Below are 144,179 nucleotides of genomic sequence, written 5' to 3' on the forward strand. Positions count from 1 at the left end.
AGCATAGTAGGGTTCAGCTGAATTCTCAGTACCTACTTCTTTTATCATGCAGTTTATGCACTGTCATTTACACACACACACGATTTTGGCTGGGGCTTAATATGCGGGGACAACAAACTATTTGTCAAGGAGGTTGGACAAGTGTTTTGCAATATTTGGGTCGTTAAAGATTGATGTAGCATGGGTTTTAATAGTCCCATTCAGTTTCTAAATTCTGATTTATATTAAAGACTCCACAGCCCTTATCTATTTTGAAAGATTTATTTTTTCTCGAGAATAACCCATTGACCTGCACAATCCTCGATTGAAAATTAAAGTCACAAAAATACTGAACTCCGAGGAAAATTCAAAACGTACAGTCCCTAATCAAATGGCAAAATAAAAAGCTCAAACACATCAAACGAACAACTTCATATTCTTGACTTGGTACAGACATTTTCTTATTTAAACAATTACTTAGTTTTATAGCTAGCTTAACCTCTCACCCGTACGAGAGTCGTATAAAATCCAACACACCGACAAAGATATGTGAACAAAACCAACAGACATCATAGTTCAAAAATGTCAACAATAGGGATACAGCAGTCCATATTGTGTTAATGACTCAATCAGTGTGGCACACCCCTGGTTCACCGAATTTCTGCTCAGACACTGGTGACGTTTTACAAAGTCTGACTAGTTTTTGCATCCTCTTGAATACCGAATAAGTTGGGAAATGATTAACCCATATGCAAATGAAGTTGGTATATTGCTACTAAGCTGGGGGAAACTGATATTTTCAAAATTAAAATCGACTGGTTTGTCATAAATTCTGGCACTGATACTGAGCTGACCGTGTATGTCAAATTCGAGGTATAAGTCTTAAAATGAGGCAAAGGAAACCGTGAATGTTGTTTCTTTAATTTCCAGTTCTGGGGTATAAATCAATGGAACCTAATCAGAAAAGTTTGGATTGTTAATTGAAAGAACATCATCAATATATCTATGTTAAATTAAATGACATAGCTTCTTCGATAATCTTGTTTTTGACAATTGTCTGAAGGAACTTCGACTCATATGAAAATAAATTGATTGAGTACTCACAAACAGGTCCCAGACACACACACACACACACATCTTTATAAAGTGACCTTTTGGGTTAAGAGCATGTAATTCAGGGTTTGTTGTTGGTTGCTATCTGTTATAATTATTTTTCGTCTTTTGGTCTTTCTTTGTTTATGTTGATCATCTTTTGAGCGTTTATGATTTGACATCACATTCAAAATTATAAGTTTTGTTATTAAAAACAGAGAGAGGACACAACGTTCTTCTCTACATGTGAATCAGGTTCATTTCCCCTTCCAAAGTCTGAGATCATTACCGGTTTTAATGGGGTTCATGTTGTTCCTGCTTTACTTTTGTATTGGTTGTGTTTTGTCGATCACTGTTCAACGTGAAGTAAAGTTGTCCTTTTCACATCGTTTGCCTCGTATTCAATTCCGGAGTTAAGTAAAGATTTAAAAGAGGGACGAAAGATACCAGAGGGACATTCAAACTCATAAATCGAAAATAAACTGACAATGCCATGGCTAGAAATGAAAAAGACAAACAGACAAACAATAGTACACATGTAACAACATGCAAACCTTTATGAAAACGTTTTGTTCATAAAATACATACAAAAGAATAAGTCCATAGCTCATTGTAGTACATATTAAAATAAGAAGATGTGGTATGATTGCCAATGAGACAACTCTCCATCAGAGACCAAATGAAAAAGAAGTTAACTACTTTAGGTAACCATACGACCTTTAACAGTGAGGAACACCCATACTGCAAAGTCAGTTATAAAGGCTTCAAAATGACAAATTAAAACGATAAAACCAACGGCCTGATTAAAGTATTTTCATTACACAGTATTGTTTGTTTTTGTTGTCTTTCCAAAACTGTTTACAGTAAAATGATTGATAGGTAGACGAATTTTCAGAATGAGGACAAGGAAATATCAAAATAGCAGAAACTGAAGTAAAATTCTATCACCGTGAAAATGAAAAATGAAAACAGTTCATTTTGTTCACCTTATATTATTCTGAACCGACAAAAATGCTTTCGTCTATATGTATACTGAAGATATTTCAAAATACATTGAACGCATGCTGATTAACAGTCACTAGACATATGCCAACTTACTAGTTATGCATATGTCTATGCTTGCTAGATTGCACAAAAGAGTCTCATAAAAGGCAGTTAATCTTTGTCAAACTTGTTATTTCCCTTTGTATATAATAATATTTTCCATTCGACACTATAGCGCAAGAATTACCATGAACTATAATAACTAACGAGGAAATACAAGCGATGGTACATTAGAGACTTCCTCATTCAAAACATCGAAGGCGTGTTATGATTCAAAGTCATTTTTGTGTTTATTGATCATCACAATAATATTTTTTCTATATATTGAGTTTTAGTTATAATTTGGTATCAGTTGAAACTGACGTGTTTTCTCCGGTGGTCAACAGTTCAGCAAGGTACTTAGCTAGCTGTTCTTGTTTTCCACCACATACGGAGAAGACATCTTGAACTTGAGGATTAGTTCTATGATAAGGTTCCACATTTCTATTTGCTACTGTTACAAGGGCTCGTACAAGTTCCATTATAATTTCAGGTGAGCCGATGTTACTCTCGACGCTCCTGCTTCGCTGCATATTTAATCGTCCCCTCCTATTTGGTATAGATTCTCCTATGCTCGTTACATTGCTAGATGCTTCACTTCCATAATAATTGCTATCGTCACTCATATTACGGCTAAGTGGTCGTTTACCGTATGAATTGTTGGTTTTTGAGGTAATGTCTGAGGGTTTAACATCGTAACAACACGTTACCCATGGGATGCGTTTTGATAAGGCATTTCTGAACTTTGGATGACTGAATGCATACACGATTGGATTATGCATTGCGCACGCTTTTGCCAACATTACTGGAATTTCTGCCACAACTGGTGTTATCCATTCTGATGGTCCAAATTGACCAATCAGAGCAACCGTTGCGTAAGGACTCCATGACAGTATATATAATGTAACAATAATCATTGCAATTCTCGCAACTTTTATCTCCATACTTGCTTTGTTTTGTTTATTTCGGAGGTCGTCTGCCTTCAACTTATCTACAACTTTGTCCATTTCCCGTTCGTGCTTCCTGATTGCCTTAAGAATCAGACCATAACAAACAACTGTGATGGCCAAAGGAACAACAAATCCGCCTAGATATAATCCGAATATGTATGATCGCATATGTGGCTCAGTACTTAGGTAATCAAAAGTGCAAGATGTCTGAAACCCTTCGGGAATATAGGCTCCCCAACCAAATATTGGTGGAACAGCCCAAATTAGAGACCAAGCCCATACACACATCATCATCATTAAGGTTTTTCTTCTGGTCATGTTCTTAGCAGCAGACAGTGGTTTTGCAATATGAAGATATCTGTCAATGGATATTGCAGCCAAAGTATTGATCGACATCAACCCAAATAATCCTCCGATGAAGCCATAAAACTGACATGCTGAAATACATAAGAAAATGTTGGAAAAATTGTCATAAAACTGGCATACTGTGATACATGTATTTTGGAAAACTTCGGACAAGGTGGACACAAAACTGTTAATGTCTGTGCTTTAATTGAATAACCTTTTTTCACAGTGAAATACTATAATCAGAAATAAAGAGAATTCCGGAGCACCTGAGATCACCCCTAGTTTTTTGGTGGGGTTCGTGTTGTTTATTCTTTAGTTTTCTATGTTGTGTCGTGTGTGCTGTTGTTTGTTTGTCTTTTTCATTTTTAGCCATGGCGTTGTCAGTTTGTTTTAGATTTATGAGTTTGACTGTCCCTTTGGTATCTTTCGTCCCTCTTTTCCAAAGGTTGTAATAATATCGATTTTATAGTCATTTGTACATGTTTATACAAAATTCATCTGACAAAGACTTAGCGGTTAGGACTAAGAAGATGTGATCAATACATTGATCAAATTGATAGGTATCTGCTTCAACAACAATATCAAAATATGTCTAAACTTATTAAATAATACATATATCTAAAAAATTCTAAGTTTACTTGGGTTTCTAAACGACACAGTGATAAAACAGTCTCTTTGCATATAGGTTCAAATATATGCAATAAAAATTAATTAAACTTACCAGTATCACCCCACATCCATTTTCGATTAAAAGCAGATATACTTAGTAAAGGAAATCCATTTACTGTTGAAAAGATAAGGTCACTGGCAGCCAGATTTGTGATCAGCATGTTTGATGGCGTCTTTAAGCTTTCGGTCCTGAAAAATATTAGTGAGCAATAAGAATAGAATTGCCAAGCTTTAACTTTTGAACTTATTTGGCATGTATCGTCAAATGATCGTCAAGAAAGTGCAAAATATCAGTCTCAGTGGCTTTCGTTACCGTTATAGATCATATTGGTAGTGTATTTTCCTTTATGAGATGTGTTGTGCGTTGCACATAGAATTGGATTTTTGTTGTCGTTGAATGCATTCATGCATTTACAGCTTGATTCATGATATGGATAGCTGTCTATACTCGGATACCGACATCTTAATTTTATTGGTTTGGTTGCTGTCTTTTAGACGTATATCAACCATTACACTTTTTAAATATGCATGTGTTACATGAAAAATATATGAATCTAATCATGCTCTATCCTTCACGCGATTCCAACTACAAAATCTACATTTTACACCACCGACATTAAGCGATTGTGTTACCTTTTACTGAGGATTACTTACGTGCTAAAAATCCATATAACAATTGAGTTTCCTATGATCCCAGTAATTCCAACGATAGTGATGTAGACTCCCACCATAAAATGCCAATGGTCAGGTACCAGGTCAAATTGTTTCCAATGAGGATGAATATAATAGCCGTACGTGTCGTACACACTAGTACTTACATTGTATGTGCTAGTGCTCAGAGCGACTTCAGGGTTTAGATCTGATGTAAACACTAAAAAATATAAATATAAACTTTTCATCTTCGTTTCTAACTCCTAGTGTTGGTAGTTCCTAAAGATGACTATGAGCTAATGGTGCTAGACTTAACTTTTAAAAATATTGTTAAATAGACTTGAGAATGGAAATGTGGAATATGTCAAAGAAACAACAACCCGACCAAAGAGCAAAAACAGCCAAAGCCACCAATGGGTTTTCAACGCAGCATGAAAATTCCTTTCCTAGAGGTGGCTCTAAGGTGACCACTTCATAAGAATGTGTACTAGTTCAGTGAAAATGGACGTCATACTAACCTCCAAAACATAAAAGTAAACTAAAATTAAAAAAATATACAAGACTAACAAAGATCAGAGGCTCATGGCTTTGGACAGGCGTAAAAATACAGCGGAATCTAACATGTTTTGTGAAATCTAAACCCTCCCCATTTACCTCTAGCCAATGTAGAGTAAAGAAACACACAGCAATAAAGTAAAACTACATTTAAAAGAAGTCTGAGTCCGATGTCAGAATGTAAGTAAAAGCTTATGTATAGACAAATAATAATGAAGGTGACTGCATCAATTCATTATATCACCTGACATTGCCGTTTTAATGCAAAATTGAAGACTAATAACAATTTCATATATTTATATATATATAAAATCTTTTATTCACTTACCCGACATTATTAGCTCCTACAGGATGCAATGACAATTTTACCAACTCCATGCTGAATTTATATAGTGTATGTAGGTATGTAATTTACGTTAACTTGTAAGAGGATGATAAAGGCGGAGGCAAACATTTGTAGTCACTTTTGTAAAAATAATCAGCTTAACCTTGCTATAAACCTATTTTAAGAATAAAAATGTTTACTGATTTTACGTAATCTATTATTTTGTGTTACATGTGATGTCGTGCTCACGTTTATGTATTAAAATTACATACGTAAAACATTGACATTCTGTAGAGGTCACACATATATATATATATATTCTGAAGAAAAAAAAATATATTATAAATATGTAAACGAGACGAGGGGTAAAGAGTAATCAGTACGACTTCAATTTTTCACTAAAACACAATGTCACAGTTGTGATATACTTCGGATTTTAAACACATTAACATGTAAGTAACAGAAGAAAGAACACTGAAAGATTGTTAAAGGCATACTTTGAAAAATTAAAGATACCTTAACGGAAGTCGTAGCAGATCTGCTATTTTTTTCTCAGATACAATTATTTTTTGTCGTTTAAGGATGTTATTTAAACCTAACTTTTACAAAACCTAACTTTTACAAAACCTGTAAAATTTGCAATATCTACTAATAAAACAAAGTAAATACTTTTCTCCAGAAACCGTTACAATTGGTTTTTAGAAGCTTAAAAAAGGAAAAAGTATATTAATACTCTCAACTGATGTCTACGGTTTTTTGAAGGTTAGTTTTAAATTCTAATATACGTACTGATCGGAATTTGCCTGGATTTGTTAATGATAAATTAAAAAAAAAACTATGGATCATGTGTCAAGCTCTTTCGACTGATTATCAATTTTCCTTATGTTGTAGTGTGACACAACTCTCCTGGTTGAGGTCACGATTGAGCGTTTACAAAAATGTTTTGTCCTCTTTTTCTTTATTTGCATATCTCAAATCAGAATCTGTCTCATTTAGAAGTTGTTTTTTCGTTAATTGATTTTAGCATGGATCAGGTTGTTTGTTTTTCTTTTTTGAAATGTAGCTTTGATTTGTTTCGTAATTTGACTTAATCTTGGAAGTGTTAATTTGCATAAGAATTTTTTAAAACCACTGAATTTTGGAATATAAATACCACTAAAGATATGATAATCCAAGGCTTTACGTTTCCTATAAGATTTCATTGATTATATATTTATCTTTTTTTTTGTTTTCTTTTATGAAGGATTGCTGCTTGAAAGAATTATTAAATTAAGTGTTTTGATGGTAACGTCAATGTGTCACTTCAATAATTAATGAAGCTAACTTGGTTGGTTTTCTTTCCATTATCGAATATCGGTATTGAAACTATGATCCAGTTCACGTTTTTCTTTATTAAATCACAAAATACTACTGAAGAAAAGTTGTGTATTTCTTATGCTCAACAAAACAGTTGTCATAAGAGGAATATGAACTGCTGCTTACCATTCTGAACCACCTGAGGTTACCTCTATTTATCTGGTTGGATGCGTTTTGCACAATTTTAAGTTTTCTGTTTTAAATTTTTCTTGACTTTTTTCTTTTCTTTTTCTATCCTTTTCTTGTCTGTATTTTGTCGACTCTGTTTTTCCTCCCTTTTTTATTGTGAAAAAGACGACACAATACTGAACCTGCATGCTCGATATCAAAATAAGCCAGTCCTACCCCAAAATGACAACACTACTTCGGAGAAAATGACAATCTTGAATCAACCATCCTTTCCGTAAACTTCTTGATATATTTAAGAAAAATCTATATAATTAGTATCCAAACTACAAACTACAAACTACAAATGATCAATAAAAAAATCAATAAACATGGTAGATATGATGAGTATTTTCTTTAAACTCAGTTGTTTTTAAATGATCTTGTGTGTTTGAGCTCATAACTGCTATTTGAAAAGGCACCTACTGTTTTGAAATTTCCTTGGAGTTCGGTTTTTTTTTTGTTATTCTACTTTTTACCAATGTTCAAATGTCTTAATAATTAAAAAAAGAAAACAAAAGAATCGCATTAACATAAATCAGAGAGTTTGAAAGGGGAAATGAACATGTCAAACTTAAATAGTCTAAATAGACATATTGAAACTTAGTACGAAAGTAAATTCCCTCTATTAGAGATAAGGTGATAATACTAAAAAGTAAAACTAAGCTGAATTTTACACATAGCTGTTTAAATCTCTGTCTTTACCACAGCAAATACATTTAAGAGTTGCTTTTTTATGTCTATAAATAAATTTGTTTACATTGAATATTAATGCTAAACTCTTACACCCTGTTTTTATAAAATTAAATAAGGACACATTTATCACATCAAATATTTGGATGTTCAGGATTAAAATACTATTTTCTCACATTGTATGACAATGACATAACTGTATAAACAAGAGTATGTTTGGTAAAATAGAATCCAATAAAAGATATAATGAATGCATGATTAAATATAAGCACCACGATAGGTGCCACATGTGGAGAAGGATATGCTAACCCTTCCGGAGCAATTTACATCTTCCCTGGTGGGGTATGTGTAGCTCAGTCTTTAGTTTTATATGTTGTGCTTTATATACTGTTGCCTTTCTTTCATTTCTTTTTTGCCATGGCGTTGTTATTTTATTTTCGTCTTATGAAATTGAATGTTCATTTGGTATCTTTTGCCTTGATCCTTAAATTTCAGCAGATAAAATGCTTAGAAATTTCACTTATTTATTACGCTTACTCTTTGGCAAATTGTTAGTTGGTTTGATCTATTTCAACGCAACAGTATAATACTAAATATTAAAATAGAAATATTGGACTTAAAGTTGCATTTGTGAAATGTGTAAAGTCCATCAAAAGTTGTACTGATTGAAATTGAACCATTACAGATGACGCATAACCGTGGTCATCTAAACCACAATTATTTAATAAAGGTTAAACAAGACATGATGGCGTCCGTTGCTGACGAAGTGTGGATGAGATGGCTTAAATTTCCGACAGAGAATTTGTTTCAAATCTAATACTAGTAATATAAATTTCTAGAGAGTAATTAACTTTTCTTTATTCATAAAGGAAATTCCACAACGTTATAGAACCTCATGAATATAGTATGAACTACTAATACACAGTTTATGATATACAGGCTAAAATGTGGTTCAATGAAAACTAGAGGTTCTTAATAAGAGATGAATGTCTTTTGTTCTAAACCTCTCAATCACTTTATAGAAAAATCAAGATAGTAGACATACAATTCTAAATTTTATCACAGCTCTTGCTTGTATCACAGGATCACGCGTACGATATAAAAACTTGATAGTATATATATGATTAAAATACGGTCTGAATGCCTGTCTTAACAAATGATAATTGAATCACTGACTTTGGAAAAGAATTCAAACGAAAGAATTGTTCTCCCATTTTCATGACTATGACCTTTGCTAATGATATGGAATATTACAAACACTCCTGGTTCAAACTAATGTGTGTTTCACACAACAAAGTTATCATTATATTTCTAAAACGATTTCGTGATAATTATTTACATACTAAACATGAAACTGACTTTATAACACCAATACACATTATATAAACTGATATAGTTTTCTTTTAAATAATTCTTGTATTCAAATGTAGAAATTAAGTTCTTCAGACTAATTTATTACAAAGCACTGCTTTCAAGAAGGTCAGTTTTACTGTCATCTTTCAAAAGTTTGAATGCTTCGTCTATTTGCGCTATTGGTGCCCTACTTTGGTCAGTATTTACCTCTCCACTTTGGTTTCTGGCAGTTATTAAATTATTTAAATATGATGAAATATCGCTCTGCGATGCCCTAAAAGCTTGATTTTGAGAACCTATAGTTTCTCCAGTCGGACTAAAAGCTTGATTTTGAGAACCCACATTTTCTGCAGTTGGACTAGACATATTTGACATGTAGATAGGTTGAAGGAATGGTTGTTGACACGCAACCCCTACTAATGCACGTACAAGTTCACGTACAACATCGCCATAATCACCATTTGGTACCATTTCTGAGATGGTTCGGTTCATTTGGACCGAAGGACCAAATACCGAATCATCAAGATTGCTTACACAACTGGACGCTTCACTAATACTGTCACGTGGTTCTGCCGTATCTGCACTTGTAACTCGACTTGCCTGACGTTTTTTCGGTGCTCGAGTGACAGATCCTGTCGTTGATTTTACTGATTTCTTCGGAGGTTTAAAACAACACGATAGCCAAGGGACTCGCTTAGACAATGCCTCTCTAAATTTTGGATGACTGAATGCATAAACAATAGGATTGTGCATAGCACATGCTTTTGCTAACAGAACTGGAAGTTCGGAAAGCAAAGGAGTGACCCAATTCGTTGGTCCAAATTGGCCAATTAAAGCAATAGTTGCATAAGGGCTCCATGATAGCATATAGAGAAGAAAAATACCCATTGCAATTTTTGCTATTCTGACTTCAGCTCTGGTTTTCTCTTGGTTCTTTCGAATATCATCTGCTTTCAGTTTCTTTGCCATTATTATCATTTCTTTTTCATGATTGCGGATTGCTTGTATTATCAATACATAACAAACGATAATTATAACAAGTGGAAGTGCAAAGTCCCCAATGTACATACCAAAAATGTAAGAACGATTGTTTACCGATCTAGTTAGGTAATCAAATGTGCAAGACGTTTGGAAGCCTTCTGGTATGTATGCTCCCCATCCAAATATAGGCGGAACAGCCCAAATAAGCGACCAGATCCAAACTATACCGATCATCATCAACGCATTTTTCTTGGTCATGAATCTAACAGACGTCAGAGGGTAGGCTATATTAATGTAGCGGTCGATTGATATAGCAGCCAGTGTATTGATGGACATCAGGCCGAACAATCCACCAATAAAACCGTAAAACTGGCAAGCTGAAATAAAATAAAAAGATACATTGATGATATACATAGATTTCGTAGATCAACACTAGTTCAGTTTAGATTAAACTATAAATATTGAACAAGTGCGTGATGATTTAAAATGTTCTTTAAAGTACAAAATCTATGTATGTCGCAAGTTATCACAAACATAAGAAACAAAACAAATATTCAGAAAATGGAAAGAAAAATAAATTATTAGTATATTTTTTGGTAATTCATTGTTTTTGCTTTCCTCCTTCTTTTATACCTTTACCAGGTTGAGGTCAGACGTTTATGCTACATTTCAGTCCTTTTGAGTCATATACCTCTTGTTGTAATTCTACATCAGTAGATTGTTCCGAGCGTTCTTTGTGAAGGTATCCATAAATGTTTGTTTTAGTGTAATGATAAAGACTATGTTTGCTTGTGTCGCACCATATATGTTTAGATATTACGCTTTTTAATGGAGATTAAAGACCTTCAGGTCATGTTATACCTTTTTGAAAGGTTAAAACGTGCCTGGTGTTTGTTTCATTGATCAGTTTCTTACTCATGTTTTAATTATTTAATCCCTACCTACGTCACCCCACATCCACTTTGTATTGAAGGCTGATATGGTCAGTAACGGGAAACCATTAACTAGAGAGAAGGTGAAGTCGCTCAGGGCTAAATTTATAATCAGCATATTGGAGGGTGTCTTTAGCTGCTTAGTCCTGAAATAGATGTTTAGTTTATCCATAAATTACTGATACTGCATTATAATGGATGATTCTTTAATAATTTTAAAATGATGTCAGAATAGGAATCAGATTGATTACGTTTGCCGGTGAAATTGTGTGTGGACCTTGTACAAACGTTTGACAAACTTATATATGTAGAATCAATGTACATTGTTGGAAAATATGAAATGTGTTTGTACGAGCTTTAGAAACAGGACGGAAAGTGAGGCTCGCCTAGCTTTTCTGTCGTTTTGCAGCGAGTACAAATAAATTTTATATTTTCCGAAAATGTACACATATTGTTTTTATCCTGAAATTTACACCCAACAATTGAAACTTTAGTTATTTAAATTTTTTCATTGTCTCTAACTTTTCAAAGGAATCGACACAGTTAAAGAGCGGACCGTGAGGAGGATGGCAAAAATGGACTTTTACGCAATTTTTTTTTATCCACATTACTGATTGATCAACATGAAAACGGGATAACAGGAGATCTGTTATTTGTACAATAGTTGACTTATTGCAGGATAAAAGAAACTACAGTACTTCACTGAAATTCTTAGTAGAATAAAAAAAAAAGTCAAATGTTATGTATTTACTTAGTAGAATACGATGAATTTATAATTGAGGCATTACATTTAGATGTAATAACTTTGGTCCTATCAACATGTGCTTGTTTTAATACTTGTAGAATACTAACGCCATATATTCATGAGAGGGTTAAAAATAATGTCGTATTTATACTTAAGATAGTTTCGTCATAAACATATTTTGATAAATTATAAATATGGTTTTAAATTTTTGATGGTAAACAAGTGAAAAATTAAACATACACACATTGCATAAAAAAGGTTGATTATAAATTATTAACAGCAGCCGATACGATGTTTTGTATTATTAACAGCATCCGATACGATGTTTTGTATTATTAACAGCAGCCGATACGATGTTTTGTATTATTAACAGCAGCCGATACGATGTTTTGTATTATTAACAGCATCCGATACGATGTTTTGTATTATTTTAAAACAGCAGCCGATGTTTTGTATTATTAACAGCAGCCGATACGATGTTTTGTATTATTAACAGCAGCCGATGTTTTGTATTATTAACAGCAGCCGATGTTTTGTATTGTTTGATTCATTTGGTGTTATTGTTGGTGGTTGTGTGTTTGTTTTTGTTTTATAAAAGGGTTAGGGGATGTCATTCCACGACACAAAATACGCAAAACAAAACAAAACTAGAGGCTCTAAAGAGCCTGTGTCGCTCACCTTGGTCTATATGCATATTAAACAAAGGACACAAATGGATTCATGACAAAATTGTATTTTGGTGATGGTGATGTGTTTGAAATTCTTACTTCACTGAACATTCTTGCTTCTTACAATTATATCTATAATGAACTTTGCCCATTAGTAACAGAGAAAAATATTTGGTAAAAATTTACATAAATTTACCAAATTAATGAAAATTGTTAAAAATTGACTATAAAGGGCAATAACTCCTTAAGGGGTCAATTGACTATTTATGTCATGTGGACTTATTTGTAGATCTTACTTTGATGAACATTATCGCAGTTTACAGTTTATCGCTATCTATAACGGTATTCAAGATAATAACCAAAAACAGCAAAATTTCTTTAAAAATTACCAATTGGAGGGCAGCAACCCAACAACCGGTTGTCCAATTCATTTGAATATTTCAGGGCAGATATATATTGACTTGATTAACAATTTAACTCCTTGTCAGATTTCCTCTAAATGATTTGGGTTTCAGAGTTATAAGCAAAAAACTACATTTTACCCCTGTTCTATTTTTAGCCGTGGTGGCCATCTTGGTTGGGTGGCCAGGTCATCGGACACATTTTTCAAACAAGGTACCTCAAAGATGATTGTGGCCAAGTTTGAATTAATTTGGCCCAGTAGTTTCAGAGGCAAAGATTTTTGTAAAAGATAACTAAGATTTACGAAAAATGGTTAAAAATTGACTATAAAGGGCAATAACTCCTAAAGGGGTCAACTGACCATTTCGGTCATGTTGACTTATTTGTAAATCTTACTTTGATGAACATTATTGCTGTTTACAGTTTATCTCTATCTATAATAATATTCAAGATAATAACCAAAAACAGCAAAATTTCCTCAAAATTACCAATTCAGGGGCAGCAACCCAACAACAGGTTGACCGATTCATCTGAAAATTTCAGGGCAGATAGATCTTGACCTGTTAAACATTTTTACTCCGTCAGATTTCCTCTAAATGTTTTGGTTTTTTGAGTTATAAGCCAAAAACTGCATTTTACCACTATGTTCTATTTTTAGCCGTGGCAGCCATCTTGGTTGGTTGACCGGGTCACGCCACACATTTTTTTTTAAACTAGATACCCCAAAGATGATTGTGGCCAACTTTGGATTAATTTGGCCCATTAGTTTCAGAGGAGAAGATTTTTGTAAAAGATTACTTAGATTTATGAAAAATGGTTAAAAATTGACTATAAAGGGCAATAACTCCTTAAGGGGTCAACTGACCATTTCGGTCATGTTGACTTATTTGTAAATCTAACTTTGCTGAACATTATTGCTGTTTACAGTTTATCTCTATCTATAATAATATTCAAGATAATAACCAAAAATGTAAAAAATTTCCTCAAAATTACCAATTCAGGGGCAGCAACCCAACAACAGGTTGACCGATTCATCTGAAAATTTCAGGGCAGATAGATCTTGACCTGATAAACATTTTTACCTAATCAGATTTCCTCTAAATGCTTTGGTTTTTGAGTTATAAGCCAAAACTGCATTTTACCCCTATGTTCTATTTTTAGCCGTGGCGGCCATCTTGGTTGGTTGACCGGGTCACGCCACACATTTTTTAAACTAGATACCCCAAAGATGATTGTGGCCAAGTTTGGATTAATTTGGCCCATTAGTTTCAGAGGAGAAGATTTTTGTAAAAGATTACTTATATTTTTGAAAAATGGTTAAAAATTGACTATAAAGGGCAATAACTCCTAAAGGGGTCAACTGACCATTTCGGTCATGTTGACTTATTTGTAAATCTAACTTTGCCAAACATTATTGCTGTTTACAGTTTATCTCTATCTATAATAATATTCAAGATAATAACCAAAAACAGCAAAATTTCCTCAAAATGACCAATTCAGGGGCAGCAACCCAACAACGGGTTGAACGATTCATCTGAAAATTTCAGGGCAGATAGATCTTGACCTGATAAACATATTTACCCCATGTCAGATTTCCTCTAAATGCTTTGGTTTTTGAGTTATAAGCCAAAAACTGCATTTTACCCCTATGTTCTATTTTTAGCCGTGGCGGCCATCTTGGTTGGTTGACCGGGTCACGCCACACATTTTTTAAACTAGATACCCCAATGATGATTGTGGCCAAGTTTGGTTCAATTTGGCCCAGTAGTTTCAGAGGAGAAGATTTTTGTAAAAGTTAACGACGACGGACGACGGACGACGGACGACAGACGACGGACGACGACGACGACGACGGACGCCAGACGCAAAGTGATGGGAAAAGCTCACTTCGCCCTTCGGGCCAGGTGAGCTTAAAACACAAAAAGGAAAGAATCCGCGCTTTTGTTGCTTTTCTTTTACTCACATTTAGGCCTTAAACACAGAATATAACCTCACTGCAAGTTAAAGACCGGCCATAGCACCGGGTGTAAGTAGAAATCTTTGCAAACTAACGATCACGCCACCACTGTGAACTGAAGAACAAAGCCATGGACAGGAGTACTAGTTTATGTTTTTTTTTATTTCGTTTTATTTGTTAATTGAATCAAAGCCTTTTAACATCCATTTGTTTATAGATCTTTATTTATTATACACAAAACATTGGTACCAAATTTCTCCATTCGAGGTAGTTTATTTTTGAATTTGTAATAGAGTACTTATAATCAAACATTTACATCAAACAAAGGATCCAAATTGATAAGAAAATCTAGCAACCGATACGATTTTATTTTTATTTTTGTTCTGCTATTTAAGAGCTGTGGTATGATTGCAAATGAGACAACCATTCTACAAAGTTTAGATGAAGAACATGTCAGCAAATATAGGCAACTGTACGGCCTTCAGCAATGAGAAAACCCAAACCGTTTAGTCGGCCATATATCTGAGCCCGAAAAATATACAACAATATAAAAGAGAAAACTCAAGGCCTTATGAAAAAACAGTTCACGAAAAACAAATATAATAGACAATAAATGAAATAAAGGCTCCTGAATTCAGACAGACACATAAAGAATGTGTCGTAGTTGAACATGTGTGTGGAAGCTTTACCTTCAACTAACCCAAGACAGTGGTGTAACAGAAAAACAATAGAATAAACTATGAAAATCATTTGAAAAGGGCTAAACTCATCAGATCGATACAAAGCAGAAAAAAAAACAGCAAACAAAAAGACTGAGCGACCGTTTCAGCGTATTTATCCATCCCTCATCTCTAACAACAACAATAAAAAAAACCCCACTAATTCAAGATCTGAGAATACTGGCAATTAATGAAAACTATTTCAAAGTTAATTAACAACTAATAAAAAAAAACATGTATCAATCAGTACGCATCCAACATCTAATGGATTTAGTGTAAAGACGTCATTAACTAGCATAAAAAACCTGACCTTGTGCAATACCAAAATATATGTATCGACAGATTGTAGTAACTAGAAAGTACATAAAAAATATGTATATTACAATTAAATTAAGTATGGCTTTAATCTACTTATAACAAAATTAATATTCAAAATAACAGTGCTGAATTAGAATAAGTTTATCTCTAAGATTGATATAAAGAGAGTACACGGATCGCATCTAAATGTACAGACTCAGCTAACAACATCAGCGTAAAATTAAGGATGTGCTATTCCGTTTGAAATATTTTGAAAGTCAGGCTTCACCTTTTTTGCACGAAAATGACAAAACCAAAGATCGGCGTAAAGTTAAAATGAAAACAATTCAGAGCACTACGAGTTACTTAGGTAACAGAAAGAAATTAATAGGATAATTAACTTACGTGCTGAAAATCCATATGACTATTGAATTTCCAACGATCCCAGTAATCCCTACAATGGTTATGTATATCCCCACCATATAATGCCAGTGGTCTGGGATTGGGCCAAACTGTTTCCAGTGTGGATGTACAAAGTAGTCATATGTATCGTAAATACTCGTACTGTTAGATAGCGTCGGCGTCGTTCCATCTGATGTGTCGTTGTCAAAATTAACATCTGTAATAGTAAAATTAATTAATATCATTTCTTAAAGGAAACAGCAATTAAAGAATAATATAAACTAGCTGGTGATTTTATAGAATTACTTGGACCAGACAATTAACGCACTTTGACAATATTCATTTTCTCTGTCTGACAATTAAGTACTCTTTCCCACGTCAACAAAGTCAGGTTATCCATTATGTAATTAAATTTCAACTAAAAAAAAGTCGGTCAACGTTCGTTTATCCAGAAGAAAAGCAAAAAATTAACAATTTCATTACCATTTTAGTTTATTAAACTCATAAGGAATTATTTGAAACATTTTCTGAATCAAAATGTGTTTAGCAATTAGCACTTTTCATATCGGACACTAAAATGTTTTAAATATGCTGCGCATACTTACTAGACATCGTTCCAGTGAATAAAATATATTTAGAACATAACGTTTTATACAATAAGATTTTTTTTGGCTGTAAGGATATAAGGCGTTCCTAGGCTATATTTAACTAATTGTTACATTGTGTGCCTCAACATCGCTTCACATCAGAAAGTATGATGTAAATGATAAATGATTGTATCAATTTCTTAAGAACATACGAGATCCTTGGATGGTACGACATGAATATAAGCGATCAGTTCAGATAGTTAAACATTATTCAATCCCCTCGCAAAATCTCTTAACGAAGTGTCCTTACAATACAAGGCGGTTTTTTTGTATGTTTTTTTTTTTTTTTTTTTTTTTTACGTGTATGACATAATGTAGGTGTAACATTATTTTTTTTATTTCTATTTTGTGTTTGAGCCTTTTTACACCATCAATTGTCATTCGGAATGATTACAGGTGTGGTCCTGTGTTTTGACATCGAAGCACTCGGAACACCCTAGCAGTGCAAACAGGGTTGGCCGTCACGTTCATTTATTACTCGGAAGAAACACGGCCGTTAATCGAACATTTCACCAAAGAGAAGTTAATCGTGATATCACACCCAAGGCTTAAATTGTTATCTAATGATTTGTTTGTCCATAACATTACAAATTTATCGGGTTTCTTAGTCGGGGAGGAGAAGTGTGGCCAAAAGTTTGTCAATAGAGGTGATTTGATTTTGTAATTTAACAGTCTTATATATTTGGTCTGTTCAAGATATCAAAATTCTGTCTTGCTACTCGCTTGTATGTGACAGCATAATGCAGCTTGCTTTTATATTGTTTACAATTTTTATTTTTGAGATTTATTCTGTAGAAGGTAGGATTATTTATTGGTTTTTAATTAATTTTGTTCCAATCGTATTATGGGCGGAGAAAATACTGCTAGATGAATGTCACAAAGAAATCCTATCTGACTTTATTCCTAATGCACTTATAGACTTCTCATAAATTCCGAAATAATTACTTGGTAAATGAACATTGATAAGAGTCTTGATTTCATAAAAAGACACTATGTATTAGAGTGCAAATGCAGGAATTCAATTATGGTCATACCGAAATTAATCCATTATAAGGACAAATTACAAAAATAATGATTGAATAAGTATAAAGTGCAACCAACAAATAACAAGGTAACAACAACACAAAAAAAAAGGCACAAACCGATACAGATAAAAGACGGACAAAACTGTTAAAAGGCGATGTGTCTTCTGTGAACTAGAAAGATTGATTGATTGCTTTATTCATTTTCCAAACGTTCAGTGACAAATATTGCATGCATTCTTAGGACAAGAACAAATCAATGAATTAATGGCAATTTAAGAAAATGGCTAATTAAACGGACTTTCGTTGAATTGTTTAAATGGTTCTTTAACTTACAGGGCGCGTTGCTTAAAAACCAGAGTCAACATTTGGGGTTATGTGATCTGTACGGTTTTCTTGTTATTCTCTGAACGGTTTTTTTTTACGTGTATGATATAATGTCAGTATTACAATTTGTGACAACGACCGTGAGGTTTAAAAATTGGGTTGCAATTTTCCGACTTTTAATTTTATCGGTCAGTGTTTTTGTTTTGGTGTTTTACCATTTAAATTGTTTAGATACATATGTACTTCGGATTATTTCCTAATCTTTAGTTTTATCAATTTCTTGTTTGTTCTGTAGTAAAAGAGATACAATAGATACCTGGGGGATATTCAAACTCATAAGTGGGGGAAAAAACTGACAATGCCATGGCAAAAAAAGAAAAACGATCAAAAGACAAACAGTATATACATATCATAACATATAAAACTTAAGACTGAAAAACAGGAATCTAAGAAAAAAGTGGGGGTGATAGCAGGTGCTCCAGAAGGTTAAACATATTATCCTGCTCAACAGTAAATTATAACATTTGACCAATCATTGTATTTGTTACTGAAGTCCAGTTACCTTGTTGAGATTAAGTGTTTAATCCAGTTGTCTATATACCATAATTTTTATTCACGAACTGATCTGATCTTATTAATATTTGTACTATTTGATAGGATATCGGAACTACATTAGCTTACGAGGAAAATCAAATACTGGGCGAGTGATTGTAAAAATCAATGGAACTTGGGGACAGATCTGCAGCACGAGATGGTCTATTAGAGATGCCACGGTAGCATGTCGACAGTTAGGCTTCACTGGTGCACTTGACAATCAAACAAAGGTAAACCCGATATATTTTGCAATGACAGCTCCGTGTGGACGGTGACCTATAGCTTTTAATTTCTGTGTCACTTGGTCTCTTGTGGACAGTTGTCTCAATGGCAATCATACCACATCTTCTTATATAGACTTATATTCCAACTGTGTACAACATGAATTATGATCAATATTTCAAACAACTAAGGATCATTAAACAACAACAAATTAGTACTAGACACCATCTTTCTAATTACTGTCATTATATTGACAATAATGTTATTCCCAGTGGCTTATGTATTGAAGCACTGCCTCAAACTACCGGCAACCTGTCTGATACATTTCTTCGTAGGTGGGATCAAACCCTATTTCACTGTTCCCTCCGTTTACTCATACTCCTTAGAGAACACTGTATTGAACATCTTAAAAACCTAACACTTCAATTTGACTCCTTGTCTCACGCTTGCAAAAAAGATCTAACAGCAAGCGAATTCTAGAACATCCAAGAGCGCCTGAGAGATATAACCAACACTAAGACCGCCACTCTCCGCTCCAGACAAAGATGCAAATTTCAGCGGGATGGTACTTCTTTCCCATCCATTAGTACAAAAGAAAAAAAGAATAATAAAACCAAAAAACAGACATTTTAGACGTAGACCTCAAGTCCTCAGCAACAAGATCAATACCGTTGTTAATCTCTCCAACAAACAACTTACTGAGGACGAAACTTCATTACTATCCAAAGGCCTAAACTTTTGTCCAGTCCCAGGTCCAGTGAATGATACTAAATTGTCTGATGAACTGGATTATTTTGCCAGGAGCCTCCGCATCAAGGAACATTTTGCATCGAAAGAGGACGATAGTACCACCTCAGATAGTGACTCTGATGACTCCAACGAATATAGATTTAGAAAGAAAAGCAACTGGGTCCCTAAACCAAGCAAAAACACCACCTTAGAATCATTTATAGACAATGTTAAAACGGATATACTTACAAATGTAAAAATAAACAATCAGACCTATGACAATTTAACACCTGATGAACGTGTGGCTTTAACAAATTTGAGAGATAATGACGACATTGTTATTAAACCTGCAGACAAAGGGAATGCAGTTGTCGTCATGGAAAAATCTAACTATGTCCAAGAGGCCATTCGCCAATTAGATGATGACCGGTTTTACAAAAAACTTAATTCGGACCCCACCCTCTAATTCAGGGAGGAAATAACAGAATGTTTAAAGGAAATGTGTGACAATAACATCATTGATATAGATACTCTCAAATATTTAAAACCTGAAAATTCCAAACCTGGGCGATTCTACCTGCTCCCTAAAATTCATAAACCTGGTAACCCAGGAAGACCAATCGTCTCAGCTAATGGTTATCCCACCGAAAAAATATCCGAATTCGTTGATTACCATCTTCGACCACATGTAGAAAACTTGCCATCTTTTATAAAAGATTCTACAGATTACCTACTAAAAATGCAGGATTTAAACCCTCTACCTGCCAAAACTACTCTTGTCACTATGAATGTCACCTCCCTCTATACGAATATTCCCCATGCGGATGGTATTGAAGCATGTAGAGAAGTTTGGGACTCTCGATCTCTTAAAATTCCACCTACTGATTGCTTAGTTGAAATGCTTACTATGGTCTTGAAAAAGAACATCTTCACATTCCAAGGAGAACACTATTTACAGACAAATGGCACTGCTATGGGTACAAAAATGGCTCCATCTTATGCCAATATATTCATGGGTAAAGTTGAAAAGCAACTGCTGGAGTGCTCCATCGAAAAACCGCTTTCCTGGTATCGATTCATTGATGACGTTGACATGAAATGGGACAAGGGAGACCAAGAATTACAAACTTTTATAACAAATGCTAACAATCAACACCCTACCATCAAATTCACCCATGAAACATCCAATCCACCATAAACTTCCTTGATACATCTAGCACCCTCTCTGTAGGTATAATAAACACAGATATATACTCTAAACCTACAGATACTCACCAATACTTGTCGCCTGAAAGTTGCAATCCTCCACACTGCACGAAGAGCATTCCGTACAGCCAAGCTCTCAAAATAAGGCGAATCTGCTCCTCTGAAGACACTGCAAAACAACGTCTGGGGCAGCTCAAAGGACATTTGAAAAGAAGGGGATATAAACACAAAAACATCAAAAATAGTTTTCGAAAAGCGGAATCCATCCCCAGAAGCAGTCTGCTAACTTACAAAGATAAACAGAAAAGTAAAAGAATCCCATGTGTGCTCACCTACCATCCATGCCTGAGAAATAGTTTCAAGACCATTCGTGATCATTGGACAGCAATCGAGAAACATTCGAAGTTATCCAAAATCTTTCCTGAGCCTCCCATGATTGCCTTCAAACAACCTAACAGCCTGAGAAATATACTTGTCCGTGCTGACCTTTCCAAACCTAACCATACTGTAGGTAATTGCCAGACTTGTGGGGATAAGCGCTGCAAATGTTGCAACCAATTGCAGCATTCATCAACATTTCACAGTAAGACCACAGAAAAGACATACAAGATCTTCTGCAATGTCAACTGCAAAAGCTCAAACGTGATTTACGTTCTTGAGTGTCCTAGATGTGGTCTCCAATATGTTGGTGAATCTATGCAGCCATTTCACAAACGCCTCAATGGCCACAGGAGTGACCTCACAAAAAAACCGTATATTCCTGTCAGCCAACACTTCAGGTTACCAGATCACAATCTGAAAGATTTTGATCACATGAAGATCCTTGTGATCGAACAGGATTGTACATGGCAAAATAGGCAAAGAGAAAATCGGGAGAAGTTTTGGATAAAAACACTGGGTGTCCTCCATCCAGATGGAATCAATAGAAAGAAATAATTAAATTTACAGTCTAATGTTTATATTATTATATTCAGGATTTTGGATTAAAATCAATCGACCAAAACTTACCTGTATTATTACTGATCTATGTTTACACCTTATACATTATATATCATTATTGTTAAAACTTTTGTCACCGAAGAAGGCCATTTGTTGAGCCGAAATATTTGCAATTATTGTATAATTTATTTTCAGGTTACCAGATCACAATCTGAAAGATTTTGATCACATGAAGATCCTTGTGATCGAACAGGATTGTACATGGCAAAATAGGCAAAGAGAAAATCGGGAGAAGTTTTGGATAAAAACACTAGAAAATGCCTGTACCAAGTCAGGAATATGACAGTTGTTATCCATTCGTTTGATGTGCTTGGACTTTTGATTTTGCCTTTTGATTTTTGATTTTCCTTTTTGAATTTTCCTCGGAGTTCAGTATTTTTGTGTTTTTACTTTTTATATCATCTGTTCAGTTTTTCCATCTCTGTGCAATGATTTTCAACACTTTTTAGTGTTTTGTTTTCCATCTATTTCATTTTTTTTAATTTAATCTCCCCACCGAACACACACCTACATAATATCAGGAAATCGTGTACTATAATAATATGCCTGTCGTCAGAACTTGATATGGTCACATTTTTTTTAAATTGAGGTCAAAGGTCATATGCAAAAATCTGTGAAAATTTGAGATGGTTTCAATTCTGACATTTTTGTCTATTTTTAAACTCCACCTAATTACAAATGATACCGTTTTGGCTTTAGTAATGTTTGTTATTATACATAAACCTTAATCATTGAAATTTTTTTTATCAAAAAAATCCTAAAACGACGTTTTATTAACAAAACTTCAAAAATCAAGTTTACAACCTATAAAATGTTTAGAGCACCTTAACCTTATGAAAAATATCAATTTCAGGTAAAAATCAAGTGTCATGCAGGACAATACTTTAAAATTATTTTTTAAACTATCATAGTGGGTGAGGTATCAAACCAAAGCCATAGAACACTACAGTCAATATGACCTCAAATTGAATTTGCGGATACTTCAGGTTTTTTTATAGACTACTCGTTGCTTTTGTTTTTTTTTCACAATTATTGCTGCTACCATAGTATTATCTTTTGTTGTGTATTTAACTTTGGTTAATATCTATTACATTATAGGTTTTGCAACTATATCCCCCCTTTTTTCGATTGAAACGTACCACAAACTTCAAAAGTATTCCATATACAAAAAAAAAGAAGATGTGATATGATTGCAAATGAGACAACTATCCCAATGAGACCAAATGAGACATAAAACAATTATAGGTCCCGTACGGGCTTCAACAATGAGTAAAATGCATACTGCATAGTCTTCAATTCCCGAAATGAATAATGTTAAACAAACAAAAAATCTAACGGTCTGATTAACGTACAAAATAAATAAGAAAGAAACAAATATAGTATATAGAAACAAACGACAAACACTGCGCTACCGTCTCTTGACTTGAAACAGACGGATACAGATAGTGTACTTTTTTAAGGGCACGCCTACACTCCCCTTACCTCGGGACTGGAACCGTGTGTACCAGTGCAACAAGCTTTATACGACATCAACCGCTATCTCCATCATCTTCATTTTCATCAACCGTCACAAGACATGTTTTAATATTTCTACACATTTCTTTCATGGCCACAGGTCTGCACATGAAAGGTTCTGCTCAAAGCAAACACGTTATTTTGAGTTTTTCTTTACAAGTATTGTATAAGGTATTGTAGGAAGTCCGAAGACATTTGTTCCTTAAAAAATACCAGCTTCAAACCATCCCTATCAATTCATTCAAGATTTAACAGAGATGTAAAAGGGGGGCTTGGAAGGTGTGTTGACATTCATATGCTTGTCTGCAAAGATGCTGGGGAAACATTATACGAGACGTACACACTATCTTGAATTCGCTCAATGTCATGGTTGGCAACAAACTAGATAGAGTCGCACTTTACTTTAAGAAGCATAAAATCCATTGGAATTCAATGTTTCAACAAGGTGTTTTGAACCAAACTCATTGTACATTTGTAAAAATTCTAAATGAAAAGGAGTAAAACAAAAACGATTGCATCAACAATTGCTTAGCATTTCCACAATTTCTCTGGTGCTATTTCCTGAGAATAGTCTTGGCTGTATGCAGTTTCATTGAGTAACCATAGAATGAATTGAATACGAAGGCATTGACTGAATTGAGAAGAAAGAGACAATTCATACGAAGTTGGGTAGTCTTCTTTAGAGTTTCGATGTCTTTTCTAAGTAAACTTGCAGCGGAATGAAATATCTGTCCGTTATTTGTGTCTATTACAGTTGACATTGAGATTTTGAGGTCAGTTTTCAATTGACTAGAAGCTTATATGGCATCTTAAATAGTTATTTTGCTGCTAAATATTATGTTGTATTTGCCTTGAACTTGTTGAAGTTGATTTAGACTGCATTTTACATGTCGAATATTTTAAATTAGATCAGCCGGAAGAAATGATCTATATTTATCAAGTAACGGTGCCATGAGGAATGACCATTAAATCGTTGTCAATAGCCAAAATAAAATTAGTAAAAGCAGTATCGTGTTCTGAGATATCTACTTCCACGGGTTTGGATTTTTTTTTTCGTTTTTAGCAAATAATTTGTAATACAACCAAAATGATAGAGTGCTTGAAGTTTAAAAGATGGACGGGAAACTATTTCAACTTTATCTGACACGCATAAAACATTTTTAATTCGCTCATCTGATTCAAACTTGAGTATTTTTTTATCTTTCTAAAATGTTTTGTTGCAACAAAATATACAAGCACTCCAGTTGAGCGACTGCATTCTTGAACGTGTACAAATACCCGAAACTGAGGGATAACAGTCAGATAATTGTATGTCGTCATTAAATATCAGACTAGAAGCTTCCTCGCTCTAAAAGGGGGAACAAATATGTTTACTTTGTAAGTTTTGTAGCATGAACGATGATAAACTGCCTGCACAGAGTTATTCAAATTAACAGCTTTCGCATGAAACATCTTGATGTTCACCTCATGATCATCCAATCTTTTATGAAATGCAGATACAAAAATCGACTTCCTTAAACTAGTAAATTGACTCAAAATTTCAATCAAGGTTTTTTTTGGGGGGCATATTATGCACTGCATAAAATTTAACAACTTTTGTCTTTTCTTTGGACTTAATGGAGCAATTTGCAAAGGACTTGACATATCACGGAATATTTACTGAAACTATCCGTCAATTATTTTGATTTTACAATAAGACTTTTCTGACAAAGTATTTGATGTTTTATAACGAAAAAAACATAGAATATAAACATATACAAACAAAGTATGTGCATATATCAGTGCACTTTAATTGAAAATATGTGTATATAATAGCGAAAAAGGTAGTAATTTCATATATCATTTGAGAGCAAATTATTGACTAATACACAAAATGTGACGGAAGGCAAGTGATTGAGTTCCGTGTTGAAAATGAAGATTTTTACTCGATTCTTTTTCCGTTGATTTCTTTAGGTTTTTTTCATATTTTGGTTCCGAAATTTTTATCACTTACAAGTTTTATTAAATACTATATGCTTAAAATATTATGGGATAATTTTTATTACTACTACGAAGAAGAAACTAAAGTTTGAGTTTGAATTTGCAATTAAAATTACCTCAATTTTAAATAGTCTAAACTTCGCAAATTTTATAGATTAGAAGAAAATAAAATACTGAATAGAATATTTTGACATATATAAATAGCTTCAGGAAAAACTATTTCAATTAAATGTAAACAAACATGCACATTTTTTCATTTTGAAAAAGGGGGGGGGGTTGAAACTCTCCAATATACTACCAGTCATTAAAACGACTTTTTAGAAAAAAGTGACCGTACGAAATTCTGACGACAGGGAAAAAACTAAAGAAGACATATTTGTCTTTAAGTTAAGACCATTTTTAGCCGTGTGTTATTTGGGGAGATTAAACTCGCGATCTAGACTTTTTACACTTCTGTCACCGCACTATTATCGGTATTGTTACACAATCTAACAGGTTTTATGACTTTGGGTGGTAATTCTAATTTCCTTTTGAAATTTAAGTAATTATTCATCCTTTGAGATTTGCGTATACTATAAGTGACGATGCTACATGAAAGTTATTTAGCTGTAGGGTTTCCGATATTTGAACAAATAGTAAAATCATAAAAATACTAAACTTCGAGGAAAATTCTAAACGGAAAGTCCCTAATCAAATGGCAAAATCAAAAGCTCAAACATATCATACGAATAGATAACAACTGTCACATTCTTGACTATGTACAGGCATTTTCTTAAGTGAAAAATGGTGAATTAAACCCTTGTTTTTTTGCTAGCTAAACTTTTCACTTATATGACAGTCGCATAAAATATATTGAAAACGATGTGTGAACAAAAAAAAAACCCAGACATAATAGGTAAAAACGTCATAAATAGGGGAACAGCAGTCAATATTGTTTTAGTATCTTAATCACTATGAATACAAACAAAGATGCACAAAACAAAAAAACATATAGACAAAGTACATTAGCAAAAATGAAGGATAACAATACAAAAACGTACCTAACACAATACTCAAATGAAGAAACGATATCATGACAACAGTTTTACTTTGCATTTTCTACAGTATCAAACGTTATTTTATTGATCTAGATCAGAAGGGAAATACTGATTCTCACAATTATTTAAATCTTACCTGAAGGGTAGACAGGGGTAGGGGATTATGGGACTGATGGGGTGGCAAGCAGAAATAAGGAAGAGGGAAACACAAAACAGGGTCGGGAACAGTGGAGAGAGGGGAGGTAAAATAGGAATATTCTGGAAGGTATTTGTTACCTAATATCGAGTAGGAGTTTAGGGGAAGGAAGTGGGTGTAAGGGAAGGGAATTGGCAGTAGATGGGAGGGAAGTTGAAGTTGGGGTAGAGAAGTGTTTATGTTTTTGTCTCGTTACAAACTGTCTCCAGTGGTTTTAAGTCCTTATGTTTTGGCTATTGACATTTTGTGTTGATAACAGAATTATATATATATATGTTTCATTTTACTAACTTTATCTCGTCTCATCATAACTAAAATATAGAAGCCATTTGAAGCCGATAACAGATTGAGTTTAGCAACCAACAACAAACGATTTGGTTTAAAAAAGATACACTTTAAGGTCACATACCATGATATTTTCTATTACTACTTATTATCATTCAAAAGAAGCAACCCCACCGAAAAAAATTTGAAGAATTGATCAACAAATATATTTCTTCTTACAATAAAAACAAGATACCAATGAATCAATGAAAACAAAACCAGAAAAATGTATGAAGACAGACAACAAACTTTAATTCTAATGCAACAACGTTTGTAACGTTCATTTTGATTGGATAACGTCACTTTCTTACATGGCATCAATTGACAATTGATGCTATGGGACGTACGCGCAAGTGCAGACGGCATATGACAGATTTTAAATACATGTTTTAACGTTGTTTTCTGTCAGTTTCATTAGAATGGAGATAACAATATTGTATTTTAAGCTCCGACGGCATCAATTTGGGATTTGATGGTCGCAAATACCCGTTTACTGTCTCCGCTAACGCGTCGCCAGTAAACTTAATTTGCGACCATCAAATCCCCAATTGATGCCGTCGTAGCTTAAAATACAATACAGTTATCTCCTAAGTTTAGCATCACCAACATCACTAAAATCGTATAATTGTCGTAACCATAAAAATAAATTGTGTAAACGAAAATGGGATATCAACCAAATATCACATAATATAAGAATAAGGAGATGTGGTATATGATAGCTAATGAGAAAACTATATACCCTATTCTAAATGACTGCGGATGCACGTAGTCATGGGTCACCATACGGCCTTTAAAAATGATCAAAACTTATATCGCATATTTTACAGAAATTAAGGAATTCATATTGGAAATAAAAGAAGAAATAATGTAGTATAGAACATTTACTTAACCAGTATTACGACAATTCAATATTCTTATGCAGCTCCCTCAGGGAAATAACCTTTTCGTGTTGACAAATTTGGTTATTCACCTTAATTGTATATTGTAATGACGCGTATTAATTTTTAACAATGGTAGCACAGAATTTAATTTATTTTTGCTCAAACAAATGTGTCCCTTTACATCTAAGATGTTTTCCGTTGTTTTTGAATTACATTGAAAATTGTATACGAATTGACATAATATGTAAATTAAATCTAGAAAGATAATTATATATTTTTTGCAGAACAACATTTCAATGGATCGACATCCTGTTTTAATGAGCAATGTCAATTGCAATGGATCAGAAACAAACATAATGGATTGCAAAAGCATAAAAGGTGAGTTGCTTAGTGTATTATGCCATGGATCAAAAACAAAAATAACGAATTGCAAAAGCATAAAAAGCGAGATGCTTAGTGTATTATGCCATTGATCAAAAACAAAAATAATGCATTGTAAAAGCATAAAAAGCGAGTTGCTTAGTGTGTTATGCCATATTGATAACGAAACTTAAAAAAAAAAAAAAAACAGGTTGACAAAAATGTGAATGAATAGAGTCGAATAATTGATATCTCATATATGCATAAAAATTCAAATTTTAGCAATATTCCACGATTTTTTTTTTATCGGAAGCGAGATAACTCTAATTTTATTGAGATACATATGAGAAGATGTTGTATGATTGCCAATTAGACAACTCTTTCTCCACTAGAGTCAAAATGACACAGCAGTTAAACACTGTAGTTCACCGCAACTCTTCCATCAATTAGCAAAACATATACCGAATAATCAGCTATAAAAGGCCCCGAAATGTAATACAATTTAAATGAGAAAACTAAATATGATATACAGCAACACACGACAATCACTATAGTACATGCTCTTGACTTGGGACAGGCACATACAGAATGTGGCTTGGTTAACCTACATTCTTGGCACCAAATCTTCACCCAAAACATGGGACATTGGTGTAACAGTACAAAATAAGAACAAACTATAAAAATCATTTGAAAGGGCTTAACTCATTAAATCGATTCAAAGCAGAAAAACACATAAAAGAAACGAAACGCAGATTGGACGCAGGAGGTCATTTGAACATCTTAAAAAAAATAGACTCAAATGTTCATATCATAAATACTTTGAAATGGTCGAAAGGCTAAGGATTTTCTAACCGAGGAAAACATTGCCTTAGCTGCTTTTTGGTCCTCAATGCTCTTCAGCTTCTTGCAAAATTTGCTTCGTGCAGGACTGATGGATTTTTTTTTACACAATACGCGTCTCTGGTATACAGAATTATAAGCCTGATATTTTTGAAGAGTTTATTTATATATAAGTTAAACTTGTATGTCACTTCTGATGTACAAATTTTAATGTTTAATTTGTAGTATTATGTCGACTATGGTGTATAGTGAATATTGTTCTGTCGCTTTTCGGTTTTGTCTTTATGAAACTTTGTCATACTTTTTAATACTGGTTGATTATACGGCATGGACTATATTCATTGTTGAATAACGTACGGTAAAATACAACTCGTTCCGTATCTGCTTAATTAACATTAGTCTTTCTCTATCCACATACACATGTTTACAGTTGATAGATTGAAAGAAGTTCAAGATTGATTTTCGAATAGTCCAAATGTACTCGCTAGTGCTTGGTAAAGTTTGGTAAACCCAACCAACCACCATAAAGATTTAATGTTTTAAAAAAAGAAAATTGTAAACCTAAACCTACTGATATTATCATTTTAAATGAGTATGAACCATTTCTTTTCAAACATTATTGCTTTCCGTTTCAGACCGAACCAGAATTAATTGTAGATCGAAAACGCCCGCAGTTGTCACATGCGCACTACCTTCACAAAGACAAGCAGCAGGTATAAATGTTTACTACAAACACATTATCTCGACAAACTGAGCAAGTAAATATCAGTTAATTGACATGATCGTCCACGTTTATAATGGTTTTTTTTTCTATTTGATTATTCACGCAATATCTTGACATTAAAAAAATAATACTTACTATCAATTGACAAATAAAGTACAGTAGTATATAAAACAAAGTTAGAAGATTGCTGACATACCAATAGGGAGTTTTATGAGTAACTTTGCTCAAATCACAAATAACCATGTCTATCACCAGTTTATTAGATAGCAAATCTTATGTCAAGACTAACAACTCAATGGAGACCACCAAACAATATGAGGTGAAGTATTACGTATAAGTGGTGGCCGAGTTTACACTTTGTTTAGCCATATATTTTTCTTTCATATTTGTTTTCAGACCGACAACCTTGTCTACCAAATCAATTTTTGTGTAAGAGTAAGAATATATGTATACCTGAGTATTGGCGGTGTGATGGACGAAACCATTGTGGTAACAATGAAGATGAAACGAATTGCGTACGTAAGTATGCAAATTTTGTGTCTTTCTATTTTGTGATGTTATACTATTGTTTAAGAAAAGGGAGAAGGTTTGGTACCATTAAAACGTTTAATCCTGCTGCAATTGTTTGCACCTGTCTTAAGTCATGAATCTGATGTTCAGTGGTTGTTGTCTGTTTATGTGGTTCATAAGTGTTTTTTGTTTCTCGTTTTTAAGCCCCATTTATGGGCATTATGTTGTCTGGTCTGTGCGTCCGTTCGTTTGTCCGTTCGTCCGTCTGTCCCGTTTCAGGTTAAAGTTTTTGGTCGAGGTAGTTTTTGATGAAGTTGAAGTCCAATCAACTTGAAACTTAGTAAACATGTTCCCTTTGATAGGATCCTTCTAATTTTAATACCAAATAAGAGATTTTATCCCTTTTTCGTGGTCCACTGAACATAGAAAATGATAGTGCGGATGGGGCATCCGTATACTTGGGACACATTCTTGTTTTATATAGATTAGACCGTTAGTTTTCCCGTTTGAATGGTTTTACATTGTGTAATAATTTTTGGGGCCCTTTATAGCTTGATGTTCGGTATGAGCATAGGCTCCGTGTTGAAGACCTTACCTAGACCTATAATGGTTAACTTTTATAAATTGTGACTTGGATGGATAGTTGTCTCTTTGGCACTCTTACCACATCTTCCTATATCTAAATAAATATATTTGGCAATGTATTGTTAAATAAGTGGAGGAAAATTGTAAAAGAGGTCGATTAATACTGCCTTTTCCTGTAATTTTACTTTGTTACCATTGATAAATATCTATTAAAATAATTAGTTTGTAAATTGGTTTCTTATCACGTCCTATCTGTTTTTCAAAATTTCCAATCAGCAAAATAGGAAATATAACATATCTATCAATCCCTATTACCAGAAGAAGATAAAATATATGAGTATATCGTAGAAAATTAAATTTAGAATGAGTTTGACTAAAAAAGTCAAAGTAAAGGACTGTGATTTTAAGCACCACACATTATTGAAAAACATTTTCCATAATTAGGAATATGACCAGATTTGATAGATGGAATCAAGCATTTAAAACAATCATATGATCACACAACAAAAGTCAGTTGTTGAACCTAAATAATGTTTTAGGATTGCAAAACATTTTTAAAACACGCATGTGTCCTATAGTACACGGATGCCCCACTCGCACTATCATTTTTCATGTTCAATGGACCGTGAAATTGGGTAAAAAATCTTATTTGGCATTGAAATTAGAAAGATCATACCATAGGGAACATGTGTACTAAGTTTCAAGTTGATTGGACTACATCTTCATCAAAAACTACCTTGACCAAACACTTAAACCTGAAACGCGCACTTTCATTTTGTATGTTCAATGGACCGTGAAATTGGGGTCAAAAGTCTAATTTGACTATAAAATTAGAAAGATATTATCATAAGAAACATGTGTACTAAGTTTTAAGTTGATTGGACCTCAGCTTCATCAAAAACTACTTTGACCAAAAACTTTAACCTGAAGCGGGACAGACGGACGGACAAACGGACGGACGCACAGACCAGAAAACATAATGCCCCTCTACTGTCGTAAGTCGGACATAACAACTTGTTTGAAGCGTGATATTTTGGTATTTGATTTCATTTCAGCCACCAAGTATACATGGATCTTTAAACTTACATTAGATAATTTTAGAGACAATAAAAAAATTACAAAGTGCAAACATTTAATTTGATGGTATGAATGCTGAAATTTACGTGTTATAAGACAGAATTATCAATTATACACTATTCAAACTAATCGCAGACAAAATTAGTCGAATCAACATGATTAATACAAAAAGTAAAACTTGAGAGAAAATAAAAATCTAGAATATCTGTTTGGTTTAATAATGCAGGCTTCTGTTCCATTTCGATACCCTTTTAGGGTCAAACTAAGACATAATCTCTTGGACCTGACTGATACCTAAATGAGTTCTCATCCAGTTTCTAGTGGACTTACATACATGTTGTTCAATCTAGACTTGTTTTACCGTGTTTTGGTTCGTCTTTTGTTCCATTATTGGTTTCTCTTTCAAATTGGTTTATTTTTTCAATAGCATTTTATATAAAGTTATAATTCATTAAATTATACTTATTTTATAATTCCTTTTAGTTTTTACATATGAAAATCAAACCATACTTAAACAGTAATAAAATTGAAAATGGAAATGGGGAATGTGTCAAAGAGATCTATAACAACCCTACCAAAGAGCAGATACAAGCCGAATTATCTAGTATTTAAGAAGCTCACAAAAGTATAATTTGAATTTGTGATCATTTTTTTAAATCATAAAATCGGATGAAAATCGTTAAAACGAATACTATTATATACCAAACAATATAGGAATTCCAAATAGTATAATTATATACGAGTGATATTTATGTTACAGCACATAACGATTTCCCCTCTGCGAAAACTGAAGTTCGTCTAGTTGGTAAACTGCCATTTTCTGGAAGATTGGAAGTAAAATATGCTAATGTTTGGGGAACAGTTTGTGATGATGGGTTTAGAATAAGATCAGCAAATGTCGTGTGTAGACAACTGGGTTTTCTGTAAGTAAATTGTCAACTTATACAAATTTCGTGTGTAGACAATTGGGTTTTCTGTAAGTAAATTGTCAACTTATACAAATGTCGTGTGTAGACAACTGGGGTTTCTGTAAGTAAAGTGTCAACTTTTACCAAGTTGATTTTTTTTCGTAAAACCTATTCCATAGAAAACATACTCTATACGATAATGTACAACGGAACTGTATGTTAAAACTTCGTAAGAACAGTACGATCATGCATGTCTTAACTTCATAAGAACTCAACTAGACATTTCGTGATAGAAATTAAAAAATATCTGCACATATTTTTCAAGATATTTACAATCAAGTTTTTTTTTAAATATACATTTGTAACAGTGGCACGTACCCACATTAACTCAATCTTACTAAATCAAATTTTGATAATCACTAATGTCCATAATCTTTAGATCTTGAAATCACATTTTTATAGATAATGTGTAATAAACAAGGCTCCTTTTTCTTTCCTATTGTTCATTTTCCTTTCTTTGATGGGGATGCATTAATGGTCCATGAATCAGCAACTGTTAACATTTGGTAATTTAAAAAAAAAAATTGCCGTTTTTCAGTTCTTGGATCGATATAAAAAAAGCGAGGGAAAAGGGGGAGGGGTTAACTCTCAAAAACGTTATACTGCCGCATGTGCATATGCCTATTCCAAGTCAAGACCACGTCAGATTTTGCATTTTGTCAACTTTGGATTCGTTTTCATTTAGTGGAATGTACAGATCTTTGTTATGCCTAGAGCAAATTATTCACAACTTGCATTGACCGACGCAGATTTAGAATTTGATATAGTATGTAGACATATTCTATTGTTGATGTTGATTTATATTTCCGCGAAATCTCAGAAGAAAATATTCATGTATCTGCAAAATCTCAGATTATAGCAAAATGTCTTTGATTGTTAAATAATAATTCTCTGACCTATAACAGAACATTTTAAACTCAGTACATATATAATTTAATATATAATACATTGACTTTTTATTAAATTTAGCTCAGCTTTACACCCTTATCGAAGTCTTCCGACGTTGAGAAGTGGACAAATCTGGATGGATAACGTAAAGTGTAACGGAAGTGAACATTCGATATTTGATTGTATCGGAAATCCGTAAGTCTTATTTTTAGCTCACTTGGCCCAAATGGCCTCGTCCTCGTCGTCCGTCGTCGTTAACTTTTACAAAAATCTTATTCTCTGAAACTACTGGGCCAAATTTAACCAAACTTGGCCACAATCATCATTGGGGTATCTTGTTTAAAAAATGTTCCCGGTGACCCGGCCAACCAACCAACCAATATGGCCGCCATGGCTAAAAATAGAACATAGGGGTAATATATATATTTTGGCTTATAACTCTAAAACAAAAGCATTTAGAGCAAATCAGAATGGAATAAAATTGTTTATCAAGTCAAGATCTATCTGCCCTGCAATTTTCAGATGAATCGGACAACTGGTTTTTGGGTTGCTGCCCCTGAGTTTTAAGGACATTTTGCCGTTTTTGGTTTTTATCTTGAATATTATTATAGATAGAGATAAACTGTAAACAGCAATAATGTTCAGCAAAGTAGGATCTACAAATATGTCGACATTACCAAAATGGTCAGTTGACCACTCAAGGAGTTATTGCCTTTTATAGTCATTTTTACCAATTTTTCGTAATTTTTTGTAACCTTTTACCAAAATCTTCTCCTCTCAAACTACTGGGCCAAATTTAACCAAACTTAGCCACAATCATTTTTAGGGTATCTAGTTTAAAATATGTGTGCGGTGACCCGACTTACCAACCATTATGGCCGCCATGGCTAAAAATAGAACATAGGGGTAAATGTAGATTTTGGCTTATAACTCTGAAACCAAAGCATTTAGAGCAAATCTGTCAAGGTGTTAAATTGTTTATCAAGTCAATATCTAACTGCCCTTAAATTTTCAGATGAATTGGACAACTCGTTGTCGAATTGCTGCCCCAAATTGGTATTTTTGAAAGAAATTTTGCCGGTTTTGGTTATTATCTTGAACACTATTATAGATAGAGATAAACTGTAAACAGCAATAATGTTCAGCAAAGTAAGATCTACAAATAAATCAACATGACCAAAATAGCCAGTTGACCCCTTAAGGAGTAATTGCCCTTTATAGTCAATTTTGAACAATTTTCATTAATTTGGTAATTTTTTGTATTTTTACAAATATTTTTCCTCTAACTAAAGGGCCAAGTTCATTATAGATAGAGAAAATAGAAAGTAGCAAAAAATTTCAGTAAAGTAAGATCTACAAACACATCATCATCACCAAAACACAATTTTGCCATGAATCCATCTTTGTCCTTTGTTTAATATGCACATAGACCAAGGTGAGCGACACAGACTCTTAAGAGCCTCTAGCTTATCTGATATTTCTGGAATAAATAAATTATCGTTGTCACTTCATTATCATGCAATGTACATGACCTCTAAAATGCTTTGGAAAAGTAAGCAGTTCTGATGTACGCATCAATGTCTAGTCTGATGCAAAATAATCTATAACTCCAGGGTACATATTTGGAAATCGCTCCAGCTTAAAGTTGTAATTAAAAAACAGTTGTTTAGAGAGACCACTCGTGACCTATTGAAAAGCTAGTGGCAATGATAATTATGATCCTTCTCCGTTTCAACATACATTTCTGATCTTAACGATTGACATTTCACTTCCTTCCATCTTCTTGTTTATCTAATGTTTATTATTTAAACTATTAAGATTCAACTTGGTCAAGGAGGAAATCAGAAATATAACCATAGTTAAAAAAATTAGAGGCAAAAGATACCAGAAGGACAGTCTAACATGCATGCATATGCACGTCCCAAACAAAAAATCTCTTAATTAGTAAAAACGTAATTTAGGGAATATTATGGTATCAATAGCAAATCTCTGTTAAATTATTTATTTATAACTTTGTAGTCTTGGCGTAATAAAGTCTTTGAACAATTGTATAAACAAATTTGCTGACCTTATTATCCCTCTGATTTTAATGTAAAACGGCGCAAAGCAAATGTAATTTATTATCTTAAATTATTTGAATCCCCATTTTCAGATTTGGCACCAATGACTGTGTGCACAAGGAAGATGTTTGGATTACTTGTCAGCCAGGTATAACTTCATGTTTTCTGCTGTATACTAAATTTGTTTAAGCGTAGCTACCGTCAAACTACTAATATTATTGAAGAATACATCATAAACATAACTAATAATATGTGGAGTAGTCTGATGCAGGTTTCAAATACATTTGTATAACAAATAGCAATCACCGTGCTATACAATTCTACACACCTTATAACTCCTTGGTGAATTTTAGTAAAACAAACAATAAATTGACAGTCAACAACAAGTCATAGCATTTGTTTCCATTGTCAATCAAAAATTCATGTTACCTTTACAGACATACGAATTCATTTTTTGTTATTTGGGTTCGTCTTGAATGTGCATATATAGGCTTCATTGTACGCTTGACTCGGATGACAAATATCAATTTACAGTTTGGAACAGGTTAACTGTTTGTACATATTATGTACCATCTTAATGTAATAAATTCATAATAAGAATCTGAAAGGTAAAAAGAATCTCCTCCCCAAAAATACAAAACAAGTTCTTATTTTAGAAAATCTTAAAAGCCTTCTACCTATTTTTATTCTCCAAAATGTTATGACATAATCTTATATATTATGTTATTTGAAAAATATTAATAACATCTTTTACAGCAATAACAATTACTGACTTTTTGACCATTTTATGTAAATCAAATAAAATGGCTGATGAATGAACAACCTTTGCAGGTTGTGGGTATCAATTTTTCCCAATACTAGAAAGAAGTTATCGAATAGTTGGAGGACAGGCAGTTACAAGAGGAAGCTGGCCTTGGCAAGCGTCAATTCTGTTAATTTTACCCACAGGGATAGAAGAACCTTATTGTGGTGGAACACTGATAGAAAATCAGTGGGTTTTGACAGCTGCACACTGCTTTGACAGGTACACACTATAAATAAACTCATCATAGATACCAAGATTTAATTTGTACGCCAGACGCTAGTTTCGTCTGGAAAAGATTCACCAGTGACGCTCAAATATGAAAAGTTAAAAAGATCAAATCAAGGATGAAGAGCATTAAGGACCAATATTTGCTAAAGGTTTTGAAAACATACAGCTAAGGTAATCTTTTACTCGCGCAGAACTTTTATAGTTTTTAAAAAGTGTTGGTTTTTTATGTCATTTTGTCCCATGTAAAACTTCTCTTTAACCTTATTAATATCACATTCTTAATCTATTAATGTGTTCCAGTCTAGGAGGATTATCCATCTTTAACCTTATAAGAACGTAAAAACATCGCATCGTCGCTACCTTCTCCTTCTCACAAGTATCTAAAACTGAAAATTGCAAGGTCATACCAGTACCAGAGAACATTAATTCCGTCATCTCGGACACAATTCAGTATGTTAAAGAAGAGATTCCTGTCTTACAACAAAAACAAGGCGTTATAGAAGAGATCCCTGTCTCACAGAAAAAACAAGGCGTCATAGAAGAGACCCCTTCTGCACACCTGCAACAAAATAATCCTACATTAGAGATCACAAGATTTCTCCTTCACAAGGACTTGCTGTTCTCCCGGCTAACAAGCTTTAACGACCAGACAGAATCCTTTCATACATGGAAAGCCAGCTTTAAAAACGTCATAGACGACTACAAGTTTCAGACTAGGAACAGATAAACCTACTTATTAAATGGCTTGTACCAGAGTCTGGTAAACATGCCATGAGTATAAGGGCATCAAATGTCAACAACCCAACAAGAGGCCTACACAGACTATGAGAAAGACTGGACGATCGGTATGGTGCTCCAATAATGTTGCAGACGTCTATCGTCAACAAACTTGACAACTTTCCGACACTGACAAATAAAGACAACTCACTTCTGTACGATTTGTCAGATATCATCTCAAAAATAAAGTATCGTAAAGAAAATCCCAAGCTGGAATGTTTGCTTACTTCGACTCTTCGAAGGGGATAAATTTTATTGTGGAAAAAATGCCATACGGACTCCAAGAAAAGTGGATAACAAGTCTTAAGATACAATTCTAAATATGAATTTGCATTTCCACCCTTCAAAGAATTCTCTGCCTTCATCAAGGAAATTAGCAAAATAAAGAACGATCCTGGGTTTATCTTTGGGTCAAAAGTTGCGCCTAGTACAAAAGCCGCTACGCCAAGGTTCACACCTCAGACGTATTCTAAAGTTGACGTCCATAAGACGGCTGTTGAACAGCAACCTAAAGACAGTAGCCAACAACAAGTAATGTGCATCCTACACAAGACAAAGCATACCTTGAACGAATGCCGAGCGTTCAGAGCCAAGTCAATCGAAGAACGCAAGGAATTGTTAAAACAAAATAATGTGTGCTACAAGTGTTGTGAATCAACCAAACACAGAAGTCGGGACTGCAACGCAAGTATTTGTATCTGAATTTGTAGTTGTAATGAGTGTGGAAGGGAACGACATACCACTGCACTTCACATCACCAGACAACAACAATCTGAAAGTTCTCAGTTTAGCTCACCCAGACAAGCCTACGGCGGGGAGAAGACAGAGTCAGCTGAAACAAAGTTAACCTCTGTGAGGTCAACCTGTACAGAGATCCACAAGGATCCTAAGAGTGAGAAATCTTGTGCCAAAATAGTACCTGTGGATATGTACCACAAGGAAAAGACAGACAAAATTATCCGGATGTACGCCATCGTTGACGACCAAAGGAACCGGTCTCTTGCCTGGCCTGAATGCTTCAGTCTGTTCAACGTTCAGGAAAAACCAGAAAACTACTCTCTTACAACATGCTCCGGCAGAGAATCTACTTCCGGGAAAAGAGGAAAATATTTCGTCATAAAATCTGTACATGGTGACGTACAATTTGATGTGCCTACATTACATTTAATTGATTGTAATAATATTCCAGATAATCGAGACAAAATTTCTACTCCTGAAGTAGCAATGAATCATCCTCATCTAAAAGAACTCGGAGGAAGAATTCCACCAATAGAGGAACGTTGTCAAATTCTACTCTTAATTGGAAGAGACCTCATAGAGGCACACCACGTCCTTGATCAACGCATAGGACCGTCCCGTACTCCATTTGCCCAAAAGTTGAGACTTGGTTGGGTCATAATTGGAAATACATACATTAACAAGCAAACTGTTACTATTGTTAACACGAAGATATCTAACGTTTCAATCACGGAACCTCTTTCAGAACAGAAATAGCCGCCAAGGACAAGAATCCAATTGTTGTTCAGGCTAACGACCAATACGTTCATTCGAATGCCAAGGTTGCAAAGTCGCATTCCATACAATTCATTGAATGTATAAGACCTAGTACCAAGCCTGGTAAACGCACAAATATCTCCAAAGGGACAGCACTCGTGTCACTAAAAGCAAAATCTGTGACTTCTATAGGAAAATCTATAGATAAAGAAAGTTTCATTCCGAAATCAACAGGACCTAAAGTTCATAAAGAGGAAATCAATAGCATTCACAAACCTATTCCGAAAGAAGGACCTATTGCCAATCTCAATCTTCCATTGAACGATCAACGCCTATTACGAGGAGGAAGCAGTATTGCCAAATCTGACTTGAATTTTAGTGAAAAGGAACCAGTAGTCTTATCTGGACATCGTCACAGAGTAACACCTTTTCTTAGATATTACTACGATAAAATCAAATATAGAGGATGCCACTCTACAGATAGAGCGGCTAGATCTGCAGGATTGAACGTTTTGACGAAACGCATAATTTCGTCTGATACTCACAAAGATGTGCCATTTCGCCAAATCGGAAGACTCTTGTTATACCTAACGGAGGACCATCTCATCTTCGATCGTCATCGCCGTCTAACAACACTGGAGAAAACTGTTCCCATTATCGATACAGCAGTAATGAAACATTATACAGAACACAACAATGTCGACTGAGACACCCTTCTAAAGGACTAGAAACGGTGCCTACCCAGTTTCCCGTGGAACGTACTTACTCAGGAACCTTTAAAGTGAAAAGTTGTTTAGATCTGATAATTCTCACACGACCAATAGTGGACATTTCACCTGTATATATTCAATTTATATTGGGATTTATTCATATATGTAAATTTTGTATTCATATTCAAAAAAATTATGGAATAGTGATATCAGATAGACATCAGACGGGGAGTAATCTTTTACACCGTTCCGTAATTTATATAGTTCGTTTGATTATATTCTTATTCTATTTATGCGTTCCAGTCTAGGAGGATTATTCATCTTTAACCTTATAAGAACGTAAAGCATCGTATCGTCGCTATCTTTCTCTCTCTTATACGTATCTAAAACATTTATGTTATTTGTTTTTATAGATTCTGTTACACCGTTCTGTAATTTATATAGTTCGTTTGATTATATTCTTAATCTATTTACGTGAAAATTGCAAGGTCATACCAGTACTGGAGAACATTCCGTCATCTCGGACACAATTCGTGGCTAACCACAGAGTGAGTTAATTCTACAACATTGTATTTGAACCCTTCAAATTGCTCTCTACATATTTGAACCTTTTCTCCGTGAAATACCTGAAATTTAGCGTTCTTGAAAGTACAACATTTTCTCGCATTCAACGGACTGTGATATCAATTACTTTTGACATTTCGCTATAACAACATTAATTGAACAAATTGTAAAATTGTATTTTATTTGTATTTTCAGCTTTTTACCAATTGTTAGATTGACTCTTGATTAAAGTATCAGCACCTGATAGTCTTTTCTGCTTGAGCCTAATCGTCGGTTATACTTAATGGTCAGGCCATTGCATTATTTATATGTATTTTTGATCGAGTTAAAACATTTCAATTGAAATACATAGTATGTCTATTTATGTTGCAATGTTACACTACTGTTTCGGGTTTGGGCGAAGGTTGGATTCGCTAAAACGTTTAAAACCGCAGTAATTGTATGTTCCTGTCCTAAGTCAAGAGCCTGTTGTTCAATGTATTTCGTTTGTTGGTGCGGTTCATAGGTGTTTCTTGTGTCTCGTTTTTATATAGATGAGAGAGTTGGTTTTCTTGTTTGAATTGTTTTATATTAGTCTTTTTGACTGCTAGTAGTCATTAGTCATTAGTGGTACAGACCAAGTCGCAGTAATATATAAGAAAATAAAAAAAAAAAAAAAAAAAAACAGATGACGTTGCTGCTCTTTTTGGGTTATCAGTTGTTGCTTTGACAGCAGTGACAATGGTTGTACTATCTTGACTTAAAAGGCGATGTTAATTCATATTTTGTGATTAGTAATGATATATGAAAGGGGAAAAGTAATAAGACTAAAAGTATTATTTATTATTAGTAACAATATTTATATAGCGCATTATCTAATTAAAATTACTCTAAGCGCTTACATAAAACAATCAATGTAGTTAAAGCAGGTGTTAAACATTATAACAATGAATGCAATAAGAATGAAATAAATTGAACACATATAATCATAATTTTTAAAAGGCATGTTATACTACAACGAAAAGAACAGAGTTAAAAAGTCATTGTCAGTATAAAAAGTTAAATGTAATCACTGAAAGCGAGTCTAAAATAATGGGTTTTCAAATTTTTCTTATAAAGTTCGAGTGAATGTTCATGTCTTAGATGGCTAGGAAGATTGTTCCAGAGGCTCGCAATAGCTTGGTCGAAACGTCTTTCTCCATAGATTTTGGTGCGGACACGAGGTTGTATTTGCTGCATTGCATTTTCCGATATAAGAGATCTTGATGGTTGATAGGCGCTAATGAGTTCCTCAAGATAGACGGGCGGTAGGCCATGCATGATTTTGAAAGTATACAAAAGAAGTTTGTATTGTATACGTTACAGCACCGGGATCCAATGAAGAGACACAAGAACTGGTGTTATATGATCATGTTTCTTGGTACGTGTAACGAGCCTCATTTTTTTTACATAAATAAGGCCGTTAGTTTTCTCGTTTGAATTGTTTTACATTTTCTTATCGGGCCTTTTATAGCTGACTATGCGGTATGGGCTTTGCTCATTGTTGAAGGCCGTACGGTGACCTATAGTTGTTAATGTCTGTGTCATTTTGGTCTTTTGTGGGTAGTTGTCTCATAGGCAATCATACCACATCTTCTTTTTTATACTGGCTGCCGTATTCTGTAATCGCTGTAACTTATTGACTAAACAGGCATTTACTCCATATAGCAGAGCGTTTTCGTAGTCTAGACGTGACGTGATAAGCGAGCAGACTAAAGTTGTACAGGCATCCTCGGTAATATATTGCCAAATTCGACCAATGTTCCTAATTTGAAAGTAGCACGACTTCGTGATGCCATTGACTTGCTTTTCCATGCTTAATGTTCTATCGAAACAAGGAGTTGTATACTCTAACTATACAAATCCTTGATCGAAATAAACACCAAGATTTTTGACGACTGATGCATTGCTTACTATTGATCTATCAAATAACAGATGACAATTTGAAAATTCATTTACACGAATTTTTGGTGAAAATAAGATCAGTTCCGTTTTGTCTTGTTTCAGTTTGAGCATGTTTAAGCACATCCATTTACTAATGTCAGCTAAACAAGTCTATAGACGTGAAGATATATTGTCCCAATTATCGAGTTGTTTGATAACTAGGTAGACTTGCGTGTCATCAGCATACCCATGATAGCTAAAGGTGTGTCGCCGACATATTTCACTGATCGGTTTTGCAAAAAATACAATACAATCGGGGTTCCAAGACCGAACCTTGCGGAACTCCATATTTAATGTTTATTACATTTGACAATACGGAGCCAATTGCTACACGTTGATTTCTACTTTCAAGATAGGGTCTCATCCATGACAGCGCTGATCCAGTTATGCCGTAAGAGTATTCTAACCGATTGATCAGGATGGGATGGTCGATAGTGTCGAATGCAGCGGATAGATCGAGCATAACAAGAACCGCACAACAGTTATTATCAAGTGCCAATGTTATATCATGGTGAACGCGTAGAATAGTCGTTTCTGTTGAATGACAAGCACGATAAAGTAAAAGGAAAAGGAAAAATAATTTCTTGTGTGATTTTAACAAACAATATGACTAACAAGTTATATCAATTTTCACACTTATTGTAGGTTAAAAGATGTATCTAATGTCCGTGTCAGACTAGGGGACTATAATAAGGATGTTAATGAAAGTCAAGAACAGGAATTTAGCATCAAACAGCTAATTAAACACAAGTGGTACAGAATTGGAAGACATCCAGCTGATATAGCACTGATCAAGTTGGATAGACCAGCCGTAACAACTAGATACGTGCAGAATATTTGTATACCAGGCACAGACACACGTCCATTCAATAGTAGCGATTTCTGTTATGTGACTGGATGGGGAGATACTAGAGGTACGTTGCAGGTTACACTTCTTTGAGTCTTTGTATGTCACACTTTCTGTGTTTATCACCGATTTAACTTTTTATGATAAATATCCAGTGATTATTTTTGTATTCGTTAACGTTAACTTATTCTCATCTGATTGTTACTTAGGACTCAATCTTAACGTCTTGTATTCAGAGAAAGTACATCAATAGAATTTTTATTTTAGGTACAGGCAATAAAAGTATAATGCAGCAAATAAGAGTTCCAATATTTTCCTATACTGATTGTCGAAGTAAATATGGGTCTACTTTGCCCCCTGGTATGATATGTGCTGGATACGAAATGGGAGGAAAAGATGCATGCCAGGTAGGAAAAATCAGAGAGGATTTTTGTAATTACTGGAGATCAAAATTACTATGCAAGACAATTAATGATAAAGACTTTGAAAATAATGAGAAGATAAAATGATGGCTTACAATATCACAATCGAATTAGATTGACAATATCACAAAAATATTCAACACTGTGTCTGAAAGAAACAAAGATGAACAAACGATAAACAGTCAAATTAACATTGTAAAAATTGTTAAAACAACTAGATTGAATTACACATAAGAAATTCCTGTTCAACTAGGGAAATTTGAGATGTTACTACTTTAAAGATCCGACTATGAAAGGAAATATACACGGTCGTTCAACAATCATAGTAGAATGTTTAACACTCAAACATTAACACACTTATAAACCAGCAGTGCATATAAATTCTGTAACCCTAATGAAAACACAAAAAGCGATTGCAATGTTAACAAAATATGGTGTTGCTTATTTTACCGAACTGTTATTGTAGGGTGATTCTGGAGGACCATTAATGTGTCGACGAAATAATCAGTGGACTATAGTAGGAGTTGTATCCTGGGGAGATGGGTGTGGCCGTATGAATAAGCCGGGTGTTTATACTGAAGTATCAACCTACGTTAAATGGATACTCAATATTATTCACCCTCCTCCAACAACGCCGGTCGCATCAAAGATATTTGGATGAATAAAAAAGACGAAGAAAAAGAACTTTTTATGCATATATGGTCCATCAAAATAACACACATTCCAACCATTGTGTATTTCAAAACATTAAATGTTATTATCAAGGCAAATTTTGTAAAATTCTTTAGACATATTTTTAGTTCTGATCTTTTGAATACTTTTTTGTACCAAGTATAGTATCAGATGGAGATATAAACAGTGTATACACATTTAATAGTTAATTACATTCAGGTTTATAGTAAAAACAATATTCATGGCGTTTGGTAGTATTAAATATATTATTCTGGCAATTGATATTACAGTTTAATCCTGACTCACAACAACAAAACTATACAATGGTAGCATCACTGTTTATGATTTAACACCTACTGCAGAATGTCTTGTAATGTTAAGATCTGTATTTATTGTATGAATCTCATAACTGATAATGTTTTACTCTATTTTTGATATGATAATAAAAAAGTTGAAAGGTAATGTTTGCTATTAAATTTGTTATCATATATTTTTGTCAAATTTGAATAACTTAATCAATTTCAAAGTCAGGAGGCAAATGTTCGTAGATATTGACAACGAAAATGTAAAACAACAACACTTGAGAAGACCGTTGGGAAATTGGACGAGGTCAAAATATTTATTTCCAATTTAAATTTGACCATAATAAACTCATCATAGTTATAAGAATTGAATTTTGTATTTGCGCCAGACGCGCGTTTTGTCTTCGAAAAACTCATCAATGACGCATGAATATAAAAATAGTTAAAAAGACTAAAAAAGTACGAAGTTGAAGAGCATTAAGGACCAAAAATTCCTAAAAGATTTTCCAAATACAGCTATGGTAATCTATTTCTAAGGTAGAAAAGCCTTAGTATTATGTTGTGTTTGTCAATTTATTTGTTATCTTAAATGATGCATATATTTATTACAAGTATACCCCTTTCCTAAAAAAAACAAAAAATGTAAAAAAATGTACATAACCATACTCGCATAGAAAACTAAAGACTGAGCAACACGAGCTCAACCAGAAAAAGGGGTAATCTCAAAGGCTCTGCAAGAATAAGCAGATCCTGCTTTACTTGTGGCACCCATCTTAAAGCTTCTGATAAAAACCGATTTCGATAATAAGTCTTATTCAGTAGGTCACAATCGGGGAAAAGAGAACAGGATTGTGGTTACGACAATTGGAACATATCCGTCGTCATCTGTGAAACATATAGTCCATAACGGTCAACCAACTCGTAATGGAGGACGAAGTTTTTCGAAGGGAGATCTTCAATTTCATTTCATGTAACTCTTGGTTTATTGAATTACCTGTTAGTAGTAACCCTCTCTCAAGAAAATCACAATAGTAAATGCAAGCATTTGGATATCATATTGAAAGACATACTCTGTATGCAGACACTGGTGTAATGTTGCTAAATTGAAATGGAAAGTTCACAATCGAGAAGCAAATATCATTTCGTTTGTTGTAAAGTGCTGTTTCAACCGACCCTTAATTGTCATTTTCTAGATGCAATTCAAGAAATGAAACATACGTAACTGTATCTGATGTATCCTTTGTTTCAAGTTCGATGGAATAGATGCGTTAATCATAGTCACCAAACTTTTTTTTTTATTATTGATTAAGAGGAGAGGACATCATCCGTATAGCCGAAAGTAAAGTCAAAAGATAATGCTAATTTATTTTATCATTCCTAAGAAGCTTTTAATGAATTCAGAATTATGTGAATAAAGAAACAGCTTGGCACGAAGAGACGCTCAGTTGGTTCCTAGGAGAATGTCAATTGTATGTTGAAAAACACGACCTTCATAAATAACACAAATGTTGACAATCCAGAAATAAAATATCTTGATAATGACAGTTTCAAAGAAAGTTCTGTTTGAATTAGAATTATTTGTTTTACAAGGTGCGATTCGACCGTTCCTTACACAAGATACTTGTATCTAAGTTGGTTATTCGATTAAAAAAAAAGAACCAACTTTTGATTTGTCTTTTAGTTTGGAATAGGAATTACTTGTGTAAAGGGCAGAACAGTCAAATGTTTTTATTATCCTGCAAGTTGAAATAGTCTCGGATTGTATGTACTCTTAACGGATCTTTATTTTATTTTTATATCCAAATTTCATTTACCCCATCTGTAGAATAGGTAGTTTAAGAATTAATTTGAATCCCGGCTTTGATTGCTGATAAAATTGTTGTTGATAGAGGTTTTAAGGAGGACTGGAAGACCTCGCAATATTACGTTGTTTGTAAGGACATTTATGTAAATCAGGTAACAATATAATTGCAAATTACGATCATAGTTCATCATTGGCATATCCGTGATTACTAAGCAGATGCACAATTGGGGATTGACAGTTCACAATCATTGGTTCAAACAGGGACGTTGAATATCAAGGTATGTTAGAACACTGTGTATGTTCCCAAAAACGTTACGTAAATGCCATCACTTAATACAGTAAAAAAACAAGTGTTGAAAAATTAAAGATATGAATTGTCGCTTTAATCAATATCATTATCTTAAGTTTCTCATTTTTGCTGTGTGAAAGCCATTTAAAGTTACATCTGTGCTTCAGATTCTTGATCTCTACAGCTCATTTACTCACATATACACTACTTCACTTTTTCACTTATGGTCAGTATAAATGCGATGATTTGGAATGATAGCAAATTAGACAACAATCAAATAATGTCCAAATAAAGCATTATTGAAGTCATAAGAAACGAGTGACCGGTGAAAAATAATGTTCTTCCAATTACTGAACCAATGCATACAAACATCATAAACTTAGTCTTCTCTGCACGAATTTATCATTTTTTTCGTGTAAATTTCGTATAATCGTTAATTTTCTTTTCAATCGGTCAGTGTTGTTGTGAAAATATGGCAGGTAATTAAAGTTCGTGTTTTGAAGCCGAAGTTTAACGATTGTCACCTGTTTGTCAACAATCGACAAAAAATCATCAAAAAAGCATGGAAATTGAGCACGTGTTTAACATGTGAGTTCAGATAATAGTTTATTTTAAGGACATTCATGCGTAATGTGATCACCGGATTTTTACGAGATGGGTCACACTGAGGTCACTTTGCATACGGAAAATATGTCGGGTATTGCTTCCTGGAAGGAAGCAATTAAAACAAGAAGTAATTGTAACAGGATGCTGTTACGAAGTCTCCCAAACAAAGCTCCCATAAGTCGCCCTTTATATGGTCCCATGTTCATTTGATTTGATTTTTTGTCCAATACAAGAATATATAAGGCTTACGGGTGGGGATCTCCACCATTTACAAGTATTCAAACAGGAGGGGGTGGTGGTGACCATCAGGGACTTTACCTACATTTGATTTGATTTGTTTTATTGTCCCATACAAGAATATATGTGGTTTAGGGGTGGGGATGTTGACTGTTTACAAGTTTTCAAACAAGAGGGGGTGGGGTGACTCCCTCTGGACTTCCCTTTTATTTCATTTCATTTGTTTTATTGTCCCCTACAAGAATATGTATGGTTTAGGGGTGGGGATCTGGACTATTTACAAGATAATAGCACATTCTCAAATTGAACGGGGTGGGGGGCAACCCCCAGGAACTTCCATTTAATTTCATTTGATTAGTTTTATTGTCCCATACAAGAATAGATATGGTTTAGGGGTGGGGATGTTGACCCTTTACAAGTTTTCAAACAAGAGGGGGTGGGGTGAGCCCCTAGGGACATCACTTTTATTTCATTTCATTTGTTTTAATGTTCCCTACAAGAATATAAATGGTTTAGGGGTGGGGATCTGGACCGTTTACAAGATAATAGCACATTATCAAATTGAACGGGGTGGGGATGACCCCCTAGGACTTCCCTTTAATTTCATTTGATTTGTTTTATCGTCCCATTCAAGAATATATATGGTTTAGGGGTGGTGATCTGGACCGTTTACAAGATAAAAGCATATTCTCAAATTGAAGGGGGTGGGGATGACCCCCCAAGGGACTCCCCCTATATTTCATGTGATTTGTTTTATTGTCCTATAATCATTTCTGAAGACTGCATGTATCTATCACTTACAGTTTTCAAGTTATATTCATTTGAAAATTTTAGAAAATAAAATCCCTTGGGTTCTATAGTAAACCCCTTCCTCCTTTCTACCCCCCAAAATACCCCTTAATAGACCCCAATGCACAAACGAAAGATTGATGGCTCACCTAAACATATTTGTCTACCATTTTATGAAATCCTAAGTCAATCTGACAAGTGGTTTAGGAGAACCGCTGCGGATAAGTTCATTTTTAAAGTGGCGGAAGAAGAGGAAGAATAATAAGAATAATAAGAACAGACCAAAAACAATAAGTCTCCAAATAAATTAAAGAATTTTCTTCAGAAAAAAGTATATGTTCATAAGTTTTATAATGAAAGCTATCCATTGAGGTATAAAAAAACGTATGCATTATTTTTTTTTTTATTTGAGGTTTCTTATGACTTTAAGCAACTAATAGTTTTTGTTAACGACCTTCAATAATGGGCAAAACCCATACCGGAGAATCAGCTTTAAAAGGCTCCAAGATGACAAAATACAAAGCAATTAAAAAATAAAAAATGGCCTGATATTTACAAAACAAAATTTGACCGAAAGTATGCTCATAGATACTGTAATGCAGGCCGCCCGAATTACTGGCGCAAGTCATGCTGCGGTTGATGTCAAGTTATCTTATAACTGTTTTGATGTATTTCGTGGTATTGTTTCTGTGTATTTTACATACAGTTTTGTCACTTTTGTTAACGCATCTATCCAATCGAAATCAAAATATAAAGGATACATCAGATACGCTTAAATCTAGTTCTAATGTTCACTTATATTTTGAAATTGATTATGAGGGTCGGTTAAGACCAAACTTTAAAACAAAAGAAATGCTAGCTTCCCAATTGTGAATTTTGCGAGTCGATAACGCAACATTACAATCTCACAGTTGATATGGTATTCAAGAGCTGCCATTTCATATTATGATTTCCGTGAAATGTCACAAGGAAGATATTCAACCGTAGGATCCAAATGTTTAGGGTGAAATCATCCTTTCTTGAATTTTACTCACGTCATCATAAATTGGTTGAATGTTATGGAATATCTGTTTTACAGATGACGACTGAAATGTTCCAATTGTCGTTACATCAATCTCATCCTTTCTTCGTCGAACGTGACATCATCGAATAAGCTTGTACTTTTATCATTACCGGAGCAACACGACGAGTGCCACATGCGGATCTGCTTACCTTTCCGGAAAACCTGGTTTTCATTTGATGATCGAGTTTCTTAGTCTTCAGTTTTCTATGTTGTGTTTTACATACTATTGTTCGTCTATTGAGCGTTTTGGGTTTTTAGCCATGGCGTTGTCAGTTTTCAGTTTGTCATTGCCTCTCTTTTCCACGAGATTGCTGAGCTAGTTTTTGACAACAGTTTGGAATTTTTGTTGTTATAACCCTGTATTTGTGTGCTGCAGTGCAGATTGTTGTCATATATACCAAACAAATGTTAAAACCTTGTTAAGGTCGTTTTTGCACTTGCAGTAAGGTGGCATCTTTTGATTCTCGTAGGAATCTCGCGCAGGATCGCTATGATTTTGAGATGAACAACAGCACATAAAAAAACTGTTACTATGCTGCATGATTTATGTCATAAACATGAATCAATTATGGGCCATGAATTGATACATCAAATTCATATTTCCATTTGTTAAAAAATCAATATTCTTATATTTGGTGTTGAGCATCATTGGCGAGAAATACATCATGTCATTGTGTATTAACTACCACTAGGTTAATGCAGCTGAGGATGAACTATCAGTGCCCGAGGGAATTACAGGCCTTGAAACGAGCGATTTTGCATTTAACATATAGAAAATGTTCAGTAAACTTAAAAAGTAAGAACATACTAGTAGGTACCACAGATGCAAGGTGACAAAAAGTTAAAACTTCCCGACGAACGTAGAAAAAACAAACTACAGTCCATAATGAAACTTGATAATCTGTACCGACTTAGAGTCTATAGTTCCAATATTGTTTGAATCAAAGAACATGATATCACGATGTAATATGCTGAATAAATCACAAGAAAATTGTTGCACCTAACTTTCAGGTCAATGAAAAATATTTACAAACCAATGACGTCAAGAATTGATAAATCACCAAAAAGTCGATAAGCATATATTATCTTTGAAATGAGTAAATAAATAGCCATCAAAGGGCATAATGACATATCCATAGGTCCTAATTTTTAACAGATTGTGTCCGTTTCATTACATTTCGTAAACAGGTCATTTTAGAGCATTTCCTTGATCCGTTTAAATAGTTATCTTTCAGAACAGGATTTAAGAAATGTCCAACCTACTTATCAGCATTTGTATTTATCATTTGTAGATAGTAAACACTGTTCTACATAGAAATATGTAAATAAGGATTTATAAGTACGCATGTTGAACATGTATAGTAGGAATGGTCTATGTATTTTTCTTGTTTTCTTATTAAATCGAACCAATGCAGGTAATATTTAACTTTATTTGATGATCTTATCAGCAGCATATTAAAGGTATACTTGTTTACAATTTAAATGAGAAACAAATGTTTGCTATCCTTATTATCATATAATAAGATTTAGTTGCTTTTTTAAAGAATTTTATTGGTTGGGTTCGTGTTGCTCAGTCAAAAGTTTTCTTTAAGACGGACGAAAGATACCAGAGGGACAGTCACAGTCATAGATCGAAAATAAAAAGACAAAAAGACAAATAATGGTACAAAAGACACAACATAGAAAACTTTGTTCTAATTTGTGTCTTGTACTTTTGTTTATTTGTTAGTCATTTTTCTTTATCAGCCATAGTTTTGTAAGTTTATTTCTACTTGTGAGTTTGACAGTTCTTTTGGTATTTAACGCCTCTCTTTTACTAAAAAATCAATGTTTTTGTTTCACCAACTATCACATTTACACATGACTTCACCTATTTCTACTTTGTTTTCTGTCCTAAACCAACAAAACATCGAGTTTTATATCATATTCATAATATATAATGTTGGTTATGATATAGATTTTGTAGCACCATTTAATGATTTGCTGGTGACAGAAGTGGGTGAGAATTCAGCAACAGTAATTTGGCAGACTGGAAACCTAATCGATGAAATTGTCAATGGTAACCTTATATGAAAAATAGTGTTTGGTTTTGAAAAAACAATGTGTAGGGAACAATTTCAGTACGTCGAGGAATGAAAAATTCAGCTAACATGTAATAATAATAATAATAATAATAATAATAATAATAATAATAATAATAATAATATTATAATAATAATAATAATAATAATAATAATAATAATAATAATAATAATAATAATAATAATTATAATAATAATAATAAAATAATAATAATGATAGTAATAATAATAATAATAATAATGATAATAATAATAATAATAATAATAATAATAATATTGATAGTAATAATAATAATAATAATAATAATAATAATAATAATAATAATAATAATAATAAAAATAGTAATAATAATAATAATAATAATAATAATAATAATAATAAAAATAGTAATGATAATAATAATAATAATAATAATTATACTTATAAAATAATTATAATGATAAAAAAAAGAACTATAAGTTGCGAGTGGAATCCATTTTCATTCGTGAATTGTCATGCAGTAATCCTTCTGTTGTAAATCAAAGATTGAAAAACGGTTAAAAACACATTTTTTTCGCAATTTAACGGTATATTTCCACTAGTTCAATGTGTGTTATAGTAATACACGCTTTATTTCTTTAGGTTCTTTGTTTAATATCATGTCGCTATATGTTATGAAAATTATAATTTGATAAATAATAATCATCATCATAATAATCATCATAATAATATAATAATATTATGATACTTTTTGTAATTATAACATTTGATTAATGTGACAACTGACCGATAAATATAAAGTCATTAGATACATGTACATGCTTGTTAATTTTAGCTTACCACATAAAATGCGAACAAAAGGATATAAACAAGATCATATTGGAGGTTTCTGTCTCAATTGTAACTTCAACTTTTACAATTACCTCGCTTAGTCCATCTACAAATTACACTGTATCCTTGTACGGCGTTACTAATAACAGTCTTCCACTGATATCATCACTGAACTTTGAAACTGAAACTGAGGATTCCGTAGGTTGGTTCCAATTTCACTTACTTCAATTGAACATAACTTTTTTGAGTCGAAATATTTATTCATAAAAATCGTGATAATTTTTAAATATTTCGTTGTTGTCGTATAATCTTATAGAGTTGATTGCATTCTTGTTCATCCCTTGATATTTATTAAAAGAATACAAAGAAGAATACTGACGTTAATTAAGACAGATACCAAAAATATAGCATTCAACACACAGATAGAATATACAACACATATAGGATATCATAAATGTAACATACAACACAAATATATTAAAAATAAAAGTTACAACACACATATGTTATTTTATTTAATCGACTTGTTTTTCGCTTGATCTTAGTACTTTGTTGGTCTAAATTCAATTATGACGTCTAATTTTCTTGCTTTTATGAATTTTCTATTGTGACGTCACGAAAACATGCCACTATAGCTGATGAAGTTAAAAAGAAAGAACACATATATTTGCAAATCATTGAACAAAAGGATTAAGTTTTGTCTTCTTATCGTCTTAAAATCGATGGAGAAACGGTTTCTACCACCAAATATCGTGCAATACGATATTTCTCCACTCTCGTCGGTTAAGTTTCGGCGGGCCTCTCGTTTTACATTTGTAAATCTATGAATCTCGAGTGGAGAAATATCGTATCACACTCGATGAAGTGATAAAATCGTTATTACCTCTTATCAAAATTAAAATCTTTTGTTGACAAGTACATACAAATTATAGACAAGCTAAGGCAATTAAAAAGAATAAGTTCAATAAGACCAGCAAGAGTAAAGGAAGACCTTTGGTTTAGAACTTGAATGTAAATCTTAATTTTAAAGTTATCCTTGCTTCTTCTGTTATGTTTCAGCCCAAACATCGCCAGTAATAAACAGTTCAACGTCGTGTAAAGAGGAATTCGACTGTTTAAATGGAGTTTGTGTTTCATTTCAATGGGTTTGTGATGGAGAAAACGATTGTGCAAACTTACAAGATGAAGAAAACTGTACAGTTAAATGTAAGCAAGTCATTTATATATGATGATCTTATTTTTTGGATTGTACACGCTCGTGCTTTTTTCATGAATGTTTATGATGTCTTTACGCTAAATCCGTTGGATTATACTGACAGATACTCATGTTTTTTGTCTTTATGTTAATATTTTTGTGCTTTGTGCCAATATGATGAGTCAATTCAAGCCATTTTAAACAATTTTCGACAATTCTTCTGATGATGAGACACCTCTGTACGACCCCTGTACGAGGTAAGGGTGGATTTTGAGAATTCACAAACATGCATAACCCGTCTCATCATTTATAGACAAAGTGGCATAGACATTTAGCTATGCAATGCTCCAAACGACAAATGTAAAACAGTTCAAAGAGAAAACTAACGGACTGATGTATATACAAAATAAGGAACGAAAAACAAATATGATATACAGAACAACGACTACTACTGAATTACAGAATCCTGACTTGGAAAAAACCATAAAGAATGTGGCGGGATTTAACTAGTTCATTAGCGTCAAACCCTCCCAATAACCTTTAGTAGTGGTTGTAAAAGTTCAACATAAGAACAAACTATTAAAATCATTTGATATAGGTATGATACGAGAATATTGTAAAAACTAAAATGAAATGTAATAAGGTTTGTAAGAATATAGAAATAGACAGCCTTACAACAGTAATGCTTCAATGAAGGAGATGTTCGTTTGGTAATGTAGGATGTATAACTACACATACACGTCTGCTATAGGAGTGGGGATATTTAAATTGAAACTCTATGTAGAAAAAGTACTACGCTCTTCACACGTTCAATTATTTTTGCAGCAACTCTTTTAAGAAGTCCTTAGGTGGACACTTTCAAAATTAAGGCAACAGTAGTAAACATCAACAGTGTTGTCCTTTAGATATACCCTTATTTGAAAGCAACGATCTACCATTTACGCCTTTCATCTTGATCAACTTTCTTTGTAGAACTTACCTAATGAGTTTATTGTTGATATGTTCTGTTCCGTCCTATGTATGAAATATTTTCAACTCAAAGTTAAGTTTATATACAAATAAATTTATCAAGTAATCATGTCATTGGGTTATAGAGTTTCTAATATTCACGCACAATTTTGTCATTACAGATACACAGTGTGGCAATTCAGAGTTCCGATGTGATGATGGGTCTTGTATTCCCGCTAAGTGGCGCTGTGATAACAATGACGATTGTGGCGACAACAGCGATGAGCATGACTGTGAGGACGTTTTATCCGGCTGTGGAGGGTTCAGAAATAGGACGGATACCGAAGGAGATATAAGGGGGAGATTTGATTCAACAAATATTGATAACAACAGAACGTGTATATGGGATATCGTTGTTCCAGGGCATATGGTTGGTAAATTTTGTGGCAAATATGAATTGCGTTATGTAGGAACACGTTTTGCTTTGACGCACATAGATGTGTTTATACATGCCTTTGAAACACAAAATAAAAGAGTAGCTTATGTTGCTGACAACTGTAAAGATAATACCCGAAATGTTAGATGATCTTTTTTTATATAATTTTCGAAAGAATCAACGCTAGATAAATGTGACAAAATATTATACTATTTAAATCATTAACTCATACCTGCAACAACCGAACTTCATCTGATACAATCAAATTGTATGCTGAAATAATGAAATATCCTTACTCTTACAGATCATAAAGCTACATTTCTATACACGATTCAACATAAAAACATCTGCAAATTGTACAGATGAATATGTTGCAGTATTCCAGGAAGACGGAAAGGAGATAGGTAAAGTATATACATCTAGTTTCCTTAACAACTGACAAAAAAGTATTGATACTCGGGAAGATTTTGGATACGAAAATATAGCACTAAATTGGATCATAAAAGGTGCATGTGGTACAAATCAGTTACAGCAGCTGGATGTGTTATTTTCATTTTGGATGCATACATACACAAATGTGCAATGTTTCTGTGACATCTGTATCATTGTTTTGCCCAGTCGCAAAGTGCTGTTATTGAAAACATGGAGCGCAAATGAAGAAATCAGCATCTATTGAAACAAATCATATTTAACATGGATAAAATTGAAATCTTATTTTTTTAATTAATAGTGATAAGGAAACTAGGTTTAAAAAAAAGAGAACGTGGTCGTTCTATAATACCGATGTTATAATTGTAGTATCTTTTAGGGAAATATTGCGGGAGAAAGCGCCCACCTGACATGGTTATTGAAAACAGTCGTACACGGATTGTCTTTAGGGCCATCAACATGACACAGAACGAGGGGTTTGCTATGCACTGGTCATCTATTATGTGTATGAATCTATATAATATATTGAAAATTATCAACAAGTAAAATTGACTCAAAATATACCATGGCTGAAATGGTTAATCAATCTATAGTAGATATAGTACAAATGTGAATAAGCAACATATATCTACTAATAAGTCAAATATGCAGAAATCGATAGTCAAAGTAAAATCACAGAAATACTGAACTCCGAGGAAAATTCAAAATGGAAAGTCCCTAATAAAATGGCAAAATCAAAAACTCAAATTCATCTAATGAATGGATAACAACGGTCATATTCCTGACTTGAAACAGGCATTTTCTTGTGTAGAAAATGGTAGATTGCACCTGGTTTAATAGCCGGCTAAACATATCACTTGTATGACAGTCGCAACCCCTTTAAGATTTATTGCTTTGTAAAGACGAGTTTTACATTATTCGTTTCTTGTGAAAGTGTAGTGGATGGAGAAAATTTCAAACAGCAAAATATCATCAGCAAAATGAAATGAAGAAATAATTAAACATGATAGGATTGTCGGTCTAATCCTCATCATAGATACTACCCTACATAGAACTTAAAGATCTAAATTGGTTATAGCCTACACAAAATTTGACTGAATTAAATAGTTACTTATAAATGAGTGCCTTTGGAATAATAAATGTGGTATCTTCTTGATCTTGACTTTCTTGGATGGTTCGGTGTTAACAACCTTTTAATATTGTTTGCATATAAAACATTGACTGTGAATGAAAAGTGGTATTATACTACAAAAGCATGTGAAACTTGAAAAATGACTGTTTTATTCTTAATACAAAAATATAAAACTTAATTCTTTCAGTATCAACAAGTACAATTCCCACAACAAATTCAGATAGATTGATGTGTAGCAAGATCTTTACCATCAACAATGAAACATCAGGACATATTGATACATCAGAACTAAGTCAAACGTTTGACTACCCATGTCAGTGGTATATTGAAGCTCCAATTAATTACAGAATCCTGTTCCAGTTTATCTATCTTACCCTGAACGAGGATATGTTGTGTTCACGCGATTCTCTAATTATATTGGACGGACGGAATTCCAGTAACCGGTATGGTCCATTTTGTGGGCAAACTATACCTCCTGATATATATACTTTTGATCGTTTCGCAAAGATAATATACCAACTGGATCCTATTAATGGAACCAGTGGATTTCATCTTCAGTTTTCTGCTATAGGTTATTATTTGAACAGTGTATTAATTAGTTTTACATACAAAATAGATAATGACCCTTACTGTCCATATTTAAAAGATCCCAAGGAAACTCAATTGAAAATTACTGAAAGACAAAAATACACAGCTACGAGGAAAATTAAACACGAAAAGTCCCTAATCAAATGGCAAAATCAAAAGAATATATCTTTTAATGTAAAGTAAATTTTTTATGTATATTTAATTCTAAGAATCAGCTGTGAAAATGTTTCATTTTTGAATATTTGAGTAACGAATTTAGAAAATGACAGCCTTCAATGGCCTGTTGAATTTTATGGTTGGGATGAATAACATTGCATAGTTCAAATTTGGCATACAAGTTATCAATAGGATATAGAGCAAATATATATAAAAAAATATAATATCATATATGCTAAAACTTCTCAACGGAACATTTTCATAAACATTGTTTCTTAATTTTTCATTTTTCCCCCCAGAAATTCCCAAGCCTACTACTACAAAGTCTAGTTCCGGAGTCGACTGTGTCCACGATATATATTATCAAAATCCAGGTTTCATTATTTCACCAAATTTTGGTAATGGAAACTACTTCAAGAGACTTCATTGTGTTTGGAGGATATTTGCTCCAAATGGATATATAATACGACTTCATTTTCTGCAATTTGACATTGAATATGAATCTGATTGTCTGTATGATGCACTTACAATAACAAATGAGAACAGTATTAATACTTTCTGCGGTCAATCTAAGCCAAAGGATATTCTATCGAAAACGAATACTATAATGCTGACTTTTATAACTGACCATACCATGTCCGGCAAAGGATTTAACATTTCTTACACTACAGAAAACCAGACAGGTATTTTTATTCATCAAAATTACGATCTGTAAATGTTACATTTACAAGTGCATGTATCAAGTTTAACTGAAAACAAACAAAAACAACGAAAAAAACAATCAGACTGATATTTTTTTCAATTTTACTGTTAAGATCTGTGAATGGGCAACAAAACATATATCCTTGAGAACCTCGGAAAAAATGCTTCAAGTGCATAAAGATAGGTGTTAAGTCACTGATAACTGGATATCTTCAATACACTGCTTCTGATGCCATAACACGGAGATGAAAGATACCAAAGAGACATTTAAACTTAATTAAGTCGAAAATAACGCCATCACAAAATAAGTGAAGAACCAAAAAGAATAATAACAGTATACTAAGCACAACATAGAAAACTAAAGACTGGGCAACACGAACCCCACCAAAATCAATATATAATCAAGTTTAATTTTTTATTTCAGAAATGTTTATAAATAAAGCGATCGAGGAACAGTGCAGGAATGGAACAATGATGTTCAATAATAACACACACGGTGAATTACTATCACCAGGTTATGTTCTACAAGAGAATTATCCTGTAAACATAAATTGTTCCTGGATTATATCTGCTCCTCTTGGAAAAGTTATCACAATTACCTTCAATGTAAGTAAATATTGGTATTCAGTTTTTATGTTATTAATCGATTTATATTTACAATTCCAACAACAACAAAAAAACAAGAAAAATGATTAGTATTTAATTAAAAAACGACAAGCACCTGTTATAGAGAGTAAATGCTATCTGAGATGCATTATCATTGGTATGGTCTTCCAATTGAGAATGGAAATGGGAAATGTTTCAAACAGACAAAAACACGACCAAAGAGCAGAAAACAGCAGAATACCACCAATTGTTCTTTAACAAAGCGAGAAAATCACGAAAATCACGAAAATCAAAGGGAATGTTTCACACATGTGATCAACAGATTGTATAAAAAAAAAGATGCTCAATACAGCTTATGTAAATAAGGACAACAGTAGTATACCGATGTTCGAAATTCATAAATCGATTGAGAAAAAAACAAATCAGGGTTACAAACTAAAACTGAGGGAAACACATCGCATATAAAAAAAAAAAAAAAAAGTAAAAACACAAAAATACTGAACTCCGAGGAAAATTCAAAAAGGAAAATCAAACATCAAAAGGCAAAATCAAAAGTCCAAACACATCAAACGAATGGATAACAACTGTCATATTCCTGACTTGGTACAGGCATTTTCTAATGTAGAAAATGGTGGATTGAACCTGGTTTTATAGCTAGCTAAACCTCTCACTTGTATGACAGTCGCATCAAATTCCATTACATTGTCAACGATGCATGAACAAAACAAACATACTCAAAGAGTAAAAATGTCAAAAATAGGGGTACAACAGTCAATATTGTGTTATCATCTTAATATCACTACATAAACAACAAATGTAACAAAGTAGCACAAAAAGGCATACATCAAATTTAACATTCTCATTTTGCTTTTCTTATACGGCTGAATTTATCTATGTAAAGTCTACCCATAAATGAAAGAAGGTTTTCATTACTGGTGTAAAATTGCGCGTTTGAAATTCGCACAGGTAGACATAAAAATAATTTTGTCGTATGACGGCATACATAAATGCAGACTCACGTAAAGTAGATATAACAAAAAACAGACTTACAGTAAAAATAATAAATAAAATAATGGTGTGGTTCAAAGTATGACGGGACACATAAGTACAGTTTCACGTCAAATACGGCTGAATTTATCTATGTAAAGTCTACCCATAAATGATAGAAGGAGAACTACAACACAACATTAAAATGTAACACACACAGAAACGAACTATAATATAACAATGGCCATGTTCCTGACTTGGTACAGGACATTTAATAAAAACAAATGGTTGAACCTAGTTTTGTGGCATGCCAGACCTTCCTCATTTATGGCAATGTTAAATATAACATTAAAATGACAACATTACATGTTAGGACTACAATACAAATAAATTGGAGAATATATAGGACAGAGAAACACACGAATAATAGCTAACAAAAGGTGCCGGGTTTAAAATTTAATACGCTAGACGCGCGTTTGGTAATATAAAAAACTATAAATTAACAATAATTCCAGCAAAGGAAACATTAGACGCATGTGTTATATGAGAATAAATGTATGCTTATTTTGTTCGATATAGATAAAGTAAAAAGAGACACGAAAGATGCCAGAGGAAAAGTCAAACTCATAAATTGAAAATCAACTGACAATGATATGATTAAAAAAAAAAAGACAAACAGAGAAATAATAGAACACAATACACAACATAGAAAACTAAAGACAAAGCAACACGAACCCCACAAAAAACTAGGGGTGATCTCGGGTGCTCCGGAAGGGTAAGCAGATCCTGCTCCACATGTGGCACTCGGCATGTTGCTTATGTTATTCCAAACCCGATAACATATCCGATATCATCTGTGAAACGGTTATTTCATAACGGTCAAGCAACTCGTGATGGCGTCCATATTACGAAGGGATGATTTTAATTCACCAATTGGAACTCTTTGCGTATTACAGTAGCTTCCTTGTGAGTATCAACCCTTTATCAAGGAAATCATGATTGGACATACAAGTCTGGGAATATTGTAGAAATTGGGAGATGTATACTCCGTATGCAGGCGCTGATGGAATTTTGCTACATAAAAATGTAAAGCTTACAATTGGAAAGCTGAGCTCATCTCTTTAAGCGTAAAGTTTTGTTTTCAACCGACCCTCATTGTCAATTTGTAGATGTATGCCAAAATAGGCAAAATGAGGCAGACTTAACTGTATCTGTTGTATCCTTTATCTCTTGCTCGATGGGGTAGATGCGTTCAACATAGTCACCAAATTTTGAATTATTAAGTGAAAGAACATCATCTTTATAGCGGAAATTAAAGTGTAAGGATATTGCTAACTTTTTATCTTTCTTCCTAAGAAATTTCTGTATGAAGTCAGTCTCATAATAATACAGAAACATGTCGGCAAGAAGAGGGGCACAATTGGTTCCCAATCGAATGCCGACAGTTTGTTGAAAAACATGTCATCCAAACGAAACAAATATGTTGTAAATGAAAAATTCAAGCATCTTGATAATTTCATTTCAGAGATTTTTTGTTTAAATCAGAGTGGGATTCATTCCACCCTAAGACAAGATATTTGTATCTACGTTGCCCATTCTCTTTAGAAGACAAAGCAATACCAACTCTTTCAATTTAGTTGATGGGGCATACTTGTGAAAAGTGTAGAAAAGTCAAATGTTTTAATACTTTTTCAAGATAAGAGTCTTAGATTTGTGTACTCTAAAAGATCTTTGGCTTTTTTTAGTAATCGATTAAGAAAAAACAAAACTGGGTTACAAACCAAAACCGAGGGAATAAGAGTTTATAAAATGTATGTGTATATGTATTTTTTTTATGTTTAAAACGTTTGAGACATGCATACATTTCCATGCATGGTAACAAACATACATCTTATAGATTCTTGGAAGAATCGTTCATAAAACGAACGTTGCTGCTTTCACAGTGTCGAAAAAAAACATAATTTGATATTTAAAAAAGATTATGAACACAACAATACAACATCATTTTCAGGACTTTCATATTGAAGGCGAAAGAGACAACATTTGTTCTTACGATTCGTTGTCAATACTCGACAGGGTCGGCAATATGAACGCGTTAATAAGAACAGTCTGTGGATGGAATTTCCCGAACAAACTTACATCGACCAGTAACCAGGTGGTTGTGACGTTCTACAGTGACAGTACTAAAACATTATCAGGATTCAACATAACTTATGATGTACATGAACCTATTCGTAAGTTGAGAGTTTGAAATGCTAAAACAAAAATAAACATTGGAAGATGAAATGTTAACCATATTGCAGTTTGAAAAGTATATAGATATAATAATAATAAGGTATGGTATGGTAACCGATGAGTCAACTCTCCGCTAGAGACCAAATGACGTAGAAGTTTACAAAATTAAGACACTACATAAACTTCAACAAGGAGCAAAATATAGTAAGCTATAAAACAGACGATCATAACTCGCCCAATAATTCTATACTAATAAAGTAACAATATTTCTGAGTGTTATATCCATAATGGAATCATAAGAAATAACTGCATTTAGATTCAAAAGGAATATTCCAAAGGCAATTTTAATTATACATGAAGCGATCGCTACAGTTTTAGATGGGTTTCCTTCTGTGTCGAATTTTCATGACGGTATAAACATGTACATGTATCGCAATCGTACACTAGTAAAGAGTTAATATTAAATTGCAGTGCCATGTTCTTCATCCGAGTTCAGGTGTGGCGTTGGGGATTGCATCAATTCGTCATTGGTTTGTGACACTATAGCTGATTGTAGAGATGGGACTGATGAAATCGTCTGTAGTAAGAAGGCAAAATAACATTTTTAATTATATTTTCATAATTTATTATGATTTAAATGCTAGATATAATATGAAAAATGTAACGGTCTTTATAATTCTTTACATTCAATTGAAAAAAGTTTCGGGATATATTTACATTTACCTTCTCCTACTTGAGAATCATTCCGTAATTTATTAGTATTACAAAATCGATAAAAATTGTTACATATTTACAAATGTTGCATCCATGTAAGACTTGGAACTAAAGCAGGTACGAAAGAAATTCTTGGTTTGGAATTGTCACAATCGTTTAAAGACATCTTTTCGATTAAAAAAAAAAATGAACAGCATTTCATTCATGAAATTCCAATTTGTTACAAAGTTATGTTTCCGACTAACCTACCCATTTTATAGTTGATACGATCATTTCCATGCCTATTAATCAATGGCATACTGTAATTTTAACAAATTGATACACAGCATAAGCAAAAAAACTACTAAGTATATGTTGTACGTTGTGTAAAAGGGAAAGAAAGAAATAGTAGGAAATTTATAGTGATATAGCAGTCGAAACACATAAGCTCTATATATCTTCATAAAATACCTAATAAAACATGATTTGAAAGATGTTCAAGTAGCTTTACTTGGTAGAGACACATAGTTATTTTTTTCTTTTTATGTTATATATCTGGTTGAATATAATTTAAAGAACCGAGTGCATTTTCACTGACACGAGTTTGTGTGATACACATGCAAATGTATATTGAGATGTTTAATTATATTTTCGTACTTTATCTGGAAAATTATAATTAATGACAATATGGGTTTTTGTAATTTGTTTCGTTTTTAAACAGCTTCTGACCACATATTTTGTGGTAGCCCATCAATTCCACCAGCCAACGTAAGCTTCAAAGTTGTCGGCGGAGAAGAAGCTAGACCTGGTAGTTGGCCATGGCAGGTCTCCCTTCAATATAAGGGTGTTCCTATGTGTGGAGGAAGTCTAATACATCCAGAATGGATTGTCACAGCATCGCATTGCTTTGAGGGAATCGAAAGGTTTCTTTCAATTTCTTTCTTTCAAGTTTTGATTATTCTTATTTTATTCTGACTCGAAAAGAAAAACAAATATCAAACTCAAATGTAAATTAAAAAAGAAGAAATCCATAAAAACTTTCAAAATCAAACGAAACCAGTAAAACCTGACTAGGTACATGAATTTTCCACGAAATAGGTGGGTTCAACCTGGTTTTATACCTAGCTTCACCTCCAACAACAAAAATATTTGTATCTAAAGAAAATATGACAAAAGAGCTAACAAGAATTTATTAAACTGATAACAAATGTGACTAATTAGTTATCAAAGGTACCAGGATTATAATTAAGTACGCCAAACGCGCGTTTCGTCTACATAAGACTCATCAGTGCCGTTCTAATCAAAATATTTATAAAGCCAAATAAATATAAAGTTGAAGAGCATTAAGCTTGAGTTTAGCAATAAAAGCGATGTTCCTGTTATTTTTGAATTTGCTGTGCATGTACTGGTGAATACTTAAATCCTTTCTTTCTTTTATTAATATCTTCATTACTTTTATTTGAGTAGTGACCGATCGGCAAAGTATTGGACGGCACATTTAGGCATGCATCACATGAACAAAAACGACTTTGGTTCAATGCACGCACCTGTGAAATCAATAATAGTACATGAGGGATTTGATTTGTCCACCACTGATAATGACATTGCTTTGGTGAGACTACAAGACCTTCTTACACTGAATGATATAATAGATACTGTATGTCTTCCAAAGTCAACAGCCAAAACGGGAACTATATGTTATGTAACTGGTTTTGGACAAATAATGGGTAACTGTTATAATGAGTGTTTATCTAGAATTCATCTATAGATTATAGTAGTTAATCAATTTACAATCTCATAAATCCTTTAAGAACATACAAATCCAGGTAAAAGCATAAAAAACTTAAGCCCCAGTCCCACTAGACCACGATTGCACCACGCTCATCGTGATCTAAAATAAATTCAAATCGTGCTGAGGTCGCGGTAAGAGCGGCATGAAAATATAAATATCTTTTTTCTCACGTTGCTACTACGTTCTCATTACGCTTCTACAACGATCCCGCTACGATTATACCACGTTCTCACCACGCTTATTCTGCAACTTCACTACGATCATCACAATCTTTCTACGCTAATTACGTCCTCATTACGACCATATCACGAATTATCTGATTGAAACACGATCTTACCACGCTTTTGCTGCGATTATAGCACACTCTTATAATGATTATACTACGTTCATACCAAGATCTTAATATACGTTCTCAGCAATAACGTCAACATCGTGTTCCATATCAATACTGTTCGGATTTCTTCCATTTCTTCTTTTTCTGATTAATACGGAAATTTCTCGGACACAACACAGTCATGCCACCAAAATCTACTACAACACGTAGGCGTGGTGGTAGGGGTAGATGTAGATGCAGAGACAGCATGAAAATATAGAATATATACCAATACACATAATTAACAGCGCCTGTTGATTTTTTATAGCCTGACCTGTTTCGGTCCAAAAAGGACCTTCAACAGAGGCAGAATGTTGGATTAATGTTTACATCCTATTTATATAGATATGGTAACCGTTGGTTCAGAGTAAACCGGCGGTTCGGAGTTAATCGGCAGTTCAGTTAACCCGCGGTTTGGTTAACCGGCTGTTCAGAGTTACCCGACGATTCAGAGTTAACCGACGGATCAGAGTTATCCAGTGGATAAATATATATCTGGTTGATATCTCAAAAGGTTCAATTATCCTTTCCTATATTGCCTAGATGCAGAGGCAGCTCTCATAGTAACGAATTCTGATCCAGCAGAGATGTTGGACAGACCAATCCAAACTGAATCACAACCTATTGCTTGTCCATCAAGCTCAAATGACGATGTTTTAGTGAACGCTAGCAGGGATGACAGATGTGTCAAGCATGGTTGAGCCGTCAGAGAAAAAGGACAAGCCGCCCAAATTACATACAGACAAACAAAACCTTTTATGTGTTTTATGTGAAAAATGGCAATGAGCATGATGGTCGTTGTATGAAAGTAGTCAGGTCGTAAAAAGAGCGTAATGAGGAAGGCATGGGGGTGCTAGAAGCGTACTATGGTCTTGAACAGCGTGGTGTAAACGTGGTATAGTTGTAGTGAAAGCGTAGTTCGGTCGCGGTGAGAACGCGATGGTCGTAGTCAGGTCGTAATAACGTCGCTGTGAGATCGTAGCGCAGTCTTTCCGAATAGAATCACGCTTTCGCTACACTCTCGCTACGATGGTACAGCGACCTATGCTATCTTACCAAGACCTTACTGCGCTCTAACTACGCTTCTACTACGACCTGATTTCGCCACGACCGCACCACAATTGTTTTGAACATGTTCAAAGTTGGCCACGATCATCACGATATTGAAGACCTCACTACGACCGTGATACGACCCTACTGCGATCTACACGATCGCACTACGATTATCAAATCTTGCATTTTTTTCACAGATCGTAGTGAGATCGTGGCCTAGTGAGACTGTGGTATAAGATAATACAAACTTCAAAAAAAGCGATACCAGTTGTATCAAAAAGGTAAAAAGTAAAATCACAAAAATACTGAACTCCGTGGAAAATTCAATAGTTAAGTCCCTAATCAAACAGCAAAATCAAACGAGAAAACACATCAAACGAATGGACAACAACTGTCATATTCCTGACTTGGTACAGGCATTTTCAAATGTAGAAAATGGTGGAATGAACAAAGTCTCTTGCTATACATGTATCTTATTACTTGTGAATCCACATAAATCTGAACTATTCTCCCAAAGTTATTAAATGATTGTTTCAACGTTCACAGTCAAAAAGGACTGTGTATTATTATTTTGCGTAATATATAAAAAAGAAGATGTGGTATGATTGCCAATGAAACTATCCACAAAAGACCAAAATGACACAGACATTAACAACTATAGGTCACCGTACGGCCTTCAACAATGATCAAAGCCCATACTGCATAGTGAGCTATAAAAGGCCCCGATAAGACGATGTAAAACAATTCAAATGAGAAAACTAACGGCCTTATTTAAGTCAAAAATGAAGAAAAAAAAAAACAAATAAGTAACACATAAACAAACGACAACCACTGAATTACAGGCTCCTGACTTGGGACAGACGCATACAAAAATAATGTGGCGGGGTTAAATATGTTAGCGGGATCCCAACCCTCCCCCTAACCTGGGACAGTGGTATAACAGTACAACAGTACAACACAAGAACGAACTATAAAAATCAGTTGAAAAAGGCTTAACTCATCAGATGGACAAAAATACAAGTGGACGTGGCATATTTTTTCATATTTCTTAATTTGGAAATTGCAAAAATACGTATATAATCTAGTTGACGAATTACTTCTATTAAATATTCCTCGTTAGCATATAAAATGTAACGCAAGGTTTTTTACCATTCATGGTCCTATTGTTCTTTCCCAACATTTAATAACTTGACAGGATCACAACAAAATAAGCTTATTTATTTTAAAGGGACAATAGCTTTCAAATTCATGGTCACCGATTTGACTCAAATCCTCATATTTTATTCATAACATATTTACGAATTACGAATGCGTGTTTAAGAATGACCGATTTTACCAGACTGTACTTCTTCACTAATATATTCATCTTTAGAATCTTGCTGTCCTGATGTTTTGAAGCAAGCTATGGTTCAAATTGACGATTTATACCAGTGTAATCAAACATCACATCTACATGGACAAATTACGAGGAACATGATTTGTGCTGGAAATGGTGAAAATGATGCATGCAAAGTAAGATTCGTAAATTGCAGCCAAATACGCTTCTCCAAGTTAAAGGATGAACATGTCAAGTATTACACAAACAAAAAAGTAATACGGAATCAGTTATCGGTAAAATAACTATTTTTCAGAATTACCTTCGTCGGCATGACCTTCATTGCATCATAAAAGCCAACAAACTAAATGCAGCTAGAATTGCATAATTGATACTGTATTGACCCAACTTTAAACTCTGGTTGGTCAACCTTACCACAACTAAATATAAACACAACAATAACTAATTATATAACAAAAGTGTTACAATACATTTTTTTTATAACGAAAGAAATTTAATAAATCAGTATAATTGTGTTAACAGCATTAATCCAAACGTTTAATAAAATAATAAATGCATTTTCACGGTAATGTAGACGACCTCCATTGGCAGCAACAGATAGCATTTGTGTCTGCATGGTTTTTCTTGTGCAGTATTTTTCCATTTTAATTTGACTGTATGCTCTATTGACTGAATTTCTCCTTTGAATTTCGATCTTCTTTGTCAAGTATTTCAATATAATTAAAGACAAAGCGTTGATTTTGTTTGTCAGGGAGATAGTGGAGGACCACTCGTATGTCAAGATGATAACGGTAAATGGGAACTTTCTGGTGTTACATCATTTGGTTTTCAATGTGGTGGTAAGTAAAACGACAGAAATGGTTCAAAAAAACAAATCTTGAAAAAATACTATCACTATATCATGTACAGGCTGAATATATTACTGTCCTCAGCAAAGATAAAGGCAAACTTTATATCTAAACAGAATTTTGAAATGATATGAAACATATTTTAACTAATCATGGTATTGTATTTATGAAACAAGAGTTTTTCCGTCCTTGTATATGTGTCTTTAATAGGAAATACGAACCCGCCGTTTGTGTTATCTACTTATCTCCGTATAGGTCAATTATATATATTTTCTTCTGTTGAAAAAGTGATTGATCTAATTTTGTAATTTGCAATACAACTAGTTGCTTGCTTCAGTTGAAAAAAACTTTGATATTCTTTATGCTGCATCTTTATCTTTATTTCAGTTCCAGATACACCAGGAGTATACACTTCCGTTATAAAGTATGTTAAATGGATACAACAGACAATTGCAGAATATTCTTGATATTCCCTTGTTGATACCTAACTTGTCTAAACATCTATATAAATTTTTATTTTGGTTTCAAAAAGGATACTTTTAATCTCACCAAGACCTATGTATCTGCAATAACATGTGCCTCTTCATAATCTTAAAATTGATAAATGCTTTTGTTCTATAGACATTTTGCAAGCATTATTAATTCTTTTTGTTATTTATTTTGTAATAATTTTGATCTGAATAAACAATGGTAAATAAATTTTCTATAGTGCATTCTTTTTTTTTCTTTCTATTTTTTCCCCTTCACTATTTGCGTATTTCACTATCTGATGTCAATGTTATCCTTGTTAAACATTATTTATAAGTATCTAAGTATCATTTTGTCTATTAAACGGGAGTTTACTGGAACATGAAATTGAGGTTTGAAGCTTTGAAGTAATTTGTTGTCTGTTTGACGGGTAGCCTTTATCCTCCTTTATTCATTTTTTATTTTTTTTATTTAAACGTTAACGCGTTAGAAGATTAATCTTGATTAAGTGAGTAAAAACAGTTGTATGAAACACACAAACACTTCATTGGGATAATAACGTCAACACTAAGAATAAATCGTTATGGGCCATTGTTATACGAACAGTATACAACTGTTGCCTTTTTTAACATTCACATACAAACAAGATGTCTATAACCACCAAATTCCATATTAAAGAAAGCAAGAAAGCAATTGAAGCTTTTCAACCTTGTAAAAAAGAAATGGTTCCCAAAAAGATTCCATGAAAGACAATAAGTAAAAAAAAAGAAAAAAAAACAAAGACAGATGAAATAAACAATGTTCTGTCATGCAAATTACAGAAATAGAAATCACGTGTCTGTTGTTACCTTTATTTATTGTTCACATCTAATGTTTAGGAATTCGATAATTAACAGTAAAAATATCGGAGGAGTAATGAATACTGTCGTTGAGAGCTGTCTACAAAGATAAAGAAATTGAGCTCAGAACAGAAGTGAACAATGGTGAAGAGCTTGAAAAAAAGAAACAGAAATGGACACACAAAAGAACATATATAAAAACAAATGAAAGATATCCTGTTGAATTTAAGGTAGAGATAAATGAAATACGACCTCTTTTTCACTTCTTTGGTTAAGGTATAAGAAAATATGAAAACTGTTAAAAAAGTATATGATGACCGGTACTTGAATTAAACTTCCAGGTCGGAATTGCTATTGTTCACAGATTTGGCAAGCCAAGTTTCTATGGTGAAAAATCTAATATTGCAAGATTTATAAAAAGAATGTATGTATGAAAGATAAACACGAGTTGTTAACAAAATCCATTATACATTAAAAAGATAGTATAGTGGTAAAAATAAAAAGATTCCGGAAAAGGCTCTTCCCGGTTCCAGAAAAAGCTAGAATATGTTCATAGGAAGCAGAATTTGCTTGCGTGCTCATTGATGGCTTTGCTAGCTAACTGACTAGAAGGGAATTAAGCGTAGTAAGTTTTTCATACCTTTTTTTAACCAAACATTCTGTAAAAAAAAAACATTGGTGTGGAATCTGTTATGATAACCAGTATACAAAAACATTGGTGTGGAATCTGTTATGATAACCAGTATACAAAAACATTGGTGTGGAATCTGTTATGATAACCAGTATACAAAAACATTGGTGTGGAATCTGTTATGATAACCAGTATACAAAAACAATGGTGTGGAATCTGTTATGATAACCAGTATACAAAAACATTGGTGTGGAATCTGTTATGATAACCAGTATACAAAACACAACTCAGAAAGCTAAAAATCAACAATACATGTACAACCAAAAACCGGGGTTGATACCATGTGCTCCGAACAGGTAATCAGCTAGTGTCCACATGTGGGACCCGGCGTGTTGTTCATGTAAATACAAACTCGGTTATAATCTTGATAATCTTCTAACGTACGATTGTTTTTCACACGTACATTTTACAAAATCTAGTTCTTGTTTCTCCACTTGACGTATATCTTGTGGAGAAGTTATCTACTTTGAGTTGAGTGTTTTACTGTCCATGTGCAAACTAGATAGTGGATGGGTGTCATTGTTTGGTGAAATGGTTTCTCAAGACAACTTTCAAATGAGGAGAAAGGTTTTCTTAAAAGGCATATGCAATGGCAACATAATATATCTGTAGGTTGTCTAATGCATGATAAATTGTTTATTATTTAGATGGTTTCTCGCTTCGTTTAATTAACCAATGGTTTGTAAAGAATTTTGAATGTATAGTTCAATTGCATCTTCATTCTGGACAGATTTTAACAATATCAATGTTCTATGTCGAATATAAGTTTTGATATAATAATATTGAATGGTATCTGCTCTTTGGTCGTGTTGTTGTCTCTTTGACATATTCCTCATTTTCATTCTCAATTTCATTTTTTTTTTGATTTACATTGCAATTGTGGTTTAACATACAGATCCAATCATGTCTCTAAGTAATGTTCCAGATATATGGGGATTTTTTAATTTTTGTGAATTTCAACAGTTTGATTCATTTAATGTGCTGGTATGACCACATATTCAAGCAAATTTAATCATTGTGATAAGCACCCATGAACTGTCAATTCTGGGTTAGTTTATTGTCTAATTAGACTTTATAACCTTCTTTTTTTCCCTATCATTTGCATTCTGAAAGTTTTATTGCATCACTAATAGAAAAAAAAAAAGGAAAATCACTAAAATACTGAACTCCGAGGATTATTCAAAACGAAAATTCCCAAATTAAATGGCAATATTAAATGATAAAACACATCAAACGCATGATCAACAACTGTCATACTCCTGACTTGGTACATGCATTTTCAAATGTACAAAATGGTGGATTGAACCTGGTTATAGCGCTTAACCTCTCACTTGTATGACAGTCGCATCAAATTCCATTATATTTGCAATGATGCGTTAACAAAACAGACATAATAGGTTAATAGTAAAAATATGGGTACAGCAGTCATCACTGTGTCACAATCTCAAATCAAACAAATATTTAACAAAAAAGCACAACATGTTTAATGTAGAAGTTAGGCTCTGGTGTATGTTTGTCATAAGCGGAACATATTCCTCTGACTTAAAGGTAGACATCATTTGACTTTCCTCCATCTGAAATGATATGGTAAGAGTTTTAAAGTCAACCTAATCATCACTGCTGATGTAGTACACAGTTTAAAATAAGAAATAAAAACAAGGTCTGAGGAAGAGAAATGGTACTTCTGTTCAATTGGAAAAAAAAATTAAAAACCACCTGCATTGCTTCGCGTGTTTGACGTCGTAAATTGTAAACGTCACATAGGGAGAAATATAAAATAATTTTGCCGTGCAATGGCTTTAAATATACGAATCTACCAACAAGTAAACTTAATAGGTATTGGATCATCAAAATTGACAATACTGCACAAACCGGAAAAATTATATGAGTCTAAAAGATTGTGTAACAATACCGATAAATAAATGGAAAACAAAACACTAAAAAGTGTTGAATATCATCGCACAAAGATGGAAAAACTGAACAAATGATATAAATTATACAATAATTGCAAATATTTCGGCTCAACAAATGGCCTTCCTCAGTGTTAAAAGTTTTAACAATACTGATACATAATGTATAAGGTGTAAAAATAGATCAGTAATAATACAGGTAAGTTGAGGTCGATTGATTTTAATCCAAAATCCTGAATATCATAATATAAACATTAGACTGTAAATTTAATTATTTCTGTCTATTGATTCCATCTGGATGGAGGACACCCAGTTCTTTTATTCAAAACTTCTCCCGATTCTCTCTTTGCCTATCTTTCAGGTTGTGATCTGGTAACCTGAAGTGTTGGCTGGCAGGAATATACGTTTATTTGTGAGCGTTTGTGAAATGGCTGCATAGATTCACCAACATATTGGAGACCACATATAGGACACTCAAGAACGTAAATCACGTTTGAGCTTTTGCAGTTGACATTGCAGAAGATCTTGTACGTCTTTTATGTGGTCTTACTGTGAAATGTTGATGAATGCTGCAATTGGTTGCAACATTTGCAGCGCTTATCCCCACAAGTCTGGCAATTACCTACAGTATGGTTAGGTTTGGAAAGGTCAGCACGGACAAGTATATTTCGCAGGCTGTTAGGTTGTTTGAAGGCAATAATAGGAGGCTTAGGAAAGATTTTGGATAACTTAGAATGTTTCTCGATTGCTGTCCAATGATCACGAATGGTCTTGAAACTATTTCTCAGGCATGGATGGTAAGTGGGCACACATGGGATTCTTTTACTTTTCCGTTTTTCTTTGTAAGTTAGCAGACTGCTTCTGGGGATGGATTCCGCTTTACGAAAACTATTTTTGATGTTTTTGTGTTTATATCCCCTTCTTTTCAAATGTCCTTTGAGCTGCCCCATACGTTGTTTTGCAGTGTCTTCAAAGGAGCAGATTCGCCTTATTCCGAGAGCTTGGCTGTATGGAATGCTTTTCGTGCAGTGTGGAGGATGGCAACTTTCAGGTGACGAGTATTGATGAGTATCTGTAGGTTTAGAGTATAGTTTATTATACCTACAGAGAGGGTGCTAGATGTATCAAGGAAGTTTATGGTGGAATTAGATGTGTCATGGTTAAATTTGATGGTAGGGTGTTGATTGTTAGCATTTGTTATAAAAGTTTGTAATTCTTGGTCTCCCTTGTCCCATTTCATGTCAACGTCATCAATGAATCGATACCAGGAAAGCGGTTTTTCGATGGAGCACTCCAGCAGTTGCTTTCAAACTTTACCCATGAATATATTGGCATAAGATGGAGCCATTTTTGTACCCATAGCAGTGCCATTTGTCTGTATTTAGAGTTCTCCTTGGAATGTGAAGTTGTTCTTTTTCAAGACCATAGTAAGCATTTCTACTATGGATTCAGTAGGTGGAATTTTAAGAGATCGAGAGTCCCAAAATTCTCTACATGCTTCAATACCATCCGCATGGGGAATATTCGTATAGAGGGAGGTGACATCAATTGTGACAAGAGTAGTATTGGCAGATAGAGGGTTAAAATCCTGCATTTTTAGTAGGTAATCTGTAGAATCTTTTATAAAAGATGGCAAGTTTTCTACATGTGATCGACGATAGTAATAAACGAATTGGGATATTTTTTCGGTGGGATGACCATTAGCTGAGACGATTGGTCTTCCTGGGTTACCAGGTTTATGAATTTTAGGAAGCAGGTAGAATCGCCCAGGTTTAGAATCTTCAGGTTTTAAATATTTGAGAGTATCTATATCAATGCTGTTATTGTCACACATTTCCTTCAAACATTCTGTTATTTCCTCACTTAATTGGAAGGTGGGGTCCGAATTAAGTTTTTTGTTAAACCGGTCATCATCTAATTGGCGAATGGCCTCTTGGACATACTTAGTTTTGTCCATGACGACAACTGCACTCCCTTTGATTGTAGGTTTAATAACAATGTCGTCATTATCTCTCAAATTTGTTAAAGCCACACGTTCACCAGGTGTTAAATTGTCATAGGTCTGATTATTTATTTTTACATTTGTAAGTTTATCCGTTTTAATATTGTCTATAAATGATTCTAAGGTGGTATTTTTGCTTGGTTTAGGGACCCAGTTACTTTTCTTTCTAAATCTATATTCGTTGGAATCGTCAGAGTCACTATCTGAGGTGGTGCTATCGTCTGAGGTCTACGTCTGAAATGTCTGTTTTTGGTTTTATTATTATTTTTTTTTCATTTGTACTAATGGATGGGAAAGAAGTACCATCCCGTTGAAATCTGCATCTTTGTCTGGAGCGGAGAGTGGCGGTCTTAGTGTTGGTTACATCTCTCATGCGCTCTTGGATGTTCTCGAATTCGCTTGCTGTTAGATCTTTTTTGCAAGCGTGAGACAAGGAGTCAAATTGAAGTGTCAAGTTTTTAAGATGTTCAATACAGTGTTCTCTAAGGAGTATGAGTAGACGGAGGGAACAGTGAAATAGGGTCTGATCCCACCTACGTAGAAATGTATCAGACAGGCTGTCCGTAGTTTGAAGCAGTGCTTTAATACGTAAGCCACTGGGAATAACATTATTGTCAATTTAATGACAGTAATTAGAAAGATGGTGTCTAGTACTAATTTGTAGTTGTTTAGTGATCTTTAGTTGTTTGAAATATTGATTATAATTCATTTTGTACACAATTGGAATATAAGTCTGCTGGGATCGTGAATTTACAGTCTAATGTTTATATTATGATATTCAGGATTTTGAATTAAAATCAATCGACCAAAACTTACCTGTATTATTACTGATCTATTTTTACACCTTATTCATTATGTATCAGTATTGCTAAAACTTTTAACACTGAGGAAGGCCATTTGTTGAGCCGAAATATTTGCAATTATTGTATAATTTATATCACATGTTCAGTTTTTCCATCTTTGGGCGATGATATTCAACACTTTTAAGTGTTTTGTTTTCCATCTAGAACCCAACGATATCCGATTTAAGTGTTCATGTGATTTTAGTGAAATCATTTGCACATGTAACAGAAAACGGAACTGTGTAAACTAACCTTTAAGCCTCGGTCACACCTTAACGGATATCTCGAACGGACGCCTAACGATAACTTTTTTTTCAATCCGTTCATGTCCGTTAGACGTCCGTCCGTATCCGTTAGACGTCCGTCCATATCCATTTCATGTCCGTTTAGTGTACGTTTTATCTGTCGACGTCCGTTCTGTCCGGTGGAAAATTTTGAGCATGTTCAAAACTTTGAACAGACGATCAACGGATAAAACGTCCGTTAGGCGTCTGTTTTGTACGGTACTCGTCCATTTCGTTTCCGTTTCGTATCCGTTACTTGTCCTTTATACATCCGTTGGAGGTTTGGTAGACAATATTCAGCAACGGACGTTAAACGGATAAAACGGATGTTGAACGAATGTGAAACGGACTTCTACCGGACGTATAACGGATAAAACGGATGATGAACGGATCTGAAACGGATAAATGCCTATTGAAAATTTCTATCCGGTAAGGTGTGACAGAGGCTTTAGTCTCAACTGGTACAAATGAAAAGGTCAATCAGTACGGTGTGTCTATTTGTTATCTACGTACCAATATAAACTGATTGTAAACTTCAACAACAAGACTTTATATATACAAATGTTTAAAATTATCTTAATATTTTGCACCATTACATTTACACAACGATTCGTTATACACATTACATGTTAAGAATTATCTAAATGTTTTGCACCATTACAAACACACAACCATTCGTATGAAAGTATGCTTTGTTTCAGAAAAAGGGAGAAGGTTTGGATCCATTAAAACGTTTAATACCGCTGCAAATGTTTGCACCTGTCCAAAGTCAGGAATCTTATGTACCGTAGTTGTCGTTTGTTTATAAAATGTAATTTATACGTGTTTCTCGTTTCTCTTTTTTTTTAAATTTTATATAGATTAGACCGTTGGTTTTCCCGTTTGAATGGTTTTACACTAGTAATTTTGGAGCCCCTTATAGCTTGTTGTTCGGTGTGAGCTAAGGCTCCGTGTTGTAGGCCGTTCTTTGATCTATAATGATTTACTTTTTTTAAATTGTTATTTGGATGGAGAGTTGTCTCATTGGCACTCACACCACATCTTCCTATATCTATTATAAGTTTAAAATAAAACATGGTAACCAAACAACATAAGGTATTTTTAGCAATGATATTTTCCATCTTGCTTTTAGATACTCAGACAGTGGTTTCCTTTTATATTTTTTTTTAAACATTCTAAACACATATAAATGAAACTAAACGCTCCAACAAAAGGGCAGTGCTCAAACCAAATCGTTGCCAGTCTTCGTACGTTATAACAAAGATATCACAAATTAAAGAATAAAAAAAAATAAGAATATTTTATAGGTTTCTAACCCAAAATTTTAGAATTGATACAAAAAAGATCACAATAGACGTACGGTGACCAGTGTTTAAGATGACGACATTCTTTGAAGGCACTACTTCAAAATTTCATACAAAACAACACAAGTCTGTTTGTGGTGACGTAATATAGACAGGTCATATTATAAGAACTTTGTCTTCCTAGTTGAAGCGTTTATCTTATATTACACAGTGTAGATTATTACTTATCAATATTCCTAACACACATACATTAAAGAATGGTTGGATATAGTGTAAACATTAACCTTCTTGTTTTAGTGTTTCAAACAGTCTACGCAGGTATTTGGAATTGGTTGCACTCATTTCAGTTTTCTTTAACAATTTAAATCTGTTAATTAAATCTTTGTAAATGTAATTTGATGAACTAGTCTTTGTCCGTAATAAACTCTGATAATATTTTATAATAATTAATGTATGTGCTTTTGTGTTATTGTGATGGCAAGCAGGGTTAAATAACGCTTACGACAATGATATAATTCTTAATACATGCAGCAGCACCCTTCGCTTCTTGAAACAAAATATTTTAGCACCTCAAGAGGGATACATTGAATGTTGTTGTATACTAGTATACATTATGTTAAACAAAATTCTTATAATTGTCGTTCATAGAACCGGAAGAGACTTGGCTCACGACACCCGTCACATAGTCAGACATACTGAAGTTATCATGCATGGTTAGTCGATTTTGTCCCTCTCAACCGTCCAATGTTTCATTTAAATTAAGAAATGTCACTCTCCAAACACAGGGTACCAGATATTAATAAAATCAGTTTTGTTACTCACAAAGTCCAAAAGTCAAATGAATTGAAATGCTGTTCACGAAAATAGGACATGAGCGCTTCATGCATGAGAACATGAAAACATTCAGTTGTTTTAAAAAAGAGGGGGTATTCAAAGGTATACACAAGCTCGTTTAAACGATTGTAAAACACCTTCATTCCTTTTCTGAATATGACAGTTTCCGATTTTCGAAACACTTTACTAATATGTTTTCTATTGTTTTTTCAGGTTCATTAAAAGATTTAGTGGTAACAAATATCAAAGACACATCAGCAACAATAGAATGGACGCCACCCAATATAGGCAGTGGAATCCTCAACGGTAAAGTTTCTTAAAATTATAAGGAATCTTAATTCCTATCAAGTGTTATCATTGTTTTTTATTTGTATTTATTGAATTCAAGACAGGGTATGAATGCCTGTGGGACATCTTTAAATCAGAGAACAGAGACGAAGGGTACAAATACCTAAATACCTTTAAGTATTAAAATCATATGTTTTCTGTTTCATATAACCAATCCAAATATACATTAATATGAATAAAGGAAGGTGTGTGATATTGGTCTTTAATACAGCAAAATATCAAAACACAAAAGTTGTAGTACTGTTTCGGTATTTTTTGATTTATAGGTAGGAATTAACATACTATTACATGTATTATTTAATTTTCAGGTTACCGCATACGATTTGAAGAAACAGGTCATCCTAAAACAGCGTTTGGTATTTCTGTATTGGTCTCAAATTTAAATTGTACGGTTGCTGCTCTGAGTCCATCTACCAATTATACAGTGTCGTTGTTTGCCTCAACTACTATGGGTCGTATGCTTATATCATCAACGACTTTCAAAACAAAAGATACTATTGGTTAGTTTTAAGGATCAGCATTTGACCTTATGAGGGAAATTATCCTGATTTAGGAACAATTGATGCATTAACCGAACTTTAATTAGTTATCAAAAGTACCAGGATTATAATTTTATACGCCAGACGCGCCTTTCGTCTACATAAGACTCATCGGTGACGCTCAGATCAAAATAGTTAAAAAGCCAAAATAAATACAAAGTTGAAGAGCATTGAAGATCAAAAATTCCTAAAAGTTGTGCCAAATATGGCTAAGGTAATCTACTCCTGGGGTAAGAAAATCCTTAGTTTTTCGAAAAATTCAAAGTTTTGTAAACAGAAAATTTATAAAATGACCATATAATTGATATTCATGTCAACACCGAAGTGCTGACTACTGGGCTGGTGATACCCTCGGGGACGAAACGTCCACCAGCAGTGGCATCGACCCAGTGGTGTAAATAGTTATCAAAAGTACCAGGATTATAATTTTATACGCCAGACGCGCGTTTCGTCTACATAAGACTCATCAGTGACGCTCAGATCAAAATAGTTAAAAAGCCAAATAAATACAAAGTTGAAGAGCATTGAGGATCAAAAATTCCTAAAAGTTGTGCCAAATATGGCTAAGGTAATCTACTCCTGGGGTAAGAAAATCCTTAGTTTTTCGAAAAATTCAAAGTTTTGTTTAAACAACTTCAAAAAAAGTGTTGTTATTGTTTAAAAAAAAAGACATTACATTAATTTCCTAAATAGGATAAATGGCATTAAAAAAGATGAATATTCTTTATTCCACAAGACCATTAGATAGTAAATAAAAAAAGAAAACTGAAAGGAGTAGGGTAATTTACCGCCTGAATTTATCTAAAAAAGTTATATCTTTTGGATAAACATTGATTCAATTTTTGTTAATTCAAATCTAGTTTTTTCAAAAATCAAAGTTGACATGATTTCAGCTGTTACGACATGTGATGGCCAACTATTTGATTGTTTAAATGGTAGATGTATTTCACCTCAATGGGTTTGTGATGGCGAAAACGACTGTGGAAACTTGAAAGACGAACAGAACTGTATAATGCAAAGTAAGAAATTCATAATAAAATATTTGAGAAAAGTCGAGGAATAGAAGCCCAGTTGGAGGGGAATTTGCCAGCTATTCATAAATGTAGACTATTAAAGTCAAAAAATTTCAATCTGATACTGTAGCCAGTCTATGAATGACGAACTCGCAATGTCCCGGTGCGATTTTAGGGTGTAAAAGTGTAAATATGATATATACAAGTATATGAACACTCCCTTGTTATATTATGTAGGAGAATTCTAATGTGCTAGCTGAAAAAAATATTTTGACCATGTTACGACTAAACTTTACTCATTCTTAAGACACTGTGTAAATAGTGGATTAGCTGTTAATACCCATATCTTAAGGTTGGCTCGACCGGACATCGATCCTTTGACCTTAATTGAACTACCAAGAGATCAACCAGGTTAAATGAAAGCTATGGAAATTAAATGAAAGTGCTTAACCTTTAACATTTACCAAGAATGTGTATAGGTGTTTATTTTATGTAAGACTGCTTCTAAATTTGAATTGTAAGCGAAAGAATGTTGTTTGCATTATTGGTCAAACTTTCTCGACTTTTAATTTGAATTTTACACACAAACTAGAATGATTTTCTTGACTAGACTTCATATCCTATTCAGAATATCATGTCAGACAGCAATGTAAATGTACGTACCCTGTATAGCTTGCTGTTCGATGAAACCTAAGGCTCCGATTTGAAAACCATATTTTGACCTAAAATGGTTTACTTTTACTATTGTGACTTGCATGGATAGTTTTCTCATTGGCACTCATACCACATCTTCTTATATCTATGTACTTTGAATGTGTTTGACAATAGGTTAAATGTTTCAGATCATTTTTGTAGAGGTAGAATGTAGCAGTTCAGAGTTCAGATGTGGCAATGGAGGATGTATTCCCGCTAAGTGGCGCTGTGATTATAACGATGACTGTGGTGACAACAGTGACGAGCAAGGCTGTGAAAATACTTTGTCTGGTTGTGGAGGGTTAAAATATAGGACGGGAACTGAGGGTGATATCAGAGGAAGATATAATCCATTCGACTTCCCTAATAACAGGACCTGTATATGGGACATTACTGTTCCAGATGACATGGTGGGTATATCATTCACAAACGTTTATATATTCACTGAACGAAACAAAAAGACTGCATGGTATAGAATACAATACAGTTTGTAACATAAATTGGATTTTTTCCTTTGATGTTTTTATGAAATAATTTGCTTAAAAAGTGTGGTGAGGGAAAACCATGGTATATTATATGCAAATTTATGTTGTACCATACTTTGCTAATTAAATATGCAACTCGACTAGAATCCAAAGGAAAAAAGGTGGAGCTTTAGCCATGGTATAACATATTCATTTTCATCTTATTCCATGGCTGAAGCTCCACCTTTTTTTTTAAATGTATCCGCCTCTAAAATATTTAGGAAACTGTAAAACATACTAAAAGGTCAATTTCTTCATTTGTTTTCATTTTATAAGAAAAAGCAATAAAATATGTGTACCACATTTCAAGAAACCCTTTTCAAACTATATAGGATTGTTACGAATTCCCTTAATTTTGGAAACAATTACTAAATGTTTCTTCTTTCAGTTTTGAAAAAAATAAAATGTAAAACTATCATTTCCTTTGCGAAAATTCAATTAAATTTCGATTTAAAAAGAGGGGTATCTAGACAAAAAGGAATAAATATCGGCTACAAATATCTGTGAAAAAACATGATTAGGGGACGTACACTATCTACGCCTCTGGATCCGCCACTGTTAAAATATTGTTTTACCATTAAAATTGTGTTTTAATAAATAATCTAATAAAATAACGGAAGAAAGGCATTTTTCAATTTGATAAAAATTCTGTAAAATATGATTAATTTGTATGATACATTGAAAAAAAAAAAACAATTCTTATCGTCATTAGAATAATTATTTAATCCTTGTCGGTGGTTTACCTCAGTCTGATGACATTATGAAATTACCTGCGCCTACAATCATACACGGGGCGCAAAACTAAAAAAAAAATCGGGAAAATCCGACATTTTCTTTACTTTCTGCAAATTCAGGGGTTCTATTACATGAAATTTACAGACGATTATACACGAAGCGCAAAAGTGACTTGCGCGAGCTTCCATTTTATTGGTTAAAACTGTAACGTGATCAATTTCCAATATTAGTTGAAGGTCTTGAAGCTGTCAATCATTTTATTTATATTACAAATTTTATATACCATGTGTCTTACTCATTAACATATTTAAACAAACTCATCCTTCGGATTCGTTTGTTTAAATATGTTAACTCGTAAAAACCATGGTATATATAGTACATAATAGAATGGTGACAGTTATATTTAAAAAGCAAGTGCATGGACATATTTTTTTCTGTCTCAATATTACGTCTTCAGCCAATGTCGGTCAATATAAGGCAGCCATATTTTTGTTCCAGGTTAGTTTTCACTAAAAAGGGAACTACTTAATGTAAAATGTGTTGTTCGTTGTGATGATTGGTATTTTGGTTAATGTGTGTCCTTGGGTTTATAACAAATCTTAATCGTATCAATTTACTATGATAAGATTTTGCATGTAATTATCTTAAAAGTCGTATATAATGCCACTTTAATTACAATATTGGAATAGAAAACCTCGAGTTGATATCACGTGATCTTCAAATCTCACTCTCTATGAATGATTGATTAATTGCTGGTTGCTTAGCGTCCAGTAGTAAATATTTCATGCATGTTCAGGAAGAAATTATAAATCTCATTCGAATTGAATCCTATGAGTATCTGCATGTTTTAGTAACTCAAATGATTTCTAATGATGAAAATGATGCACAATATTGTTCAGTTTAAGTCCCTACTTATTCTTTTTAAAAATATAAAAACAAAATTCAATTTGAAGTAAACTATACATGAACAATACTTATTTTTATCTTTTCATTACAGTTTATCAAAATTCATTTCCTACAACGATTCCGCATTAAAGCATTTCTGGACAACTGCACAGATAAATTTGTTGCAGTATATCAGGATAATGGAGAAGCTCTAGGTAGGTTTAATAATGTTTTGTGGTAATTACAGCAACACGACGGGTACCATTATTAGTACAGCAGAATATGTGTATCCTTCCGAAATATATGAGATCATCGTCGGCTCTTTTGTTGTGGTTCTTATTGCTGATTGTTTTCTATATGGTGTGCCAGACTGTTATTGTTTTTCGTCTTTTTCCTTTTAGCCAAGGTATTGTCTGGTTTTCACCAAATTCTGAGTTTTATTATATCCCCTAATATATATTCTGATGTGATCTCTCCATATAAAAATACTGCCTATCATTAAATGTAATGTTTATTTAGTTAGCTGTGTATTGTGTTGTGTACAATTTTAGGTAAATATTGTGGTAGACAGCCTCCAGTTGATATGACAATAGAAAGAAACCATATACAGATTGTTTTCAAGACCATCAATATGACAAGGTCCGAGGGATTTTCAATGCACTGGTCAGCAGTGAATGGTATGTACAGACGATAATCTTTAATTGTAAATTATAAAGGTATGTTGTTAAAGTTAAGAAAAAGGTGAAAGTGTATCTTACATAAATATGCATATACTTTTATAAATTGTGACTTGGATGGAGAGTTGTCTAATTGGACTCATACCACATCTTCCTATAACTATATATTGATGAGATAAAAATGAGAATGGGAATTTGAATAAACAAAAAATTAACAACAGAACAGATCGACAAACCGATTTAAGGGTGATACATCAATGAGACCGCAATCCAACCCATCAACAACCAGCATACACATTCTAGAAATATCAGAAAGAGGATAGCAAAGAATGAAAGGACGATAAAAGTAAAGGAAACACAAGTGTTTTTAATAAGGAAGAAGAAAAAAGACCTTGTTCATGTTTGTTAGTTTAGGTATTTAAAGTGTTTTGTCTATACGTATAATCGCGTATAATAACCGGTAAACTGGATGGGAGATGCAAAAGTGACAAAAGGGTTCCATTAAACACAATAAGTTTTTCTTGTCGGTTACAGCAGAATTGTGTCTACGTTTTCAATTGCCATTGCAATACATTGGATTTCGCAATACATTAGATTTTGCAATGTGACTGTGATAAAGAATTTGTTTTATGGGTATAATTGAATGCTCATTTCAATTTTTCCAGCAACTAAAAACAATAGCGGATCAAATCAATTGGAAAAACTTGTTTGTAATCAAGTGTTTACCATCGACAACGAGACTACACATTACATTGATACGTCAGAACTTAATCAAACCATTGACTTCCAATGTGTATGGTTTATAGAGGCACCAAAAGGTTATAGTATCCGCTTCCGGTTTACTGATTTCAATCTAAATGAAGACAGATATTGTTCACATGACTCTATCGTTATAATGGACGGACCAAATTTAAGGATTCCGCACGGACCATACTGTGGACAGACAATTCCATTGGATATAGTAACCTCATATCATATAGCTAAGGTTATTTACCAGTTAGACCCTGTCAATGGAACCAGTGGACTTTCTTTGCAGTTTTCTGCAGTTGGTAAGTAATATCCCTCACCTACTTAAATAAATAGTTATTTGTTGTATAAAACCCCTCTCATTTGTGGTAGTTGTGTACTCTGTGAAATAACTGAACATATTTCTTTATATCTCTAATGGCGAAAATATTCATGTATCTATTATTTCAATTACTTTGGGAAAAGAGAATCCAAGGTGACATTCAAATAAATTTACAAATGTGTGAAGTAAAAACTACTGAATGTATTCCAAATATTTTAATTGGTGGTAAACTTTTTTTTCTGGAGATGATTGAATCATCACATGTTGATTAAAAAAGGGAATTAAAATATGTATGCAAAACGTAATACATAAGATTTATTATTTTCTTTAAAACCTAAATTATTTTCTTCCTACAGAAATGCCTACGCCTATACCCACGCTACCTGCTCCAAAGATCATGTGTGACCATGATATATATTATACAGAACCTGATTTTATTACATCACCAAACTATGGTAACGGCAACTACTATCCTAGACTTCGTTGCTTATGGAGAATATTTGCTCCAAGTGGATACTTAATAAGGCTTCATTTTACATATTTTGACGTAGAATTTAGTCAGAATTGTTTGTATGATGCTTTGACAATAACAGATGGAACTTCTCCATCCGGGGATGTTCTCACTACTCTTTGTGGACAGATGTTCCCGGATGATGTTTTATCAAAGACTAACTCGGTTGTGCTATCATTTGTGAGCGACGATAACAAATCGGGATCGGGATTCAATATTACTTATACCATTGAAAACAAAACAGGTACATATAATTGCTTTCTTTCATTAATAAACAGGATTATTTTTGTATATACATATATAAAAAAGAAGATGTGGTACGATTTCAAATGAGACAACTCTCCACAAGAGATCAAATGACTCACAAATTAACAACTAGGTCATCGTACGGTCTTCAACAATGAGCAAAGCCCATACCGCATAGTCAGCTATAAAAGGCCCCGAAATGACAATGTAAAACAATTCAAACGAAAAAAATAACGGCCTTTTTTATGTACAAAAAAAGGGACGAAAAACAAAACGGTAACACATAAACACGACAACCACTGAATTACAGGCTCCTGACTTGGGACTGGCACATACATACATAATGTGGCGGGGTTAAAGATGTTAGCGGGATCCCAACCCTCCCCAAACCTGGGACAGTGGTATAACAATACAACATAAGAACGAACTATAAAATTCAGTTGAAAAAGGCTGAACTCATCAGATGACAAAAATACAAGTGGACGTGGCCGGGTACTTGTACATCCCAACAACAAAAAGACACTAGGTACATATTTGAGAGTACTTGCAGTTAAATAACAGTTAGTTCAAAGCCACTAACAACTAATAAAAAATCATGCATTTAAGACTAAATTATCAATCCGATCACATCAAACATCGAATGTACTTGTGTACTTAATCTCCTTATTTCTTTACTGATAGGAAATTTACTTGATAATATATACAACGAAATATCCGTACCAATTCGTATGGTTTAAAGTTAAAATCTCTTAAAATAAGTAGTATTTAAAAGGGTGACTGGGAAATAGGAATACTGTAACTTTTGTCTTCTCCCAACTGACAGTTAAAACCTTGTTTCAGTACGGTGTCCGTTTGGATGTGCATAATGTATAAGTACTCAGCCGCGTCCGATCAGAATCGGGACGTTAAATCCGATGCTCCGTGTAAAGAGAATGCACAACTGAAACAAGCCTCTCTACGTTTAATTTCCCATGTTGTTCATGGATATTGTATGAGAGAGGAAATTTTGATAAACACGTTGATAAATGTTTATAAAAATATGAATGAAAAAAACTAATCTGTGCGGTTTTGCTGATTTTAATAACAAATTTCAAATGAACATTGTACATTGTTTTTATTTTACAGAAGTTGATAACGGTAATATAGTGGAAAAGTTATGTCGAAATGGTACTGTTATATCAAAAAATGATTCTCAGGGAGAAATATTATCGCCTGGTTATGAACTCGGAAGGAAATATCCGACAAACATTAACTGTTCATGGTTCATTGAGGCGCCAGTGGGAAAAGTTATTTCGCTTATTTTTAATGTGAGTGATGATTTTGCTTCGCCTAATTGATATATACAAGTTATTATACGAATTAATATGATTTGAAGGTAACAAGAAGTCAACAAAGTAAAAAGAACCGTAAAATAGTTTTGATACATAAATGGAGGCGAGAATGATGCCATCAAACTAGATTTGTATTTTGTTTCTTATTTATTATGAATCATTTACTCTGGTCAAAGTAAAGTGGTACTACTAATTGTCATATTTCAAATTTGCATTACTCAATTTGTAAATATTATAAAAATCTATCAATAGTAAAAGTGATAAATGTGACATGATTGCCAATTATACAACTCTCCACCGGCGACCAACTTTAGAAACACATTACTTCTACCAGTAGGTTTGCCACAAAATTAGGTTCAACCTCTTATATTTGATGTGTTTCCTTCAGCTTTAGTTTGTAACCCAAATTTGTTTGTTTTTTCTAATTCGACTTTTTGAATTTTGAACAGCGGTATACAACTTTTGCCAATATTTATTCAATGCAATATCAAAAATACTTAAAATATCAACATTTGTTATTAATGGAATCTCGATTCGATTACGCGGCATTTTTGCAAAAGATCACAGGATTGACGGCAGACGTCATTCAATCAACAGCAGCGTTAAAATAAAAATGGTTTAGGATCATGTATCGTAAGTAACATTCCCTATAGTGTTTTGGATGTAAAATAGTTTGATATTGGAATACACACATTTGACCTGACTTATCTGTTCGGTTATTATTTTTACAGGATTTTGACGTAGAAAGTGAACGGGATTGTCAGTTTGATTCACTGTCAATTTATGACAGGACAAATGACGTGGACACCTTGATTCAGACATTATGCGGACCGGCATATCCAAACAGATTGACATCTACCAGCAACCTACTGTTGATGGTGTTCCATAGCGACGAAAGTGATACTAGATTAGGATTTAATATAACATATGATTTTCGTGATCCTGTTCGTAAGTTTACAAACAAAACATATTGTGTCTTTTATATTTTTTACTCAATGGTTTATATGTTTAATTAAGAATGGAAAACTTGCTGCTTCATTTGATGACAATACGCTAACCACATTCAGTTTCATTCAAGATTGAATTATGTGTTGCGATCGAGAAAAATATTCTTCAAAGTTATTGCAATTTAATTTTACGGAAAGACCTCGAGAAGGAATAACATACTGCAAAAGAAAGGTTATTGAGATTGATTGAAAGAATAAAAAATAATGTTAATTTTCTTCAATTAAAAAAACGATAGCACAAAAGAAGGAAAAATGAACAAAAATATTGAATACAAAATTTTGTCTGATTACTGGTAAAACATTGTAGGGTTATCTGTTATTTGTGATTTTAATTGTTCACAGCATCTTGCCTACCATCAGAGTTCAGATGTGGAAATGGTAGCTGCATCGATTCTTCATTGGTTTGTAATAACGTATCTGAATGTAGCGATGGAACAGATGAAATAGTCTGCAGTAAGTACGCAAAATTGTTTAAAGTTGTTTTTTTACCCAAATTTTTATTACTTTAATAGTTTAAAGTTAGGTAATGACATAAACTGCGGCACTGAATGCTTTGTCTTTTGAACTACTTTAGTTGTTATATCCCACCCTCTGGAAGTAAACATTTTTCAAAATTGGATCCCTTTATTGTGGTGTTGACGATGCTTGTCCGCACTGTTGTTTAGAAGTCTGATTATCTGTTGTATGTGAAAATTATTCCGCAACATTGCAATTGTAGTTCGCCATGTTTCTTTTAACAGGTTTGTATGATAAAAATTGTGGAAAACCATCTATTCAAGCAGCAAACGTAGATCACAGAATATTTGGAGGACAAGAAGCCAAGCCAGGAAGCTGGCCGTGGCAGGTTTCTTTAAAACATGACGGTGATCATTTATGTGGTGGAACTTTGATTCACCCCGAATGGATAGTTACAGCGTCACACTGTTTTGAACAGTTGGTGATTTCTTATACTTCTAAGTTTAAAATCTTACTTTGATGTATTTTAGTCAATGAAAAACCACACGAAAACAAGCACATTGATAAAAAAATTTTGTAAAGTTAAAATTGAGATTGGAATTTGGAAATGTGTCTAAGAGACAACAATCCGACCACAGAGCAGACAACAGCCAATGCAGCAAGAAACTCCCACACAAGGAGGAGTCCTTCAGGTGCCCCCTAAACAAATATGTATACTAGTTCAGTGATATTGGGCGTCATACTGAACTCCGAATTATACTGATTCATACAAGACTAACAAAGCCCATGTAAGAATAATAATGAAGAACGTTAAAAGAAATATGATTTCCGTGCCAACAACAAAAGTTTCGATAAATAATAACCATCAGATATGACTTCCATGTGTACAAGAGCTTCGATAATAATAACAATCTTATATGATTTCTGTGCGAACAACAAGAGCTTCGAAAAATAATAACAATCGGTTGTAGTGCGTTAAACAAGAGCTTCGATAAGAATAAAATTCGGATATAAATTCCATGCGTACATTACATTGAGTTTTGGTAAATAATTGATATCGAATATGATTACGGTATGTGAAATATGAGTTGCGTTAATGATAAACACCGGGCATGTTTTGCATATGCATAAAAAAAGTTTTGATAAATATTAAACATCAGATATCGCTTACTGTGAGTAAAAAGAGATGGTTAATACCGGTAACCATCGAATACGCTCGTTACCGGAAGTTAAGTTAAAGGAAAATGTATGTCGAATTTTAGCATTAGCAATGTTTTTGATGAGTTCGTACATCAGGACCGATCGCTTTTTGTAGGACGTAATGCTTCTTCCAAATGTAAATAAAGTTGAAAATCAACTTTTTATGCGCCATCATATTTTATTTCTTATCGTCGTTTTGTTTGATTTATATCATAGGCTCACCCCAGTTATATCGTATACTATTTCGAAAAGCAGCATTGAACTACTATTTCAGGTCGTTATTCCAATAGGAAATAAAGAGGCTATTATTCATCTTGGAAATATAGAGGCCGTTATTCTACTAGAGTATACGTCAAACCAACATAAATGCTGTCTTTTAATTTTTTCATTTGATTTTGAATAGAATTTATTGCCAAAGTATATACATTGTCATTGTACGAACAAAATATCTTAATTGTTCCGTTTGTTTTTGTCTAGTTATCGATCAACAAAACACTGGACGGCAAATCTTGGAGAGCATCACATGTACAAAGACGACCCTGGTGCGATACAAGCGGCAGTTAAGACCATTATTGTACATGAACATTTTGAGACTGTTAGTACTAATAATGACATAGCTTTAGTTCAGCTGCAGAAACCACTAACCCTGAATGATAAGATAGATACTGTATGTCTTCCACAAGTTATGTTCAAACCAGGAACTCTCTGTTATGTGACAGGATTTGGAGAAGTTTTAGGTATATAGATTATTCTTGTCATATCAAAATTCTTCATAAATATTAATTAAATCAGTAGCGAATCCAGGGGAGGGTTCCACAGGTTGGACCCCCCTTTTTTGGACGACCAATGTATTTGAATGGGGACATATGGTTGGAACCCACTCCCTTGTTATCCTGGGTTTAACCGTTAGGAAACCCTCATCCTTTTGAAAATGACTTGATCCGCCCTAGGACATACCTTTCTTAAATTATATGTTTATTCATTTAAGAAGTAACTTTTAACTAACAGAAACACTAAGGTTTTAACTTTTAAAGGCAATCATATCTATGTTCTTATCTCGATCGGACGAATAATAGGACATGGCATAAAGATCCGTTCAGAAAAAATCACACACATGCAAGTTAAATGATACTAAATTGGCAATTTAAGCTTTCAATAACTCGTGTCTAGAAGGAGGGAAACTCTTACAAACTCATCATATGTTGATGATGTTTGTGATAAAACTTTGCAAAATATTTGCTCTTATCTGTAAAAGGAGTGTTCTCTAAGTAATATTTTGAAATGGGAGGATGACATACACTCATTGTTACTAGCTGTTTGTGTATGAAATATTTTTTAAATGTTACACACTATATCAATAATATAAAAGTGACCAAACCTTGCTGTTACGGGTAACAAAGTGTGTATCTTTATTTCAGGCACGTGTTGTCCGTTTGTATTGAAGCAAGCAGCAGTGCCAATTGACGACCTGTACAGTTGCAATGAAACATCAAATTTACATGGACAAATTACAGAAAACATGTTTTGTGCAGGGATAGGCGGGAATGATGCTTGTAATGTAAGAGTTATATAGATGAAAAATGATTTCGTCTGCCTTTTTAAGAATATGTATTAATGATCTTACACGTATTTTATCTTCTGACAATGGATCTAATTTTCTTATTCTTAAATTTTATATAGATGCCAAATGTCGGTATTCTACATGCAGTTTATAACTGTTTTACTGTCATTCATAGTATAGTCACAATGTTGAAATGGACGTCAAAGTTTTAATAAATTGTTTACAGTATCAAAAGTACTGTTTTCTTTTGTTGGTATATAACGCCACTTTCTACTGTTATTGCTAATCATGACAGCCTCTTTTTATTAATGGAAGGAGTCGGCAGCTTATTGCAACCCTTGTAAAATAACTAAAGATCTGTTTTGCGTCGGACACGTCTCGTCACGAACGATTTTTGAACTCATAAGATCAATATTGACAGGAAAGTGATCAAATACATATAGTTTAAATACGAGACTATTAGGACACCGATTCTCTTCAACGTCGTCGTGTTTCAGAAATCAAATACCACACACATACAGAAATTCTTTTTTTGAAAAAAAATAAAGAGGTAAATAAATGGTGTTCACTGCTTTCAGGGTGATAGCGGCGGACCACTGGTATGCAGAGACAGTGATGGTAAATGGGAACTTTCTGGTGTAACATCTTTTGGCATTGGGTGTGGTGGTTAGTGTCTATTTTACATACATTTTGAATCGAAAGCAATGTAATAATATTGTTTCTGTCAATGCTTTCTCAACAATTCATTTACATTAAACGATATTTGACATTTAATCAAAAACCAAGCACACAAGGATTTAAAAAAAATGCATTTTCCTTATTGAGAAAATTTTAAATAATGTTTTGTTTTATGTAATATATCATATTCGACGTTTATCTTGTATCTTTCTTGTAAGACCTATTTTTGTATCAATTTCAGATCCCAATTCTCCAGGAGTGTATTCCAAAGTTAGCAACTACATCTCATGGATACACCAGAAAATCGCAGAATATTCATAAAAATACTTTTACACTATTATTCAGTTTTTTAAATTATTGTTTGTTGTTGAATAAAATATTTCACTTCACAGCAGAATCTTTGCGGTCAAAATACGAAGTCACGATCGGCATAAATGAATATGTTCAAATTGTTTTAAATCTTATTATGCCCCGTGATAAAATGTCGTGGGTGGCACATTAATGTCCGTTCGTCGATACATGATTTTTCCTATTAATAGGTAGTGAAAAATCTGAATTTGCTCAGAACTTGATAACATCATAATAACTCTGGATTTTTGATAGAAAACATCTTTGTTGCTTTGTTGCTTTGTGGCTTAGATGGATTGATATTTTAACAAACAGTCAGTATCCCGCTAGTTATATACAAAAGGTTTCACTTTATATTTTGGGTATGAACATTTCTGATGAAGGCAAACCCAGAACGTATCATTTTCGATTCTTCAGGGATTTATAAGATTTGGACATCGATTGATGTGTTTTCACATTCACTTGGTCAATGACACTACTAAGCAAGATGATATCAGCTTCCACAACTAAAAGCCGATTAAAGCTAATTTATTTTTAAAGACTTACATAGCTTATGAGCAAACTACTTTTTACAACATGTGTATTACAAATCATGAAGTCGAAACGCCTCAATGTTCTGAATATTGATTGATATTAGTAATTTGTTTGTCTCTCCTTTTACAACATAAATTAATTTTGATTTTGTTTTAAATAACAACATTACCATCAGCTAATCCAAATGTTTACATACATAAACAACAGATGGAATATATGGACAATATATCTGATGTCCGGGGGACATAATGCATAATTATTGAAAATGTCATTTTCATTGACATTGTCCTGCTTTTGGTGGCGTACTTATCTTATTAGCCGAAATGAACAACACCACGGTAAATACGGATTTCTCGGACAGTCATTACAAACATGTTGTATTTATTCTCGACGCTCTTCTCATGCTTCCGACCATATTTGGAAACAGCTTAATTCTATACTGTGTTTTGACATATCCGAACCTGAAAAGAAAGATTTATGGCTTAATAGCAAATTTAGCTTTAGCAGATTTACTGATTGGATCAATTTTATTTCCATATGAAATGACAGCCATATTAATTCCAAGCTTAGATCGTCGAAAGTATTTGTGCATTTTCAAACATTCGCTTTTTACAATCTTAATCGGGGCGTCTGAGATGAACCTCTTTATGATATCAATGGATAGATACTTCTCAGTTTTACACCCTCTGAAATACCATACTTCCTTTACAACCGGAAGACTTAAGCGATACTGTGCCATTGGTTGGTCAATAACAATTATTTTAGGAATATTGCCGTTTTTCGGTTGGAACACTTGGGAATTGAACACACCTTGCACGACAAAGTTTGTCCATTCTCCTGGTCATACCACCTTGGTTCTAACTTTTTACATACTACTTATAATAATTGCTATTGCATTGTATATATTAGTTGCAAAAAAAGTGTTCAAGCATTTACAATCAGAGGGTTGTGTCAAATCTGATGATGTTAATTATTTGAGATCAACATCTAAGTTTACCAAAAACATTGTGAAGACCAAGATTATGATCGTGGTTCTTGGAGTGTTTGCATTGTGTTGGAGCCCGTATTGTGTCTTAGTGATTTTACAAACATATTTCATAGCTCCTAATGATAACTTAGAAAGAGTAGAGAAATATTTATTGCTTCTCGGCCAAGCGAACTGTGGATTAAATTGGATTATTTACGGAATTAAGAATAAAACAATGAGAAACGCGTTCAGACGTACGCTTTGTCATCGCTTTCCTGGACAATTGTCTATGAGTAGAAGTTATGAATCTAATACGTCCACCAATGCATTATCAATTCAGGAATCGTCTCACATATAAGTTTTCAAACAGTAAACTCAAAGCTAGTTGTTTTGCTGCCACTTTAAGTTTAGGAAGTGTTAAACTGAATAGCTAAGTTATCATTGATATCATGTATGTATATATGCTTGGTTGTAAGTAAGTAAATATGATTTTTTTTATCTGTAGTAAACATGATTCAAATTAAACATTCAAATTTTTTGTCTCAATAGATATGGGAAGATGTGGTATGAGTGCCAATGAGACAACTTTCCATCCAAGTGACAATTTATAAAAGTAAGCCATTATAGGTCAAGGTACGGCCTTCAACATATATGCTTGAAGCCTTGGCTCACACCGAACAGCAAGCTTTAAAGGGCTCCAACATTACTAGTGTAAAACCATTCAAACGGGAAAACCAACGGTCTAATCTATATTAAAACGATTAACGAGAAACACGTATGAACTACATAAACAGACGAAAACTACTGTACATCAGACATACTACGATTATTAAATAATTGATAGGAACAATGTCTCACAAACAGTTATACATTTATGTACAATATATGTAACCTAATGATATTTGGTTGTATATAAATTGTTTTGTTTAAGGGTCAGCTGATGCAAGCTTTCGGGTGCGAGATTTTCTCGCTGTGTTAAAAACCCATTGATGGCAGTTAGCTGTTTTCTACCCTTTGGTCGATCTGTTGTCTCTCTGACATATCCCCTTTTCCATTCTTAATTTTATAACAAAGTAAGCCCACTTTTTCGAATATAAGTTCGGCAATTTATAATATGTGTCAACTTGAATTTACAATGATGTTAATTTCATTCAGTTTTTAGAAAAGAAATCAGAAAAACCTATGACACATCGATAAAACTATAGATCACCACACAGTCTTCAACAATGAGCAATGCCAATACCGCATAGTCAGCTTTAAAAGGCCCGGAATAACAAATTCAAACGAGGAAACTCACGGCCTTATTCATGTAAAAAATGAAACGAAAAAATATTAAACACATCATCAAGCGACAACCATTGAATCACAGGTTTGGGACAGGCACATACATAATGTGGCGGGATTAAACATGTTAGCAGGATCTCAATCCTCCCCTAGCCTGGGACAGTGGTGTAACATACCAACATAAGAACTAACTATAAAAATCAGTTAAAAGAGGCTCAACATATCAGATGGATACAATTAGAAATACTACACAGAGTGAACGTGGCCGGGTACTTGTATATCCCATACAACAACAACAACAAAAAAAAAAAAAAACACAAGTGCAAAATACACATTTGAAAAAAAAAGAAAAACAAAACAAACACACTACATATTTCAAAAATATATGTATATGCGCTATAATAAAAAAAAATATGCATGGGTTCTGCAGAACCAAATGTTTCGCCTAAATTTGCTGTTAATGGCAGGCTCAACAAAAATGAGTTAAAAAAAAAAACAATAAAATATTCCTCTCGATTATATCTTTTGATTGCAAGCAGCTTATGTCTAAGTTCGGTAAAAATACATTTATGAAATGATAAATGGATTCTAATATAAGTAAAATACGGATAAAATGTTATTTCTTTCTTTTTAACAAATTTACTTATGGATACTATCTTATGGTCATAAACAAGCTTCTGTCCAAGTTTTGTAGAAATCCAGGATAGTTTAAGAAAGTAATTAGAATTTTAAAAACTTTCACCACAGAGTAAATGAAATGTTTCCCATCAGAAAAACTAAGTCCATTTACAAGTCAAATACGGAAAAGCAGGAATTTTATTTTACAAATTTACTTGTGAATACTTCTTTATGATCATAAACAAGCTTCTGTCTAAGTTTTGGTAGAAACCCAGCTAGTTTAAGAAAGTTATTAAAATTTCCAAAAGTTCAACCACAGAGTAAATATTTGTGGACGAAGCCGCCGTCATAATGTAGGATTGCTTGCTATGTCTTGCTTTTTCGACTAAAGTTGAAGGCTCAACAAAAATGAACAAACAAATAAATAAATACGAGAAATCAGTGAAAAAATAATACCCGACAATTGAGAAAACAATCCCAGACTTACAAACTCACAGAAAGGTGTTTTTTCAATGAAATATTTTGTTTAAAGCAAACGTAGAAGCACATACAAGTCAAAGATATTGTGTTGTATAAGTTATTACCTTTTTCTCCACATAAATTGTGCAAGTAATTACTGGTACAATTATATTTGTACAGGTAATAACTTGTATGAAGGCATCATACAAGTAATTACTCATACAAAGTTTTTGTACAAGTAATAACCTGTACAAAATAATAAAATATACACGACATTTACATAGATTTACATTATAAATAGTCACATCTCTTCTTCATCAATTGGCCTCTTGCAAATGCTGCAATCTATATATACCACATCTCCTTTTTTTTACCACATTTCCCTTTAGGAATATTTGTCCTTGACCTATAATATATAAAATTGTTATCACATAATATCAGATTATTACATGGCATTTTTCATATCGCATGTATTATCAGCCCTAGGATCAATATCAGCCCAAGAGCCGCATGGCTCGAGGGCTGATATTGACCGAGGGGTGATATACATGCGATATGAAAAATGACATGTTATGATCTTTTTATCATATGCTACAACAGTAGAGAAAAATAACAGATTCATATATTGACCCTTTTACGTGGTTCCCGAAAAGAAGTTGAAAGAGTAAAAAGTTCACGGACGTCGAACCCAAAATTTGATACATTCAATATGAAATCTTTCTATCATATGCCTCAACAGAGAAAAATATTAAAACACATTTTAATATGGACGAATCGACAAAAAGATAATAATTCAACAGTATACATAATGAACATTGTTTGGAAAAGTCAACTTTTTTAAAGGAACTTTCTAAATTATGTTTCAGAAAAACTTAAAAATGCATTTATTTAACATTTTTTTTTTTTAAATTTTTTTTTTAATTTTATTTTATTATTTTACACAATATACTTTCCAGTATGCAAATAATTGTTTTGTACATTACTTTGTAATGTTTTTCACTGAAAACGTAGCATTGAGGTGTATTTTCCGGAATTACCGAGTATCACCGTAATGCCATGTGATAACGTTACGGAAAGGCATGTGATAACAATTGAAGCATGTGATAATCTTTTCATTTCAGCCCGCTAAGCACCAATTCGAATAATATGGAAAATACTTTAATTTAATGCTTTTATCATATGATAAAATCATATGTTATTTAGTCTAAGTATGTGATAATAAATACTATCACATAAGACAGCTATGGCGTTCCATGGTTATCGATTACGTATCTCTATGGTTTTAGATTTACAACCCTGACGACATAATATCAGTTTGAATGCTCCCCGTATCAGTCAGGAGTCTACTTCGTCAAAATTATCTCCCCATTACGCCAGTTCATTTTCACAATCGTAGAAATGGAAGCCATTGTAGGGATGACGCGCTGCCAATTTTGCTCTCGGAAACCGATAAATTTATCCACATTGCACCATTACGATCCTTATATGTCAGTTGTATTTTAAAGGACAAATATATCAACTAGCTAATGAGCATCAGTTAATGACCTTGTCTGCATTGATTCAACTTAAAACCATTATATGATCGGTTGTCAGGAGGAATTTTCGAAAATTCATAAACATTTAAAAAAAATTCTAATTAAATATTTCGTGGAAGGGCAGACTAGATTTTTTTAGTGGTCGAAAGTTTTCACACACAAAAAATTATAATTTTTCGAAGATATGCATTTTCATCATCCAACTTGAAAGACTGTCGTCAAGTACTTTCAGTAAAAAAATAGCTATTCGAACCACCTACTCTGTTTTTGTGATTCATTAGATAGGTATTTCACTTGACCCATATATTGCATCTTTTAGTACTGGGATTTTTTTATGTTATAAAGTCAACCTGTAGTTTATTATATAAAAATGATAGAACCTGAAGCGAGACGATGTAAGAAATATTCTTGCTTTGTACGATATCAAGACAAAACATTCAACTCAAACACGCCTTAACATAAAACGGTGCACTCGATTTTCTCTTTTCGATACAATTGTTACCCATTTTTTTGAATTTTTTTAGTCACATGATGGTAGGGCAGACACGAAAATTACTGAACTAATAGATTGATATGTTTTACGTCCGTAGTAAATTTTAAAAAAAAATCGGAGGTTATGCATTTTCTACATCCAACTTGAAAAATACCTATGTCGTTGACTTGATATCTAATTGTTCTGCTTAACTATGTACTAAATAAATTGAAAACTTATGCAAATGGTGTTTTCAAAATAAAACACTTCGTAATTGAGAAGAAAATTGTAATTTTGTTTGTTTCTATTTACTTTTAAAATTTTTGTCACTATAGTAAACATTAATTACAGTAAGCATTTATCGCCTTCTCTAACAAAGAGCTTCGATTTTTTTTTTCTATTTCAACCGGGTTTCCGACGTGTATATTTCTATTTTTAAGTCCGTAAATAATCCAGTTAAATGCAGAACTAAGAAGTGCAAGTAGTCCACAATACATTTTTGCCTCTAATAGATCGTTGATTATATTGGAATTGAGAGCCTGCAAAAAGATAATTATTCCATGTGGAGTCCAGCACAGAACAAAAAGACATAAGATCAAAATTAGGATTTTAGTCTTCTCAACTGATCTCGTATTAACGTTTCTGTATGGAGAAATGTAAGCTATCGTTATTATTTTCTCCTCGCTTTCTTTCATCTAGAATTATAAATGTCGTGATTACTACTTTTATAAATAAAATAGCTGACATAAAAATGGATAACATGTAGATAATAATACATATTTTGTTAAGTATAGGTGGTAAAATGTCTGTCCGTCTCAAAGAACATTGTGCAGATGTATCATGTGTATTCCACCGAACTATAGGTAATGTTGCCAAAACGGTCGATAAAGCCCAAGGAACAACAATAGATCCTAATAGCCATTTGTTGGAAAGCTGCATATGCCATAAGGGATAAATAATAGCTGCATATCGTTCAAGTGAGAGAATAAACAAGTTGAAGATTGACGCACCTACAAATTCCTGCATCAACACAGTTCTAAATAAGCATGTTAATTTATTGGATTGGTTTATAGTTCCAGAATGTTATATCATACGGTATGAATATAAATCTAAGTAAATAAACTCATCATAGATACCAGGACTAAATTTAGTGTATACGCCAGACGCTCGTTTCGTCTAAAAAAAGACTCATCAGTGACGCTCGAATCTAAAAAAGTTAAAAATGCCAAATAAAAAGTACGAAGTTGAAGAGCATTGACGACCAAATTTCCAAAACGTTTTGCCAAATACAGCTATGGTAATCTATGCCTGAGGTAGAAAAGCCTTAGTATTTTAAAAAATCAAAATTTTGTAAACAGTTAATTTATAAATATATATATCTTTATTACCAAAGTCTATATAAACTATAGGTATACAATTATATCAACATCAATAAAACATATAATACATACATAAACACAGACTATGTGACAGCAGAAGGTGTTGTAATGATAAACAAACATTATTTTAACATTTCGGATCTAAGCTTAAAAGATCTAAAAATAAATTTACCTAAATTACACAATTCTTTTACATTATTAGTACTCATCAGTTTGATAAATTTGTACATCGACGGTTTTTTCCAATAAAATGGCTTAATATAAATTGTTCTAAAACCTTGAAAACGTGGACATTTGAGGATGAAATGAAACTCATCCTCTATATCATTTTTACAAAAAGTACATATTCTATTATTTCTTGTTATACCATAAAATCTTCCATTTTCTATAGCTAAGTTGTGGCTACTTAATCTTATTTTTGTTATACATTTTTTGTAAACATTTGGAATTGGTTTGCATAAATAAAATTGCAGACAAAAATTATCTAACATATATTTATAATTAGATATGTTAATAGACCAGAAACGGCTAAATTGGCAATTAAAATAACTTCTTGTATGAAAAATTTTGTATTTTAGAATACTATAAATAAGAACACTATTACCAAGTACTGTTGGCAAGAGTATAATCCAACAAAACGTTCAATAACACTTTCAATATCGGCCATTACTAGCACTTAAAACAACACATTTCTGACAATTTCTCTTGAGAGAAAAAAATCCTCTATTAACAATGAGACCATTAATTATTTGTTTTAAATATTGTATTTTTCTTCTATATTGTATGCTTTTAAGCCTAATGGCAAATGTTTGGTGATAAATCAAATGATAATATTTCACACTATGACAATTATAGTGTTAATTCATAACATTTTGTTTTGAACAAACATTCACTTTAGTTTGGTACATTTACCTTTCCGATCCTTGCAAGTATTGTGTGTATGTTTGAGTGTTTTTATGGGATCAGGAACTAATTAAGACAGTGTATGCGTGTGATGTGTCAAATTGTACGGAGGAATGACATCTTAAATATCTTAGCATCCATTGCAAAGAAACTGTGTGTGATGTCGTAAAAAAGCTACAATTGGATTCCCACATAGAGTGGGGGGATAAAAAAAAAAACAACAGAACCGAAAATTTTGTGCTAAAGATCATGGAAGACCATATAATATTGAACTATTGAAATTGCTATTTATGCACTGTAAAACACTATTTGTTCACTGACAGGTAATATTCAGTTTTTTGCCATCAAATAATGTTTAGTTGAAGAACGTAGTAATATTTTACTTATAATATTTCTTGTATCCTGATCATGCCAGTCTAAAATGCGTATTTTGTAAATGATCATCCAATAAATGATGAAACACGTTATTTCTTCTCATTTGAAATATTTATTATATACTTTTCTAGCATAGATTCGTAAAGAAATTATATGTCACAAAATATGTGTTTTCAATTTTGTATAACTTGCTTTTTTCTCGAGTTTCATCAATGCTTACTACCACTGGGTGTTGAATTTATATCATGCATTTGTTGTATACAATTGAATAAAATTATTACAAACTTATGCTGCTAACATGTCTAAATTGACTTGATGATTGGTCCATAGAACATGCAGTTGAACGGCTTCTCCATTTACATAATGTCCGTTTAAAAGCTTGTCTGATGTTCCTATTTTTCAGTCCGTATATAATCCAATTGAGAGCTGAATTACAGAATGCCAACAAACCACAGTACATCTCTGCTAATAGAGTTTGTTGATTTTCACTTATTATGAACGTATTCAATATAACAACTACGCAGTATGGTCCCCAGCATAGCACAAACACTCCTAACACTAGTATCAAAAGTTTGGTTTTTTCAACTGACGTCCTCACGGTTCTAGTAGAATATCTTAGAATGTTTCCAGAGTTATTCATTTGATTGTTCAGAAAGGCAAATGTTGTAACAACAACCTTAATAAAGAGGCAAATGCATATTAAAATCGTCGTTACGTAAATAACTACGATCAAAGTTTTATAACCATTAGTTAAGCTATCGTGCCACTTATCTTTACATTTTTTAGAATAATTCCAAGAATTCCAACCAAGTAGTGGTAAAATCGAAAGTACCGTCGAAAGAGTCCATGCCATTCCGATTGCTCCAAAAAACATTTTTTTCGATAGTTTCAGATGCCACAAGGGATAAGTTACAGCAATAAAGCGTTCTATCGAAATAATAAGCAAAATGAAAGTAGATGCTCCGATAAAATCAAACATTAGCGCATTTCTTAATAAACATGTAATTTTATTCTCCCGAATTTCTTCAAAAGCTACAGATAACATATCAAAAGGGAGGAATATTAACCCAAACATAAGATCGGACACTGCCAAGTTAGCAATTAAAATATAATAACTCCGTGTATGAAGTGCACGGTACCTTGTAATACAATAAATGAGAAGAAAATTGCCAAACACCGTCGGTAATACTATTATACACTTCGTTATAAACGCTGTGGATAAGTAAGTTTTGTTAAAACTTTCCAAGTCTGTTCCGTTCATAGTTCCTAGGTGTTTATATCAAGGCACCAAATTGACAGTTCGTTTTTGATATTCATTATATTTTGATAATTCCAATAACTTAAAACACAGTGGAAACAGTTGCAAATGCATAATCCTTAGGCGGATAATATCATATATTTCATTATATAAACATCACAACCTTTTTCTCGGGGTGATTTTGAATATTGTGCACAAAGTTAAAAGAGTAAAAGCTAATTATATTTTATTATTTTAGCATAAGTAAGGCCGTTGGGTTCCTCATTTGAACTGTTTTACATTTTGTCACGCCATGGCATATAATAGTTAACTTTACAGTATGCGACAGTAGTGGGTGGTTTGTTTCATTTGACATACCACATTTCCACATTTTTATATACATGTAACTGGCTTACAATGTGATCAAGTTTTCATTAGTTGCTGTAAAACCCGTTACTAAAACAGTGGGGATATTGTAAGCTAGCAAGTTGTCATCCTGTTCCTTTTCTTTTCATAATTACAGTGATGGAGAAAGCATATGGTAATATATTAAAGAAAGGTGGTTAGCCATACATGTATATTCCACACATTCAGGCGATGCAAGAAACATATTGTTTCAATCATTTTGAAAGTGACGTCCTCAGTTTCGAAAAATGTTTATGAGTTTTGAACAGCGGTATACTACTGTTGCCTTTATTTGGACAATCATTCCTCTCCTTTATTCTATCAGTAACAGACTTCAAGTAATCATCCTCTTATCTCGCTTTTTTCAATTTCTTGATTCACTTTGCTAATGTTGAACACATATAATAATAGTGTTAAAGTATATATTAATATAAAAAAGAAGATGTGGTATGATTGCCAATGAGACAACTCTCCACCAAAGACCAAAATGACACAGATATTAACAACTATAGATCACCATACGGCCTTCAACAATGAGCAAAGCCCATATCGCATAGTGAGCTATAAAAGGCCCCGATAAGACAATGTAAAACAATTCAAACGAGAAAACTAACGGCATCATTTATGTAAAAAAAATGAAGTTCTTTATCCGCTTTGTCAATGTTGAACACATAAAGTGTTAGTGTATCTAATAATTATATTCATTAAATTGTTGATGAGAGGAAATCAACTTTTTTTATTTTAGTATTCAACTCAACTTCTCTAAAACTGTTACATTAAACACTTACTACTCCAAAACTGTCTCATAAAATAGTTACTACTCCGTCCCATAAAACAACAACTACTCCGGAACTGTCTCATTAAATACCAACTACTCCAGAACTGTCTCATTTAACACCAACTATTCCAGAATTGTCTCATTTAAACTCAACTTCTTCAAAACTGTCTCATTTGACACCAACTACTCCAAAACTATCGCATAATACATCAGCTACTCCAGAATTGTCCCATAAAACACCAATATGCCAAAACTGTCCCATAAAACACCAACTACGCCTTTAAGTTCATTGTATCATTACGCATCTAGTGTTACTATATTGCATATTTATGTTCCCTGTGTCAACATAGTGCTGGTTTTTGTTTCAGCCTTAAAAAATAAGACCCATTACACATAAAAAATAATTATAATTTTCATATGTGATCTGCAAAAACAAACTAATGGGTTTACATTTTGAAAAGGGTGATTATCGTAAGCGTGCTTTTAATTTCGATGTTAGAGAGGAAGAAGGATCAAAAGTTGTGTAGCAATAAGCAAAAAAAAAAAAAGGAACAAAACGTGAAACAAATCAAACTTATGTTATAATTGATGTATTTCATGGTGAAGGACTATTTTTTTGTTGATGATAATAGTAATTTAATCATATTTCATATAAAATTCATACAACTTTTTAAAGCGTAATGACATTTATGTCGACCACTGTTAATGGACACTAAATATTGCCCATTAAGCATAGATTTTTATTACGATAAAATTGTAATGTATGTTGTTTTCATAACTCAAGGCAAGCTAGAGTATATTCACTAGTCGAACAATGAAAATATAAAAAAACTAATATGATATCAAAGGAAGACTTCACTGTATTGTAATAATTGTATATTTTACCTTATTGTTTTTTTATTAAATTATTATACCTGAATTTCCTATTTATAATTGAGTGATTTCAAAATATTTCATTTAGCTTTTGTTAAGAATGATGCATCTTCAACTCAGATTAAAATTACCCAGGTAGTTAGAATGAAATTCAAAACAGTGTGGCTGTGGCCATTGATTGACACATTAAATTCATCCATTGACTGGGACAATTTAGGTGAACGTTTGTATGTAACGACCACTGCTCACTATGTACTTTTTAAAGACACTTAAACTATGTGGTCACCAAAGGTTCTCAACACCTTAATAAAGTAATTCGAAAAATTTATCAGAAATAACACGATGTTTTGATTTATATCAATGATATAAATCAAAACATAAAGGTTATTCCTGATTAATTATTTTATAATTAAAGGCGTTAAGAAACCTTTGGTGACCCCGCAGTTTAAATGTCTATCGTAGGTACGTCGTGAACAGTGGTCGTTACAGACAAAAGTTCACGTAAATTGTCCCAGTCAATGGATGAATTTAATGTGTCAATCAATGGCCACAGCCACACTGTTTTGAATTTCATTCTAATCACATAGACAATCTTACTTTTATCTTTAAACAGGTGAAATTCATAAAAAAAAAACAAAAAAAAAACTATAAATATCCTGTTTGTCATGTTATTTTTTCATATGATGATTATCTAAGAAATAAACAAAACTTTGTTTTTAAAAATAATAGACTTGTTTTTATCTAATTTTATTATTGTATTTCGTTGTTGTTAGTAGGTTAACAGTACTTCATGTCTTTTAGGTTAATTCATCCAGTACAAATTTATTCCCCGCACAACAATATGCGTGATCTTATATACAATGGTTTTAGTAATCATAAAATCAAGAACTCAATCGTGGCCTATAAACTTAAACTGCTGACTTGACTTAACTGCTGAATCGATGACTCGTTTATGGGTAGTCCAGTTGAGCTCTTTTTCCATTTGCATAACGTCAATTTAAACGCATGTCTGATGTTATCGTTTTTCAGTCCGTATACGATCCAATTAATACCCGAATTACATAACGCCAGTAAACCAGAATAACGCTTTACCGAATCAATTTGATCATTTCCTTTGAATATATAACTGTCTAAAACATCAATCATACAATAAGGTCCCCAACATAACACAAATAAACCTAGTACTAATAATAACAGTTTGGTCTTCTCAATAGATCTCTGTAATCTTCTAGCTGATAAACGCCGTATGTTAATGTCCCCTGTGGTAGTACTGCTTTCGTTAAGAAATGTCAGCGCTTTAGTCACAACTTTAACAAAGAGAACGAACGATATGAAAACAGATGTTGTATAAGTAAAAAACAATATTGTTTTATACTCTCCAGTAAGAATAGTGAACCAAGAATGTATACATCGTCTTGATGAATTCCATGAATTCCACCCAGAAAGTGGCAACACAGAAATAAACGTCGACAGAGACCACGAAGACACAATCGCTACAATAAGCCACCTCCGTGATAACTTTAGATGCCATAACGGATATGCAATGGCCAAATATCGTTCAAATGATATGACAAGCAAGTTGAAAACTGATGCACCGACAAAAGTTAACAATAGCACATTACGTAATAAGCATGTCAGCTTATTTTTGCGAATTTCAGGAAATCCGAAAGCCGACATATCATACGGAAGAAATATTAACGCAAACAGCAGATCTGACGCTGCCAGGTTTGCAATTAGAATGTAACTTCGAGTGTGCAGTTTTTTGTATCTTCTGACACAATATATAAGTAGAATATTCCCTAATATAGTTGGTAGCAATATAATACTTTCAATTATGAATAGTGCCAAGTCAAATGTTTTAGCTGATGTAGCTTGGTCAGTATTATTCATGATGACAGCAAACAAACTGGTAATTAGTCAGATCGAATGACGACGGACAGATGCGAAGTCCCCACCCACAGGCAACATATTGAATGTATACATGCTGCCTGTTATTCTGTTTAATCTTGATAAAGCACAATATCATTCTTGTACTATATTATAAAGTAATATTTACATTTAATACCTCGAGCAAAACAAAATCGTTTGTCCTCACTCAAAGTTAATTTACTTTTGTTTCTAATTGAATTTATTCTATAAATTATAATATTGTTTGTGAACAAGGTGTGAACAATATAATTTAAAGAGCTGGAAAAGCAGAAATGGTCGTCTGATTTAATCAGGGATTCAAATAAATATATGATACACATTTCAGTAATAATTTTGTAACATAAAATATGTCCCAATGAAATATAATCTGCCTGACACATTTTCTAACAAATAAGCTGCGACGGATAGACATCGACCCTTTGCATGCGCATCTATACATGTATTTCAATATTTCGCTGCGAAATAGTGTCCCTTATAATTTCACTGTGAAGTTCTGTTCATAACCATATTTCTTAATCAAAGTTTGTCATCTCTGAGGAATCCTACGATATGAAATTTTTGAAATATTGTGCTTGAAAAGCATATGTGTAACAGTGAAAGGATGCATCATATAATTTGTATCTATAATTTACCAGGATGACAACATGTCTTTCAATGGACATTTTTTCAGAGATGAGGATAAGGTATCATGATAAAAAAATCTTAAAATATTATCTTAGGAAACAATATTGCATAGCACATTTTTTTCTTTACAATTACACGTGTTTCTAGAATCACCTTTATTTGATCACCACGAGACGAGACACTTTTTGAGGAGCCAAACACAATAAACGGACGGAGAAGAACAAAACTTGAATAACTAAAACGTTGTAATGACAACTTTACCATACAGTTTGAAAACCTGATTTTCATACGCTAAAATAATTGATAAACTGAAAATACACCTAAATAATTGATTTTATTGAAAATTTGCAATTTAGTATTCATTAGTTGTGTATTATGCCTGAATGAAACCACATGGCGAATGGCGTGGCAAATAGTATTCATGAACACTCCTCTTGTGGTGGTGTCGAGCGTTTATATGCTTTGCCTATATGCCTTTTTGTGTTTCTTTGTTACATATGACGTGGTTCTGTACACATACATTCCAATATTGTGCCATGGTAAATGTTTATTTACATGCTTGTTTATTTTAGTAGTGATTGAAATGGTGACACAGTGTTAACTGCTGTACTCCTGTGTTTTGACATTTTTGCGTATTGTGTCTATTTTTTTGTTCACACATCGTTATCAATGTGTTGGATTTTAACGTGAGAGGGAGATGGCATAGATCAGGTAACTGTCAATAGAGAAGAAATACAATATTTCAAGAATTTTTGTATACAACCTTAACCACAAACATATGACATGTCTTTTTATGGAAATACATGTAGTTATTAAACTGATCAAGTTTAGTTTAGTTTAGTTTATTAAAGAAAACTCAGCCGCAGAAGACTGCGTAACAGGAGCATATTATACACAATTTACATCACAACATATTTCATAATACATACAGTATACATTTTTAAATTATACATCTTCAGAAATTAATCTTTGTTTATTGCATTTTTAAATCAGACAAGCATCTTTTCTACCTTTTGAATAAAAATTGACAGCTTAGACAGCACATTATTATTACAATATTTAAGCATGCCCAGTGCTTTTTTAACATTTGGATATTTTAAATAATATGGAGGTATGAACTTCCCCCTTAAATCTTTAACTTCATAATTGGTACATATACATATATAGTGGTACACATCCCCAAGACCAGCTTTACAAAGTAGACAAATTCTCTCATTTCGTGGTACATTTCTCCATCTTCCTGTTTCAATGGGAAACTTTGTATTACATACCCTTAATTTACATATATTTACTCTATGACCCCGTCTTAATTTTAACAGATATGGTTCTAAGCAAAACTCTTCTTTAAAGTGTAAATAAAATTCCCCCCAAGATTATACCGTGTTCATAGAATTATTTTTAACATGTTGGTTATCATGTATAATTCCTTGAAAAATCATCATTAAATAGAATTTTGTATTATATATTGATAAGACTTTGTTTTTTAAATGAATTGGATTTTGAATTAAAAAAAGGCATATTCACTTGCTCAAAAAGTATATTCACCGCTGAAACATCGCGTGCTTTTACGTGTATAATGACGGTGTAACATGTGTAACGTACGATTGGTTTTGGTAAATAACTGTTAAATACACATTTTTCTGTTTTAGAACAAGGAATAAAACAATTACTGTCTTTTGTTTCGGTAAATATGTGGTTTAATTGACTTTTAATAAAACAAACTAGTGACATTTACTTCGGCTGTTGGCCTCAGTGAATATTTATTTTTCATAAGTCAATGAAATCACTAATTCAACTTATCAAAAGACAGTTATTGTATAATGCTACCTCTTTTTGTTACCGTTATATGTGTGCTAATGATGTTTAATATCCCTAGAAATTCTAAAAAAATGAAAAGAATACGGTATAGAAAGTACATAAACATTGTGAAAGATTTCAAACGATAAAACTAACAGCCAAATTTATAACCATACAATTTACAAAAAAAAACCCCCAAAATGACGACATGAACCAACGACAACCCCTGTACTGATGTGGAATACAATGCATGTTTTTTGTAAATTTCTAAAGTTGAAAACTAGTTATCGTCATGTGTTATTCACGTGCTTTCTTCATTACACAAAGTTAAATAAATACGTTAGAGATTTTTATTACATAATTCACTTTAAATATGGTGAAACATCGACACAGTTTATTTCAATGGCGGTGTTGCTTCTAGACATTGAGTCTTCTTGAGTATATTGGTAGGTCTCTGAACCTCTCGCTGATTCAGTATCATTTCCATTTTTACATCCACAAAGCGCAACTTTGAATGCATTTCGTATCTGTCTATTTTTAAGTCCGTAGATGATCCAGTTAAATGCAGAATTGGATAAAGCCAATAAACTACTGTACTTTTCAGCTTCGTCCAAATATTTACGGTGCGATGGCAAAACAGGTTTAAGAACGACAACAATACAGTAAGGCCCCCAAAATACTACAAATAGGCCTAGTATAAGCACGTACAATTTAGTTTTCTCGATGGATGTTTTTGAAGTAATTGAGGAATGTGGCTGAGTTCCCAATTTATCATCCTTACCAAATCGTTGGTTTAGTGCTGCGTATGTTGTTACGACAACTTTCAAAAAAAGAATACTAGAAACGATGAGCGATAAAGCGTTTATAGAAGACAAAAAAGTCATGAAATTTATTGGTATAGGATCATACCATCTGGATGCACACTGGACTTTTTCGTCCCAGGAATTCCATCCGAAAAGCGGTAATGCTGACAAAAGCATGGCTACCACCCATGACGCTACTACTGAAGACATCAACCATTTCTTAGACATCGTCAAATGCCAAATTGGATATGTAAGAGCAACATAACGTTCCAATGACATAACAAGCAAGTTAATAATTGAGGCCCCTCCTATCCCGTATAACAACAACACACGTATTAAACATGTTATTTTGTTTTCTCGAATCTGTGGCAGAAAAAAGCTAATCATGTCGTATGGTAAAAATAACAATGCGAACAGCAAATCCGAAAGAGAGAGATTGGCAATCAAGATGTAGGAACGTCTGTGAAGTGATTTGAACCGTTTTATGCAATAAATCAAAAGTATGTTCCCAAAAATGGTAGGAATCATCACGATTCCTTCATATACAAATAACGAGAAGAAATATTTCCTGTCAAATCCTGAATAGGTGGTGTTATTCATAGTGGTGTTATCCATGGTAGATACAGAACACGACTTGAAATTACGCTGTGATGTAAATGTCACCAAAATCGATCTGAGCAGTTTATGTAAAATAAATTTCACATAATAATTTGCTTTTATATCAAAACTGTATTTATACTGGGTCTCCTACATTTTGAATATTGACATTTAATATAATATTGTACCCATGTCACTAATAAAAGTTACTCTAAATTGTTGTTTGAATGATGAATGATTAGATATAAGATATAACTATAAATTTGAGAGTAAAGACATTATAATCGTGAGAATCAATTATGTAAAAAAGATTAACGCTAATCTTAACAATAAATGCTTATGGTATGCCGTCAGAATTATACAATATAAGGATAAAGACTTTAAGGTCATGTAATATTAATCATAGCACATAAAGTCAATAGTTCAAATATAAATATTTCTTAGAAACAGTTGTTTTTGCTTCATATTGAAACTATGGTCAAACTAAATGTTTTGCGCAGCAACTTTGAACAATATTTTCTTTTGTAAATTTTAAGCTTCCGTACACAATATAAAGCTTTTAAAAGTTATAATACAATATTTTTTAAAATCAATTATAATTTCCATCTCTTTCCAAAACTTTATTTATAATAGTATTCCTACGGTTTTAATATAGGCACTTAATAATATGATATTGTACCCATACAAGTAATGAATATACTTTATTCAATAATAAATGAAGGTTGCAATTCATTGTGTATTAGTCGTTCCGACATCTTTGCTGGATCAGGGTTCGTAACTATCAGAGCTCTCTCTGCCTCTGAATCAACCCTTACAACCACGCCTCTGTGTTCTAGTAGATTTTGGTGGCATGACTGTATTGTTTCCGATAAATCCAAGCATTAATTATGGAATGACTGTAATATTTTTTCTGTCTATGAAGAAATAACATACAAAATTTGGTACACACTGAATAACGCGCGTAGCGGGCTATTTAACAGTGTTCACCCCATTTTTTTTATGTTATTTCGAATAGAAAGAAAAAATATTACAGTCATTTCTTATAATTGAATTCTTAATTCTATTTTAAACCGTAGAAACCATGAAAAAACGTTGATGACGTCACGGTCACATGACTAAATTATGTCTAATGGCTCATAATAAAATAACGTCAGCCAATCAGAAGACGCGTTACATCCGAAATTAAATTATTCAGAAATAGAATGAATGGAACTGTATTGATATGGAACACGATTTTGATATAATTGCTGAGAACGTGGTAAGATCGGTATGAACGAAGCATAATCGTGGTAAGAACGTGCTATAATCGCAGGAGAAGCGTGGTACGATCGTGATTCCATTGGATAACTCGTGGTATGGTCGTAGTGAGAACGTGATGAGCGTAGACAGATCTTGATAACCGTAGTGAGGTCGCAGAATAATTGCGGTTAGAACATGGTATAGCGGGGTCGTTGTAGAAGCTTCATGAGGACGTAGTATCATCATGAAAGCAACGAAATTTTACATTTTTATGCCGCTCGTACCGCGACCTCATCACGATCTGAATTTATTTAAGATCGCGGTGAGCGTGGTACGAACGTGGTCTAGTGAGACTGGGGCTTAAGGCGACAGATACCAAATGGACATTCAAACTCACAAGTCGAAAATAAACTAAAAACGCCATTGCAAAAAAGAAAAAGATAAACAAACAACAGGACACAAAACACAACATAGAAAACCAAATTCTGGGTAAGACGAACCCCACCAAAACATAGGCGGGAATCTCAAAAAGTGTCTAAAATCTTTCATCAGATGAACCTGAAGTTTTAGGCCAAAATCGGTCCTTACTGGACCTACTCCTTTGTGAGGTTTTCAAACATAACCAGTACACGATGCATTTATATCAGTGTGTTCGGTTTATTTTTCTGTATTTCTGTATATGTTCTACAGAATCGTGGGTTATTTCGTGCGATTCGAAATTTATTATTTAAGAAATGTATAAGACTTTTGAAAAGTTCCATAACATTCCCTTCTCATGTCTGGTTTACATATTTTCTAAATTGATGTAATAATTTAGTCATGTTGCTTCCAAATAAATCTAATTTTTATTGCAACAATAATTTTCATTCTGTTGAATAATATATCAATCAATCATGGAATTAAAATCTGATAAATTGATAGTCAAATAAAATATAAACCACTAGAGGAGATGCAATAACGTCTTTATCATAAACCTCTTCAGTCTGAGTTAATAAATTATATAACTGTACATGTGAGGTCATATATAACATAAATCAGTGATTCAAAATCACGAAATCTCCATATTTCATATCTATTTGTTCTACGATAAAAGTATCAATACGTAATTTTAGGAATTAAAATGGCTAATTGCCAATTATGATATTTACAATTTTGTATTTTTTGTGTATCTAATTAATTATCAGTACGTCGTGATGGTGGTGGGTGGTTGTTTAACCTCGAGGGTTCTCCACTAAGGTGATGAGACTAGGCGTCTCATCGGCAGCCAGGTAGTGCAAGGTCTGCCTGTGGGATAGCCCATGTACTAGTGAAGTAGCAGGGGTCTATCAAACTGGCACTGGAATAAATCTGATAAAATTTGTCCCCGAAATGATTGGGGATGAAGGAAATTTTAGAAATGACCAGTGATAAAATTCCGTTAAGGTCTAAAAACACAGATGGAAACAGATGAGTGCCCCATGGATTTAGGAGTTTGGATTATTTTTACCTTCAATAAAGTCATGAGAAAGAAAAAAAAATAATGAAAATATATGTTTACATACTGATTTATAATAATGTTACTACATGTATAACTAATGATATTTAGTATTTAAAGATTAGAAGTTAATGTTAAAATTTCTGAACAAAACTGCATACTTGTTGGGAAATCAAACATGAGAATGTTATAACAATGGTATTCAGTATTCAAGTATGGTGTACCATTTGGTTCAAAAGGTATTTCTATCGGTTAACCGCTATTTTATATACCGGTTAACCGCTATTTTTATCGGTTAACCGGTATTTGTATCGGTTAACCACTATTTATATGTCGGCTTATCGCTATTTTTATCAATTAACCGACATTTATATGTCGGTTAACCGCTAATTTTATCGATTAACCGCTATTAATATATCGGTGAACCGCTTTTTTTATCGGTTAACCGCTATTTCTTATTGTTATAAATAAGTGATTGATGAAGGAGGTTTGTCGCTTAACCTGTTAAAACAGTAATTTGAATTGCTTACTCCTCCCATTTTGGTCAATTATTCCCACCAAACTCATATAACTATTTGAAGAACGCCCACATGTTTGGAGCGTTGAGCACGTGGCAATATTACAGCACATTACACTATATTGCACGTCAGCAATTTTATTTATGACAAAACGTATTGCGGTAGACGCTTTCCTAATGGTGGAATTTAAAGTTTCCCCCTGTTTATTTCTTAATATCATAATTTCTAGATCGATTTGTGAATCATTGTTGGTTTGTTCATTCTCTTTATAAAATGAAATGGAAAACATATTATGCACTAGTTGTTTTTGGTTTTCTAACCATCTTTAACGCTTCCAAAAGATACGTAATGCCACAGAAATCAACATTTATAAAATTGAGAATGGAAATGGGGAATGTGTCAAAGAGACAACAATCCGACCATAGAGCAGACAACAGCAGAAGGTCACCAACAGGTCACCGTAAGGACTCAACAATGAGAAAAGCCCATACCGCATAGTCAGCTATAAAAGGCCTCGAAATGACAAACGAAAAACAATTCAAACGAGAAAACTAACGACCAAAATTATGAATAAAAAAATTAACGATTAAAAAACAAATCTGTTACACAGCAACAAAAGTCTGGTACATAACAGCAAAACAGAAGGACAAAACTGTCAGTTGGAAAATGTTTGACTCATCAGATAGGTAGATGGCACATAAAAACGTGAAGACTAAATTTTATTAAAGCTTTATTTATGTGAATAATTATTCAATGTTCATGAATACATTCCATTGAACACTACAAGTACAGCATCGCAAATATATATCATCCATAATGCTCCTATCATCATTTTAAATAGTGTAACATCTATGTTAATTGTGGTGGTAAGAAATCATTGGTATTGCCGTCTTTTCTATTGATCTCTAACGCGCTTTTGTGAGTTAAGTAACTAGAGGCTCTAAAGAGCCTGTGTCGCTCACCTTGGTCTATGTGAATATTAAACAAAGGAAGCAGATGGATTCATGACAAAATTGTGTTTTGGTGATGGCGATGTGTTTGTACATCTTACTTTACTGAACATTCTTGCTGCTTACAATTATCTCTATCTATAATGAACTTGGCCCAGTAGTTTTAGTGTAAAATGTTAGTAAAAATGTACACATTTTATGAAAATTGTTAAAAATTGACTATAAAGGACAATAACTCCTTACGGGGGTCAATTGACCATTTCAGTCATGTTGACTTATTTGTAAATCTTACTTTGCTGTACATTATTGCTGTTTACAGTTTATCTCTATCTATAATAATATTCAAGATTATAACCCAAAACAGTAAAATTTCCTTAAAATTACCAATTTACGGGCAGCAACCCAACAACGGGTAACCGATTCATCTTAAAATTTCCGGGCAGATAGATCTTGACCTGATAAACAATTTTACCCTTTGTCAGATTTGCTCTTAATGCTTTGGTTTTTGAGTTATAAACCAAAAACTGCATTTTAGCCCTATGTTCTATTTTTAGCCATGGCGGCCATCTTGGTTGGATGGCCGGGTCACCGGACACATTTTTTAAACTAGCTACCCCAAAGATGATTGTGGCCAAGTTTGGATTAATTTAGTCCAGTCGTTTCAGAGAAGATTTTTGTAAAAGATTACTAAGATTTACGAAAAATGGTTAAAAATTGACTATAAAGGGCAATAACTCTTAAAGGGGTCAACTGACCATTTCGGTCAGTTTGACTTATTTGTAAATCTTACTTTGTTGAACATTATTGCTGTTTACAGTTTATCTCTATCTATAATAATATTCAAGATAATAACCAAAAACAGTAAAATTTCCTTTAAATTACCAATTTATGGGCAGCAACCCAACAACGGGTTGTCCGATTCATTTGAAAATTTCAGGGCAGATAGATCTTGACCTGAATAACAATTTTACCCCTGTCAGATTTGCTCTAAATGCTTTGGTTTTTGAGTTATAAGCCAAAAACTGCATTTTACCCCTATGTTCTATTTTTAGCCACGGCGGCCATCTTGGTTGGTTGGCGGGGTCACCGGACACATTTTTTAAACTAGATACCCCAATAATGATTTTGGCCAAGTTTGGTTTAATTTGGCCTAGTAGTTTCAGAGGAGAAGATTTTTGTAAAAGTTAACGCAGGACGACGACGGACGACGACGGACGCCGGACGCAAAGTGATGGGAAACGCTCACTTGGCCCTTCGGGCCAGGGGAGCTAAAAACCGAAATTATTTGAAAAATATCGGTTACATGAACTTGTATTTCCTGTATAACAAGTTGGTTACTTCACACATGACAACTGACTAAATTGTTCCTGCTTGGCACTTATTGTACTAATGTGGTCAAGTCCATTTTCATGTCTACTTCTGCGACCACATAAAGTCAACTTGAACGTTTGCGTGATATTCTTATTTTTTAATCCGTATATGACCCAGTTAAGAGTACAGTTACACACTGCTAGTAAACCACAGTACTTTTCTGCAATGTCTAGTTGTTTACGTTGTTCGCTTTGATCTTGAATAAATGGCTTTACAATTATAAGTAGGCAGTATGGTCCCCAACACAAAACAAAAAAACCTACAATCAGTATTAAAACCTGTGTTTTTTCAATAGACGTCCTCCTTGTCACTGACAATTGTCTTTGGACGCCAAATTGTCCTTTGTTTAAAGCTTTTATTGTTCAGAAAGGAAGTACTGCACGTTATAAGCAAGTTATTTGTATTCCCGCATCATTGGAAAGGCAACGGTCAACATATCGTATGGTAGAAATAACAATCCGAACAGTAAATCTGACACAGTTAAACTTCTGATTAGTATGTAGCTCCTCGCGTGAAGAGCCTTATATCGCTTAATGCATTAGTTTAACAAAAGGTTTCCAAAAATAGTCGGAGCTATAACTATACCCTCTGTTATAAATTCCAAGGACAAAACGTTCGGTGGAGATCTGTATTGTTAGTGTTATTCATGATGTACGTAAGATGAGAAACGATTTTAGCAATAAGCGAAGTGTACTAACATAAACAAATTTTAAAATACTGCTCAAGGCAGCCATATATTACATCAAGATGAATTTATGAATACTCAAATATTTGATTTATTCAAAATTGTACATTATTTGTCATAGTTTTTATAACTAACTTAACGGTATAGATTTTTCTCAATGCTGAAGGCCGTATGGATACCTCTAATTGTACACATCTTTTGCGAAAAATATTCGTATTCAAGCATTTTATTTAGATGAATTATATTTGTTTTGGCTCATAATATGAAGAAAAAAAAAGATAAATGGGCTATACGCCAATGAGACAGCAACCGAGCGATCGATATGAATAATCATAACAAACCTAGAGGTCAACTTACAGTATACAGCAATAGACATACTCATTAACAATGTCAACCTCTTTTAAACGCTCATATTTAATAAAAATGTGAAAATTAATTAATATTGTTTTTTTTTTCTTTTTTAAACTCAATTCTTATTAGTTTTTGAATTAATACTTTAAAAGATTGCTGTCAATTAGCAAGTAGTGGTTGTGCTAATACTGACAAAACAGTAAATTGTTTAGAGCTTTCCTAGTGGAATTCTTCATTAGTCCAAATATCATCCAATTTAACGAACAATTTAACAAGCCAAATGTTGTGAAATATGTTTTCAATATATTTACCAAATTGCTCTCTTCCAAAAAATACACTCTTAATATAAACAGCACAGTAAAAGGTGCCCAACATATTGCAAATAGTCCCAGTATAAAGATCATTATCTTGGTCTGTTTCATGTTTCTGTAGATGCTGGAATTCAGGTTTTTGTTGACACAAGCATTACTCGTATTATTTATTCTGCCATTTTTGTATAGTTTAAGATGCTTTAAGATTTTTCGAGCAACTAAAAAAATACAAAATGGTAGAAATTATTATCAGTGTTGAATAAAACGTCAGCACAAGATCTAGGTATCCTTTTGTGAATATTAACTTTGATTTACACATTACACCAGCCGCCCAAATGTTCCAACCAAGAAGCGGCAAAATGCCAAGAATTATTGCAATTGTCCATCCAGTTGTTATGCTTATAATTATTCTCGTCCTGGAGGCTTTTATAAAATGTTTTAACGGAGACATAATAGCTGAATATCTCTCAAGACATATTATGAACAAATTTGTGACTGAAGCACCAACGAATGTCACAAAACATGTATATTGTAATAAACAGGGTATTTTCTCGTCTTTAAGATAGGCGAATATCATGTTTAAGACATCATACGGTAGTACTATCGCTCCTATTAACAAATCCGAAACCGCCAAACTACCAATCAAAGCGTTACTACGGGTCCTCAATGTTTTTTGAGTGTAAAGACTTAAAAGAAGCAAAATGTTACCAAACACTGTTGGAATAATTAATGTTCCTTTAAACACTGTTAAGCAAAACTCGTGTAGAGATTCTCCGTAGTTTTCGTAATCTGTATTATTATTCATATTTCTATCCTAATCTCTTAGTGTTCAGTTTTGATAAAAAAAAATCAAATACCTCACATCAACATGATAACACGTCCATCAATCATAGTGTTATCACTTACCATGATTGTATATAAGGAATTTATAACCTAAGGGTAGTTGTTATAAATCTTTTAAAAAAGTGCATACGCTTTAATTTTCTCTTGGTTTAATTATCATGGTTAGATTTATAATGCAAGTGTTATAGAAAAGGTTATACAAGAATAACATATGATATAATTAAAATTACCAACGATGTATGTAAATGAAGTCATTGTCAGATAAACACTGACAAAACGACATGTATGCCGCAATTGTCAGATAAAGACTGACAAAACGACATGTATGCCGCCATCGTCAGATAAACACTGACAAAACGACATGTATGCCGCCATCGTCAGATAAACACTGACAAAACGATATGTATGCCGCCATTGTCAAATAAACACTGACAAAACGACATGTATGCCGCCATCCTTAGATAAACACTGACAAAACGACATGTATGCCGCCCAAATTTGCATGAAGCTTCCGAGAAATAGACCTTACCAAGAAAATAATATCTTTGATATCAACGAACCATGAAATTGAATTTAAAGTCCTATGAACACTGTCAGACAGCTCACTATGGTAATGTTGATTAACGAAGCCAGTCGGTTGACCTATTGTTGCAAACTTCAATGACATTTGGTCTGTGATGGAGAGTTGTCTCATTGAAAATTATACCACATCTTCGTATTCTTATATGATCTTATATGTACTCTGTAATCATTCAATACACCGCATTTCATTATTAGTTAAAATGTTGATAATATTATCTAACTAGAGGCTCTAAAGAGCCTGTGTCGCTCACCTTGGTCTTGTGCATATTAAACAATGGACACGGATAAATTCATGACATAATTGTGTTTTGGTGATAGTGATGTGTTTGTAGATCTTACTTTACTGAACATTCTTGTTGCTACAATTATCTCTATCTATAATGAACTTGGCCCAGTAATTACAATGGAAAATATTTTCTAAAAATTAACAAAAATTTGCGAATGGCGTGGCAAATAGTATTCATGAACACTCCTCTTGTGGTGATGTCGAGCGTTTATATGCTTTGCCTATATGCCTTTTTGTGTTTCTTTGTTACATATGACGTGGTTCTGTACACATACATTCCAATATTGTGCCATGGTAAATGTTTATTTACATGCTTGTTTATTTTAGTAGTGATTGAAATGGTGACACAGTGTTAACTGCTGTACTCCTGTGTTTTGACATTTTTGCGTATTGTGTCTATTTTTTTGTTCACACATCGTTATCAATGTGTTGGATTTTAACGTGAGAGGGAGATGGCATAGATCAGGTAACTGTCAATAGAGAAGAAATACAATATTTCAAGAATTCTTTTATACAACCTTAACCACAAACATATGACATGTTTTTTTATGGAAATACATGTAGTTATTAAACTGATCAAGTTTAGTTTAGTTTAGTTTAGTTAAGAAAACTCAGCCGCAGAAGACTGCGTAACAGGAGCATATTATACACAATTTACATCACAACATATTTCATAATACATACAGTATACATTTTTAAATTATACATCTTCAGAAATTAATCTTTGTTTATTGCATTTTTAAATCAGACAAGCATCTTTTCTACCTTTTGAATAAAAATTGACAGCTTAGACAGCACATTATTATTACAATATTTAAGCATGCCCAGTGCTTTTTTTAACATTTGGATATTTTAAATAATATGGAGGTATGAACTTCCCCCTTAAATCTTTAACTTCATAATTGGTACATATACATATATAGTGGTACACATCCCCAAGACCAGCTTACAAAGTGGACAAATTCTCTCATTTCGTGGTACATTTCTCCATCTTCCTGTTTCAATGGGAAACTTTGTATTACATACCCTTAATTTACATATATTTACTCTATGACCCCGCCTTAATTTTAACAGATATGGTTCTTCGCAAAACTCTTCTTTAAAGTGTAAATAAAATTCCCCCCAAGATTATACCGTGTTCATAGAATTATTTTTAACATGTTGGTTATCATGTATAATTCCTTGAAAAATCATCATTAAATAGAATTTTGTATTATATATTGATAAGACTTTGTTTTCTAAATGAATTGGATTTTGAATTAAAAAAAGGCATATTCACCTGCTCAAAAAGTATATTCACCGCAGAAATATCGCGTGCTTTTACGTGTATAATGACGGTGTAAAATGTGTAATGTACGATTCGTTTTGGTAAATAACTGTTAAATACACATTTTTCTGTTTTGGAACAAGGAATAAAACAATTACTGTCTTTTGTTTCGGTAAGTATGTGGTTTAATTGACTTTTAATAAAACAAACTAGTGACATTTACTTCGGCTGTTGGCCTCAGTGAATATTTATTTTTCATAAGTCAATGAAATCACTAATTCAACTTATCAAAAGACAGTTATTGTATAATGCTACCTCTTTTTGTTACCGTTATATGTGTGCTAATGATGTTTAATATCCCTAGAAATTCTAAAACATGAAAAGAATACGGTATAGAAAGTATATAAACATTGTGAAAGATTTCAAACGATAAAACTAACAGCCAAATTTATAACCATACAATTTACAAAAAAAAAACCAAAATGACGACATGAACCAACGACAACCCCTGTACTGATGTGGAATACAATGCATGTTTTTTGTAAATTTCTAAAGTTGAAAACTAGTTATCGTCATGTGTTATTCACGTGCTTTCTTCATTACACAAAGTTAAATAAATACGTTAGAGATTTTTATTACATAATTCACTTTAAATATGGTGAAACATCGACACAGTTTATTTCAATGGCGGTGTTGCTTCTAGACATCGAGTCTTCTTGAGTATATTGGTAGGTCTCTGAACCTCTCGCTGATTCAGTATCATTTCCATTTTTACATCCACAAAGCGCAACTTTGAATGCATTTCGTATCTGTCTATTTTTAAGTCCGTAGATGATCCAGTTAAATGCAGAATTGGATAAAGCCAATAAACTACTGTACTTTTCAGCTTCGTCCAAATATTTACGGTGCGATGGCAAAACAGGTTTAAGAACGACAACAATACAGTAAGGCCCCCAAAATACTACAAATAGGCCTAGTATAAGCACGTACAATTTAGTTTTCTCGATGGATGTTTTTGAAGTAATTGAGGAATGTGGCTGAGTTCCAAATTTATCATCCTTACCAAATCGTTGGTTTAGTGCTGCGTATGTTGTTACGACAACTTTCAAAAAAAGAATACTAGAAACGATGAGCGATAAAGCGTTTATAGAAGACAAAAAAGTCTCGAAATTTATTGGTATAGGATCAAACCATCTGGATACACACTGGACTTTTTCGTCCCAGGAATTCCATCCGAAAAGCGGTAATGCTGACAAAAGCATGGCTACCACCCATGACGCTACTACTGAAGACATCAACCATTTCTTAGACATCGTCAAATGCCAAATTGGATATGTAAGAGCAACATAACGTTCCAATGACATAACAAGCAAGTTAATAATTGAGGCCCCTCCTATCCCGTATAACAACAACACACGTATTAAACATGTTATTTTGTTTTCTCGAATCTGTGGCAGAAAAAAGCTAATCATGTCGTATGGTAAAAATAACAATGCGAACAGCAAATCCGAAAGAGAGAGTTTGGCAATCAAGATGTAGGAACGTCTGTGAAGTGATTTGAACCGTTTTATGCAATAAATCAAAAGTATGTTCCCAAAAATGGTAGGAATCATCACGATTCCTTCATATACAAATAACGAGAAGAAATATTTCCTGTCAAATCCTGAATAGGTGGTGTTATTCATAGTGGTGTTATCCATGGTAGATACAGAACACGACTTGAAATTACGCTGTGATGTAAATGTCACCAAAATCGATCTGAGCAGTTTATGTAAAATAAATTTCACATAATAATTTGCTTTTATATCAAAACTGTATTTATACTGGGTCTCCTACATTTTGAATATTGACATTTAATATAATATTGTACCCATGTCACTAATAAAAGTTACTCTAAATTGTTGTTTGAATGATGAATGATTAGATATAAGATATTTGGTGCCGAGGTTTGACAATTCATTTTAAAGTATACCGTCATAACTATAAATTTGAGAGTAAAGACATTATAATCGTGAGAATCAATTATGTAAAAAAGATTAACGCCAATCTTAACAATAAATGCTTATGGTATGCCGTCAGAATTATACAGTATAAGGATAAAGACTTTAAGGTCATGTAATATTAATCATAGCACATAAAGTCAATAGTTCAAATATAAATATTTCTTAGAAACAGTTGTTTTTGCTTCATATTGAAACTATGGTCAAACTAAATGTTTTGCGCAGCAACTTTGAATAATATTTTCTTTTGTAAATTTTAAGCTTCCGTACACAATATAAAGCTTTTAAAAGTTATAATACAATATTTTCTAAAATCAATTATAATTTCCTTCTCTTTCCAAAACTTTATTTATAATAGTATTCCTACGGTTTTAATATAGGCACTTAATAATATGATATTGTACCCATACAAGTAATGAATATACTTTATTCAATAATAAATGGGTTTTATTATAAAATTGTGTTTAGAGCGTTTAGGTATGAAGAAAATTAACGGAGGAGTTTGCATTAAATTTCTATTTTATAACTTCAAATCTTGAGAATAAAGACCCAAAACTTTATGGTCTTATAATATTGATCATGTCAACTAAAGTCTTTATTACAACTTCCTGATACATTAGATGTAATTGTTAGTGCGTCATTTTCATATGATGTATGTATTCTACAATATATAAAAGAAATTTTACACACTAAGTACGTGAACAACTCAATAATATAAACAATTGATATTTCTTGGAAACAATAAATGTTGCCTTAATAAAGTAAAGCAACAACAAAAATCGCACTCCAAGGAAAATTCAAATCGGAAAGTCTTTTATCAGATTGCAAAATCAACAGCTTTAACCATGGTATAAGTATGTGTTTAGCAATGCAAATTGAAATAATATGTCTTAAATGTAATGAATTTACAGGTCCGTACAAAATATAGAGATTATAAAAGTTATTCTAACATGGTTTTTTTCCATATCATCAAGGTAGAACACACAGATTCAATGCGTTTGAGCTAGGGGAATACAAATCAAAAGGACAATGCACAACATAGTAAATCAAACAACATAACATTTGTACAACTAAACAAGAAGATAAATGATATGTGAAATAATAAGGCAGGTGAACAGACAAACATTTAGGGAATTATGTTAACTTCAAGGCTGGTGCACAAACAAACATTAAGGGAAGAAAAGTTACAACAAGGCACAAACAATAAAGAAAATAAGAAACAGCCCCAAAGCAGGTGTACATAAAAAACAATGAAGAAGATAAGTAACAATTGGGCAGATTTACAGACAAAAATAAGGGAGATAATCTACAACACGTCAGGTATATAGAGACATAAATAAGAATATAATGTACATTAATTTGGATGTACGGAAAGACAATGAGGGACATAAACAACAGGTGTACAGACAGGAAAAGTAGGACGATAAGGAACATATACGAGAAAACAAGAACGGTCTCCGAGATAAGAAACAACTTGACAAATGTATTGACAATCAAGAAAAGTGATAAGAAATATGAAGGCAGATGAATTGCCAAACTAGAAGGAGGATTTAAAACACACAAGGAGGGAGATAAAAAAAGAGAAAGAAAAAAACACTTCGCAGGTGTACAAGAGAAACAAACAACATTAATTGCGGGCGAAAGAAAAAAACTAGAGTATGAACAAATAAATAATATAATTCATAAACTAGAAGTAGATATTTTATTTTCTCTAACTGAGGTGATTTCAACGTGCAATATAATTATTTCAGTATTAGAAATAAATTATACTCTATTTCATACATTTGCCAATTCCCTCAGTAGATATTCTTGTATTCGTTCATACAATCTGTCTTCATAATAGCATTACAAGCTCCTTAAATCCCGGACAGGTTATCTTAACTTGATATAGATCATAAAAGGTCGATTCCAATGTGTTTACTAACCATGAGAACAATGTTTTCATATTTTATTTCCAACTAGAGATTTGTGGTTAACGTATTTGGAGAAAAAACATCATAATAAACAGCTGTAGGTTGAAAACTTACCCTCAAGAAATGCAAAAGTAAGAAACAACACTTGAAACAGGGTTAATGAGTCTCATCATCAAATTAAATGAAATCAGTAGTATTTGAAAGAGGTTAGTTAATATTCAAAATCGTTCAATATATCGTTTTCAGTGTTAAAAATTCTCTTTATGACAATTTTTTCTAAAGACAAATTCAATTTACTGAGATATACGATATATTTAAACTTCGGAAATTACCACATCTTTCAATTATATTGGATTCTGGATTTATATACCAACTAATTCAGTTAAAATGAAACTTTCATCCGATGAACTGAGGACTACTGTAAAACCATATCAATACCACGACGGATGATTACTAAAACATAATACCGCAGACCCACTAGGCCACGATCGCACCACGCTCTGTGAAAAAAATGAAAATTTTGACGATCGTAGTGCGATCGTGCAGATCGCAGTAAGGTCGTAGTACGTTTGTGGTGAGGTCTTGATGATTGTGATGAGCGTGGCCAACTTTCAACATGTTCAAAACAATCGTGGTGAGGTCGTGGCAATATCAGGTCGTAGTAGAAGCGTAGTGAGAGCGCAGTAAGATCGTGGTAAGATCGCAAAGGTCGCTGTACCATCGTAGCGAAAGCGTGATTCTATTCGGAGAGACTACGATCTCACAGCGACGTTATTACGACCTCACTACGACCATCACGTTCTCACCGCGACCCAACTACGCTTCCACTACGACTATACCACGTTTACACCACGCTGTTCAAGACCATAGTACGATTCTAGCACGTCCTTGTCGCGCTCTTCCTGACTACGTTCATACTACGACTTTCATTCTTATTGTCATTTTCACATAAAATATATTAAATTTCTCCAGGTTTTGTTTGTCTGTATGTAATAAGGACTTCTTGACCGTTTTCTCTCACTGCTCAACCATGCCACATTATGCATGTATGTGCCTATTCCTAGGCAGAAGCCTGTAAATGTCGTTTGTTGATGTGTTACACCTATGTTTTTCATTCATTTTTTTAACATATATAAAGCCGTTAGTTTTCTCGTTTGAGTTGTTTTACATTGTCATTTCGAGGCCTATGCGGAATGGGCTTTGCTCGTTGTTGATAGCCGTACAGTGACCTATAGTTGTTAATTTCTGTGTCATTCTGGTCTCTTGTGGAGAGTTGTTTCATTGGCAATCATACCACATCTTCTAATATTTTTTTATATTCACATATCTGTGTCATCTGCACTATCGTTCACTAAAATATTGTCATTTGAGCTTGATGGACCAGGAATGGGTTGCAATTCATTGTGTATTGGTCGTTCCGACATCTTTGCTGGATCAGGGTTCGTAACTATCAGAGCTCTCTCTGCCTCTGAATCAACCCTTACAACCACGCCTACGTGTTCTAGTAGATTTTGGTGGCATGACTGTATTGTTTCCGATAAATCCAAACATTAATTAAGGAATGACTGTAATATTTTTCCTGTCTATGAAGAAATAACATAAAAAATTTGGTGCACACTGAATAACGCGCGTAGCGGGTTATTTAACAGTGTGCACCCCATTTTTTATGTTATTTCGAATAGAAAGAAAAAATATTACAGTCATTTCTTATGATTTAATTCTAAATTCTATTCTAATATGACGTGCTTCTTTCGCTTTGTAAACAACACCGTGATAAAATTCTCGATATATCTATACTTAGCGCAGACTCCAAGATGTACACAAATGGCTGTTTAAATACGCCTCCCACGTAAATCCACAAGTATCGTAACCTATGTGTAAACGGTTGTGGATTTCGCTGTGTCAACAATTACAATTGAATAAAACCCTACAGAACATTTATTCTGATTCTGACGTATAACAAAAAGAATTTACACATTAGAGAACGGAAAAATGGAGAAAAACAAAACAAATTAAAATTCCGCGAAATTCCAGTAATGATTTTGGCGCATTAACGTCATTTCAAAAGATGACGTCATACGAATGAAAACGTCAAAGCTGAAGGTTTTTCTATTGCGTTTACCTTCTAAACTCGGATACAATTGCATTAAAATAAAGTATTAAGGTAGGTGTTGCTTGTTTTCTGTTCTATTGCATTATTCGCACATTTACTAATTTTAGCAAGTCAACATAGCGGCTCCTTGGTTACATTATGTCAACAGTGAATTTAACGGTAGCTTACGATAAAAAATGTAAATTTAAAATTGCAAATGTTGGGTTTACTGAGAAGTAAAAAAAGTAATCACATTTTTTTCTAGCGGTTAGTTAAGAAATCATTCATGCAGGTTTATTAGATTTGTTTTACATTTATCGAACAGTGGGTAAAATAGAACAGCCACACACACGGTATACCCATCATCGATTCAGGTTTTTAATGATCGTATTTGTCCTATTAGAATCGCTAACGCTCAGGATAAAATTCGAATATCACGGCCCAGGCCATGTGTAAATTTCCAACATATCTATGGCTTCCATGAATTATTTCTTAATTTTAAACCGTAGAAAACCATGAAAAAACGTTGATGACGTCACGGTCACATGACTAAATTATGTCTATGGGCTCATGATAAAATAACGTCAGCCAACCAGAAGACGCGTTACATCCAAAATTAAATTATTCAGAAATTGAATGAATGGATCTGTATTGATATGGAACATGATTTTGATAGTATTGCTGAGAACGTGGTAAGATCGGTATGAACGAAGCATAATCGTGGTAAGAACGTGCTATAATCGCAGGAGAAGCGTGATACGATCGTGTTTCCATTGGATAACTCGTGGTATGGTCGTAGTGAGAACGTGATGAGCGTAGACAGATCTTGATAACCGTAGTGAGGTCGCAGAATAATTGCGGTTAGAACATGGTATAGCGGGATCGTTGTTGAAGCTTAATGAGGACGTAGTATCATCATCAAAGCAACGAAATTTTACATTTTCATGCCGCTCGTACCGCGACCTCACCACGATCTGAATTTATTTAAGATCGCGATGAGCGTGGTACGATCGTGATCTAGTGAGACTGGGGCTTAAGGCGACAGATACCAAATGGACATTCAAACTCACAAGTCGAAAATAAACTGAAAACGCCATTGCAAAAAAGAAAAAGATAAACAAACAACAGGACACAAAACACAACATAGAAAATCAAATTCTGGGTAACACGAACCCCACCAAAATGTAGGCGGGAATCTCAAAAAGTGTCTAAAATCTTTCATCAGATGAACCTGAAGTTTTAGGCCAAAATCGGTCCTTACTGGACCTACTCCTTTGTGAGGTTTTCAAACATAACCAGTACACGATGCATTTATATCAGTGTGTTCGGTTTATTTTTCTGTATTTCTGTATATGTTCTACAGAATCGTGGGTTATTTCGTGCGATTCGAAATTTATTATTTAAGAAATGTATAAGACTTTTGAAAAGTTCCATAACATTCCCTTCTCATGTCTGGTTTACATATTTTCTAAATTGATGTAATAATTTAGTCATGTTGCTTCCAAATAAATCTAATTTTTATTACAACAATAATTTTCATTCTGTTGAATAATATATCAATTAATTATGGAATTAAAATCTGATAAATTGATAGTCAAATAAAATATAAACCACTAGAGGAGATGCAATAACGTCTTAATCATAAACCTCTTCTGTCTGAGTTAATAAATTATATAACTGTAAATGTGAGGTCATATATAACACAAATCAGTGATTCAAAATCACGAAATCTCCATATTTCATATCTATTTGTTCTACGATAAAAGTATCAATACGTAATTTTAGGAATTAAAATGGCTAATTGCCAATTATGATATTTACAATTTTGTATTTTTTGTGTATCTAATTAACTATCAGTACGTCGTGATGGTGGTGGGTGGTTGTTTAACCTCGAGGGTTCTCCACTAAGGTGATGAGACTAGGTGTCTCATTGGCAGCCAGGTAGTGCAAGGTCTGCCTGTGGGATAGCCCATGTACTAGTGAAGTAGCAGGGGTCTATCATATGGCACTGGAATAAATCTGATAAAATTTGTCCCCGAAAGGATTGGGGATGAAGGAAATTTTAGAAATGACCGGTGATAAAATTCCGTTAAGGTCCAAAAACACAGATGGAAACAGATGAGTGCCCCCAAGGATTTAGGAGTTTGGATTATTTTTACCTTCAATAAAGTCATGAGAAAGAAAAAAAAAATAATGAAAATATATGTTTACATACTGATTTATAATAATGTTACTACATGTATAACTAATGATATTTAGTATTGAAAGATTAGAAGTTAATGTTAAAATTTCTGAACAAAACTGCATACTTGTTGGGAAATCAAACATGAGAATGTTATAACAATGGTATTCAGTATTCAAGTATGGTGTATCATTTGGTTCAAAGGGTATTTCTATCGGTTAACCGCTATTTTATATACCGGTTAACCGTATTTTTATCGGTTAACCGGTATTTGTATCGGTTAACCACTATTTATATGTCGGCTTATCGCTATTTTTATCAATTAACCGACATTTATATGTCGGTTAACCGCTAATTTTATCGGTTAATCGCTACTTTTATCGATTAACCGCTATTAATATATCGGTGAACCGCTTTTTTTATCGGTTAACCGCTATTTCTTATTGTTATAAGTAAGTGATTGATGAAGGAGGTTTGTCGCTTAACCTGTTAAAACAGTAATTTGAATTGCTTACTCCTCCCATTTTGGTCTATTATTCCCACCAAACTCATATAACTATTTGAAGAACGCCCACATGTTTCGAGCGTTGAGCACGTGGCAATATTACAGCACATTACACTATATTGCACGTCAGCAATTTTATTTATGACAAAACGTATTGCTTTTCATGAATTAATCACCAAAGAATGAATTAATTTACCTATAAGCTTCCCCACTTCTCCTACCCCTACCTCCTTTAATTATATTTACGGCGACATAACCACGCGGTAGACGCTTTCCTGGTGGTGGAATTTAAAGTTTCCCCCTGTTTATTTCTTAATATCATAATTTCTAGATCGATTTGTGAATCATTGTTGGTTTGTTCATTCTCTTTATAAAATGAAATGGAAAACATATTATGCACTAGTTGTTTTTAACGCTTCCAAAAGATACGTAATGCCACAGAAATCAACAACTATAAAATTGAGAATGGAAATGGGGAATGTGTCAAAGAGACAACAACCCGACCATAGAGCAGACAACAGCAGAAGGTCACCAACAGGTCACCGTAAGGACTTCAACAATGAGAAAAGCCCATACCGCATAGTCAGCTATAAAAGGCCTTGAAATGACAAACGAAAAACAATTCAAACGAGAAAACTAACGACCAAAATTATGTACAAAAAAATGAACGATTAAAAAACAAATCTGTTACACAGCAACAAAAGTCTGGTACATAACAGCAAAACATAAGGACAAAACTGTCAGTTGGAAAATGTTTGACTCATCAGATAGGTAGATGGCACATAAAAACGTGAAGACAAAATGCAAAGTACCGATCTCAAAGTACTCATAGCTACCGCGCTCGCAATCCACTTCAAACCCTATTATAATGTATCAATAAATTGTGCTCCCAGACAACAGTATCACTTTAAACCCTATAATAATGTATCATTAGATCTTGTGCTCTCAGACAACAGTATCACTTCAAACCACAGGGACTTGTCTCAGTTAAAAAAATCCTATATACCTTTATATAACGTGTTATATCACGGTTTATAGGGGAAAACATTCTGAGATAAGTGTCTGTTTTTCAAACCCCATAATAATGTATCCAGCATCCAATTGCATCATTCAGTACGCACACAATAACAATATCAAAATGAAGACAGGAACCATAACTCTTCATAATTGTATAATAATACATATTTAATGATGTTCTATTGAATATTTTGCACCTCTAGTATCTATAAACCTCTACTTTCAACAGTTAGGTTTGCACATTAAAATACAGTTATGTCGTAGTGCATTTCCATTAGACAGTAAATACAAGTTAAACAAATCGCACCTGTTCTATCTAAAAAAGATTTTTACAGTGTAGTGTTTTACTATTGGGACATCTAATATTAAAATCATAGAAAAGTCTACCAACTATAACTCACAATATTGACAATTCTATGTTAAGTGGTTCTAAAGTTCAGTTTGACAGTTTCAGACAAACTTTTTTCTCTTTTTTGTCTCAGTGTTTTCATTGTAGCTTCTTCGACTTATACTTGACAAAATATATATTTACAGTGAATTTATCATGAAAAAATCTTTATCCTCTTTAAACTAAATTTTATTAAAGCTTTATTGATGTGAATATTTATTCAATGTTGATGAATACATTCCATTGAACACTACAAGTACATCATCGCAAATATATATCATCCATAATGCTCCTATCGTCATTTTAAATAGTGTAATCATTGACATTACCTTCTACTCTATTGATCTCTAACGCGCTGTTGTGAGTTAAGTAAAAACCGAAATCATTTTAAAAATATGTTACATGAACTTGTATTTCCTGTATCGCAAGTTGGCTACTTCACACATGACAACTGACTAAATTGTTCCTGCTTGGTACTTATTGTACTAATGTGGTCAAGTCCATTTTCATGTCTACTTCTGCGACCACATAAAGTCAACTTGAACGTATGCCTGATATTCTTATTTTTTTAATCCGTATATGACCCAGTTAAGAGTACAGTTACACACTGCTAGTAAACCACAGTACTTTTCTGCAATGTCTAGTTGTTTACTTTGTTCGCTTTGATCTTGAATAAATGGCTTTACAATTATTAGTAGGCAGTATGGTCCCCAACACAAAACAAAAAACCCTACAATCAGTATTAAAACTTTTGTTTTTTCAATAGACGTCCTTCTTGTCACTGACAATTGTCTTTGAACACCAAATTGTCCTTTTCGCAAGCTTTTATTGTTCAGAGAGGAAAATGTTGTAAAGACCACTTTAAAAAATAAAATACAAGAAATAACAAGCAGACTGACATTACTGTAACTCCATAACATCAGAAAGCTGGAACTTATGGCGTCTTTCCATTCATTAACACACTTTAAATTTACATTCCAAGAATTCCATCCTAAAATTGGTAAGACAGCCATCAGTAATGGCATACCCCATGCTACTGCAATGGACCCAGCCAACCATCTCTATGACAACTTCAAATGCCACAAAGGATAAGTAAGAGCTATGTGGCGTTCTAGAGATATTATAAATATGTTAGTATTAGATGCTCCCACTAATCCATATAGAAGTACTGCACGTAATAAGCAAGTTAATTGATTTTCCCGCATTATTGGAAAGGCAACGGTCAACATATCGTATGGTAAAAATAACAGTCCAAACAGTAAATCTGACACAGCTAAACTTCCGATTAGTATGTAGCTCCTCGCGTGAAGAGCCCTGTATCGCTTAATGCAATAGATTAACAAAAGGTTTCCAAAAATAGTCGGAGCTATAACTATACCCTCTGTTATAAATACCACGGACAAAAACGTTCGGTGGAGATCTGTATTGTTAGTATTATTCATGATGTACGTTTTGTAGTAACGATTGTAGTAATGAGCGAAATGGAATCTAGTGTAACTGCTTTCCCTGATGGGTGTATTAATCATGATATTTCAAACATTGCCTCATTTCGTTATTGAAAATATGTTAAATATGTTAGTAACGTTTAATAGTATTAGTGTACTAAAATAAACCAATTTTAAAATACTGCTCAAGGCAGCTATATATTACATCAAGTTGAAGTTATGAATACTCAAATATTTGCTTATTCAAATTTGAACAATATTTCTCATAGCGGGGCTTTTATAACTTACTTAACGGTATAGATTTTTCTCAATGCTGAAGGCCGTATGGATACCTCTTACTGTACACATCTTTTGCGGAAAACATTCGCATTCAAGCATTTTATTTAGATGAATTATATTTGTTTTTGCTCATAATATGAAGGAAAAAAAGATATATGGGCTTAACGCCAATGAGAAGGCAACCCGGTGACCAATACAAATTACTTAACAAACCTAGAGGTCAACGTATGTAGTATTTAGCAATAGACAGGCGTATACACAAAGTCAAGCACTTTTGAACGCTTCAACTGTCATGAAAATACAAAAATCTATTAATCCTATCATAATTATTTTTTGTCAAAATACGTAAAAAAGGTTGCTGTCAATTAGCAAGTAGTGGTTGTGCTAGATATAGTCCTCACAGTCATCTTCTCGTCATACTGACAAAACAGTAAATTGTTTAGAGCTTTCCTAGTGGAATTGTTCATTAGTCCAAATATCATCCAATTTAACGCACAATTCAACAAGCCCAATGTTGTAAAGTATGTTTTCAATAGATTTACCAAATTGCTCTCTTCCAAAAAATACACTCTTAATATAAACAGCACAGTAAAAGGTGCCCAACATATTGCGAATAGTCCCAGTATAAAGATCGTTATCTTGGTCTGTTTCATGTTTCTGTAGATGCTGGAATTCAGGTTTTTGTTGACACAAGCATTACTCGTATTATCTATTCTGCCATTTTTGTAATGTTTAAGATGCTTTAAGATTTTTCGAGCTACCAACGAATACAAAATGGTTGATATTATCATCAGTGTTGAATAAAACGTCAGCACAAGATCTAGGTATCCTTTTGTGAATATTAACTTTGATTTACACATTACACCAGACGTCCAAATATTCCAACCAAGTAGCGGCAAAATGCCAAGAATTATTGCAATTGTCCATCCAGTTGTTATGCTTATAATTATTCTCGTCTTGGAGGCTTTTATAAAATGTTTTAACGGAGACATAATAGCTGAATATCTCTCAAGACATATTATGAACAAATTTGTGACTGAAGCACCAACGAATATAATAGAACATGTATATTGTAATAAACAGGGTATTTTCTCGTCTTTAAGATTGGCGAATATCATGTTTAAGACATCATACGGTAGTACTATCGCTCCTATTAACAAATCCGAAACCGCCAAACTACCAATCAAAGTGTTACTACGGGTCCTCAATGTTTTATGAGTGAAAAGACTTAAAAGAAGCAAAATGTTACCAAACACTGTTGGAATAATTAATGTTCCTTTAAACACTGTTAAGCAAAACTCGTGTAAAGAACCTCCATAGTTTTCGTAATCTGTATTATTATTCATATTTCTATCCTAACCTGTTAGTGTTCAGTTTCAATAAAACAAAAATCAAATACCTCACATCAACATAATTACACGTCCATCAATCATAGTGTTATCACTTACCATGATTGTATATATGTAATTTATAACCTAAGGGTAGTTGTTATAAATCTTTAAAAAAAAAAGTGCATACGCTTTAATTTTCTCTTGGTTTACTTATCATGGTTAAATTTAAAATGCAAGTGTTATAGAAAAGGTTATACAAGTATAACATTATGATATAATTAAAATTATCAACGATCTATGTAAATGAAGTAATTGTCAGATAAACACAGACAAAACGACATGTGTGCCGCCGAAATTAGTATGAAGCTTTGAAATGTTTCATCGCCGAAAATCTTTAAAGACAAGTAGTTTAGATTTCCCAAATTGCAAAAGTCGTAGGAATATTGTTTGTCGTCAAAACGTAGTCAACTACGTCAGTAGTCTTAAAATAAGACCTTACCAAGAAAATAATATCTTTGATATCAACGAACCATGAAATTGAATTCAAAGTCCGATGAACACTGTCAGACAGCTCACTATGGTAATGCTAAATTAACGAAGCCAGTAAGTTGACCTATAGTAGCAAACTTCAATGACATTTGGTCTGTGATGGAGAGTTGTCTCATTGAAAATTATACCACATCTTCGTATTCTTATATGACCTTATATGTACTCAGTTATCATTCAATACACCGCATTTCATTATTAGTTAAAATGTTGATAATATTATCTAAAATCATAGCGCCGTAAGCACTGTGGGCAGTTAACCAAAAACCAAGGTAAGGCAAACATAATTATGAAAACTGTGGCAATGTTGCTTCAATTTTTTTTTTAAGATTTAAAAGAACAAACATTAAACATTCATATATAATTGTACATTTATGTTCATTTAATGAACTGATCATTAAGGCAAATAATTCATATTTTATCAAGGTTTTCAAAAGCAACGCATATATCAAGTATATCTTTTTTTCGTGGTCATGAGTCTGCAGTGGTACAAATTCGCAATTTCTAGTTGATAGTTAATGTTCGTATTAGTTGACTGTAAGTAGTTCAAGTTGATTTTAGTACGAGCTTGTAAAAGTATGAATGGACTTGCTTCCCTGGAAAGAAAACTGAGTTTGTGTTCTACAGTACAAAAGTTAAGAAACACAAATCAGACAAATGTTTACTACTACAGGAAATCAATGTTGATGTCTGACTGACCTGTCCATAGTAAATGTAAATGACTCCCACCTTCACCCCAAGTCCATGATGTGTAAGTTTGGAATAAAATGACAGGTGTTAGGTCTAGCAAAGTGATATGCATATGTGACGCCTATGAGATTGACCTTGTATGTCATTAAATCTTTTTGAAATGACAAATAGGAATGAATATGGTTTAGGAGTTGGTATCTCAATCTTTTACAAGTTCTCAAAACACACACAAGAGGGTGTGGGGTGACCCTAGGGACTACCCCTTTTTTTCATTTGATTTTTTTATATTGTCCCATACATGAATATATATGGTTTAGGGGTGGGGATCTCGACCGTTATCAAGTTTTCAAACAGGGGGGTGGGGGACCCCAGTGACAGCCCCTATATTTCATTTGATTAGTTATTTAGTCCCATACATGAGTATATATGGTTAAGGGGTGAGGATCTTGACTGTTTCCAAGTTCTCAAATAGGATGGTGCAGTGACCCTAGGGACTCCCCATATAATTCATTTGATTTGTTATATTGTCCCATACATGAATATATATGGTTTAAGGGTGGGGATCGCAACCGTTTTCAAATTCTCAAACAGGAAGGGGTAGAGTGGCCGCGCGAACTCCACCTATATTTCATATAATTTGTTATATTGTCCCATACATGAATATATATGGTTTAGGGGTGGGGATCTCGACCGTTTCCAAGTTCTCAAACAGGAAGGGTGGGGTGACCCACAGTGTCTCCCCCTATATTTCATTTGATTTATTATATTGTCCCATACATGAATATATATGGTTTATGGGTGGGGATCTCGACTGTTTCAAAGTTCCCAAACAGGAGGGGTGGATTGACCCCAGGGACTCCCCCTGTATTTCATCTGATTGGTTATATTGTCCCATACATGAATAAATATGGTTTAGGGGTGGGGATCTCTACTGTTTCCAAGTGCTCAAGCAGGAGGTGGTGGGGTGACCATAGGGACTTCACCTATATTTCATTTGATTAGTTATATAGTCCCATACATGAATGTATATGGTTGAGAGGTAGGGATCTCATCCGTTTCAAAGTTATCAAACATGAGGGGTAGAGTGCCCCAAAGGACTCCACATACATATCATATGATTTGCTTACATTCAGGTATCATATAATCTGGTTGCACTATTTGTGTAAAATAAGAAACTTCCAACTATTTTAACTGACCCATCAAGATTGAGAAAAAGAAGAAAAAAACCATTGAAATTGCAGTAATATGCTTACACTTTAAAAGCATCTAACTTGCTTTACCAACATTTATCACTGATAAAGAAAATTTATACTGTCACCAGGACCATATATATTGTTAGATATACTGTTCCCAGCTGTCACATTGTATTGGATTTGTCAAAAAATAATTTTGAATTTCTGTACAAAATATTTTCTGTTTTTTCATTCTTTTACATATATTTTTTGGTTTTCAATTCTAGTGTTTATATTTATTTACCATGCAATAGATGTATTTTGTCATCTGTTTGATTTTTTTTATTGCCAAAACCCGGAATTACCCTTATCCGCTTCCGGAATCGGATCCGATATTGTAATTTTTTTCTCACGTCAGCCATTTTGTTTTCAATGTTGTTTTTGTCAGATACGATTTTACTAGAATTTACACATTATTTGTCGGCGATTTTCTGTATAAAGCTAGCAGTTGAACAAAATAAACATCGCTGTCATGAATAATAATGCTGAAAATAAGTTTTGAGATCGTTTATTAGGAGACTTTGGTAAAAAAGGTTTCCAAAGTTATTTTGTTATTTCCTCTCAAGTCGGGCATGTCAAGCGTAACTAGTAACAAAGGTCGAAAGTCCGACTGCAAAAGTGGAAAGTTGCAGACCTCGGACAACCGCTAATTTGAACCCCTGCCTCCAAATTGAAAAGATACAAAAATTTCGTCTTATAATTTAAAATTGCCGCCAACAGCATGAACAGTGGAACTTATTTTAAGACTACTGACGTAGTTGACTACGTTTTGACGACAAACAATATTCCTACGACTTTTGCAATTTGGGAAATCTAAACTACTTGTCTTTAAAGATTTTCGGCGATGAAACATTTGATACATTTGTTCTTTGACAACTTAGCCAAAATCTCAGGGGATAATAAACTACATAAAGATTCCTAATGTGCCCTACTTCTTATGTGCACTTCAAAACTTTTGGATAAATCGACGACCATTTAAGGTTTTTCTGGTCATATTTTTTGTAATCAAGAATTAAAAGTATTAAAAAACTGTCCAATTAGTTATAAATAACATAACATCCAGCTAGATAATAACTATGGCACATATTTCATCATTTATTGGGTAGAACACAAATCTAGGGTGCTCGCATAAGGCAGCTTAACTGCCTAAAAACCAAAATCGGACTTGACCATGAAAGTATAACGCTCACTTTTGACCCATGACATTGAGGTCAATGTCAAATGTCCGACGTTCACCTTACAATCATTCCATACACCAAACAAAGTTATCTTATTGCTTTAAGTATCTGAGAAAAGACACATGAAAGAGACAAATGTAACCATTTAAACAGCTTTCAAAAGCACCCTAACACTGATAAGGAGATGACAAAAAAAATATTTATATTGATCAAACACACCCTAACACACTATTTAATAGCTGGCAAACTTTAAAACAGTACTATAGATAAAACATACCCCAAATCACGTACTAGTAGCTGACAAACTCTATATCATTTCTATAGATGAAGTACACCCCAAAGCAACACACTGATAAGTAGCTGACAGTAATATTTCTATAGATCAAAAGTACACCAATACCTTGAACAGAATCTGTCAAACACTATAGTGTTTCCAGAGATCAAACACACCTCAACACAATAATAAATAGATTACCAAAAAGCATTTCCATATATCAAATGCTATGTCATATTTCCATAGATCGCACACCTCAACACACTGATAAGTAGATGACCAAAAAGAATTTCTACAGAAAAAGCTCACCCTTACACACTTATTAGTAACTTACAAAATGTCATATTTCTATAGATCAAATGCACCTTAAAGAGGCACTAGCTGTCAAATTCATGGTCACCGATTTTACTCAAATTCTCATATTTGATTTATAACGATGTTAAACATTTATCCAAACTATCAAAAATCTAAAATAAACAATTTACAGAGCATGGGGTAGATAATATATAGGTTCGTTTCGTGTGAATTTTAGTCCAGACGCCATCTATTTACCTATCGATTTGACCTCAGATGACCATATAAGCGATGTAAACATAAATAAAGATATGATTAGATTAAACCAACACGTGCAATTCGATTTTTATAAGTCTGTATGATTTTATTTTATAGATTAAAAATAGATGTTTCTCATATTTTTAACCGTACAAGAATGATTTTATGTGCATCGAATTAGTAATCAAATGATTTACCGTAGTTTCACTTTCATTGTTGACATTCTTTTTCTTTAAATAACCAGTACACGTACAATGCATGCGTTGTCAATCTCTAGCTGGGGGTTAAATTGAAGTTCACATGAATACGGATTTAAAGAGGTCGACTCATTCACTTGCAAGTGAAACACTAATTATCAATGTTTCTTAGCGTAATTTGACAAAATTGAACCTTTTTGGCTGGAAAATGCGAATTGTTATTTCACTTTCATTATTGATTGAACAGAAAAAAATCAAACTTTAGATTTCTTTATATAACTCGTAGCTAGTGCCCCTTTAACACACTAATTGGTAGCTAACAAAATATCATATATCTATAGATCAAACACACCCCAACACACTGATTAGAAGCTGACCATCTGTATAGCATTTCCAAAGATCATACACCTCAACACACTGATAAGTAGATGACACCCCAACTAGCAAATTAGAAGTTTACAAACATTTTTATCAATAAAAAACACTCCAACATTGATTAGTAGCTGAACAACTCTACAGTTTTCTTTAGATCTTACACGTATACATTGTTTCTTTTGTAAACGACCAGCACATGGATCAAATCCCAACTAATTATAGGTTAGACAATACTTGGTAATGTTTTATGAAGATTTAAGCCCAAGGCGAAGTCGAGGGCTTAATTCTTCATAAAACATGACCAAGTATTCTCTGACCAATTTAGAACATATTCACACTTTCGAGTGACTTTACAAAATTATCCTTTCCCATTGTAATATTTAAACCTAAATAAGAGCTCACTTTTTATAATGAATTAAATGTGAAACATAGGTAAATAAATGATCAATTCAATGGATGAATGAAAAAGCACTGACATACATGTAAGTTTGTGAGGACCAAAGGGATAAATTGTTTTTCTTCTTCTTCAGGTTAAATTTAATACTTATATATCTTGAGATATTTTATCATAAAAAGCACGCAATGTTAGATAATTCCCTATTTGAAATTTGATTTTTTTTATAATTATAAAACTCCTGTATAAATATTTGAATTCAGACAATTCAACATCAAGTGCTTACTTTTTATTGATGAATTTACATGTATTGTGTTTCTCCAGAAAAAAAAACTTTGCTTTATATATCAGCAGATTGGCATTGTTTTCTTGAAGAAAACAAAATTATTCACTCAAATTTCAGGTATATAAATTAAATAAGTATTATTTTACCTACATCCTTACCCCTATTTCATTTCATTTTGATTTGTTTATTCTATATATGTGAACCATTATTTTTCCCCAAGGAAAATGCCTCAGGTGAGTGTACACTTCGTTAGTGCAGTTATTAAGAGTTAACTTTCATAATTAACCTACAATGAAAAGTCATTCATGTATAGCATTTCATAGTGCATGGAAAGCCATGTACTATGAAAATAAGAGGGAAAAATACTGACTTTTCATTGGACGAGAAGAGTTGAGTATGTTCTAAAATAGTAATGAATCAAATTAATCTGTAATACAAATATGACCTTCTGGCTTCAAAGTCTCATTAAAAGCAGATTACCAAACCGACATACAGATCGAAAAAATAAATCTAACCTTAAACTGCAAGCAATAATAAGAATAAATAACTGAAGACTGTTCAACTCTTTGTAATAAATTAATGTTTGTTGATAAATATGTTCAACATATGTAACAAATATCTGTGGTAAAATTTGTTTAATAATAATTTTACAAACAGAAATATTCAGATAAAGTATTTATAACATATCTAATGTTGTCCAATAACAAAAAGTATTAGAAATCTCTGATTAAAATTGGGAATTGTTTTCTATACATTTGTGGTAATAAATAATTATAAACAGTTAAAAAAGATTTTGTGGTAATAAATAATTATAAACAGTTAAAAAAGATTTTGTGGTAATAAATAATTATAAAGGCAACAGTAGTATACCGCTGTTCAAAACTCATATATCCATGGACAAAAAACAAAATCGGGATAACAAACTAAAACAGAGGGAAACGCATTAAATATAAGAGGAGAACAACGACATAACACTAAAATGTAACACACATAGACAAAATCCCACGAGAATAATATATATAACATCAAAACCAAATACATGAGTTTGGGATAGACAAGTACCGTGACATATATATTTTGTGGTAATAAATAATTATAAACAGTTTTCCCGTTTGAATGGTTTTACACTAGTAATTTTGGGGCCCTTTATAGCTTGTTGTTCGGTGTGAGCTAAGGCTCCGTGTTGAAGGCCGTACTTTAACCTATAATGGTTTACTTTTTAAATTGTTATTTGTATGGAGAGTTGTCTCATTGGCACTCACACCACATCTTCCTATATCTAGTTAAAAAAGATTTATGACAATAAAAAATAAGCACTTTTTCATTAAATATTTAAGAATTAACATTGTATATTAAAATCACATAACTTATTTATAAATAAATATCTAAATATACACATTATATAAAAGTAATAAAAAAAAAATCATTAGAAAGACAAGTTCATAACAATATCATGAAAATATAATAAATAATTTTGATTATACAGTAACAATTTAACAAAAACAATTATCAATTGTCTGATAAATACTGCAATCTAATCAAATTTCAATTTCTGCACTCGCTCTTCGCAGCGAAAAAGCATAAAAAAGAGAGAGAGAGCAGAGATTTAATTTTAATTAGATTGATTAATACTCTATTTAAATACCTGATAACATTACAATATAAATATATTGATCTGTATTTTGTTTTTATTTGTTAGGTTGCTGTCTCTATAATGTTAATCTAACAACACCTTTGGATTCATAAGAAAGACAAATTATTTTAGTTTTAGCATAAAACAAAAATATCTATTTTAATCTTTTCATTTGAAAAAGTAAATAAGATAGCATTATGAAACGAAAGTTTAATGAAAACTTAAAAGTAAGGTGTAGTTTGTATCCTACTTATGGTTTAGTTGTCTCGGTGAAATTCATACCACATATCCTTGTTTTCATTTAAGATTTCTGTACTAAAATGCAAAGTTTGATAATCACTTTCTCAAAATATCACTCAAAACTAATGATTAAAACAAATGCCTGCCAAAATAACACTTTCATTACTGCCTTTGATAAAGTAATCAAGGACCATTACTCTTGATTGACAAAAATGAACTTTGTCGTTATCAAAATATACCTCCATTTTGTCATTTCATGGATATTAAACAACATATATTAAAATTCATTTTTCAGTGGCGGATCTAGAAATTTTCATAAGAGGGGCCCGCTCCCGTCATGCTTCAGTTATTCTATATATAATAATCAAAATTTTTTTTCTCAAAAGGGGGGGCCCGGGCCCAAAATCCGACTCTGAAAATGCCTTATTTAAAGGGTTCTCAATTCATTGCAATGGAAATGACTAAAAACGATATTTTTCAATCAATAAAGGACCATAACTCCTGAATAGCAAACGGGCAAGTCATCAATATCAACCTTGACCTACAATGTGTTATAGGTAACAATATATCAAAATTAAATAAAACATTGGTTAATCAGATCTCAAGCTATTGCACAAGAAGACATCATAAAGTGGCATTATTAAATCAATCAAGGACCATAACTCCAGAATAGCAAAAGGCAAGTCATCATCATCCATCTTGACCTCCATTGTGTTATCGGTAACAAAAATTAAAATTTTAGAAATCATTGGTTAATCAGATCTCAAGCTATTGCACAAAGACATCATAAAGTGGTATTTTCAAATCAATCAAGGACCATAACTCTAGAACTACAAAAGTGACCACCATTATTATGAAAGATGATCTCCATTTCAGTAACATCATCATAATATTTGTAAAGTATTGGTGTGAGGTTTATAAGTCATGGCACAGAAACAGATGGACTTAAGCACCAACATACCCTACCCTCCCTTGTACAACTCCAAATCAATAACCAAACGAAAACATGTCAAAAATTAATTGTGAAAACAAAATAAAGAGTTGTGCTATGAGCACATGATAGGTTCAACGAATAATATTCCATTACTTCTCAATGTCATATCAGAAATTCATAAATAATAAAGTTTCTTGAAAATTGGTTAAAGCATTTTTGAGTTATTATCACACAGGTGCATACAATGAATTAAAGAAATCAAGTACTTAACAATAAACAGAAAATAACAATTAACAAACAAGAAAATAATATTGACCTCATGTAATTAACAGAAACAGACAGTTATGAATAAGGAAAACCAACTTTATTACAAATATTTAACATAACTAAAGTGTGCAAATAACAATCTGCGGATTATTATTAATATTCTTATCAATTATACTGGATATCTATGTGTTTCAATATTCAGTTAAAAACAGCATGCTGCGAAAAAGATTTTCTCCGAACAAAAAATTACATAGTGTGAATATCAAACCAAATAAATGAAAAATCAATCTCTTAGAAGATATATAGTTGAAGGAAATAATAACTTTAAAGCATCAATAGACTAAAAAGGAACCTTGTTTAAAATTGGAATCTTTTTGACCCACAAATCCTTACAGATTGAAAATAATAGTAAAAAAAAGTTAAGACACTCACTGTTCAAAAGAACACAAAAAATAAACAAGAATGCACACGCTGAAAAGTCTCGCGTTCTTAACTAGTCATTGAAATTATATTGATAGTCCTAAATATACAACTTTATTACAACTGTCACATAAACTTAGCCAAGAAAACTAAACAACGCCGCCAGATCACTCTCCCTATGTCAAGCTTTCTGCTAAAGTTGCAGGCTCGACAAAAACTTTTGAAATTTATAAAATGTCATAACAAAAAACTTAACCTTTCTAAAAGATTTACCCGTATTACTGCATGAAAAATATCAACTTTTGATTACAAATTTATGTTAAATAAATCCCATTTGCTTTATTATGTTTTATCTTTAATTTCTTGTTGTTCGTGACATATGGGTAATACCCTCAATGCTATCAGAAACTATGGTTTTGATTTTCTTTATAAATCAATCGATTTATTATTGACTGGTATAAAATATCCATCTCTTATATAGAAACATACAGTAAAAATGTAATAACAAAATAGCAGGAAAACAAATTTTTCCTTGTGATCATAATGTAGAAATATTTAATTTCCTCTCAAATACTTATTGAAAATCCAATGGTAACATCCATGATGTATCAACATAATTTATTTATTGAATTTAATGTCAAAATCCTCTACTACATCTGATCCTTACTTTGTATTTACAACATTGTATTTACAACATTCAATATGAGTGTAAGATAAACATTAATTTCTTTATTCTACATAATATGGACTTAACTAAGACCTTCAAGGATATTATAGTCAAGAATGTTGTGTTTATCTTTTAATCTAAAATCCAATCAATATATTCATTAGGATACTTTAGTCATACTCCTAGTTTAGAAATGTAATCAGGAATTATCCCTAAAAACATTTTCATCCGAGACTAAATTTCTCAAAAAAAACAAAGTTCAATTATTTAAAAAAAGAATGAATCTAATTCTATATAGATATAAGAAGATGTTGTGTGAGTGCCAATGAGACAGCTCTCCATCCAAGTCACAATTTGTAAAAGTAAATTATTATAGGTCAAAGTACTGTCTTCAGCCCAGAGCCTTGGCTCACACCGAACAGCATTGTTTAAGATTTTGTGCTATACCTATCAATTTATTTGCCAAAAAGTTCACATACATCTTTCATGTTATCTGAAATTATAAAACTGATATCTTAATGATTGATTGATTGATCATTGTTTATTTAACATCCAGGAGTATTTCTCATAATTTAAACTGTAATAAATAACTGAAAACAAAAGAACAGGATTTAAAGTTCCTCTGCTAATGTACATAAATTATCTGTGCAAGGGAAATAACTCCAATATGTTAGTGTGAGATCACTTACAGCTCAATACTCCATGTATTTTTTTGTTTCCAAATGGCATTACAACAAACGTTAAAACAGCTATAGTCAGCATTGATTATTCAACTAGTGAATAACATTTGATAAAAATTTCATAAAAGTCTTGACAAGAAATTTAGGTGTAGTGAAGAGTTCTTCAAGAGTTCTTACCATGGAATTTTCCTTTCCAGTAAAAAAAAAATTGTTTTTGGTACTTGTCTTATACAATACTTTCAGACAATATTCATTTCCAAGGAATCAGGGCCTTATCTAGGATTTTTTAGGAGGGATAGGTAACTTTTCCTTCCATAAGAGGTTTTGGAGAAGTGAGATTCCATTACTTTTCGTTTACATAGTGTTTTCGTTCTTAATTATCACCAATCAATATAAAAATGTACTTGCATTTAAAACCTTAACAAAAAGGTTTTGACAAAATAGTTGTTATTTATTGATTGATACCATTTGTTCCGTCAACTTGAATTTAAGTTAAAATAAAATTTGGTGCTTGAGACATTAGAGATTAGCCTAGTAATTTTATGATGCATTTAAATCTTGTGCATCTGCTTCAATTTATTTTCAAAAGTCCACAAAAATATGACTCCCAGTATGTCTAATGAATTTCACATGACTGGGTGTTTTAATTTATATCACCTCTTGTCATTATTTTGTAAAACATTATTGAATGTCCAGGACATCATGTCAGTAAATGAGATAATGGTGAAAGATTGTGAACCTACAAATTATGATATCTGTCATTCTTATATTAATTAACAGATAAAAAACTAATTTCTATTTTTTTTTATCAAATATATCCTGCTTATCAAAGAAATAGTTGTGAGAAAAAAATCCGCTGATAACCACAATTTGGCACAAGCTGGTCATGTCTAGAACCCTTCCGTTGTTTGCAATCATATTCTCCGTCAGCTGTCTGTTATACTTTAATATTTCAATTCATATTCAATGAATATAAAAAAAAAATACCTTTAATTCCCATTTTTAACCTACCGATTAGTACAAATTTAACCTTCTTTTACAATTTTAAACAGACACTCTGTCTTTTAACTGAATAATTTTGATTGTAAAATCCAAGGATTTTCAAAATTGCCAAAATATTTGTTTACTTTGAAAGTCGACAATATTAGTCAGGGGTCGTTTTGAAAAATCTAGATTTTATATGGATTTTGAGAGCAATTTGACATCATTATGAAGTCAGTCTGTTGGCGAGATTTAGCGATTTTCAATATTCTTGAGCGAGTTAAGTCTCCATTTTGCCGGAAAGATTATAGCCTGATATATTGATTTTCACGTGGATGATTTATCAAATCTTTCAGGTTAATTTGATAAAAATCCTACAAAAAATGTAAGCATCAGACCACTAACAATGCAAATTGCAAATTACCATTTAATTTATATTTCCAAGGGACATATCTCATTTAAAAATAGTATGTATTACTGCATCTCAGATTTAGCCCAATAATTACAGGTCTGCTTATTTGTGAAGCAAAGAATTGTTCTTCCACTATATTGCAATGTGTCAATATTTATAAATAAAAATCAGCAACAAAGTAAGACAGATGTTTTAGACTTACCACTAACAGGAAGTGCATGTATCACTTATACTTATACTTATATGTATAAATATCTATAACATTTTTAATTGTTAATGAAGTACTCAGTTGTAAGACTGTCAGGGCCTTCAAACCATCCATAGAAAATCTATCAGCTACTATAAAACAAGGTTAATAAGCATTATATAAAATACACCAAATATTGCTTTCCCCACCCCTTCATCAATGCTGTAATCTATTGAAGGATTAGTATATAAATTACTAGGTAGTATTTTTATTTTACTTGATCGTTGGATATTTAAAATTTTCATCACTAAAATAGTTATAATTTTGTTGTAAATGTAATTTTGATTTCTAATGTGACGTTCTTTTTTAGCTTTGGGTACAAAGCCATGTTCTAATTCGAATTGGAATTGCAACATCAGATGATTTTGAACAACGCCAGAGATCAAAATGGACATT

General features: G+C 33.0%; 8 protein-coding genes across 8 annotated transcripts; 4 read left to right on the forward strand and 4 right to left on the reverse strand.

Annotated features, from left to right (window-relative positions):
- Positions 1-2,057: 2,057 nt before the first annotated feature.
- LOC143046071 (rhodopsin, GQ-coupled-like) lies at positions 2,058-5,778 on the reverse strand. The gene is made up of 4 exons (XM_076219047.1): positions 5,656-5,778; positions 4,776-4,992; positions 4,174-4,310; positions 2,058-3,541 (listed from the first exon to the last, which is right to left on the reverse strand). Exons 1-4 carry the CDS (start codon positions 5,660-5,662, stop codon positions 2,451-2,453), a joined length of 1,452 nt encoding a protein of 483 aa, XP_076075162.1. The 5' UTR covers positions 5,663-5,778; the 3' UTR covers positions 2,058-2,450.
- A 2,936-nt stretch (positions 5,779-8,714) lies between these two features.
- On the reverse strand, positions 8,715-16,531 carry LOC143046070 (rhodopsin, GQ-coupled-like). Its single transcript, XM_076219046.1, has 3 exons — positions 16,326-16,531; positions 11,142-11,278; positions 8,715-10,577 (listed from the first exon to the last, which is right to left on the reverse strand). The coding sequence occupies exons 1-3, from the start codon at positions 16,400-16,402 to the stop codon at positions 9,322-9,324; spliced, it is 1,470 nt and encodes a 489-aa protein (XP_076075161.1). The 5' UTR covers positions 16,403-16,531; the 3' UTR covers positions 8,715-9,321.
- Positions 16,532-17,628: 1,097 nt separating this feature from the next.
- Positions 17,629-68,684, forward strand: LOC143046837 (uncharacterized). The gene is made up of 29 exons (XM_076219899.1): positions 17,629-17,767; positions 18,976-19,142; positions 28,286-28,379; positions 29,837-29,914; positions 30,322-30,444; positions 32,858-33,020; positions 34,035-34,148; positions 36,106-36,161; positions 36,845-37,037; positions 43,199-43,467; positions 43,668-43,807; positions 44,289-44,481; positions 50,925-50,999; positions 51,542-51,643; positions 52,481-52,678; positions 53,536-53,682; positions 54,802-55,049; positions 55,360-55,459; positions 55,864-55,989; positions 56,804-57,187; positions 57,660-58,043; positions 58,487-58,668; positions 61,667-61,889; positions 62,362-62,472; positions 63,305-63,506; positions 64,048-64,310; positions 67,174-67,313; positions 67,889-67,976; positions 68,373-68,684. Exons 1-29 carry the CDS (start codon positions 17,710-17,712, stop codon positions 68,450-68,452), a joined length of 4,701 nt encoding a protein of 1,566 aa, XP_076076014.1. The 5' UTR covers positions 17,629-17,709; the 3' UTR covers positions 68,453-68,684.
- Positions 68,685-76,531: 7,847 nt separating this feature from the next.
- LOC143046074 (protein sidekick-2-like) lies at positions 76,532-78,059 on the forward strand. Its single transcript, XM_076219051.1, has 3 exons — positions 76,532-76,643; positions 77,373-77,465; positions 77,816-78,059. The coding sequence occupies exons 1-3, from the start codon at positions 76,583-76,585 to the stop codon at positions 78,010-78,012; spliced, it is 351 nt and encodes a 116-aa protein (XP_076075166.1). The 5' UTR covers positions 76,532-76,582; the 3' UTR covers positions 78,013-78,059.
- Positions 78,060-78,944: 885 nt separating this feature from the next.
- Positions 78,945-90,972, forward strand: LOC143046072 (ovochymase-1-like). The gene is made up of 14 exons (XM_076219049.1): positions 78,945-79,065; positions 79,915-80,162; positions 82,009-82,111; positions 82,448-82,573; positions 83,239-83,622; positions 83,999-84,397; positions 85,525-85,706; positions 86,462-86,678; positions 87,080-87,190; positions 87,478-87,670; positions 88,871-89,130; positions 89,812-89,951; positions 90,533-90,620; positions 90,874-90,972. The coding sequence occupies exons 1-14, from the start codon at positions 79,059-79,061 to the stop codon at positions 90,951-90,953; spliced, it is 2,538 nt and encodes an 845-aa protein (XP_076075164.1). The 5' UTR covers positions 78,945-79,058; the 3' UTR covers positions 90,954-90,972.
- An 89-nt stretch (positions 90,973-91,061) lies between these two features.
- Positions 91,062-92,930, forward strand: LOC143046073 (histamine H2 receptor-like). The gene has a single exon (XM_076219050.1). It carries the CDS (start codon positions 91,838-91,840, stop codon positions 92,837-92,839), a length of 1,002 nt encoding a protein of 333 aa, XP_076075165.1. The 5' UTR covers positions 91,062-91,837; the 3' UTR covers positions 92,840-92,930.
- Positions 92,931-103,525: 10,595 nt separating this feature from the next.
- Positions 103,526-104,761, reverse strand: LOC143047062 (lysophosphatidic acid receptor 3-like). The gene has a single exon (XM_076220041.1). The coding sequence runs from the start codon at positions 104,687-104,689 to the stop codon at positions 103,700-103,702; it is 990 nt and encodes a 329-aa protein (XP_076076156.1). The 5' UTR covers positions 104,690-104,761; the 3' UTR covers positions 103,526-103,699.
- A 10,558-nt stretch (positions 104,762-115,319) lies between these two features.
- Positions 115,320-116,273, reverse strand: LOC143046838 (histamine H2 receptor-like). Its single transcript, XM_076219900.1, is given in 2 exon segments — positions 115,320-115,572; positions 115,625-116,273. Coding segments are annotated over 2 exon segments (882 nt in total). The 5' UTR covers positions 116,254-116,273.
- Positions 116,274-144,179: the final 27,906 nt, after the last annotated feature.

Source organism: Mytilus galloprovincialis, chromosome 9, assembly GCF_965363235.1.
Source record: "Mytilus galloprovincialis chromosome 9, xbMytGall1.hap1.1, whole genome shotgun sequence".
NCBI lineage: Eukaryota > Metazoa > Mollusca > Bivalvia > Mytilida > Mytilidae > Mytilus > Mytilus galloprovincialis.

Coding starts and splice junctions, on each gene's coding strand:
- LOC143046071 (XM_076219047.1), bottom strand. Junction 4,311..4,775: donor GTTATATGGATTTTTAGCAC/GTAAGTAATCCT, acceptor AATATTTTTCAG/GACCGAAAGCTTAAAGACGC. Junction 3,542..4,173: donor ATGGATGTGGGGTGATACTG/GTAAGTTTAATT, acceptor TATGTATTTCAG/CATGTCAGTTTTATGGCTTC.
- LOC143046070 (XM_076219046.1), bottom strand. CDS start 16,402: ATGGTGGGGATATACATAACCATTGTAGGGATTACTGGGATCGTTGGA. Junction 11,279..16,325: donor GTCATATGGATTTTCAGCAC/GTAAGTTAATTA, acceptor CATCTATTTCAG/GACTAAGCAGCTAAAGACAC. Junction 10,578..11,141: donor GTGGATGTGGGGTGACGTAG/GTAGGGATTAAA, acceptor ATTTTATTTCAG/CTTGCCAGTTTTACGGTTTT.
- LOC143046837 (XM_076219899.1), top strand. CDS start 17,710: ATGCAGCTTGCTTTTATATTGTTTACAATTTTTATTTTTGAGATTTAT. Junction 28,380..29,836: donor GGATTGCAAAAGCATAAAAG/GTGAGTTGCTTA, acceptor TTTCCGTTTCAG/ACCGAACCAGAATTAATTGT. Junction 33,021..34,034: donor TGTAGACAACTGGGTTTTCT/GTAAGTAAATTG, acceptor TATTAAATTTAG/CTCAGCTTTACACCCTTATC.
- LOC143046074 (XM_076219051.1), top strand. CDS start 76,583: ATGGTTGGATATAGTGTAAACATTAACCTTCTTGTTTTAGTGTTTCAA. Junction 76,644..77,372: donor GTTTCAAACAGTCTACGCAG/GTATTTGGAATT, acceptor TTGTTTTTTCAG/GTTCATTAAAAGATTTAGTG. Junction 77,466..77,815: donor AGGCAGTGGAATCCTCAACG/GTAAAGTTTCTT, acceptor TTTAATTTTCAG/GTTACCGCATACGATTTGAA.
- LOC143046072 (XM_076219049.1), top strand. Junction 84,398..85,524: donor TACCATTGAAAACAAAACAG/GTACATATAATT, acceptor TTTATTTTACAG/AAGTTGATAACGGTAATATA. Junction 89,952..90,532: donor GCGGGAATGATGCTTGTAAT/GTAAGAGTTATA, acceptor CACTGCTTTCAG/GGTGATAGCGGCGGACCACT.
- LOC143046073 (XM_076219050.1), top strand. CDS start 91,838: ATGAACAACACCACGGTAAATACGGATTTCTCGGACAGTCATTACAAA.
- LOC143047062 (XM_076220041.1), bottom strand. CDS start 104,689: ATGAATAATACTGACCAAGCTACATCAGCTAAAACATTTGACTTGGCA.